This window comes from Odocoileus virginianus, chromosome 17 (assembly GCF_023699985.2).
Source record: "Odocoileus virginianus isolate 20LAN1187 ecotype Illinois chromosome 17, Ovbor_1.2, whole genome shotgun sequence".
In the NCBI taxonomy this organism is placed as follows: Eukaryota; Metazoa; Chordata; class Mammalia; order Artiodactyla; family Cervidae; genus Odocoileus; species Odocoileus virginianus.
Window position 1 is genome coordinate 24,039,341 of NC_069690.1, and position 140,499 is coordinate 24,179,839.

Genomic DNA, 140,499 nt, shown 5'->3' on the forward strand with positions numbered 1-140,499 from the left:
CCTGGAATCTTCCACTTACACACCATTCCTCTGTCTTCCCTTGGGTGTGGGTGAGGTCAGCCCAAGTCCTCCCACTTGCCACGTGCCTGTGCTGAGAAACCCATCCAACACTCCTGCCCCTCACTGGGTGGAGCCCTGAAGACCCGAGTCTGTCTCTGTCCCCCTGGCAGCCCGTTTGGGAGGGAGAGAATTACAGCAGTGCCCTTCTCTAACACACTGTGACCAGATTCTGGACACCCGGGCTCTGCCATCTATCCCGCGGACCCCAGGGTTCCCTGAATTTGGGCTGAGTTCTAGGAGGCCCCCAGCAGACAATTCCTCAAGATGGCAAGGGAAGCTGGGAGTCCAGAGGGCTGGGGAGATGAGGCTGGCCACCGGACCCCGTGCCTTTACAGCCCCTAAAGACCAATCTCCAGGGCCAGGGTCAGGAGGAGACAGTGGTTCTCCTTAACCACGATTGTCCAACACACCCGAGAGGTCAAGTGAATACCTGGGGTTTGACCCCATGCCACATCTCCTCAGCACTTTGCAAGTCACAAAATGCCTTTCAATACATCCCTTCTCTCGGTCACTGCAGCCAGCCTGCTGTGTGTAACGGTGGTAACACAGACTACTTAAGAATGTGAGCCATGAGTTAAAATCTCCCGGGACCTCCATCCCTTAGTTTCCTAATCTGTGAAATGAGGATAACAGTAGCATCCACCCAGGGTTACTATGCAGGTTAAGGGAAGTAATCCATGTAGAATATTGAAAAGAGCACCTGGAAGATAGTAAATGCTCAACAAGTGTTCACTCATAGGTTTATCACAAAGGGGGAACTTTTGGCTGTTCTCTTAGCCTTTTTTCTGAAGTACTTTCTTTGCCTCCTTGCTCCTGTTGTTCTTGCTACTCACAGCCCTGTGTCTCTTCTTGCCCTTGAAGCCGAACACCCAGCAACACTTTGCTATGCCTCTGGCCGCCCTGAGCCACATCTGGTTTCCTCTCCAGCTGGTCCTCTGATCCCCTCGGAGAGTTGTCCCCTTTGGCCATGGGACTAACTGTATTACCGTGGACAGTGATCCTGCACGCTTGCTCTAGGGCTCCCAAAAACTTCTGAAAGGGACCACATCTTTATGGGGCAGGGGGATAAAGTATGAATAGCCTTGTCTTATCCTCTTTTTTCTTTTTTGGCTGCACCAGGCAGCATGCGGGATCTTTATTCCCTGACCAGGGATTGAACTTGTGACCCCCTGCATTGGGAGCGTGGAATCTTAACCACTGGACTGCCAGGGAAGTCTCAATGGCCTTGTTTTACAGATGAAAAAACTGAGATCTACAGAAATGAAGACGTCTTCCAGGTGCACAGTGATGGAGCCAGAACTCAGTCTGCCTCTTTCGACTTCAAATCTAGTAACCTTTCCATCCTGTGACACCATTTGGTCTTTCTCTCCAGCAGATGTTTCTCAGACGGTCTAGAAAATCTTGGTAGATGTAATTGTAAGTGAAATCTCCATTTAAAAATACTTGCTATGGTCCTGCTCTCTGCCAGGCACTGGGTTTGCTCTGGGCGTACAAAGATGATTAAAATGTATTTCCCACCCTCCTGACACAGCCCAGCACAGCAGCACCACTGCCCAGAGTTGAGCTGTTCTTCAGTTTTCATCATCTGTGTCTCTCATCCCCTGCCCTCCTGCTGGGCCCTGAGCCACCGCCCCGCAACCCAGAACCCCATCCACAGAGTCTTGATAATAACCCACGGAGTGCTGACCAGTTACCAGGGGCTTTATTTACATGATTGCATTTGATTCTCATGGCTTCCCTGGTGGCTCAGATTGTCAAGCATCTGCCCACAATGCAAGACACCCTGGTTCGATCTCTGGGTCAGGAAGATCCCCTGGAGAAGGGAATGGCAATCTACTCCATTATTCTTGCCTAGAGAATTCCATGGACAGAGGAGTCAGGTGGGCTATAGCTCATGGGGTCACAAAGAGTAGGACAAAATTCACAAAGAGCGACTGACACTAAACTGAAATAGAGATTATTAATCCATTTTACAGAAGAAACTGAAGCCAAGCGAGATGGAGATATTCCCGACTAGAAAGTGGTTCTGGGTCTGATGACAAATTTGGGCTGTTCCCAGCATACCGCAATGGCTATCCCTGGACCCTGGCATCCACACTCTCACTGCCAAGGACCCTGGTTCAAATGCTGGTTAGGGAACAAAGATCCCACAAGCTAAATGGTGTAGCAAAAAAGAAAAAAAAAATGTAATATGTCTTCTTAAGACTAGATCACAAGATTCATTTTCATTTGCATTAACATTCAAAGTTCACTACATATACAGAAATTCAGATAGTTAAGGCACAGACCCTCATAAGGCAGAATGAAAACCAAGGTGAAACAGAAAAGTAACAGTGTGTGTGCTGAAAGGAGTGGTTCATTTTTACTGATTGACAGTTGCGATCCTGACGGTCTTCTTGGAGGAGGTGATATTTGCATTTGCCCTTGAAAGATAATTGAAACTCTAGTAATTATAGAAGTGGGGGAAGGATCCTCCAGGCAGAGGGAACAGCAGGGCAAGGATTAGGCTCTCAAAAGGGGAGGGCATGGGTGAATATAATGCGATTAGGCTAAGGTGCTAGAGGGGTTTAGCCAGAGCTGAGATGCCTGCATGGGGAGCCTGTGTGACCCAAGACTGAGTGCATCTGAGGCAGTGGGGAGTGACCTCGGCAGCTCATGACTCCTCTCAACAAAGAATTTTTGTCTGGCTTCAAGAAGATGCCTTGAACAGTAACAAGCAGTTTCCCTCACCTTCCCTTCCCTTGAAAGCAGCATTTGCCCCGGATTGCCCCTGCTCAAGCCTCCTAATCTGTATTCTGTTTCTAAATGGGGGAGTCTACTGGGAGCCCCAGGCCCCTGCCAAGTGCTCCATCTGTATTTAATCAATCCCTCCTCTGAAATCCAATCCGTCATAAATTCCAGCCTTGCAATAAATGTGCCGAGAGGTCTGCAGGGACAGGCTTCTATAGTGAATGAGAAACAGAATAGCTGCCCAAACTATTGAAACGAGAACAGTGGGGATCCGACGGACATGCTGCAAGAGGGGCAAATACTGGAGCCTAAGCAGCCACCCGGGGAGCCCCAGGGAGCCCCACCTGCCCAAGGCGCCCGCTGTGCCCTCAGCACGTCCTCCGCCTAGCTTCCTCGCCCTTATTAGCTCCTGGTAATGGATTTTATATCTGCTCAGTGTGACGGAGGCGTCTTGGCAATCCCAAGACCTGCAGAGTCTCCTCTAGGCCCTCCAATGAGAAGCCAGCAGCCTCGACAGGCACGGAGGTGGCTCTCCAGCCAACATTTACTTTTGTGTCGAAAGGAAATCCCAGGCATGTTTGGAACAGATGCGGGGCCCGCTGAGCCGTGGGGGCTTTTCGAGGACAATCGGGGCCGGGCCCTGGGGTGTAGCTTTCCTGTCGGAGCTGATTCTGTGGTCCTTGCCTGGGGCAGGCAGGGAGGCTGGGTGGCCCGGCTCCTCTCTGTGCTGGGCCCTGAGACACGCGCGGTCGGGCACTGCTGCAACCCTGTGACCTGTCTGGGGCGGGCATGGCAGAGGGCCACCTTGCTGCAGGAGGGCACAGGGACGCCGGCTCAGCTCTGCCAAAGCTTTTAATTAACTCACATAATCGTTCACAGCTTTAGACACCAACACTCCCTGGTCTCCCCACACTGACTTGGGGGGCCTCTTTTCTCAGCCGCACAAAGGGCTTGATTGAAATAGGAATTCTGGCTGTTTTGAAGGGTCAGAGTCCATTTAAAAATCTGGAAAAAAGTCACTGACCCTTGCCTCAAAAAACACACATACAAACACAAGTACATACACATACATATATACACATCGTATGTACATGTACACATACATATATATATATATATATATATTGACTATATATGCGCACATACACACACCTGCGGTGTCATGTCAGGGGTCTGACACTCCCCAGATCCAGGCAGGCTTGGATAGGGCCTGAACCCTGACCTGAATGATTGTTGGGTCCAGCCTCTTCCCCTGTCATCCTCCTGAAGCTGTCTGTGTACAAGCAGTGTCCCCGTCACAAAGCTTTTCCTAACCTCTTACTCCGAGGTAGACAGAGGAGGTTTATCACCCATTTTGTGCTTAGTCGCTAAGTCGTGTCCGACTCTTTGAAACCCCATGGGCTGTAGCTCGCCAGGCTCCTCTGTCCATGGGATTCTCCAGGCAAGAATACTGAAGTGGGTTGCCATGCCCTTCTCCATGGGATCTTCCTAACTAAGGAATTGAATCCAGGTCTCCTGCACCGCACGTGGATTCTTTACCATCTGAACCACAGATCTTATAAAAAAATCAGTAGTGGAACTGGGTCTCATCATCTCCACTCCTGTTTTTTAAGACTGTGCTTCCTTTTTTGAAAAGATTTTTTTTAATGTGGACCATTTTTAAAGTCTTTATTGAATATGTTACAATATTGCTTCTGTTTTATGTTTGGTTTTCTTTGTCAGGAGACATGCGGGATCTTAGCTCACCGACCAGGGATCGAACCCACATACCTTGCATAGGAAGGCGAAATCTTAACCATCGGACTGCCGGGGTCGTCCCTGTGTTCCTTGTGATGCATGGGTGGAAAGATCTCATTTCCCCACCCCAGGAATCTCTGATAACTCACGGTAGGGAGGGGAGCAGAAATCTACCTCCCCAAGTCCAGGTTCACCAAATCTCAGGCTAGGTGGCTAAATTTTACTTTCTAGAGCTTGAAATATAACTGGAACTCTGGAAATCATAGTTGTTCTTATTTCCTAAGTATGAAATATCTTAACTTTGGAATATTTGAAATCTTGTTACAGCCTGCGGCAGCCCAGACTGAAAAACACTACGGAAGGACTGAGAACCTGTCCTTGTGTTTGCGAGGTCATCTGGCCCCTTCCCTTAAGTTTCCTGCAGGGGACACACCAGGGCTCTCATGTTCTGAGGATGCCAGTCCCAGCTGGCTCTAGGCAGCAGAAGCAGTGCTCTCCTGAAGGTTCTGGAACCCTTAACTTCGGCAAGTCTTCAGGATTGAGCTTTTGTGGGATGGCAGGGGCTCTGTCCGCCTTCCCTGGTGGCTCAGTGGTGAAGAATCCTCCTGCAATGCAGGAGATGCAGGAGACTCAGGTTCGATTCCTGGGTGGGAAAGATCCCCTGGAGGAGGGCATGGCAACCCACTCCAGTATTCTTACCTGAAGAATCCCCATGGACAGAGGAGCCTGGTGGGCTACAGTCCGTGGGGTCGCAAAGAGTTGGACATGAGTAATGTGACTAAACAGCAGCAGAAGCAAGGTTTATGTCATCCATGAACTGACACAGCCCCCAATTCCTCAGTGATCTGGGGGACTTCTCTGGCGGTCCAGTGTTTAAGGCCTTGTGCTTCCACTGCAGGGGATGCAGGCTTCATCCTTAGTCAGGGAGCTGGGCTCCCACGTGCCCTCACCCGCCTCTCTCTTCCTTACACATTTCATGACTGAAAGTCAAGGCTTCACGCGAATCCTTTCCTTGTCGTCTTTGCCTTCCTGCCTCTAGAAATGGATTTGCATAAAATAACCAGAGGGAATTTCTACAACTGCCTCTTTATTCACCCGAAGTCCTTCTGGGCCTGAATGTTTCCTTGATGGACTGCGATCCTTCAGCCGGTAATTTAATTGGCACCTGCCCTGTGCAATGTCTCTCTCCGTGGTTTACAAGGTCTGGGGGAGCGGTTCGGCTCGGAAAGGGATGTTTCTGTCTTCGAGAAAGGCCTGGAGTCCCCCGAGCATCCTTTCACTCGGGCGAGTAATCTAGTATATCTTTAATAAGTGGAGTCAATTCACTTTTGGAACCCTTGTAAGATTCAGCCTTTGAGTCATTCTGACCAGAAGCGTTCAGATGCCAATAGGAATAGATAACTGCAGCAGTGCCCACCCACGAGTTCTGCCCTGGGATGCGGGGCCAGCAGCTCAGGGGAGGGAGGCACTGATAGCCACAGAAGGCTTCTTCCCTGGCCAAGGCTGCAGCATCAGTGCCCTGGAGAGTCCTGCTGACTCAGCTTCTCCACCTGCCAGAGCATCTCCAGTGTGGGCTTTGGAAAACCACAGAGTCAGAGCTCAGTGGCAAAGACGCTGGGTAAGAATCTAGCATAGACAGAAGGATGGTGCCCGAGGCTGCACCTGGAGTTTGGTGGCAGAATCTCAGCTTCTCAGCTTCCTGTGTCTTGCTTTTGTCTTATTTATTTCTCATCTTCTTCTCTGTAGAGGTTAAGGGGGAGAATTGTGGACATCAGAGGGCTTGATTTGGAATACTGGGCCCACCACCTACTAGCTGGGTGAGCTAAAGAAAGATACCTAGCCTCTCTGAGCCTGTTTCTTATCTGTAAAATGGGAACGGTTATAATAATGGCATCACCGACTTGATGGATATGAGTTTGAGCAAGCTCTGGGAGTTGGTGATGGACAGGGAAGCCTGGCGTGCTGCAGTCCATGGGGTCACAAAGAGTTGGACGTGACTGAGTGACTGAACTGAACTGACAATAATGCCTCCCTCATTACACTGCTGTAAGGATTAAATGAGGCACCACACGAAAAGCACTTAAAATACTTCCAGGCGCACAGTAGTCACTCCGAAGTGTCTCATGCTGTTATTGTTGTTCTGTTGGAGAGAAACAGGGCAGATGTACAGAGCTTCCCAGCTGGCCTGACAGAGAGGTCTGAAGGTTTTAGCAAAGTCCGAAGACGGAAGGATGGACAGGATGACCCCTTCTTAGCGGTTCTCTCTGAGTCTCTGCAATGATTCTGTCTTGGCTTCTATTCAGCAGTTATCTGAGCCCCGGTGGTGTGGGGGCCTCTCTGGGGAGTTAAGACTAATACACTTTGATATCTGTATCAACAAATACCAATGATGCCTCTGCAGAGAGAGAGTGTGGTGGGAGGCGTGGTCTGCAGTGGGAGTTTCAATCACACGCGGGCCACAGGGGCTGCCAGGGTTTATTCCTATTGAACAGGAGGCCTCTCTGTGCTGACTTCAGCTCAGACCACCCACCTCCTTCTCCATCAGCTCCTGGGGAGGTGTGTGGTGGGCACCACCCTGCTTGGATCTGGAGGAGAGAAAACGGTATCACAGGCCGAGCTTCTGGCTCAGCGAGGCTGCGGCCGTTCTGCTGGCTCTGTGGGGTGTTCTGAGAGGATGGAGCCTCTGGTTGTAAAGTAGGGTAAGTCCTTTTCCCTGTTCTGGCCTCCATTTTACTATCATCGGACGGGGCACTGCTCCCTCAGAGGAGCTTGCTGTTGCGGTGATTTGGGGAAATCTACGTATTCCCAGGGGCCCTACGGCTCCTGGGCTGTGCATGTGCCCCAGAGAATCTCCAACACAGAAACCCAGGAAGCGCAAAGGGATGTTTGCTGCAGCAGTATTTGTAGCAGCGAGGAGCTGTGAAAACTAAATGCCCATCAAGAGGGGATGAGGGAATACAAGGTGAGGTCTTATCACACTATGAAACACTATCATCGAAAGGAACTGGCCAGACCTACCAATATCAGTGTGAATAGATCTGAAAACAATATTAAGGGGGGAAGTAAGAAGCAGAACCAGCTGGCCATGGTGCCCTTATGGAAAGTTTTAAATACATCCATGCAGGTATATAGGGCTTCCCAGGTGGCGCTGGTGGTAAAGAGCCCACCTGCCAATGCAGGAGATGCAAGAAATCCGAGGGTTCCATCCCTGGGTCTGGAAGGTCCCCAGGAGGAGGGCATGGAAACCCACTCCAGTATTCTTGTCTGCAGAATCCCATGGACAGAGGACCTGGTGGGCGTCAGACACGGCTGAAGCAACTGAGCATGCACGCATGCAGGTATATAACGCTCAGGTTAAACAGGAGAAAGAGCTGCTAAAGGTAGACTGGAAAAACATAAGCATATGGAGTAGAGGAATGGACTGGGAATGAAGACGAAAAGAGAACAACAACAACAAAAAAAGACTGCCCAGACTGCTGGGAGATGCCATGAGCTCGTAAACACCAATCTTATTATATCCTACTAGGTGCATCTCAGGTGAAAACAAAACGGATAAAGATGGTTCAGGTCAAGATGATTCCCTCAGGACCTTCCAGCACTGCCATCCAGGTGCTCGGTCAGCATGAGCAGAGCAAGGATCTCGTGGAGGTTCAGAGCAAGAACCATGTGGAGTAGTGGAGCCAGAGGAAAGTCGTATCTGGGGTATACAAGAGCCCTAGTAGGTGAATAGGTGTAGGTCAGTAGGTGTAGTTAGTAGGAATAGGTATAGGTGTAGTATTACTAATACTAGGTGCTGATAAAGCCACTGTCTATTACATAATCTATTTACATAATCCGGTTGTGGTTTCCTGTCTTGTCAATACAGTTGCATTAGTAATCAGGACCCACAGGCTGATCTATTGTCTCCTTAGGGCCTTATCATCTATACCGATGTTTGGTTCTCTTCTGGAATCTGTCATATATAAACAGCGTCAAGTGCAGGGCCAGGGCAGGAGAGCAATAGGGCTGAGGTGGGCAGATCAGTAAGAACTTGTTTTGGGTCCCAGGTACTGATGGATATTTGCAGGAGTGCAGATTCCAAGGACCACTCTTGCAGTGTGTTTTCGATTTTCACCCAGTTCTTCATTTGTATTTGGTCTAAATATAACTTGAAGACAACTGAGTTTGCTTGGGGCCAATCTCAACAGTCTTGACATCAAACAAACACAAAACACAGCTCCAACTGCAAGGGAGACTCAGAGATAAATTGCTGCTAACCTATTGGGCAGCCTCTTAAATCAGCTCATTCCTTGCAGCAGCGGCCACCTCTCTCTGCCTCCAAACAGCTTACCTCTTTTCTTAAAACACCTACCCTCAGCCTCTCCAGACCCTCTCTCCAAAATCCCATCTATCAGCATGCCCCACTCAGAAGAAGAGAGGTGCCAGCGAAACAGCAATTGATGAAATAAAATCTAGACTGGAGCCTCAGTTCATCTCAGCACTCAAAAAATCAGGTGAGGTATCAGTTCAATAGGTTCTTCAAGATGTCTCCAAGCATCTCTCAAAACCCTTGAGGACTCAGGAATCTGAATATCATCTAAATTTTGCAGCCTCCCACCCTCTTGTGGGCATGGGGTGGACCATGGTCTATGTAAAGGAGGAGGATTTGGCTTGGTCTACTGGGTGAGGTTCTGTCCTAGCCAGAGGTTCTTATACCTGGGGTCTGGGGCTCAGCCAAAAGGTCATTTGTGTGGATCTTAAGGGAATCTCCCTGCCTCTGTGTCTCTGCAAGGAGAGGCAGATGAGACCCTTGGTGATCCAATGCTTCCTTGATAGCATTTGCTGTGAACATGAGGCTGCAGTTCCTGATGCAGCAGGAAACGGACAGGCAGAGTCCTAACGCTTCTTGAAGTTGAAGGCAGAAGCATGGACTAGATAAGCCGCAGCTCCCAGCAAGGAGAAGGAGAGTTCTGGATGCAAAAGCACATTCTCGCCAGTGTTCCAGATGAATTCGGGGCAAGCAGGTGGGAGAAGGCAATAGTGAGGATGAACCAGCCCCTCCCAGCTGTTCTAGAAGGCTCCACGTAAGAGCATCTGTTCCTAAGGTTGCTTTTGTGATTGGAGGCGATCCTTACGGCAGTGAACAACCACTTAGGTTCTTTAAAGTGTGGGAACCAGGGACTTCCCTAGTGGCCCAGTGGTTAAGATTTTGCCTTCCAAAGCAGGGTCTGCAGCTGCCTGTTCCCCAGGAGAACAAGAACACAGATGTGGACAGGGCAGAGGGGTTCAGGCGGGTGAGGAGTGGGAGTTGGCTGGGGAGACTCCTCTACACCATAGACCCAAGACCTGGGTGTCCATCCTGGGCAGGGGTTGCCAAGGCACTTGGACAGGTAAGTGACCGCCAATAGGAGCCAGTGTGGCCCTATGGCCCAACCATCTCCCACCTGGTTGCCCCCAATTCATCTGCACCTTTCCCCTAGTTCTCTGGGCTGGCGAGCTTGGCTGAGCCTGGGGGCACTTGGCAGTCCAGAGGCACCAGTGACCAGATGGTGGGAAGGGGAAAGGGCCTGGGCAGCAGGTCCCAGGGGAAGGATCCTGTCTGGAACTCTGACACCATCTCTCGGTCGCAGAGCTGGGAGCCCCGACTGACTCGGGCTTCTCTCTTCTGCAGGCAGCCGAGGTCAGCGTCTCTAAATTGCTAGTTACTCCTTTCTTCAATTAAGGACGATTCTTCTGACGCAGGAAGTTAACTCCTACCAGTTAATCTAATGGCCTTGTGTCCTTTGCTGTCTGAAGGCAGGGCCAGCAGGTCACAGCCAGCACAGTCGGGAGCTGCTCTGGGGGGCCAGGGCCCCACATTCCCTGTTGGACTCCAGAGCCACACAGCAACACCGATCTTCACATGGGGGCTGGGACTGCGGTGGAGGGTGGAAGTGGGGAAGCCATGAATGGAGCCTGGAAGTGGGTTGTCATGTGACAAGTCTCCTTCACCTCTGGCCCACTGCCTTCCCATCTGAGAAATGGGGGCATGGAGGAGGGTCTGGCTAGATGATTTCTGGCATTCCCATCAACTCGGGGCATCCCCTTACCTGCCACACTCCCCCACAAGGGTTTGTGGTGACTGCCTGGAGTGGTGGGAGGGGTCTTAGTGCCCACCTCAGGGAGCATGATGTCTTTGCCTATGCATTCACACACACACACACACACACACACACACACACACACACACGTGCGCGCACGCACATGCGAGGTGCTGCCTGGAAGCAGGGCCCCTGCCAGACTGCGGTCACTGCTGCCGCTGTGAGCCAAGGGCCGGGGGAGGTGCTCAGGCCCAGGTGTGTCAGCTCTGAGGCCACTTTATTGTTCCTCTGTGACAACTCACACCCACAGAGCAGGTGGCCAAACCTGGACATGGTCCAAGCAGTCAGGTTTCTGACTGTGCCCCACCTGCAGGGAAGGGTGAAGACAGTCGAGCCCGAGGGACAGAAAAACAGGCTCTAAACCAAGCTCCGCAATTTCTCGGCCTCCCTCTCCTTATGTGTGTTACGTGCTTGGTCCCTAAGTCATGTCCGACTCTTTGAGACATCATAGACTGTAGCCCGTCAAGCTCCTCTGTCCATGGCATTTTCCAAGCAAGAATACTGGAGTGGGTTGCCATTTCCTTCTCCAGGGGATCTTCCCAACCCAGGGATCAAACCCACGTCATCCAGGTGGATGCTTCACCACTGAGCCACCAGGGAAGCCCTTCCTTATGTGTAAACTGGGCATAATACAAGACATCCGAGGATACTATATAGAGAGTGCCTGAGGGTTAAATGACATGATATAGGTAAAACCCTGAGCATACTGCCTGCCCACTCATAGCTAAGTCTACCCCCACCATGCCTGAGTAATGAGGAAAGGCTGCAGGGATTCACTCACATGCTCCCAGCTGCTGATGGATGGCGCATGCTGGCCAAGAGCTCTGGCTACAACCTCAGAGCTGCTGAAATTCTGTCTATTGGTCAGCACTGCTGTCTGGTTCCAAGATCCAGCAGCACTCTGGGGCCTGAGAGACTTCTTGGGATACGTGACTTTCAGTGCTAAAACCAGGGGTCTCTGGCAAATCAGGCTGGTTGGTCCCTCTCGGTGAAGCCACACTAGGGAGTTTGGACAGATTGTCCTTGGTTTGGTTGAGTGAGGTCCCAGAAGGACCCACTGGGGGTGGGGTCATACAACGTGCAGATTTCAGCTAAAATAACGGGAAACATTCCCACGATCAGCAGTGTCCAAAGGTGGAAAAACTTTTGTTTGAGATACTGAGCTCCTGGTCCTTGGATGTAATAAACCAGCGGCTGAAGGGCCACTTGAGGGGGATCCTGTGGATGGAGACAAAGTCCAGGGGTGAGGGGTCAGTGCTGGGCCAAATGCCCACTGAGGACCCTTTTAGCTCCATGTGTGCCCCGTTTCTGTAGACGGGTTAATGGGACCCTGGAGTTGGGACCATGGCTAGCCTGAGCATGGAATTATTCTTCTCCCTGGACAGCAGGAATGGGACAGGGTGGGTGGGGAGCTTGGCTACAGGTTGCAACTGGGTTTTAGCCCTTTCCATTTCCTCGGAAGGAAGCAGACAGCATCTTCTTAAGGGACCTTGGCTTGGGGGGAGGTTGAAAATTCACCTGAGAGCAGATACCCCCTAGCCGTCTCCAGCAGCAGAGAGCCAGGCAGCCGGCTGTGGGGGTGTCGGGAGCTGCCAGAGCCTGGTCAGCCATCTGTTGGGCCCATGGATCTGGCCCAGCCCTGGGCTAGGGATAAGACAGCTCTCTCCCCTGGGCCTCCCATCTGGCTACCCCCTAGGTGCCACCGAAACAACTGGCCTTCTGTCATCCCCTGTTGGGGCTGGACTGTGAATCCCTGGCCACTACCAGGCAGAAGCCATAACACCAACCTCCCCAGCCTCTGCTGGGCCTGTTCACCAGGATGTCTGTCCCCCAGATTTGGGAAACGGGAAAGGGGGCTATTGCTCACCCCTAGGCTCCTGGTCTTCCCAAACTGCTCCAGCCTGGAATCCCAGGGGGGCTCTGCTTCATGTGTTTTTACACCTTCCTTTAGAGCTAAGGGTACAGAAATCTCTCCAGCTCTGAGGCTAGTTCATATCCAGGTTCTGGATCCTAGAAAATGATTCCATGGAGTGGGGGCTGATGGAGGGTCCATCTCGCCTCCCATCCCTGGAGCCACCTCCCTCTTGGCTTCCCGGGAGCCTCCCCAGTTCCCTTCTTCCTTTCTGTCTCTCCTCTCTGCTCTCTGTCACTCTCCAGGTGCCAGGGTCTCGAGTCTGCTCCGAATTTCTCTCCCCTTCTCCCGTCGGTGTTCCGGCCCCAGAGGTGTCTCTAGCTCCCAGTCTCCGTGGCTCTCGCCCCCGACTCCCGGTCCGCGTGCCCATCTCCGCCCGGACCGCAGTGTCTCCGCGTCTCCGCGCCCGTCCGGGGCTCGGAGCGGAGCGTGTTGGAGCGGCGGCCGCGGCCCCGGGCGGGGGTGCGGGCCCGCGGGGGCGGCGTTGGGCGCCTTCCTCCGTCAGTCCCTCCCCGGCAGCGCGGGGGGTGGGGGGTGGGGGCCGGCGCGGCCGCCGCTCGGCGCCTTTAAGGGAGCGGGAGGGAGCGGCGAGGCGGCGGCGGCTGCGGTGGCGGCGGCCGCGGCGAGCGGGGCGGGGGCGCGGGGCGCGGCGCTCGGAGTCCGCTCGCGGCCGGAGGCGGCTGGGCGGCCGGGGCCGGGCTGGGAGCCGCGAGGAGCGCGCGCAGCGCCGCCGGAGCCCGCCGCCCTGGCCATGGCCAAGGCGGGCCGTGCAGGTGAGGGCGGGCGCCGGGAGGGCCGGGCCGCCGGCGGGGGGAGGGACTCACGCGGCTCGAGGTGGGGGGGCCGCCGGTCCAGGTGAGCCCCCGGCACAGGTGGGCGGAGGTTCTGGGCGGGCTAAGCGGGCGGCGGCGCGGCCGGCCCCCTGGGAGCGTGGAGAGGGGGCTCCGCGCGCCCCGCGTCCTTCCTGCGCCCCCGGTCACCTCGTGGGACACCGCGTACCCTCGCCACCGCCCCTCTGGAAAGGGCTAGGTCCGCGGCGCCCCTGCCCGGCCCGGCGGAGGGGAACGATCGCCACCTTCCCGAGACCCTGGGCATACCCGGACGCGGGGACCGAAGGCGAGGTCCCACGGCTGCCGCTCCATCCCGCGCCCCCCCCCCCCACCACCCCCAGCGCCAACCAGGACGCGCCCCCTTGTCCTGCCTCTCTCGCTATCCAGGACGCGACAATCCCCCGCCCCCAGCTCAGGCAGGAGACCCAGATTTCTTCTGGGGAAGGAGGGGTGCTCTGCTCCGCACCGGCTAGTGAGCCGTCCCGCCCCCTCCCCCTCCCGGACCCTGGGAAGCAGAGCCTCAGGGGCCAAGGTCTGAAGTGGGGGGGGGGCGGGGGGGCGGTGCTCTTCTGCGGTCCCCAGGGCTCTGCCCTCCCCCAGACCCAGGCCGTGTAGTCCGGGGTGTGAGGGAGTGGGCGTTAGTCATTTGTTCATTCATTCAGCCAGACGTTCATTCACCAACATCTGCTTTGTGCCAGGCCCAGAGCTGGGCACTGGGATGAGGAGGTGGACCAGACGTTGCTCCTGTTCGCACTCTCTCGCCCGAGGGTGCCTTGGGAGGGCGCTGCAATGAGAGTGGCAGCAAGCCTGGTCGCAGCAGGGCCGCTTTCGAGGCTGGCATGTGTAAATCTCCCATGAACTCACACCCAGCCTGTGACGTTGGCAGGTGCCATCGCACCCCCTCGGACTCAGCAATGGTTTGACATGAACCCCACCCTCTCTCCATCAGTGGTGGCAGTGATGGAATGAGTGTGAGTTCACTTCTGTACACACTTGGAGTGGATTCTGCTGGGCTGTGTGTGTATAAATCCACTGCCACCCCTCGCATGCTGCCCTGATCTTGGGCCGGGTCCCGATGCTCCTATACATATGCTGGGTGTGCGCTTTGGGTGCCTGAGAATATACTCCCGTTCTGTCCCCAGGAGTCCTGTCGGGGTGGGGCTGGTTGTGTGCGACACAGCCAGTGAGGAACACATCTAAACATTCCCTTTCTCACTTCCCTCCCTTTTCCTCTCCAAAGGGAGGCTCCAGGAGATGACACCCATCGGGCTGGAAAAAGCGGTCTCCCTGGGTCCTTGCCCACCCCCATTCCTCCCACGAGAGAACATGGCAGGTGTGTGTCCCACCCACTGTCCTCGCTCCCTGTGTGCACGCGTGTGCAAGTTCATGCGCACCCCTTGCACACATCACCTACCCGAGCATTGTCAACACAACAGCAGTTAACAATTGCTGCTTTTATGAGGCACCAGGCTATGTGCACCACCATCCCGGGAGGCAGGAAGTGTTGCTCTTCCCTTTTGAAAACATCTGCAAACAGAAACTCAAAGAAATAGCTCCCTCCAGGTGGCCCAGGGGGTCTGGGCAGAGCCTGGATGTCGGGCCAGACTGTAAGGACTTCTAATGATGGATTTTCTCCATTGCTACCCTCAGAGGTTCCAGCCCCTCCACCTTGGTCTGTGGGTCGCTTGGTCTCTAGACCGAGAGTCTGTGGGAATTTGTTCCTGTGACAGGTGAAGAACTGCTCTGCCCTGAGCACCAGTGCCTCGTGCTATTCTAACATCTTGTCTTTCCTGCTGCAATTTCATGCTCGGACCTTTCCCTCAGGGCAGCACAGACCTCCTTCTCCTCCGTGGGTCCAATAGCCCAAGTTCATCTCTCCCATGCTCAGCTGCCACCCCAAGGAGCCTTTGGGATCGACCCTAGCAAAATCGGATTACTCCTCTTCTTCTGAGCTCTTTCAGGCTCCTTTGCATTTTGTAAAAGTCCCTTCTCTTCCTAAGCCTTCTAAGCTTGCTGACTTGAAGACAGCAGGCAGCATGGAGACTGAAGTCTGTGAGGATGGACTGGTGAGCTTTATAACAGAGTGAGTCCTCGGAGACAGGAGCCCAGGTCCTTCTCTTTACGGCTAGAGAAACTGAGGTCCAAGGAGGGGATGTAACACAGACAGGGGTGGCTATTCAGGACCATCTACTGTGGATGGACAGACTGATAGTCAGAAATGATCAAGCCTTCACCCTGGGGGTGACATTAGAACTGAGGAAGGGTGAAGGCTGTGAGAATCTGGCCTGTGAATGAAAGAGTCTGCTCTGTGGCCTATGAGGTGTTCTGTCTAAATCTGGCCAAGGGGGCCATTGACTAGAGATAGAGGTTTGGGCCTCAGAGCCACCCTAGTGCCTGACTCCAAGGTCATTGCACTGTAGTCTAGTGAGAGCGGCCTGGACTTGTGCAGTGCACACCCTGAGCAACCAGCCATGGCTGTGTCAACGGAGTCACACAGGAGCTGAAGGGAGGCAGTGAAAGGAGCTTCCATGTTGACAGCAGAACCCAGGTACAAGAGAAAATGTAATCAAGTCTTAGAAAGGATTGGATAAACGGCAGAGGGTAGATCCCAAATGGGAAGATTTCAGTCACACAGACCAGGATGGTTATGGTGCCCTGTGTCCAGTCTGGAGAGAAAAGGCTAGTCAAGGAGAGCCCTTGGTCTTGGCTTGAGGGTGCACTCGATCTGCTGGACAAAGTAGGAGAGATGCTACCTATGGGATGAAAGTCTGTCGTAGGGAGGAGAGTGGGAGAGTGGGGAGGGTCTGGGAAATGACCTCTTACAACACAGAGCTACCTGGGTGGCAGGCCTCAAGTGTGTTGTAGACAGGGAGGAGGCCAATGGGGTCTTGGAACAGTGAGGGCTGAATTCCTCTAGAAGCTGGGCCTTTAAAGGCTGGCAGAATTTGGACAGAAAGGTGGCAAGGTGCAGGTAAGCCTCGTGGTCTTGGGAATGGGAAAAATGTGCCTGTAGAAGGTGTGAAGGGGGTGCGTGGGGAAGAGGTACCCAAGGGTGGAGGAAGCTGGCTGGCTGGGGAGAAGGTTCCTGGAGGGACACAGAGGGCTGCGGGAAACTCTGGAGACTATGGAAGATGGGAGGGATGCGTAAGGTTTGGGTGTTTTGACAGATCCCTCCTGGGAGGGCAGAGAGAGAGGCCAGCCAGGCAGGGCTCAGTAGGGGAGGGTTTGCGCTGGTTCCTGCCAGCCACTGGGCCCCTCCCTTCCTCCCTACGCCCCTCTGGCCTTAGCAGGTTGGCAGGCATGTCAACCCCGGGGGCAGGGCAAGTGGAAGGCCCCCACCGCCGGGCAGGAGCCAGGAAGGTTTTTGTACCTCTCTGGTTGGGCCAGTGCTGCCGTCTGGAGAGGCCGGGTGGGGGCCCTAGGGCTGGGCCTTCTTCCAGGCTGGAGGAACCAGTTTACTTGCTCCCAGGTGTTGGGGAGGAGCCAGCAGGCTGGAGTGTATCAAACCCGTAATTTGAGTCAGTAAAATACTGATCCTTTAGGAGCAGAGCTGGGGGCACGCCTTCAGAAACTCATGTTCAAAACGTTCTCCCAGAGCTGACACTGAGGCCTGGGGAGGAGGGCCCAGTGGAAAAAGGTGGTGGCAGATTCGGGCCCAGAGCCTGTGTCTCCAGAGTTTTGGTTTGAATCCAGTTCTGCTGTGTCGGCTGCCCTCTCACTATCCCAAAGTCAGACCTCCTCCTGGGCCTCTGATTTGTGGTCCCCGGGTGGTGTGTATGGGGGGATGGGGGTGGGGCAGGTGGCCGGATCCCTCAGAGGACAGAATGTTTTGGAACTTGGGAAAGGGACCAGCTCTGGGAGTCTCAGGACTTTGGGGAAGAGCCAGGAGATTTGAGGCACCACTCAGAAACTCCCGAGCCTGGAGTACCAGGATGGCTTTGCTGTGTATCTGCCGAAGGGCCTCATGATTCTACGTGGAGACGGCAAATGCACCTTTGCCGTTCCTAGGGAGCCATGCATGCTTGCTCAGTCACTTCAGTTATGTCTTTCTCTGTGTGACCCCATGGACTGCAGTCTGCCAGGCTCCACGGTCCATGCGATTCTCCAGGCAAGGATACTGGAGTGGGTTGCCATTTTCTACTCCAGGGGATCTTCCGGACCCAGGGATCGATCCCATTTCTCTTACATCTCCTGCTTTGGCAGGTGGGTTCTTTACCACTCCGGCCACCTGGGAAGGCCCTAAGGAGATGGCTAGGGGCAAATCAGACACCAGTGCCCCAACTCACAGCCCCTCTAAAGCTCTGCCTCCAGGAAGCCTCAGCGGCCTCCTGTGCAGCCCGTAGAAGTGCTGGAGCTTGGGCCTGCCTCTGGTTCCTCTGCTGAGTTACCTGTCCTAGCAGTCGACCTGGCAGGTCCCAGCAGGCCCCAGCTTGAGACCCTTTGGTGCCTCTTAGCCCTGCCTGTGGTGAGGTGTGTGGGGTGGTGAGTCAACAGCACAGTTCGTAAAATAGAGTCCCACAACGAGCACGTGATCCTGGGCCCATAAACCCTGGTGGGGGTCTTGGCTAGAGTTTGGGAGTCCAGTGGTAGCACACAGAGTCTGAGGACATGGCTAGACCCCCTTTTCTGGGGCCCTGTCTGTGTCAGACTGGCCAGAATGTGTGATGCTTTCTCATGTATGTCTTAGTGGACAGTGATAGTTCATGGCTAGAAGAGTCTTGGAGATCTTCCTGTCCTGCCTGTTAATTGTGCGGGTGGGAGATCAAGGCCAAAAAGGCAAAAGGTTTTTCTCTGAGCTCTGGTGTCTTTAAGAACAGAGGCTGTGAACTCCCAAGACCAGTGAGGCCTTGAGGACTGGGGGCTTCTTTTCGATCTGGGTGCCTCCTAGAAATTCCCTGGGATTCCAGGCTTGGGAGAGGGTCAGTGATTAGCATTCTAGGAACAATCTGGCTCATTTTGGATAGCAGTCAACATGCTTTCCTATCCAACACATGCCAGCATCTCTTTGAAGTAGGGCTGATGTCATTCCCATTTCATGGATGAGAAAACTGAGGCCCAGAATGGTTAAGTATCTGATTCCAGGGTCACATATGAAGTTAGAGGCAGAGCTGGTATTAGAACTTATGTCTCTTCTCTTGGATTCAGCATTCCTAGGAATTTGACTGTGTAACAAAGAACAGACCTGGCTCTGTCACTGGTTGCCCTTGAACTGCCCCTCTGGCCTCAGTTCTCTCACCTGTAAAAGGGGAATGAGAAGGAAAGAGTTGTGGGGACAGGGCAGCTCTGACTTTGCTCTAGCTCAAACACTACTCTCTTCCTTCTCAGCCTCTCTCCTGTGGCTTTACCGTGCCTTTCGGCCCCTTACCTCCGTCCATCTCCTTCCTCATGGGGACCCTCCCAGAGGCTGGTGGAGATGGGAGGACAGATGGGGAACCAAGGACAGGCATTTGGAGAGTACCTCCTCCTGGGGGTCCCAGGACCCCAGCCTACCACCACATCTGCAACCAGGAGCTTCGTGGAAAGGGGTGGCCAGGGCCCCCAGGGAAAGGGCTGGGGGTGGGAGCTGGGAGGAGAGAATGCATAACAAATGAGTTTGGAAATCAAATGGGATCTGAGCTCCCCACCCACTCCCTCAAACCTCTTTATACTCCCTCTTTTAAAATTCTTGTTTTCTGAAGAGAAGGAAAATGCTACTCGGCACCCCTTTTGCAAACGAATGGGCGCCTTGGTGAGTCACGCAGGAGGTAAATGCCACCTCCAGGGCCCCGCGTCTGCCTGCCTGCGGGGGCCTGCACAGCTGCGTGGCCACCAGCCCTCTGGGGGTACGTGTGTGGGGTGCCCCCTGCCTGTCAGAGGCTTTGGGGTGGGAACCGGCTCCCTGCAGGGGAGCCCCCACCCTACCACCTCCAGGCTCTCTCCAGGGTGGCATTTTATGAGGTTCAGTTGTGGATGGGACCACAGCTCAAGCTGGGGCCAGGCTGAAAGCAGGCATGTCCATATCAGGGCTTGGTTGGAGACCAGGGGAGGGGCTGCAGGGGCTTGGGCTGTGACCTGTCCGTGGGGTGGATTCAGGACCTTCAGGGAAGGTTTTGTGGCTGTGGGGCTGCCAGGGCTGGGAGCTGGTGGTGGGGCGGGTGGGCAGGTGCTAATGAATCTGTCTCTGGAAGCCAGAGTCCAGGGGCATTAAGTTCTTCTCTCCAGGTATCCTGGCAGGGGCATGGTGCGTGTGCCTGTCTGGAGTCTCATCTTCCTTTTGGATGGTCAGCCTGTTAATTTGCAGACCTAGGGCTGGGGAGGCCAGGGAGGAGGTGTTCCCCCTTCCCAGATGACCTGTTATTCCGGAGGGAGGGAAGTGGCCGTCTGTTAGCCGGGGATGCCAAACAAGGGTTGAAAGCAAAAATAGAAACACGTCGGGCTCTGTGTCTGGGAGGGGCACGGAGTTCTGGTGGATCGGAGAGGCCTCTTCCGAGCCGTCTGCCGCTGATGCTGTGTTTGCTTGCGCAGTGTTTGCAGAGCTCCTGACCTCCTCAGGGACGGATCTAGGTGTGCGGGCTCTGGGCTCAGGCTCCAGGGGCTGCAGCTGTTCCGTGAGCCTGTCTTCAGGGGGTTTGGAGTGGCTGCGGCCCCCCACCCATCCCTCAGACACCTCTGACCTTCCCTGGACGGCTCCCGAGTGGTTCAGCTCACTGCTGTCTGGATCAGAGCTCCTTTTGGCCTCCTGTTCCCTTCTCATCCCCCGACTTCCCACCTCCCGTGAAGCTGGTCTCAGCTGACCGACTCTGGAATCATCCCTTGTGGTAAAAAGAGCTATTTTCAGCCTTCCCATTACTGCCCAGTGGGGGGGGGGGGGTGTTTATCCCTTGCTGCCTTTTTGTTTCTTTCTTGTACAGTGTAAACTGCAGCGGTGTGGAGAGCATTCCACAGCCCCACCTGCGGGGTCCCAGCTGGCAACTCCCTGGTGCTGTGATTGGGCACCAAATGCAAAGCCACCTTTGGGGCAGAGGCCCCCTTGGGCCCCCTCCCTGTGCTATAGTCACCCCAGAATAGCAGGGGGCACCAAGGGTCCCGTGGAGTCACCTCAGCCTTGGCTGGTGGGGGCCACTCTCCTGGCTGCTGCCCCATTCAAACTGATGGCAGCCTTTGGTGACCTTACCAACAAGCTGGCCAGCTCACTGAGGTGGCGGGTGGCGGGGGGGGGGGCTTTTAAAGGAGCCCCCAGCATCCTTTGTTGAGTCTATGACAACCTCCACCCCTAATCTGGCCTCCCCACCCCCTGGTTGGATGCCTGGGTCCCTCCTGGTCTCTGTTCCCTGGTCCACACTGCGGGTCCTGGGGTCATCCAAAGGGGCCCCTCTGTCCTGGTTTTTGGGCCTCCCCTCCCCTCTCCTCTGCCCTTCTGAGGAGCCTGCAGGTGGCAGAGGCATCAGTGGTGAATTGGCAGGGGCACTGGGAGCTCCCGATAGAGGCAGGAGAAAGCTTCTCCGGTATGGAGCAAGAGTCTGGTGGGACAGAGCAGGGACATCTGGGGCTGGAGAGAATTGTTCCAAATAACTCAAAACTGTTGGGAGTCGAATTGGCAGAGCAAAATGAAAGTACAATAGATAGCCAAAGCTATTAATCACTAATTATCTCCTAAATAAAGTAATTAATGGGTTTTTAAGTGGCATATTTATGAGACACCAGCAGGTCTTCAAAAACCACATTTCCTCCCCCCCCCTAGAGCAATGAGTTGGGCCAACCGTGTCCTGCTGGGGAGACTGGGGTTGTCATCCCACCCCCAGGCCAGCCAACTGCCCCACAGGCACCCCCGGGCATGGAGTGTGACTTCATCTGAGCTTCTCCCTTTGTCATCACAAACAGGGAGCAGAGTTCCTCTGAACTGACCTTACTGGGCTGTCCTGGGGACCACAGGAAGTGCCTGCAAAGCCCTGGCAGTGGTGGAAAATGCCGCACAGAATTTAGTGTTAGCTGCAAAAATAGCCTTGAAGTTATATGCTACAGCCCCTTGATGGTGCCCAGTGCTGTTTATGGCCAGAGTCAGGCCGCAGTTGGTGGCTAGAGGCATTGCTTTTCTTTTTTTTTTGAGTCGTTGCTGAATGTGCGGTTGGGTCAAGGCTTAGTTTGTGGCGTGGCCTGTGGTCAGCCTCATGGCCTGTTTGGGATTGGGTCCCAGTTATTCTGTGATTGGGATTGTGACTTGATCTGTGGACAGCTCAAGGTTAGGCTGTGGTTGAGGTCAGGGGTGGGCCGTTGCTAGTCTGAGGAAAATTCTGCAGCCTGGAGTCTCAGCCTCAATCCTTGATTTCACCTCTGGACTGATGGAGCCACCTGGGTGCCCTGGAGACTGTATTCCTTCTGGATCCTCTAGGATCTGGGCTTCAGGTGCTGAGTACCCCAGCACGCAGGCATTTCTGGGGTGCCCGACATGTCCCCTGAAACAGTCCAGCACACGAGCTCATCAGTGGTGCATACAACAGTTTGGGAGATAGTTAGGACCTGTTTCTATAGCAACCAACCCCCAACCAGCACTGGTTTCCTTCAATAATGCCTTTTTCTGGAAGCAGCTTCTCCTGGCCTCTTGTTTCTCCCTGGGTGGCCCCATAGCCCCTTGAAGGCTGAGCATGGGCTGGTTGGCCCTGACTGCTCTTGTCAGGCTCATCCTGACCCAGAGAGGGGGCCTGAGGACATTCCCTATGGGATGCTTTCCTGAGAGAGGACCCTCCTGAGATCTACCTGGTGCTGGGCCATGCTGAGCATAACAAGAACTTTCTCTGTGCCCGGTTCTGGGCTAGGAGAAGCTACAGGCCTGGGTAGGATACCTACTGTGTGTCTGCCTGGAGGAACCCACAGCCCAGTGGAGCAGCCTGGCCTGGACCTAGTCTGCAGATAGGTGCCCTGATGGGCGTAGGTAGAGGATGTTATGAAACAAAGAAGAGGCAGGTGCCTGGACCAGCATGGGGGTCAAGGAAGGCTTTCAGTTGGGAGATGGGGGGCTGGGGTTGGAGGGTATTTCAGGTAGCAGGAGCTTCAGGAGCAAAATCTTGGAGGGAAAGAACATGTCATGGTGGAGCCAGGGTGCTTCCCAGTGGTGACATGTTACTGGAACCCAGACTGATGATGGATGGTGGGGCTCAGAGAGATTGCAGGTCCTGGCTTTAGGTAGCTCAAGATCTGGGGAAGGGGGGCAGACAAGACACAGCTGCAGGGAGCTGCGCCGGCAGAGAGGAGAGAGGCCAGCCGTGCACAGAAGCAGCCCTGAGAGTGTCAGAGCTCAGGCTATTCTAGCCCCTGGGAGAGGCGAGCAGTTCCTGCCCTGCCCTCGGGGCTCCCATTCCAGGGGCTGGAGAAGGAGAGGGGCCCACCCTGGGAGCGTCCACTGTGAAAGGATCAAAGAAAGCCCCGTGGATATCATGATTTATTTATTTTATTTAACAAACCCTTTTATAGCACTGTCTGAGTGCCAGGCACTCTGCCAAACCTTTCTCAAATATTCATTCATGTGATCCTTCCAGCAGCTCTAGAAGGGGACTGTTATAATCCCCATTTTACAGAGGAGGAGACTGAGGCACAGCGTGCTGTAGTGACATTTATTAAGATCACTTACAGGGGAAGTGGCAGAGCTGGGATATGAACCAGCCCTTCCCTGGTGGCTCCGATGGTAAAGAATCTGCCTGCAATGCAGGAGACCCAGGATCAGTCCCTGGGTCGGGAAGATCCCCTGGAGAAGGGAATGGCAACCCACTCTAGTATTCTTGCCTGAAAAAATTTCATGGACAGAAGAGCCTGTCTTTTCACTACTGGGAGCAGGGGTGGACATGAGAGGTGAGGAAGGCAGGGCTCCGGGAGGAAGGGCAGAGAGGAGGTGGGTCACATCCCTCCCTCCCACTCCCCAGCCCCTCTAGTCCCCTCTCGCACCCCTGCCTGCCTGTAGGAGCTTTTCCCAGATTCTGTGCATCTCTCACTGCGTCCAGCATGTAGAAGGACCCCTGGGACCTCAGGTCAGAGCTGAGGAGCAGTGAAGTGTGATTCTAGGTGTGTGTGTGTCTGTATGTGTGTGCCTGTGTGGGCCACATTTGGGCTCTGGACTCTACATGTCCTGGCTTCCCAGGTGGCTCAGCGGCAAAGAATCTGCCTGCAATGCAAGACCTGCGGGAGATATAGGTTTGATCCCTGGGCCAGGAAGATCCCCTGGAGGAGGGCATGGCAAATCATTCCAGTATTCTTGCCTGGAGAATCCCACGGACAGAGGAGCCTGGCAGGCTACAGTTCACAGGGTCACAAAGAGTTGGACATGACTGAAGTGACTGAGCATGCATGCATGCTCTCTACATGTCGGTGTCCACGGGGCTCCCGCTGTCCACGGGGCTCCCGCTCTCCTCAGGGCAGCCTGATGATTTAGCAGCATCGATGGTCAGCAGTTAGACCCAGATGCTTGTGCTTGTAGGACCCGCCATTCTCATGCCCGTGTGTGTGTGTGTGTGTGTGTGGACACAGGAGACAGACACCGGAGACAAGGGGCCTGCCTGAATGAGCCCTTTTCTTCCGAGGCACAGATTGCTGGGATCCAGCAGGCTGGCCAGGTCTCAGTTTCAGATGTGTGCTCAGGCGGGACTGGGCACAGAAGCTGTGGCCACGGGCAGCAGGCTCAGTGCCGGGCACCCACTTTGGCCAGCTCAGAGGTGCTGTGACTGCCTGGAGGCCTGAACATCGGCCGGTGTCACTTGAACCCCTGCAGGGCCACGGCGGTCACAGCAGGCGCCCATGTTCCCTCCCTCGCTCTTACACTTGAGGAGAAATTTCTGGGTCCAGCGTCTCTAGGAAATGGCCTAAGAGATTGCTTTGACCCCTGTCTCCCCTCCCTCTCCCACGCCCCCTGGCCAACTCTGCCCCCACTTCCTTTAAGGCTCAGTTCTGCCTCCTCCTCCAGGAAGGCCTCCAGGCTGCCTGCCTCTGGGAGGTGCTGTCTACACCTCTCTGGGCTCAGTTGATGTGGTATTTCACCCAGGGGCCAGGTCACCCACCCCCTCCTTTGTCCCATGCTCTGTGCCAGGCCATGTAGGCTGGGCCCCGAGGCTGGCACTGAGGCCAGGGATTGAACCCATTCAGCTTTGTCAGAGTTCCTACCTCCTGGGCAGCATCTGGTTCAAGGTCTGGCCCAGGAGGAGTTGGCCAATGCCGCCTGCCTCCCTCATTTTACCGGGTCAGGGCTTTCCCCGCTGTGGACTCTCTTTCCCCTCAGACTGGGCTCCTGAGAGCAGGGTGGTGTCTCCCTTCTGGGGTGGGGGGCTCTGACCCTCAGGCTGGGGCTGCCCTGGGGACCTGGTAGAGGGCAGAGCACCCACTGTTGTCTCCTGTCTGTCTGTCCGTCTTCCAATTCCTGTGTCCATGGGAGCCAGGGCTAAGGTGGGGAAGCGGGTGAACACTGGCTGTGCTGATGCTGGGGAGACCCAAGCCTGTGACAAAGTCAGGGAGACTGTACTGGGCCTGATGGTGGTGGGCAGATGGATCAGGAGAGGGGCAGGAATGGCTCCCCGCAGCCCCTCCCCCTGTACCCCGCTCCTCTGAGCTCTGCTGGGGGACCAGTGCATCATGGGGTGTGAAGGATCGGTTGTTTCTTTGGATTGCCAGGCAAGGATTGGGGTATTCCCCTTTTTCTTTTATCCTGATTTAGAGGTTTTTTTTTTTTTTTTTGGTCTGTGCTGGATGGCTTGTGGGATCTTAGTCCCCTGACCAGGGATCAAACCCGGAACCTCCTGGAGTCAGATGGACCTGGGTTCAGATCTTGCCTCCATCCCTTATGAGCTTTATGACTTCAATTGAATGACATCACGCCTCTGAACTTTATTTCCTGAACTGTAAGATGGGAATTCACGACACCTGCTCTATAGGACTGAGTTAGGATGACTTTAGAAAATACCTGTGAAGCTGCCAGCAGATCATTTTTTTTTTTTTTGTTCATTTGCTTGTTTAACAAACACCACTTGGCTGTCTTCTGCCTGGGACCTTGTACTGGACACAGAATGCAGAGAGGTGAAGGACAGGGACCTACCTCTTGGAGGTTGTGCTTCTGGGCCTTTGCTCTCACTGTTCTGGGATCTTGGCACCCACCTTCTCTGACTCTCAAGCCCATATGTGGCCTTTGGTGACCTGACCTGAGACTCCCTACCCCTTGGAAGACTTCCTGAAACTCTTGGGCATCTGGGTCCCCTCTTCTGGAAATAGGCAGGTGATAGACTCTGGATAGAGGTGAGAACCTTAAAACCCAGCTGTCCTGAGCTCCCATCTGTGACAGGCAGGTGAGCCCTCCCTGCCCGGACTCCATTTCCTCTCTCACCTCTTCTTATACCCGACTCCCCCTCTGTCACTGGCTCCAGCCACGTGGGTTTCTTTCTGCCCCTCACAGGTAACTTTGGCCCTGCAGTTCCTTCACCCAGGAAGGCTCTTATTCTCATCCCCTGCCTGTCCATGCCACACATGTGTGCCAGGGACGTGCGTGCACACACACGGATGGATACACCAGCGCTTAGCATGTCTGGCTCTTTCTCACCGTCCAAGTCTCCACTGACCCGCCACATTTTCAGAGAAGTCTCCCCCTCATGCCCTCCCAAGACTCTATATCAGTGTTTTCCTTTTTTGAAATATTACCTTTGCCGTTTGCTAAAAACAAAACAAAACAAAAACAAAAAAAAAAACACCTGCATGCTGGAGGAAGAGATGAAGGGAACATCTTCCTCCAGAAGTCAGGTGACAGCTGCTTTTTAACATGATCTGTCCTTTTTTTTAAAAAATAATTTTATTTATTGGTTTTATATTTGGCTGTGCTGGGTCTTCATTGCTGCTCGAGTTTTTCTCTAGTTGTGGAGATTGGGGGCAACTCTCTGGTTGCGATGCGTGGCCTTCTCATTTCAGTGGCTTCTCTTGTTGTGGAGCGTGGGTTCTAGGGGCCCCGGGGCTTCAGTAGTTGTGGCGTGTGGGCTCAGCAGTTGCAGTTCCTGGGCTCTAGAGCATAGACTCAGTAGTTGTAGCACACGGGCTCAATTGTACCATGGCAATGTGGGATCTTCCCGGACCAGGGACTGAACCTGTGTGTTCTGCGTTGGCAGGCAAGCCGCCAGGGAAGCCCACAGGATCCATTCTTATAAGTTCTTTTTTGCACCAGGGTAGATAACTGAGATCCCCCGACGTATTGAATACCTACCTTTCCAGAGGCTGTTTTGAGCAGCCTATCTGCAAAGAGGGAAGGACTGTAGCAGGTTTAAACAAACAGGGTGTGTATTTAAAAACCAGTGAAGGCCACAAATCAATCAATGTAATACACCACATTAACAAATTGAAAGATAAAAACCATATGATTATCTCAATAGATGCAGAAAAAGCCTTTGACAAAATTCAACATCCATTTATGATTAAAACTCTCCAGAAAGCAGGAATAGAAGGAACATACCTCAACATAATAAAAGCTATATATGACAAACCCACAGCAAGCATCACCCTCAATGGTGAAAAATTGAAAGCATTTCCCCTGAAATCACGAACAAGACAAGGGTGCCCACTCTCACCACTACTATTCAACATAGTTTTGGAAGTTTTGGCCACAGCAATCAGGGCAGAAAAAGAAGTAAAAGGAATCCAGATAGGAAAAGAAGAAGTGAAACTCTCTCTGTTTGCAGATGACATGATCCTCTACATAGAAAACCCTAAAGACTCTACCAGAAAATTACTAGAGCTAATCAACGAATACAGTAAAGTTGCAGGATATAAAATTAACACACAGAAATCTCTTGCATTCCTATACACTAACAATGAGAAAACAGAAAGAGAAATTAAGGAAACGATACCATTCACCATTGCAACAAAAAGGATAAAATACTTAGGAGTATATCTACCTAAAGAAACAAAAGACCTATACATAGAAAACTATAAAACACTGATGAAAGAAATCAAAGAGGACACAAACAGATGGAGAAATATACCGTGTTCAGGGACTGGAAGAATCAATATTGTGAAAATGGCTATACTACCCAAAGCAATCTATAGATTCAACGCAATCCCTATCAAACTACCAACGGTATTTTTCACAGAACAAATAATTTCACAATTTGTATGGAAATACAAAAAACCTCGAATAGCCAAAGTAACCTTGAGAAAGAAGAATGGAACTGGAGGAATCAATCTGCCTGACTTCAGACTCTACTACAAAGCCACAGTCATCAAGACAGTATGGTACTGGCACAAAGACAGAAATATAGACCAATGGAACAGAATAGAAAGCCCAGAGATAAATCCACGAACCTATGGTCACCTTATCTTTGACAAAGGAGGCAAGGATATACAATGGAAAAAAGACAACCTCTTTAACAAGTGGTGCTGGGAAAACTGGTCAACCACCTGTAAAAAAATGAAACTAGAACACTTTCTAACACCATACACAAAAATAAACTCAAAATGGATTAAAGATCTAAACGTAAGACCAGAAACTATAAAACTCCTAGAGGAGAACATAGGCAAAACACTCTCCGACATAAATCACAGCAGGATCCTCTATGACCCACATCCCAGAATTTTAGAAACAAAAGCAAAAATAAACAAATGGGACCTAATGAAACTTAAAAGCTTTTGCACAACAAAGGAAACTATAAGCAAGGTGAAAAGACAGCCCTCAGATTGGGAGAAGATAATAGCAAACGAAGCAACAGACAAAGGATTAATCTCAAAAATATACAAGCAACTCCTCCAGCTCAACTCCAGAAAAATAAATGACCCAATCAAAAAATGGGCCAAAGAACTCAACAGACATTTCTCCAAGGAAGACATACAGATGGCAAAAAAACACATGAAAAGATGCTCAACATCACTCATTATCAGAGAAATGCAAATCAAAACCACAATGAGGTACCATTACACGCCAGTCAGGATGTCTGCTATCCAAAAGTCTACAAGCAATAAATGCTGGAGAGGGTGTGGAGAAAAGGGAACCCTCTTACACTGTTGGTGGGAATGCAAATTAGTACAGCCACTATGGAAAACAGTGTGGAGATTTCTTAAAAAGTTGGAAATAGAACTGCCATATGACCCAGCAATCCCACTTCTGGGCATACACACCAAGGAAACCAGATCTGAAAGAGACATGTGCACCCCAATGTTCATCGCAGCACTGTTTATAATAGCCAGGACATGGAAGCAACCTAGATGCCCATCAGCAGACGAATGGATGAGGAAACTGTGGTACATATATACCATGGAATATTACTCAGCCATTAAAAAGAATTCATTTGAATCAGTTCTAATGAGATGGATGAAACTGGAGCCCATTATACAGAGTAAGCCAGAAAGATAAAGACCACTACAGTATACTAACACATATATATGGAATTTAGAAAGATGGTAACTATAACCCTATATGCAAAACAGAAAAAGAGACCCAGATGTATAGAACAGACTTGTGGACTCTGTGGGAGAAGGCGAGGGTGGGATGTTTCAAGAGAACAGCATCGAAACATGTATATTATCTAGGGTGAAACAGATCACCAGCCCAGGTTGGATGCATGAGACAAGTGCTCGGGCCTGGTGCACTGGGAAGACCCAGAGGGATTGGGTGGAGAGGGAGGTGGGAGGGGAGACCGGGATGGGGAATACATGTAAATCCATGGCTAATTCATGTCAATGTGTGACAAAAACCACTGCAATGTTGTAAAGTAATTAGCCTCCAACTAATAAAAATAAATGGAAAAAAAAAATAAAAACCAGTGAAGGTATGCATTTTGAAAACAAAGAGGATAGCACTAAACCAGATAAAAGATGCTTTTGAAGAGAAAATCACCTGTAGATATTGACCACAGAGGAGACTCACTCAGGTGAAGGGTTCATGTGGAAGAAACAGCACTGGTCCAGTGTTTATAACTCAGTAGGTGACAGAGTTCTTTTGACGGTGGAGCCGAATGCCCTTGTCATCATCCCTCAGTGGATGTACAGATCCACGCGTTCATGCCTGTCTGTTCTCTAGGCTATGATGATACTGTAAGAGACACTTGAGGAAAAAGGGCATGGTGGAGGTGGGAAGGGAGGGTTTTACTTTCTTCCTAGCACTTGCTACTGCTGAAAGGATTATTGCTGCTTCCTTGTTTTAGGTCTGCCTCCTCTGTCCCCTTGTAGAGTGTAAGCTTTGGGAGGGTCCCACTCTGTCCCTCTTATTCACCTCGATATCCCCAGCACCTAATACAGTGCCTTGCAGGATGGAAAGCTCCCTTTGACACCTCCAAAGCCCCACTCCCTTTCTGCCCGTCTCTAGCTGGAAGAACATCTCCTTCAAATGGAGCTGAACCAGGCTCCTTGCAGCCTTCCCGCTGCCAGGTTCTCCCCACTGGGACTCCCACCAAGTCCAGCCCACCACATGGTGTGGGTGTTGCGATGACCTAAGGTGATGGTGGCCTGCAAGGATGGATATGGTGGGGGAGGTGAGGGAGGGACAAATTCCAGAGCTCTCCTCTTTTTCTCAGGCTCTACACCAGCTCTCTATAGGAGGCGAAGGTTGACAGGAATCCCATTGCCCTTCTTTGTTCTTGGGTGAAGTGGATACTGTAAGGGTAGGAGGCCCACCATAGCCAGTCCCTTCTCGCCGAAACTTCACTATTTAAATTCAGGAAACAAATCAATACAGATATATCTTTGGATGAACCCAGCACTAATTAAACTCTTGCTGCTCATCATATAAAACTCAGGGACCAAATAGATGAGGTTAATATGACTGTCCTGACTGTCCAGATTCTTGCTTTCTTAGAAATGGAATAGATTTTGACAGCAAGGAATATTTGCACGTTCATATCATATGTCTGATAGTCTTTATATCCTTAATATCTGTTGATTGAGAAAACATAAAATTAATGTAAAATCAGGAAGGATTTTAAGTGATTGTATTTTTTGAACCACAGAAATCTTTGCATACATTTAATGCACTTCTTTATTTTATTGTATTTTGGTGCTATTGTAAATGGTATTATTTTTCAAATTTCAAATTCCACTTGTTCATTTCTGACATACAGGAGTGCAACTGACTTTTGTATTTTGATTTTCTATCCTGTCATCTTACTATCCTCAATTATTAGTTCCAGTAGGGTTTTTGGTTTCTTTTTTTGGTAGATTTTGTAGAGTTACTGTTTTCTAGATAAACAATCATGCCATCTGAGAATAAAAGCAGTTTTATTTTTCCTTTCTCATATGTATACCTTTTATTTCTTTTTCTTGTCTTATTTCACTAGCCAGAACTTCCCCCATATACATCTGGAAAACGGTCCCATAGCCATGTTAGAAATACTCACCTATGGGGTGTCTGGATTCTTCCAACTCCCTTGCAATAAATCCGGGGTCACAGGAAGAAAATTGCTGATCAGACTGTCATGCCCTCCACACTGTTGGATGAGAATGAAAGCTTAGAGGGTCCCCACTGGGAGTGTGGGGGCAGACCCAGATTTGCACCCAGAAGTGACTCCCAGGCTGGTTTTCCCTATGATCTCTGCCTTTTCTGTGTTTCAGAACATGCTTTTTGCTTGGCTTCAAGCCATGAAGCTCAAGCTGGGTGTGTGTTTGGGAGTTTGTGGTGGGTGGGGCAGGAAGGACAGGCAGGAGGGCTGGGGCCCTGGGCTGACCTGTGCTGGCCTCTCCCTTCAGGAGCAGTTTATGTTCTGGGATCTGGGCTCAGGGCAGGGAATGGTGCCAGCATCCTGCAGGGTAGCTGGGTGTGGTGAGCTGAGGCTGCAGCAGGTTTTCTGGGGAATGCGTCACGAGGTGTGTTCTAGCCAAGGCTGGGGGAATGCCACCTCTCACTGGTTCATTTACATCTACTATGTGCCAGATCAGCTCCTCAAGCATCAGTCGAAGTTGAAAAGTTTCAGGGGAAAGTCTCTGTCAGGTTGCTTATTGCACAGATGAGGGAACCGAAGTAGGGGCATTGCTGATGCAAGAAGCCACATGTACTAGATGGCCAGGGCTGAACAGAGGAAGATAAACCCTGTGTGCAGGGTGATTTTACTGTCTTCCATTGAATTATGATGCAATCAATTGTAAGATGCATCACTATTTTCTATACCCCAAGAAAGAATAAACAATGCCAACAAAATTAAAACATGCCATCACATAAGACGCACCCTAGTTTTAAAGCTGTTGAAGTGTGGAAAAAAATGTACATCTTAGCACTGATAAGATGAATTTATAAAATTAATGGTCATATGAAGTTATATGTGTAGTGTAAACATGGAGTTTTCCCTGCCTCTTCTTATTAAATTTTGCTCTGTAGAGGTAATCCCTATTGATGTTTGGGGCTTGTCCTTCCAGACATGTTAGAGCATTTGTAAGTATAATTATATAATAATTATCGTTGTGAGCACTTGCTATGTGCTAGGCCCTGTGCTAAGTACTTCAGTGTATTTTATTTCATTCTTCCAACAAGCTCGTGGGGGCAGGTATGAACTTTCCTCACTTTATAGCTGGTGACACTGAGGTGCAGGCTCACCTGACATCATATAGCCTCTAAGAGGTGAGGGCCTGAGCTTGAATCTAGGCCTCTTCCATCCTCAGACCCTGAGTTCTTAACTGACATGCTGTACATATCCTCAGTATGCAAGTAGGATATATTTTTCAAAAATGGGATCAAAAAAACATGGTTCCGGGACCCATGTGCATTTTTTTTTCTCTTAACCATACTCTGTGGGTATCTTTCCATGTTAATACATAAGGAGCTACATTATTTTTCTACCAACTGCAAAGAATTCCCTTGTGACTGTATGTGAATATACATCTGGTCCTCTGTGGGTGGACACTGGGATTTCTTCCGGTTGGTGGGTATCACCAGAACACTGAGATGATCAACTGTCTATTGCCATCTTTGTCTACTTCTCTGATTACTTCCTCGGGAAAATTACCAGGTCAATTTTCTCCTAACACTTTTATGGCTTTAGTGTTTACAATTAGACTGGAATTCATCCATAGTCTCCAGTATTTCATGTGTCTTGGGAGCCGTCGGAGGGCTTCCTGAATGTGCCGGGTGCCAGCTGGTTTTCTGAGAGTCCCAAAGTGCCAAGTAAAGAGGCTCTGAGAATGAGGGGCGAGAGAGAGAGGCTCCTGACCCAGCTGTGTCTCTGGCCTTCCTCCCCCTGGTCCCGGGGCAGGAGGTGGGTTGGGGCTGAGTTTGGGGGCACATTCTCTGCATGTGCTTGTTGCTGTCTGCTCTGGAATACCCCCCAGCCTACGTCCTGGCCTCTGCAGGTATTAATAATAATAGCAGGCATCATCACTGAGCCTCCCGAGATACTGGCGCTGAGCATGCGTTATTTCTGATCCTTCCAGTTTGGGATTGATTGTTGTTGATATTTTATAGACCGAGACACTGAGGCTGCAGTATAGAGTGGGAGTGGCCGCTCGGTTGCAAGTAGCAGAGACGGGGCAGAACGCAAGCTCCGGTCCCCCTTCTCTTAGTTCGGGGCTTTTTTCCCCAGGGGAGGCTGCAGTCCCAGCCTGGCTTGCACACGTGTGCAGCAGGCATCACTTCTGCCCATCAGAATGTCAGCTTCTTCTCTCCTCCACCCTCTTGAAGCTGGCCATGGCCACGTGACTTGCTTTGGCCAATGACACCTGTTGCATGTGAGAAGACGTGTTTACGACTGGGCATGACTTTCTGTGCTCTCCTCTCCTCCCCTGCTTCTGAGAGCCTTGAAGTCCGCTTTCGAGATGCTGGCATCATATGGTGGCCGCTATGAGTGACTGCCATGGCCAGAGCCCCCTTCCTACCTGTGTGTGAGTGAGAAATGAACTATTATTATTTTAATATTTAATTATGTATTCATTTACTTTGGGTTATGTCTTTCATTGCAACGCGAGGGCTTCTCTCTAGTTGTGGCATGAGGGTTCCAGAGCACGTGGGCTTAGTAGTTGTAATGTGTGGGCTTAGCTGTCCCACGGCAGGTGGGATCTTAGTTCCCCAATCAAGGATCCAACCTGAGTCTCCTGCCCTGGAAGGTGGATTCTTAACCACTGGACCATCAGGGAAGACCTGTTATTGTCCTAAGATCTTTTATTAACACAGCAAAACTTACTTGATGCTTCTTGATACGTGTGTCACCTTGGCAACGTCTCTTAACTGCCACTGGTCTTGGTTTGGGTGTGTGTAAAAATGGGCATCCTTATTCCTGCCCTGCCGAGCCATCTCAGAGAGGTGTTTGGGGCTTAAATGAAAGCACAGCAGTGGGGTGGCTCTGTGAGGGGCAGTGCTCTTGAAGTCAAGAGGGCAGGGATGTGCAGGATGCTGACTAAACCTTGGTCCAGGGGCAGTCTGCGTCTACCTCCTTCGTGCCAGGACACAGTCACAAGCTTGGCTAACAAGTGTGTTTTCTTTGGCAGGTGGCCCTCCCCCGGGCGGTGGTGCCCCCTGGCACCTTCGAAATGTCCTCAGCGACTCGGTGGAGAGCTCTGATGATGAATTCTTTGATGCTAGAGGTGAGTGAATCCCATCCTCCCACCAATAGCTGGGTGACCTTTTTTTAGAAACTCCAAGAAGGGGCGCTATTGGGAGTTGATCTCTCTCTCCACTCAGACTCTGCAGTTCCTTGCTTCATAATTGCCCAATCTGTACGTTCCCCCAGGGCTGGGGCTCAGCACCCCGTCACGCATTCTTTGAGATATTTACTGAGTTGCTCAAATATTTCAGGTGCTCACGGTACTGCAGTAAACCAACAGACATGGTCACTGCACTGGTCAAGCTTACAGTCTGGTGGGAGAGGCAAACATCAAACAAGGAAAATACAATCACAAATGGAGAATAAGGGACTTCCCTGATGGTGCAGTGGCTCAGACTTGGTGCTCCCAATGCAGGGGTCTCGGGTTCAATTCCTGGTCAGAGAACCTGATTCCACATGCCGCAAGTAAAGATCCTGCATGCTGCAACAAAGATCGAAGATATTGCCTGCTGCAGCTAAGACCCGGCAAAACCAAATAAACATATACATACTAACAAAAACCCCAAATGGGGGAAAATGCCTCTGAATAAGAAGAATCAAATGTTAATAGAGTGATGATGGGGATATCTAATTTAGGCTGGAGTCCTTAACATCTTCTCTGTAGAACTGAGGGTAAGAGTTGGCTAGGTGAAGAGTGAGAGGAAAGAGCCTTAGGCAGAGGACATAGCAGGTATGATGGTGCTGAAGCAGGACGGATGGGGCCTTCCAGGAACTGAAGGAGGCCTCTGTGCTGGGGGAGAGGAGAGATGAGACTACGTGTGACCTGGTAGGTAACATGCAAGGTCAGCCTACAGATGGGAGGGGGAGCTGGAGTGGAGACGGAGACAAGTTAGAAGGATTATCCCAGATGTTCAGGGCAGAGATGGCGGAGGGGAGGATATATCAGCTCTGCATTTCAGTGCCGGCTGCTTGGCCAGCACACCAGATGTAGCGAGGGGCACTATGTAAGTGAGGACGGAAAAACAAGAAGCATCATAAAGGGGACTTCCCTGGTGATCCAGTGGTTAAGACTTCGCCTTCCAATGCAGGGCATGCAGGTTCCATCCCTGGTCAGGAAACTAAGATCCCATGTGCCTTGGCAAAAAATCCAAAACATAAAACAGAAGCAATACTGTAACAAATTCAACTAAGACTTAAAAAAAAAAAAATGGTCTACCTCCAAAAAAACTCTTTGTAAAATCCTGACAAGGATTGGAGAAGAGGGCACTAAATGGGGTGGGCATTTCAGGCTAAGAGATCGACCTGAGCACAGTCTCAGAGATGGAGATGGGCAGGGCAGGTGTGGGGACCAGTGGGAGACACTCTGCCTGGAATTCAGGAGAGAGGACCCTCCCAGCTGTGCTGAACTGTCCAGGGGTGGGTGAGACCCACAAGCCTAGGAGGGTCTCCAGTCTAGCAGGGTCCTCAAGTCTTGCTTGGCCAGTTCAGCTCCCCTCTGGGAAGTCACTGTATTTGGGGGATTGGCTTACTCCTGAGATAGAACCAGTTTTGAAATGCCTGGCTGAATGGGGTCTTGAAAAGAGAAACACAGCATGTGCTGGGAAGACCTCTGTGCTTAGAACAGGACAGTTGGAACATGGTCTCAGACAGTTGGAACTTGGCATCACAGAACATGCCGTAGACTTGTTCTGTGATGTCGGGCAAGTCTGTCACCTGCCCTGGGCCTCAGTTTCCCTATCGGCTCTGTGCCTCCAGAAATGGAGACTATGTTCAGTTCAGGTGATTTGGGGAGGAATCACAGTGGGGTTGGCGGTGGAATGTTGTCCCAGCCTGAAGCTCCCCATTCTTGACTCTGGGTGCCAAGTCCCCTCCCTGATGCCAGCCCCACACCAGCCCATTTGGGGCTTCTTTCCTGTCTCCCATTGGTGTCTGCTTGGAGTGGCAGCCGGGGCTGACTTTCTCCATAGCAACTAACCCACAGTGTGACAACAACGGCTTCAATATTTTGACGCTTAGAACACTTTCATTTAAAATATTTTTGCAGTTCATCAGGGCTCTGCATTCCCAGATGACGAGGATGGCTCACAGCGGGAGGCATCTGCGGGAGGCGCCGGTCAGCTCCACCTCCATCCCTACGGCCGGCACACCTGTCTTCCCTCTGAGAGGCTGTGGCTCCATCCTGCTGCCCTCCCCTGCGGACCCTCAGCACTCTGTCCTCCGCTCCCACTGTCTCGAGCTCTGACTGCAGCTCCCAAGTTGGCCTCATTTCTCATGCCTCTTTTACTAGTGGTCCCGCCTTCTCTTCCTTCATCTCAACTCCTCCCCGCTGTCCCCACCTCCTCCATCTTTCTTTCTTTCCACTATCCCAGGATTGCAGACTCTCCTGCCTCTTTCCCTGACTTCCACTTCTCAGCACTGCCTACCGGACTCTGAACCTCACGTCTCTGCTCTCCCCTTCCTAGGTCACCTCTCCCAGAGCATCCGTAGCTTTCAGTTGCACGGTCCGCCCACAGGCTGCTGGAACCTTCTTCAGTTCTGAGTTGCCAACTCCCCACCTCCTGTCTATTCCCTGAGGTGTCCCCGGGCAAGGCCTCTGCATGTTTCCTTGGCTAGGGGCAGTAAGAGGTGAAGCCAACCTCCTTCTCTGTTCCCAGGAGCTGACTCAGGCCAACCCGGCCAGCTCTGTCAGCATCGAGGGTCCAGCCGTGGGTGTCCGTCCGGCTTTCTGGGCATGCTTTGAAGGGTTGCCTCCCTGCCTCTTTCCTCCAACTCGGGCTGAGACCTGAGCCTGACCTGGTCATGGTCTCGGTCCCCACCTCCATCCTGCTGCCTCTATGGTTCCACCTCCCCTTGCGATGGAGCCACGCTGTCAGGAACAGAGGCCAGATCAGGGAAGGGGCCTGTCCAGATCACACATCAAGGTGGGGACAGAGGGGCTGGAACCAGGAGTTTAGTGTCCAGGCCAGGTCTTTTTCTTTGACTTATTAATGAAGATGGGGCCCTCCTCCCTCCCTTTCTCCCTCAAGCTCCAGCCCATTGGTCCAGCACTAGGGTTTACCAGGGGGGATGGCAGATCCTCATGGATCATGGTCTGGTAGCAGAGAGAGACGCTTAGGCTCTGGGGGGCTCTGGTTGTGTGTGTAAGGAAGGGGAGGGACTAGGTGGGCAGCCACTCAGGACTGTGGAGCTCTCTGGGTCTATAGCAACCCCTGGGCAAGATGCTGACTCCCTCATGGCAGCAGGCGTGGGGCCTCAGGGGTGCTGGTACCTCTCACTGGATGCTGCAGGGTGGGTGATGGGGTCCAGGTGCCCCAACCCAAGAGATTCCATACCCTATCCTGTTGATAGAGCAAGGAGAGCTGGGGAGCCATGGCAAGGTTGGAGTGCAGAGTGAGGGGAAACCCATGGTGGCCAAGAAGTGACATGCCTCAAACCCAGATCATGTCAGGGCTGGGGGTCCTCAAGGTCTTTGAGTTCAACACCCCCACTCTATTTTACAGGCTGGAAATTGGAGGCCAGAGAACTGGGAAACTTGGTCAGGGTCACACAAAGAGTCAGGCAGAGCAGGGGCTAGAATTCAGAGTCACTCATTCCCTCTCTCAAGTAATTATTGAGCATCTGTCCATCAAGTACCAGGCAGCATTCCTTGTAGGAGACACAGGGCAAGTAGACCCCATCTTGGACCCCATGGAACTTATGTTCATTTGTTTATTTATTTCTGTCATGCTGTATGACACACAGGATATAAGTTTCCCAACCGAGGGTCAAACCCATGCCCTCTGCGTAGGGCGCATGGAGTCCATAGGACTCCAGAGAAGTTCCCTGGGCTGTACAGTTTAGTGATGATGGATGGGAATGCAAGTGAGTTCTATGGATAAGTTCCATAAATAAAATAACGCAAAGAGCAGACGTATCAGCAAAGAAGGTAGATGAATGAAAAATGAAAGGTGAAAAAATGAAAATATATTCACTATCATTAGTTATTAGGAAAATGCAAACTAAAGCTACAATAAGATACTGCCTCATACCTGTTAAAATGGCTAATTACGACAACTGACCAGAATGTGGAGAACTGGGACATTCAGACTCTGCTGGGGGAGGATGTACAATGGGAGAGCCATTTCAGAAAACAGATTGCAGCTTCTTAAAAACTTGATCATCATTAAGTACCTTTCCACCCCTAGGTATTTACCCAAAAGGAAAGCAAACATATGCCCACCTAAAGATGTGTCCCTGAATGTTCATAGCAGCTTTATTTATGACGGCCTCAAAGTAAGAACAACCCAAATGTACATCAATGGGTGAACGAATAAACAAATGGCAATACATCCACGTATTCAATATCGGCGATAAGAAAGGAATGAACTGATACACCCAGTGATGTGGATGAATCTCAAAGTAATCATGGGGAGGCAAAAGTGTCAGGCTGAGAAAGAGTGCATACTATGGTTCCATTTAGAGAAAACTCTAGAAAAATGCAAACAAGTCTATAGCAACAGGAGCAGATCTATGGTCACCTGGGGATGGGAAGGAGGGGTCAAAAGGGATAGGAGAAAACTTCTGAGGGTGATGAATATGTGTCCACTATCTTGATTGGGGTGATGGCTTCCTGGGTGTGCACAAATGTCAAAACTTATCAAATTGTACTTTTTTTTTTTTTTTTTTGGTTATCCTGTGCCGCTTATAGGATCTTAGTTCCCTGACCAAGGATTAAACCTGGGCCCTTGGCAGTGAAAGCATCAAGTCCTAATCACTGGAACGCCAGGGAATTCTCAAACTGTATATTTTAAATATGAGTAGTTTATTGAGTGTCAAATGCTGTTAGAAAAATGGAGGCACCCCCGCCCCCCGATATAACATATGGGACTGTGATAGAGTGACTGAGTGAGTGGGAGGTCCCCAGAGGATGTAGCCTTGAGCTGAGAGCTGAATAACAAGAAATGAGCCGTGTGGGGATCTGGGGCAGTGTTCTGGGCAGTGGGAACGGCAGTGCAAGGCTTTTCTCAGAGCGGTGAGTTGGAAGGCCGATGTGGCCAGAGTGAGCAAGGGGGCACCAGCTTAGTGCTCTGTGTGAGGACAGACCAGCCCAGGACCTTCTGGATATGTTTCTGGAGTGGCCTTGGGTTCCCCTGCTCCTCGTCCAGGAGGGAGACTCAGAACTCAGCATCTCTGGGAGCAGAGGAAAGTGGTACAGGTTGTCTGGGTTCAGAGCAGCCAGGGTCTCCTCAGGGTTGGGGCACTGACTGGCCGCTCTCTGACCTCAGGCGTGTCCTGAGTCTTGGGGCTCCAGGTCCCTCCTCTGGAGTGTGGCATGGGAACAGGGTTTGTCCCATGGGTGGAGTGGAGGATTGCTGTCAGAAGCTGGATAAAGGAGCCCCCAGAGATGTAAAGCCCAGGTGTGTTGCTGACCCTGACCCTCTTTCATTGGAGGAGGGGAAGTGGAGAAGCAGATGCCAAGGAGCTGCCCCAAAGGCTTCTGGGAATGGGCTGAGTGGGGACCCCCATGTGATGAAGAGAGGGTGATGGTATGGCTACAGGTGGGGAATTGGAGCAAACATTCAACAGCGGGGGAGGTTAGTGATCATGTGTCCCAGAGGCTTCAGAGCAGCGCATATCTAGGTCCTTGGAAAGACTGGTAGGTCTGTGGCAAGGAGTGGTAGAGGGAACTGGACCAGCCGATGGTGGGAAGTGACCGAGCCCTGGACTCTGTGAGCTGGAGGTGAAGCCTGCCCTGGCACAGGGCAAGGAGATTCCCCGCTCTGAAGTCCTGAGGGTCCAGCAGACACAGAAGCCCCAAGGCGGGAAGAAAGGCCTTGGCTGTATCCAGGCTCTGGCCAGGGGTGGAGTCAGTCTGGGGTCAGGGCCAGGATTGTGGTGCTGGTGGGTGAGGCTGAGCCTGGCACCTAGACGGGGCAGGGACTGGGGTTCACTAGCAGTGAAGTACACACAAAACCCGTGTCCACACCAGAGGTCACCGGGGCTGGGAACTGGCATGCAGGGAGCAGTCATCAGTAGTTGAAAAGCGAAATCAATAACCAGGATTTTGTCTGAACAAGCCCTTTGTGGCCTCATGGCCTCTGTTGGGAGCTTGTACTACAATGAAGGGAAATAGAGCGGAGGCTCAGGGCTGAGGCACATGGCTCCCTGGTTTGTCTAAAGGACTCTAAAAGGAGCTTTCTTGGCTGCTATTTCCGTGTGTGTGTGTGTGTGTGTGTGTGTGTGTGTGTGTGTGTTGGTGTGTGTGTATGCATTTCTTATTCCACTCAGGGGACAAGCCCATTGTTGCCAGACTGAAGATCTAAGGCTGAGTGTTGAGAGCAGGGGCAGAGGACTGGCCTGGAGAGGGAGAGAGCTTGTCTGCAAGCTGGGGGAGCTGCTGGAGAGACAGGGATGGGTTGTGGGGGGCAGCGTGCAGAGAGTGCCAGGGAGCCAGGGAAAATATGAGAAAGCAGCGTGGGAGAGAGGGCAAGACTCAGTCAGGATGGGAGAGAAGGACACAGACACACACACGCACACACACGCACGAACGCAGATACACAAACAGACACACCAAGAGAGCATGGGAGAGAGCTGAAAGAGAGACAGTGACCCGGAAGGAGAGAGTGAGGTCAGAGACCTGCAGAGACAGAGAGATCCTGAGGGGCAGGCACCCAGAGAGAGAAAGAGAAACCCAGAGAGGGAGAGAGGATGAGAAAGAGACACATCCCCCCAGAGAGAGGAGAGAGGTTCTGGGATAAAGACAGATCAAGTGCCAAGAGCCATCATGATGAAGACCTAAGGGAAGGGACACACATGCCAGATAGCCTGAGACAGAGAGACATGAGGACCCAGAGGGACAGAGATCACGGGAAAGGGCCAGACATCAAGCGGAGAGGGCCGTGGGGAGTCTGAGAGGAGATGCGCTTCCTAGAAAGACAGACGGAAGACCATGAGGGAAAGATGGAGGCGGGTCAGGTGGGTAAGTAGGAAGAGGGGGAAAGATGCCAAGGATGGTGCACGCTCAGCCTCAGAAGTTCGGGGTTCTGACAGCATCACAGACAGCCTGAGATAGGGATCATGCATGGCAGAAGAACTGGAAGCTAGGATGTGTGAGCACCTGCTGTATACCCAGCACTAGACCAGGAGCCCCAGCTTGCTCATCTGACTGTGTCAGTTTCCCATGTGGTTTTTTTTTTTCACTAAACTGATTTCCTCCAGGATGGAGGTCACATCTCACATAGCATATAGCACTGCTCAAGAATCCATTCATTATAGGATGAATATGAAATGTACAAGCAGACAGCTGTGTGATTGGGTCACTGAGCCAGGAGACATAGGCACTCAAGGTGGGTTATGGGCTGACCCTGATGCCTCCACTGTGGAACTAGGACAGAAAGACCTAGGGTCAGACAGCAGCAAAACTAAGTGTTAGGGCAGAGCACCTCATGCTCTGATGGTGAGAGGGGTGGTACTTCACCTTCCTGCGCTTTTATCCACATCTGTGTTCCTACTGTGTGCTACTGATGCTTACTGACTCTTTACCTTAATTATCTTATTTAGTCCTCACAACAATCCTATGACATGGGCATTACCATGATACCATTTTATGGATGAGGAAATGGAGGCTCATGAAGCCTAGGTTACTGTCCAGGGTCAGATCACTAGCAGATGGTGCATCCAAGATTGAAAAGAGTCAATCTAACTCCAGAATAGAACTCTTAAACCCCCGGTGTTCCTACTTCCCCAACATTAATGCTACCTGATATTTGTTTACAGCATTTTGACTTGTGTAGACTTTTCAAATTTACTATGTCATTTGTTCTCATGAAAGCTTGCTAGAAAGAGTTGTAGAACCAGAGTGTTATTCCCACTTAAGAGATAAGAAAACAGGAACAGTTGAAGACCATCTGTAAAGGCACAGGTTCACTTGGAGCTACTCAGGACTGAAACTCAGTCAGAGTTCTGCCCAGAACACAATGCAGCCCACAGGTGTAAACCATGCCCAGATGGAACACCCCAGGCTCAGGAAATTGGGTGTGTGTGGCACTTGGGCTGCCAATACAGGATGTCCAGGGCGAGCCATCAGGAAGGCAGGATTTAAGGACTCTTGAAATAGTATATCTGGGTTTAAATCCTGGCTCTAGCCAGTGATCTTCAGCAAGTTACTGAACTATTCCATGCTCCTTGTCTATAAAATGGAGATAATAAGAATTTTATCTTTTTAGCATTGTTATGAGAATGAAATGAATTAATATTTATAAAGCACATGAAAATCTCAAAGCATAGTAAAGATTTGATAAATGTCATTAAATAGATCAAATAAACATGTCAAGTAAGACAGGAAGGGGGAGTGTTCCAGCCTGAAATGGGGTCTAGATTATGGATTCAGAACTCTGGACAGCTCCCCAAGTTTCAGATCTGCCATATTGGTTCCATCTGCTCTGTGAAGTTCTTTGGCAGTGAAATGGGTCAGATTAGACCCATTTTTTCTCGGTTACGATGAGCTTGAGGATTCTTCTCAGTACCCTTTAATGTCTGTTCTATGAGAAAAAGTGCAGAGCTCTTTACCAGGAAGGCTTGACTCTTTAAAGAGAGGGTGGGGTCATTCCTGTGGTTAATTCTTGAGGAAATGTCAGTTTTTGAGAAGAGGGACTGCACTAGATGTGTGTAGTTGATGTGTAGGACCCAGGGGCTGGTGTTCAGTGTGGTTAGGGAATATGACCTCACCAATTCCTCTGATTCACCTCTAATTCACCAATTCCTGTCCTTTCAGACCAGGAAAGGACAAGAGTAGAGACAGGGTTGAGGGAAGGACTAAAGGGAGGATGGAAACATTAAGAGGTTCATAAAGTTGAGATGTGGGTTAAAGTTTCCATATAGCTCAAGGCTTAGAGGCAGAAGTCTGCTGCCTTCTCAGTTATTCCAAAGCTGCTCCGACCCCACCCAAATCTTGGTATGCTCAAGTACTGATGTCAACTCCCGCCTTGTGTGAAGAAATGTCCTTAACATCTCCCATCTATAAACAGCCCCCTATGCACTAAGACCTTTATATTCATTATCTCCTTTAATCCTCACAGCAGCTCTATGATTAGATGTTGCCAGTCCCATTTTACTGATGGGAAAACTGGGGCTCAGAGAAGTCCGGTAACTCACTGAAAGAAAAACTGCTACCCAGTGGCAAGGCTTTGCTTTTTCTTTTCTTTTTAAAAATTAACATGTTTATTTTTGACTGCATTGGGTCTTACCTGCGGCACATGGGATCTTTCATTCCACAGTGTGGGGTCTTCATTGTGAGACAAGGTCTTCTCTCCAGCTGTGGCATACGGGCTCCAGAGCATGGGGGTGCCATAGTTTTGGTGCGTGGGTTTAGTTGCTCCTCAGCATGAGGGATCTTGGTTCCCTGACCAGGGATCAAACCTGAGTCCCCTGCATGGAAAGGCAGATTCTTAACCCCTGGACCACCAGGGAAATTCCAGGGCTTTGCTTTTTCTTCCCAAACACACTATTTTTCAAGAAATACCACTCTTAGTGCTAGGAATGCAGCCTTCTATGAATTTTCAGTCTCTCTCATAACTGTTTCTTTGTTACTTTCTTTTACTGTAACGTGGAGGTCCTCTAGGGTACACAATGCATTCTTGCAATGAAAAATTTCTGCATGTCTTATACCTGTCTGTAACTACAGACACCTTCAATAGTTGAAATCTACTTCCACTCATAGGAAGAAATAAACACTCCTTTGAGATATAAGCTCCTGTTAGGGCTACCTCTACACAGCCTTGCCTGTTCACGCCCCTCTCTGCTTCTTTCCACAGAGGAGGTGGCTGAAGGGAAGAATGCCATCCTTATCGGGATGAGCCAGTGGAATTCAAATGACCTGGTGGAGCAGATGGAGACCATGGGGAAACTGGAGGAGCATCAAGGTGAGATTCTGCTCCTCTGAGGTCTGGGTGTATACCTATGTGTGTTTTGAAGAGTGGTGGTGGGGGGTCGAAGTGATGGCAATTTGGGGCTAGAACCTGGGTTTTCTGTTAAGAGTCATCTGTCTCTCTTGGGACTTCGCCTAAAACCCCTGGAATCTGTGACCTGCAGGAATGCTCATGGGGACTTCTGCAGGATTTTCTGTGGCAGAAAACCTCTAGGATACTTCAACAGAGCTTCCTTTGTCCATTGAATGATCATTCAGGAGGATGGGTAGTTAAGGGCAGGTGGTGGGGTCCCGGCTCCTAGGACTGCCAGGCCTATGTTGTTGGAATCTTCCGGTAAGGAAGGGTAACCGCTGGAGGAGCCTTTGAGAATGGGCAGGGGAGAAGAGCAGCAGTCAGTTGTTGCTTCCTTTGGTTGAATTGTTGAAGAAGGATGGGGCTGAGGACAAATCCAGAGCCTTTTTATGGTGGGGGGTTTTGACCAGGAGCTTAATCAGCAGGCAAAGCAGGCATATCTTTTCAGGCATCCACCCCTCCTGTCCATTTGACCATTTAGCACCATGACCAGAATATTTGTTGAGCAACTACTATGTATATGTGCTTGGTAGAAAGGACCATGGGCTTCCCAGGTGGCACTAGTGGTAAAGAACCTGCCTGCCAATGAAGGAGACATAAAAGACATGGGTTTGATCCCGGGGTTGGGAAGATCTCCTGGGCATGGCAACCCACTCCAGTATTCTTGCCTGGAGAATCCCATGGACGGAGGAGCCTGGCGGGCTGTAGTCTATAGGGTCTCACAGAGTCAGCCATGACTGAAGCGACTTAGCACACATGCATGCAGGAGGTACCAAAGGTGACTTAACTGAGGCTTCTGTGTTGTGATATGTGATGCAGTGTAAGTCAAAACATAGAGGGTGGAGGTCAACCCTTAATCTGAGGGTTATTGGGTCAGAGGAGAGAGGTGGAATTTTAGAAGAAGGCAGGAGAGGAAGCTCAAGAAAGTGTTCTTGACACTGAACCTATAGAGCCAGGGTTTGAAAGGCAAGTGAAGGATGGAACCAAGGAGTTCATAAAATATTGTTTGACTTGTGGGGAACCTGAGGCTCAGAGGGGTGCTGTGGTTCATTATGGTCACAGAGGAGTGAAGAGCAGAGCTGGGGCTAGAACCCTATCTGGGATCCAGGCTGCCTCTGCTTCTGTTAGCTTTTCCTGTCCCTCCAGGCCCCAGTATATCACTCCTCCCAGTCCTCTCGTCCCCATCTCCTCTTTTCCTTTCTCTCTCGACCCCATAATTTCTCAGTCATGGTCTGGGCTGGGCTACCAATCAGGAGGCATTCAGTGAAATGGTCCTGCTTCAGCCCAGGAGAATGACCATCTTGGTGCGGGCCATCTCGCCCCAGCATCTGTTCATTTTCTTACCCCCCTATCCCTCCTTCCCCCGTTCAGAGCCCTCCCCAAAGCAGGTGGCCCATCCTGAGAAGTGCACAGGCCTGGGATGACTGTTCCATTTTACAAATGAAGCACCCAAGGCTCAGAGAAGCTGAATATTTCCCAAGGTCCTTCAAAGCTAGTAGCAGTATCACCCTCAGATTGCTAGACTCCTGATTCTGAGACCAGGGCTTCACCTCCAAAACTGGACCAAGCTGGGCAATTCTTAGACAGCAAGAAGATCGAACCAGTCAATCCTAAAGGAGATCAACCCTGATTATTCATTGGAAGGGCTGGAGCTGAAGCTGAAGCTCCAATACTTTGGTTACCTGGTGCCAAGAATGGACTCATTGGAAAAGACCTTGATGCTGGGAAAGATTGAAGGCAGGAGAAGGGGACTACAGAGGATGAGATGGTTGGATGGCATCATCGACTCAATGGGCATGAGTTTGAGCAAACTCCAGGAAATAGTGAAGGATAGGGAAGCCTGGCATGCTGCAGCTCGTGGGACCGCAAAGAGCAGGACATGACTTACTGACTGAACGACAGCAGCAAGGCAGCTCTGAGTCCCTGCAAAGTCAGGTCCAAGCAACCCAGAGTCTTAAAGGCAGGGCCCTCCTGGACAACTGTAACATTTACAGAAAGGATGGGCTCTGAGTCTGGTCCCTAAGATCAAACCAGAGACGATTTCCCTGTCTCTCCAGCCACACATGTGCAGACAGAACCCTGGGTCTGCTCTTTCCTCCATCCTCACAACCTGGCAGGGGCCCAGAAGGGGTCATGGCCTCCAAGTGCTTCCCCAGGATGGTGTTTGGGAGCAATGAAAAGACAAACCCAGACTTGTACTCACCACCCATCTGGCCATCCCCTCCCATCCCAGCCTGTACTTGTCTGCCAAAGAATGTGTGACTCAGACGCAGTGTGAGCTAAGGAGGTGGTGAGTGAGAAGCAGTGTGAGCTGGGAGGGCAGGGGAGGAGGAAGCTGAGGGAGGTCGATGGGAGGGGCTGAAACCAAAGCTCTGGAAACTAAGAGGTCTGGGTTTGAACCTTGGCCCTGCCTGCCACTCCATGACTTTGTGGCCGGGAAAGTCACATCGCCTCTAGGAGCCTCGGTTTCTCCATCTGCAGAATGGGGCTGGCACACAAATTGTACGCCTGAAATAAGCTGATACTTGCAAAGTGCATTCAGTGACAGGTCATTGTAATGTGGGATGGGGAAGAAGAGTAAAAGGTCTTGCACAAATATAGTTCTAGCAAATGCTTTGTGGAGCTCATGAGAGGTTGGATTCGAGGCAGTTGCTTGCCTGAGTCTGAGAACTGATGCTGTTTCCTCTCAGTATGAAACGGGGAACAAGAAGGAGAGAGGGAGAAGGAGGGGATGAGGAAGGGGAAACCCGTTTCATTCCTTCTGAATCCCATCCCTCTGAGGACTCACAGTGTGAATTCCCACAACACGGCAGAGCACACGAGCCAATTTCATTCATTCTAACAGTCACTTTTGGAGCCCAGACATGGGCTCAACATAGAATGATGGGGAAATAAAGACAAGCAGACTGGCCTTGTGGTCCTTGTAGGAGCTCACAGCAGGGGAAGAGGGTCATGGTCAAGGCGACAGTGTAGTAAGACAGGCTGAGTCCGGGGCCTGATGAGAGAGCCTCAGGGGACTCTTTTGGGGAGAGGAAGTCTCTGGAAAAGGCTACAGTCAAAATTGGTGGTACACCTGAGATAACCAGAATTGAAAAAGACACATGCACCCCTGTGTTCATTGCAGAGCTATTTACAATAGCTAGGATATGGAAGCAACTTAGACGTCCATCGACAGATGAATGGATAAGGAAGTTGTGGTACGTATACACAATTAAATATTACTCAGCTATAAAAAGGAACCAATTTGAGTCAGTTCTAATGAGATGGATGAAGCTAGAGCCTGTTATACAGAAAGAAGTAAGGTGGAAAGAGAAAGACAAATACTGTATATTAATGCATACATACGGAGTCAAGAAAGAGCACTGACGGTCCTTATTTGCAGGGCCGCAAAGGAGACACAGACATTTTGGACACAGTGGGGGAAGGAGAGGGTGGGATGATGTGAGAGAATAGCATTGAAACATATCCGTTGCCATATGCAAAATAGATAGCCAGTGGGAGTTCGATATATGACGCAGCGGTCTGTGACAACCTGGAGGGGTGGGATGGTGAGGGAGGTGGGAGGGAGGTTCAAGAGGGAGGGAACATATGTATACCTAATGCCAATTCATGTTGATGTATGGCCATCACAATATTGTAATGATCCTCTGATTAAAAAAAATGTGGTGGTATAGATCAAGCTCTCACCCTGCCTCTTTCAATGTTGCTGCCCTGAAATGCAGGACTTACTCCAGAGACACCCCCTGCTCATGGTTCATGTCCTGGCCATCACAGCTACCCTTGGTGATGACCCCCAAATCCATCTCCAGCCAAGAGCTCCCCCTTGGGCTCCAGACTCATACTTTCAAGAGTCCCCTACTTGCTCCACCTGGATGTCCCGAAACCACTTCACACTCTACAGATTCCAAATGGAGCTGACCTTCTTCCTTCTGAACCTTAATTATGTTCGATAGCCCATCTTTGATCTTCTCAGTCATTTAGAGCCCGTGTTGCATAGACATGTTCAGATTGCTCTGCTATCTCCAATTCTTGAGGGTGCCATTTCTGGTGCATGCATGTACATGTGTAGGTGCGTTGTGTGTGTGTGTATCTGCACACATGCTATCTGTCCCCCATGAGGTTTGTTTCTTCATTTTTTTACTGTGAACTCATCCTGGTCAGCACCCCACCCTTTTCTTTTCTATGGAACTCTTGTGTCCCCCAGCTTTTGAAAATGTCCTTCTAGAGACTGATCTTGTGTTTCTGCTGCACCTGAGTGTCTCACGGATCTTGGACATTTTATATGCTGAATTTACAGGTTTGTTTCCATTCTACATGAGTGGTGTAAATTTAGACCCTAAACCCATAGGTGGCAAGGGCTTAGAGTTTTAATTACTCATGTGTGAGTGTTTTCTCCCACTGTCTGTGGATGGCTTTTTTTTTTTTTTGCTGCTTCCCCAAAGGAATTTTCCTTTTTTTTTAAAAAAAATTTTATTGAAGTATAGTTGGTTTAAAATGTGTTAATTTCCTCTGTACAGAAAGGTGACTCAGTTGTATGTTCTTTCCCATTATGGCTTGTCACAGGATACTGAATATAGTTTCCTGTGCTATAAAGTAGGACCTTGTTCTTTCTGTCTTTGAGACTGACTTTGGGGGACTTGTTATTTTTACCCGTATTATAGTATTCTCTACAGTAGATGTACCATAATTTATTTAACCACTGTGCAGTGACAGACATTGGGATTTTCCAGCATTAAAACAATGATCCACGCATGAAGAGTATAAGCAGTTGAAACTTGTGATAGATACTGCTAAACAGTTTTCTAAAATAGCCATGTGAATGCACATCCAGCTGTGGATCAGGCAAACCATTTCTCCCACAATCTCACCAGACTTAATCTTATCAAACATTAAAATGGTACCTGATTGACAGGTGAAGACATTTCCTTGTTTTGTTTTGTACTTACTTGATGGCTAGTGAGGTGATCATCTTTTCATAAGTGTGTTGACTATTTTCTTTTTTCTGTTTCTTAATTATGCCTTTTGTTCATCTCCTATTGAATTGTCTTTTTATTATTTAAAGTGAAAGTGAAAGTCGCTAAGTGATGTCCAACTCTTTGTGACCCTATGGACTGTACGGTCCATAGAATTCTCCAGTCCAGAATACTAGAGTGGGTAGCTGTTCCCTTCTCCAGGGGATCTTCCCAACCCAGGGACTGAACCCAGGTTATTGGTTTCTAGGAATGCTTTACCTATAATATGGATATAAATGATGTGTCTGCTATAGATTTGAAATATTTGTCTCTTAAATTCCTGCCACTTGGCTGAATTTTCTTATTAGCTCTAATAGTTCGTCAGTTGACTCTCTTGGGTTTTTTTCTTTTTAGGGAGAGTGTCAGATTATTTACAAATCTCAACAGTTATATCCTTGCCAATATTTAGCCAGCTTACTTATTTTTCTTATTCATTGCATTGCACCAGATCTTCAGATAGATAGATGCTGAGTGGCAAGAGTGATCCAGGCTTGTTTGATCTCAACTGTGATGCTGTAATCCACTCCCCCATTCTCCTCTCATCCTTCTTCCTCCCCCTTCCTCCTCATTCTTCTCAGTTAAGTGTACTGAGGGGTGATTTACCTTAGGTAAATTCATCCTTTTTAGTGTATAGTTTTTACTGCTGCTTCTTAAATTCCATGACTTCCTCTTGGATTTACTTCATCTGTTGACTGGAACAACTCCTCAAGTCATTCTTTCAAGTAGGAACTGCTGATAATCATTTTCTGTCTTTGCATTTCTCAGTATGTGTTCATTTGGCCTTCTCACTTGAATGCAAGTTTGCCTGCATCCATAATCATATTCCCAGCTATCTTTGAAGACATTCCTCATGGCCTTCTTGCATTTAGTGTTGTTGGTCAGATGTCTGAGGCAAATTTGTGAGTATTCTGTTTTTCCTTCTTGTTGAAACTCAGTTTTTAAAAGCTTTATTCTTTGTATTCTGAAGTCACAACCAAGTTTGCAGATGAGGTTTTGTTGTTTGCTGTGTCTGAACTTGGTGTTCTCTTTTGTCATTACTGTGACATTTTCTTTCGATTGTCTCTTCAAGTATTTCTTTCTCTGTATTTTTGCCTTCCAAAACTTCTATTAGGTAGATGCTGGAACCATGTCTCAACTTTCCCTGTCTATTCATGTTTTCTGGTTTTTGCTGGGTTCTGGAGTAGTCTGGTTCCAGCTAACCAACAGTGCACCAATTTTTCTCTTCTTTGGCTATTTCCTTTCTTCTGATCAACTCTTCCATATAGTGTTTTTGTTTTTAAGCAATCATCTTTTCATTTCCATGCACTCTGGTTGATTCTTTTTCATAATAACTTGATGTGGATGCCTTGGACTCATTCTATGCTTTTTAGAGCATCTATCTCCTTGTTCTTTTCAATTTCAGAGTTTTCTGGTAGGTTAGAGGAGGATAGAAATAAACCACTCACATGTCAGACTGGATTAATTAGCCAAAGATCCATAAGTGAGATTATAACACAGAGCAGGAGCGAGTTTGGTTCTAATTGTCTAAGGAAGCACGCAGCTGTCGTTAACATTGTCCAAGTAAAGCAGTCTTGCCAAGTTCTTTTTTTAACTGAGACACAATTCGCATATCATAAAATTCATCCTTTTAAAGTGTGCAATTATATGGTTTTTAATATAGTATTGAAGGTGTGCAATTATCACTATTATCTAGTTCCACAATATTTTTGTCACCCCCCCTTCCCTCCCCGACAAAGAAACCCCATACCCATGAGCAGTCACTCCCCACTTTTCTACCCCCAGGCCCCTGGAATTTCGTATACATGGAGGCAAACAGTGTGTTTTTTTGTGAGATCCATCCATGTTGTACATTGAATCAGTACTTCATTCCACTTTGTGGGTGAATAATATTCTATAGTATGGGTTTATCAGGTGGCTTCCCTGGTGGCTCAGAGAGTAAACAATCTGCCTGCAATGCAGGAGACCTCAGTTTGATTCCTTGGTTGGGAAGATCCCCTGGAGAAGGAAATGGCTACCCACTCCAGTATTCTTGCCTGGAAAATCCCATGGACAGAGGAGCCTGGTGGGCTATAGTCCATGGGGTTGCAAAGAGTCGGACATAACTAAGCAGCTAACACACACATGGGTATATCACAGATTGGTTATCCATTCATCAGTCAATGGACATTTGGGTTGTGTCCACTTCTTGGCTATTATAAATAATGCTGTCAAAAATATTTGTGTACAAGTTTTTGTGCGAACAAATTTTCTTTCACATTCCTACTAAGAGTTCAAATTTCTCTACATTCTTGCCAACATTCGTTATTTTCTGTCTTTTGGGTTACCGCCATTCTCGTGGGGGTGAAGTGGTACATACTTGTGGTTTTGATTTGCATCTCCCTAACAACTAATGATGTGGAGCTTCTTTTCATGTGCTTATTGGTCATTATTCATCTTCTTTAAAGAAATATATATCCAAATCTTTTGCCCATTTAAAAATTGGATTGTCTTGAGAAATCCCTGGCAGTTGAGTGGTTAGGGCATCATCCTTCCATTGCAGAGGACACCAGCTTGATCCCTGGTTGAGGAAATAAGATCTCACATGGGTGCTATACCCTTATGAGTTATACAATTTACATATATTTCTCATTCTGTGGATTGTTTTTTCACTTTCTTATTAATGTCCTTTGGAGCACAAATTTTAAAATTTTTATGAAGTCCAATTTATTTATTTTTTATTTTATTGTTTGTGCTTTTGGTGCCATATTTAAAAAGCCATTGGCTAATGCAAGATCATGAAAAAATTTCCCCTGTGTTTTCTCTTAAGAGTTTTATAGTTTCAACTTTTATATTTAGGTTTTTGATCCACTTTGAGTTAATTTTTGTATATGGTGTGAGGTAGGGATTCAACTTCATTCTTTTGCATGTGGGTAACCAATGGTACTAGCAACATTTATTGAAAAAAATTATTCTTTTCTCCATTTAACTCTCCTGGTACACTTGTCAAAAATCAATTTATCATAAACATAAGGGTTTATTTTTTGACTTTCACTTCTATTCCACTGATATATACGTCTATCTTTATACCAGTATCACAGTCTTGATTACTGTACAGTTATAGTAAGTTTGAAATCAGATAGTGGGAGTCCACCAACTTTTTTTATTTTGCAAGTTCTTTTCTTGAAAGTTTGTTTGGTTCTTCTGTGTTCCTCGCATTTCCATATGAATTTTAGAGCCAATTTCTGCAAAAAATATACCTGCAATTTTGATAGGGATTGTTGTTGAATCTTGTAGATCAATTTTGGAAGTATTGCGAGATTAACAATATTAGTCTTCTAATGCATGAACATGGAAAGTCTTTCCATTTATTTAGGTCTTCTTTAATTTCTTTTAATTATGTTTATATATAGTTTTCAATGTACATGTCTTATACTTATTAAATTCATTCCTAAATGTTTTATTATTTTTGATGCTATTACAACCAAAATAGATTGTTTGTTGCAAGTGTATAGACATACAATTTATTTTTGTAAATTGGTAGTGTATCCTTCCACTTTGCTGAACTCATTTATTGGTTTTATTTTGGAGGGATTCCTTAGGATTTTCTATATATACTGCCTCCAAATAGAGGTAGTCTCACTTCTTGTCCAATCTGGATGCCTTTTATTTCCTTTCCTTGTCTCATTTTCCTGACTAGATTCTCCAGTAAAATACTGAATAGAAATGATAAGAACCAGGCTTCTCTGGTGGCTCAGTGGTAAAGAAGCTGCCTGCCAATGCAGGAGACGCAGGTTCTAGCCCCGATCTTGGAAGATTCTACATACCAAGGAGCAACAAAGCCCATGTGCCACATCTACTGGCCCCAATCCGTATAGCCTGGGAGCCACAACTACTGAGCCCACCAGCTTCAGTTGCTGAAGCCTGAGCGACCTAGAGCCCACGCTGAGCAACAACAGAAGACACTGCAGTAAGAAGCTTGTGCACCGCAGCTAGAGAGTAGCCCCAGCTTGCAGCAACTAGAGGAAAGCTCATGCAGCAGCGAAGACCCAGCAACAATCAAATACAAAAATAAAGAAAGAAGGGATGAGGGCCAGCATCTTACCTTGTTCCTGATCATAGGGGAAAACTTTTCATCCTTTCATCATTAAATATGATGTTAGCTATGGGTTTCTTTTTTTTTTTTTTGTAGTAGTAGTCTTTTATGCTGTTGAAGAAATTCCCTCCAATTGCTAGTTTCTTGAGTGGTTTTGTAAAGGATGTTAGATTTTGCCAAATGCTTTTTCTGCATCTATTGAGATGATCGTGTGGTTTTTGTCCTTTATTATAACAATTGTTATACAATGTTTTGTCCTTCAGTGTATTACATTGATTGATTTTCATATATTGAACAATCTTTCATTCCTGGGATAAATTCCACTTGGATCTTGCCATGTCACTAATCTTTTATGCTCAGGGTTTACATATCTCTTCCAGATTAATTTATACTAATAGTCTATGAACTGTCACTTAAGAGACTCTTCACAATCAGGGCCCTTCTTGTTTTGAAACAAACTTAGTGTCATCAAGGCCACATTCTCATTGAGACAAAGGGAGCAGTCGCTATCTAGGTGTCCTTGATCAATTTCTCTGCCTCCAGCTTTCCAGAGAGCTCTTGTTTCCCTACCACTTACCTTCTGACTCTAGTTTATAACCTTATTTCTAGATATGTAGTTCTTAAAAAGTGGTCCCTGGACCCACAAAATTAGCATCACTTGGAAGCTGTCAGAAATGTGAACTTTGGACTTATTGAATCAGAAATCAGTAGGGCTCAGAATCTGTGTTTTAACTAGCCCCTTGGGAGATTCTGGTGCTTGCTATATTTGAGAGCCATTTATGATTATGATATTAAGTTGATTGAAGGAACCCACAGATCCATTTTCCTGCACTCTCCTTCCTTCAGTCATTGACTTTCCTATCTTTCTTCTACACTATTGGTTTTCCTCTAATATTTAGTCATATTTGGATACATACTCTGCTTTCTGTTTGCAGTTCCCCCTTAGCCTCTCTCTGAGTGGTGTGATATGTCTGTTTACTGCAAGTTTCCACCATCTTATTTTTGGGGAGGGTAGAAGCTGCTGCTGGGTGAGTTGAACCATTAGCTTCTGGGTATTTTGCTCCTCTTGGGTATTTTCAGCCTCCCAAGCTGTCATGTCCCTCGAACTCAGTCCTTCTCACACCTGTGCATGGATGCCTCTGCATGGTGAAAGCAGGGACTGGTGAGTGGGGTGAGGAGGGGAGTCCAGTCACCTGGCTTCTCTCTCGTGGAAGTCCAGACAGTGGCAAAACATTTTGCTTCTGCATTTTCCATCTGTGACCCTGCCCGCCTCTGAGCTGCCTCCACCTTTGGCTCCAGACCTTCCTTTGTGGGACTGAGATTATGGTTTCCTGTCTCATGGCCTGGTTTTATGGGCATTCGACCTTCGCAGTCACACAAAGCCTCCACGCAGAAAAGGATCTCACACTAGAGTTTATGCTCTGCTGTTGCCATCTTGAAATTATTAATCATTTTAAACAAAAACCCCATATGTTCATTTGGCCTGGGTCTTGCAAACTCTGTAGCTAGCCCTGCTGCCCTCCATCTGATCCCTCTGCATTCTGCCTTTTAGGGGTGCCTCACAGTCTCTAATGTGCCACGACATCCTTTCCTACTTTACAACACTGTGAAAAATGAAAAAGTCAAAGTGTTACTCGCTCTTGGGGGTCCAACTCTTTGTGACCCCCATAGACTGTAGCCTGCCAAGCTCCTCTGTCCATGGAATTCTCCAGGCAAGAATACTGGAGTGGGTATCTGTTCCCTTATCCAGGGGATCTTCCCAACACAGGGATTGAGCCTGGGTCTCCTTCATTGCAGTCAGATTCTCTACCATCTGAGCCAAAAAGGATGCTACTAAAGATTCACTCACATAAAATGGTTAAAGTCATTTTCTGGGGATTTGGGCCAGGAGAAAAAGGCTGAGTCAGTTTGCCAGTTGGCCAACTTTAGCCAGTCCTTCTGTGATGCTTCTAAAATATAAATCCAGTAGTATCATTCTGCTATGGAGTTGACAACTAAGTTTTTGTTTCCTGCAGAAGGAAGTATAAATCCTCCCAGCCTGGCATGTAAGCCCATCCTGATTCTATCCTTTCTTCTAACAATTGTCATTGTCTATTGTCTTTATCCCTGCAGGAGTCAGACAGCCCTGCAGTGGCTATCATGAAGGATATTATGAATACGTTGGGATTGTCAGGTCAAGGCTAGATCTAGCAATCTCAAGGTTATCTCTGCTTTGGTGTTCTTGACTTCCAGGGCATACCTCCCTCTGCCGTTCACACTGAGTTCCAGCCAAATGCCCAGGGGCTGCTTGCTGACTCTCAAGCCCACTTGAGCTTGCCTGTTTCTCCCCCAGTTTCCTCTCCAGCTCTTGTAATTCTTTGCCCTTCCCCAGGGAGCCGCCCTGATGCCTCAGTCTCTCCCGGACCACCTCCCAATTGCCCAGCATAGCTTGCTTGGGCCGCCGTGTAGTACTGACCTGTCTGCTTACAGCTGTGCCTTTCTGGGGGGTGGGGAGAGGTACTCTGCCTCCCTTTCTGAACCTGAAGCAGTGAGGGGCTCATCACGCATTCATGCCCTCTCTCCATCACTTATGCATTCAGAACACATGTACTGCGACTTACTCTGTGCCGGACCCTATGCCGGTCAATGCTGGGGACACAGTGATGACTCAGAAATGGACTCAGAATTGACTGGCTCCCAGACTTGGGGGTGGGGCAGTTACAGGCCAGTGAGCTAATTACCCTAACAAGAGTGAGAATAAGGTCCAGAGGGATCAGAGAAGGACATGGAGCCAGAGCTGAGACGTGAGGCGTGAAGGAGGCCTCTTGAGACTCTGGATAGACCCATCAGGGTGCAGCAGGAGGAGGGGACGGCAGGTGTGAAGATGCAGCGGGAGGCACGAGAAGGCAGGAAGTTCAGGGAGTTGCACACAGTTCGCCTTGATGAAAGCTGGGATGCTAGATATTGGGCTGCTGCTGCTGCTGCTGCTAAGTCGCTTCAGTCATGTCCAACTCTGTGCGACCCCATAGACAGCAGCCCACCAGGCTCCCCCGTCCTTGGGATTCTCCAGGCAAGAACAGTGGAGTGGGTTGTCATTTCCTTCTCCAATGCATGAAAGTGAAAAGTGAAAGTGAAGTTGATTAGTTGTCTCCGACTGTTAGCGGCCCCATGAACCGCAGCCTACCAGGCTCCTCCGTCCATGGGATTTTCCAGGCAAGAGTGCTGGAGTGGGGTGCCATTGCCTTCTCCGGATATTGGGCTGAGTGGTGGCCAAAGGGGTCAAGAGGTCTGGGAGAAGAGGTAGGGGTGGGGATGTTGAAGATGAAACCCTGAACAGCAGGGTGAGGAGTTGAAGCCCTCTCAAGAGTATCCCTGGGGACCCATGGCGTAGTTTAAGTGGGAGTGATAAGCCACATTTTAGAAAGATCGTTCTAGAAGGTAGTGTAGAAGGTAACAGGAGGGACCATGAATGAGTGTAGGGGGCATTGTGATGAGAGTGAATCTTTTCTCTAAAAGTGTATTTCTTTCTTTCTGGCTGCGCTGGGTCTCCACTGCTGCAGGTGGGCTTTCTCTAGCTGCGGGAGTAGGGCCTACTCTCCGGCTGCGGTGTGTAGGCCCCTCACTGGGTGTCTTCTCTGCTGCGGAGCGCAGTTCAGGGCTCTCGGGCTTCGGTAGTGGCTGCACGTGGGCTCAGCAGTTGTGGTACGTGGGCTTACTTGCTCCCGGATCTTCCTGGAACCGGGATCGAACCTGTGTCCCCTGAATTGGCAGGTGGATTCTTAGCCACTGGCCCACCAGGGAAGTCCGGAGGGTGAATCTTGACCCTGCAGCTCAGCAGAGGCTCAGCATCTGGGGAGCACCCTGAGCAAGGAGGGTGGTTTGTGATTTTTTTCCTTCTCAGCCCTATTTCGTGAGTTGAGTTACCAGGCTGGCCAGAACCTGGTTCAGACCCCCAAATCTTGGCAGATCACGGGTCTTCAGCTGCTCATATTCCTGCTCCATGGGGTCTTCCCAGATACTTTTTTGACATGTCAAAAGCTGAATTCCTGATTCCTTCTTTCCCAAGGCCCATCTGCCTGAATGTCTTCCCCAGTGGCCACTCCATCCTCCCAACTCAGGTGTTTGGTGATTGCGTGTCTGTTCTTGCCCACACACTTTGCTCCTCTTGCTCTTGGGGAGCTCACAGTTTGATGGAGGAGGATTGGAAAGAGGAAGTATAAAATCACTCAGGAACCATGAGCAGAATACACTGTAGCAGCATCTTCTTGGAGGAGATGACAGAGCTGAGATGCGTGTGTGAGGTTGGGACAGGCAGGACTCGTGGGTGACAGAGGACCAGGCCTCCCAGCACCCAGCCCTCTCTGTGTAGCCCGTCGTGTTTGAAGGGGTTACTGGCAGCTTCTGCATTTGAAGAAAACTCTAGCCAAGGCGAGGCTGTTGGGCCCAGGGGCCCTGGAAAGCTTAGGCCAAGTGGGGTCTCATTTAGACAGTGGCAGAGACAGCTGCACATCTGGTTAATCGCCCTCGTCCTGGGAGCCCACTAATCAGGAAGCCGGCTTCACCGCCTCCGACTCCTCTGCACGGCTGCTGGCGGCTGCAAGGGAAGACAGAGCCGAGCCAAGAGTCAGCGGCTGGGCAGGGAAGGCCAGCTTCCCGCTGCTCGGGCTCCACGCCTTCCTTGTCACACAGCAAGCTCCTTCTTGTCCGGGTCAGTGGCCTTACTAGGCCCCTCGGACTCAGGCATTCAAGCTTCAGTAACCCTGAAGGTCGGCTCCAGCCTCTGGGTGCTTCTCCCCAGTGCTACTTATAGACAGCCCCTTCTCCATGCCCCCCCTGCTCCCCCCTCTTCAGCCCCTGACACCCCACTTCAGGAAGCACTGTTCACACGGCCTGAGCCATCCCCGAAAGCCTCTGCTCTAGAAAGCCCCTTTTTGGGACTTCCCCGGTGGTCCAGTAGCTAAGATTTCATGCTCCCAGTGCAGGGGGCCTGAGTTCCATCCCTGGCTGGGGAGCTAGATCTCACCTGCTGCAACTAAAGATCCTGCATTTGTTGTTGTTCAGTCACTCAGTTGTGTCTGACTTTTTGCTACCCCATGGACTGCAGCATGCCAGGCTTCCCTGTCCACCACCATCTCCCAGACCTTGCTCAAACTCACGTCCATTGAGTCAGTGATGCCATCCAACCATCTCATCCTCCATCGTCCCCTTCACCTCCTGCCTTCAATAATTCCCAGCATCAGGATCTTTTCCAATGCAGGCCACAACTAAAAGAGAGAGGAAAAAAAAAAGATCCTGCCTGCTGCAACAAAGACCTGGTGCAGCCAAATAAATAAGTAAATTTTAAAAAGAAAAATAGAAAGCCCCCCCCCCCCCCCCCCCCCCCCCGCCCAATAGGAGGCAGAGGTCATGGGAGAGCCTCCGTCAGGTATGAGGCATTGGAAGGGACCAGAGCTGAAATCGAGTTAGTGATTTTCTCCTTCTGAGCCTGTCTCCTTATCTGTGAAGGTGGCCTTTTCTGCACAGGTGTGAGATCTCAGTGACCTAGCAGGTGGGTCAGTGATGGGCAGATCACAAAATCCCTGCAGCCCAGAGGCAGCTTTTCTGGTTTCCACCACTGAGCCCATGTGGTGGGTGGAGCTCTGACCTCCCTTTCTAATAGTCTTCCTTCTACTCAGGTGACACCAGTGTGAATCAGTACCAGCATCTCAGTGACACTCCCTCCTGGCTTCTTTCCACTTCTGAACCCCTGCTCCACCACCCCTGCCCCCAGTCTTAATGCCCCAGCTTCACTCCCCCACCAGGCATTATGCCCACTGAAATCCTGCCTGGGCTACAAATCCTATTTCCTTTCTGGTAATGAAATATTGCTTGATATCAGCATCTCTTAAACCATCCAGGTAAGTCGCTCCCAGGGCCTGGCATGAGAATAGGGAGGTGATGGACCAGACCTAGCTCATCCCTTGGCTGGATGCCTCCCCATTCCCCAGGGTCTGGCAGAGTAGGTCCTGGAGAAACACCGGATGTATGTACTGTGGTCAGGGCTGCAACCTGTGCTCTGAAAAGCCCTGGGTTTGGGGTGTTGTTGTTGTTCAGTTGCTAAGTTGTGTCTGACTCTTTGTGACCCCATGGACTGCAGCACACCAGGCCTCCCTGTCCCTCACTACCTCCCGGAGTCTGCCCAAGTTCATGTCCATTGAAAGAGTGATGCTATCCAACCATCTCATTCACCTTCAATCTTTCCCAGCCTCAGGGTCTTTTCTAATGATTCGGCTGTTTACATCAGGTGGCCAAAGTATTGGAGCTTCATCTTCAGCACCAGTCCCTGGATTTGGGATGAATGATCTCAATTCTGAATGATTTTATCTTCATATCTGTGTTTTGAAAGTGCCGCCTGATGTACAGTGGAGCACGTGCCGGGGGCTCGGATCTTGGTTCACACGTGGTGCTGTCTACACGGCCTGAGCCATTGCCGGCAGCCTCTGCTCTAGAAAGCCCCCTTTCCCTCCCTGCCAGGATGAGCTCTTGGCCTCCCGCTCTCCTGCCCTCTGGCTCCCTGGCCCCACCCAGCCTCCTCCTCCCTGTGTGCTGGGAGGGTTGGGGTCAGAGGCATAGATCCCAGTGTCTCAGGGCAGAGCAGGTGCAGTGCATTGGGTGGGTGACTCAGACTCTCACCCACCCACCCAGGGACCTAAGGCATTTTGAGGCAGAGGCTGCAGTACTCTTGGGAGTCGCCTGCCTGCCCAGGGGGGTGGGACAGCAGGCAGTGGGAAGGGTGGACGCGTGGCGCCCAGCTTTCTTGCTCTCAGTCATGGCACAGTGCCCAGGTCTGGCAGCTGGTGGGAGGGGGAAGTCAGCAGCTGGTGGCCGCTGGGCTTGGGGCCCAAGTTGAGGAGCGGGGCCCGCAGGCACCTGTGAGTGTCTACACTCACTTCTTGAGTATCCCTGTGCATGAGAGAGCATAACATTAAATAGCAAATAAAAGCCGCCCAGACAGGTCAAGAGAGGACAAAGGGGAAAACTCTATGTTTTAGTGCCTCTAATAGTCTTTTTTCTTTTTCCTTTTTTTTCGCCACATCACAGGGCTTGTGGGATCTTAGTTCTCTAACCAGGGATTGAACCGGTGCCCTTGGCAGTGAAATCATGGAATTCTAACCACTGGACAACCAGGAAATTCCCAGTTTTTCTTTCTTTCTGAATGAGGGCCCCTGCATTTCCATTTTGCACTGGGCCCTGCTAATAATGTAGCTAGTTTGGAGTGCAGTAGAAACAGCAGGAGACTTGGGTTTGGAGGAGTTAGCGACTCCCTCTGCCTCTCCAGGCACAGTTTTCTTCTCTGCTGCAGTGCCTGCTCCCCGACACCTGCCTTTTCTTGGGCTCAGTGTACAGCAGACCGTCCTATTCTCTCTCCCTGTCAAAGCTCTCTTTGCCCCGAGGCTCTCAAGTTGTGACTCTGGCACACCCTCCTTGGGGGTCCCTGGGTCAGAGTGAGTCTCTGCCTCCTTCTTGGTCATCTCACCTTGACTTTCTCATCTCCGCATCCCCCACGGCCCCTGACACAGTGCTCGGCAGAGAGATGCATAGAAGGGGTTTTGTAAGTAAGTGTCTTCATCTCCATGTGAGGCTTCTGTCCTGCTGGGTGGAGGGAGCCGACTTGCCCTCTGGACTCAGCTTGTTCTCAGACCACATGCGCGTGTTCAGCTCTGACCCATACATCTGACATCAGATGCGGGGTCTGCAGTCACCTCGTCATGCCGCCGGTGGGGGCTGCTCTGAGAGGGTGCCCAGGCCTCTTTTCCACCTGGGTCTCCTCTCTAGAGCACATGACCCCTGGCCTGGGGAACACTGTGAGCTGACATCCCGCACTAACCATTGAGTCTCTCCACCCCACTCCATCTGGAGTCATGCTGGTGACAGAAGAGACACAGCCTTGAACCAGTTGTTAAAAGTATTGATAATGAACCAACAATAAGTCCAATCCTGGTGGCTCAGATGGTAAAGAATCTGCCTGAGATGCAGGAGACCTTGGTTCAATCCCTGGGTTGGGAGGATCCCCTGGAGAAGGGAATGGGAACCCACTCCAGTATTCTTGCCTGGAGAATCCCATGGACAGAGGAGCCTGGTGGGCTACAATCCATGGCAGGCTACAGACCAAAGTGTCAGACAGGACTGATGTGATTAACACTTTTACTTTCACTTCTTGAATGGCTGCTGTGTGCCAGGCTGTGTGCTAAAGACTTTACACTCGTTGATCATTTGATCTTCACAATAACTCTCTAGGTAGGAGCACCACCATCTCCATTTCATAGATTAGAAGACTGAGGCTTGCAGAGGTTAACTTGTCCAAGGGTACTTGTCCAAGATTTAAATCCAGGTGTTTAACCATAATGCAGTACAACCCAAGGGCTTTCAGTACTTATAGGGTCCTCAGAGAACACTGGACCCACACTCAGCCAGCCAGTCAGTTCAGTTGCTCAGTCGTGTCCGACTCTTTGTGACCCATGGACTGTAGCACGCCAGGCTTCACTGTCTGTCACCAACTCCCGGAACTTGCTCAAACCCACGTCTGTCGAGTTGGTGATGCCATCCAACCATCTCATCCTCTGCCATCCCCTTCTCCTCCTGCCTTCAAATCTTTGCCAGCATCAGGGTCTTTTCCAATGAGTCACTTCTCATCAGGTGGCCGAAGTATTGGAGCTTCAGCTTCAACATCAGTCCTTCCAAAAAATGTTCAGGACTGATTTCCTTTAGGATTGACTGGTTTGATTTCCTTGCAGTCCAAGAGACTCTGAAGAGTCTTCTCCAAGACCACAGTTCAAAAGCATCAATTCTTTGTCAGTCAAAACGTGGTCCACTGGAGAAGGGAATGGCAAACCACTTCAGTATTCTTGCCTTGAGAACCGCATTAACCGTATGGAAAGGACCCTCACTAGATTGTGGGAATGAGGCTCAGTGAAGGAGAGGGACTTCCCTCAGTTCACACAATGAGTCCATGGGAGCCTGAAAGGGAATCTCAACCTCCCGACTCCACCTCTATGCTCTTTCCACTCTCCACTCCTGCCTTTGAGAGCACCCAGGGGCTCTGATCCCGTGGAGGAGGGAGACAGATTGGGATTCAGGTGATGTGAGCTGAGAAGGCAGCCCTGGCAGACAGAAGGCTGCAGAAACAGGGTGATGGATTCTGGTGCATGGCAGCTGGGATGCTTCATTCACTTGGAAGGGAGTCGCCCATCAGCTCCTGGATTGTTGGTGGGGAGGTGGCGGAGGTTCCTATACGGGAGATACCTTTGAGTCTGCAGGGAGGGGACCCACAACTTTGCCTGGGGAAGGGCTTGAGGTGTCCCCAGGAGAGGCCTGGAGGTGGCTTCTCTCTGTGTCCCAGAATCTTCCTTGGATAATTGGAGTCTTTGGGAGAAGCTGTGGACACATTTTTTTTCAGGGAACTAACTCAGACTTTCTCAGGAAGCTGGGGATACCAGGCCTGGTGTCTGTAGGTTCTGCCATCAAGGTCGGAAGAGAGGGTCCTACCTGGACAGCAGGATTCTGCTTCTAGCTAGAGATTTCAAGCTGGAGGTGTGACCTCTGTGTTGCCTACACTGCACCCTACACACCAATCTGACCACTTCTGTGCTGTCCCCCAGGTCACAGACCTTTGTCCTGGCAGAGCAGGGGGACCCTTCAGCAGGGCAGAGTGAGACCTTCCATTGGACAGATGTGTATAATTGAACCCCAAAACATGGAGCCAGAGAACCAGGGCTAGGACTCCTGATGCCAAGGGGCTCCTCCTGGCTGAAGATCCTTGGGGGTGGGGGTGGCTCAGATGGAACTACTGATTGACAGGGCTCCCTGTGGGCTGAGGCTGAGGACCTGGGACTCCAGTCCTCAGAGTCCAGCCTCTCTCTGGCTACAGGGAGTTTTCTAGCTCCTGGAGGTTCAGCTCAGGTCCCTTTCTGAGCCCTCCAGTCAGGTAGGGTGGGCTCCAAGTGGACATTTCAGACAGAAGGGATTTGACCATTGCTGAACCTGACCCTGTGAGGCCCTTGGGATGCAGAGATGACCTTTGAGGACAGAGGACCTGAGAATTCAGGCCTTTGAGGGGCAGGCAATGTAGATCAAAGCCTTCATGGAAGAGGTGGCCCCGGGATTGATTTTCAACCTAGTTGGTAAGATACAGAGCCTTTGAAAGAGAAAGATGGAAGAATTGTAATGCTGTATCAGTGATCTGACTGGTGGAGGTGAAGCAGGAAGGGGTGGGCAAAGGTTGGTGACGTAGGCAGGGGCCACTTTAAGGAGAGGCTTTCTTGCCAGGCTCAGAGTTCGATGATGGGAGGGCTTGAAGCAAGAGAGTGGCTTGGGAAGGCCAGCTTTCAAAAGATTAATCTGGTGAAGTCAGAGGCAGAGAAATCCAACAGACCAATATAAATGCCAGGGAGGTGAGTGTCTGTTAAGAGTTGCCCTTACTTCCGCTGCACCTGGGTGTGTGAATCAGTACATACACCTCTCTGGAGAGAAGTCAGGCAATAAACATCAGGAGTCTTGTCCTCCTTTGACTGTATTTTGAGGAAATCATAAAACATGCAGAAAGAGTTTCAATCACAAAGGTGTCCCTGCAGCAGTAATTATAATGGTGAGATTTTGAAACTTTCTGCCAATAGGATAATTTTATTTTTATTTTTAATTAAAATGTTTATTGGGGTATAGTTGCTTTACAATGTTGTTTTATTTTCTGCAAGGTGGATCAGCCATAGGTATACCTATATCTCCTCATTTTTTGGATTTCTTTCCCATTTAGGTCACCACAAATCACTGAGGAGAGTTCCCTGAGCTATTGAGTAGGTCCTCATTAGTTATCTGTTTTATACATTTCCAACAGGGATTCCCTGGTAGCTCAGCTTGTAAAGAATCTGCCTGCAATGCAGGAGACCCTGGGTCAGGAAGATCTGCTGGAGAAGGGACAGGTTACCCACTCCAGTATCCTGGCCTGGAGAATTCCGTGAACTGTATAGGGGTCACAAAGAATCAGAAATGACTGAGTGACTTTCACACACATGTGCATTGTAGTGTATACATGTCAATCCCAATCTCCCAATTCACCTGGAGAAAACCGTAATTCCAAAAGATCCATGCAGCCCAATATTTATTGTAGCACTATTTACAATAGCCAGGACATGGAAGCATCAACAGAAGAATGGATAAAGGAGATATGGCACATTTATACAATGGAATATTACCCAGACTTAAAAAAAGGAATGATATTGTGCCATTTGCATAGGAGGGGTATGATGAATTGCTAATAGGATAATTTTAAAGCCAACCATGATGTAGTTTGGGCTTCCCAAGTGTCTCAGTGGTAAAGAATCTGCCTGGCAACGCTGAGGATGGTCGCAAAAGAGTCGGACACAACTGAGCAACTTAACAGCAACAACAATGAGGCAGGCTCTCCATAGGAGATTCCAAAGCCATTGGAGTGATATTTACAGAGGTTTCATAGCTTTATGTATTTATTCATGCTTCCACTTGAAGTACACAAAGTGTGATTTGTGCTTCTTTTTTATCTATGATACCTTTCAGAGCCAACCACCATTCATCTATCTGTTGGGAATACAGAGATAAATGACATAATCCCTGCCCACAGAGGGCTGATTTGATCTCAGTTGGCCCCAAGAAAATGTGTATGGAAAAAAGCCTGGAAAGAATGACAAAGAATGGAACCAGCTTTCCCTCAGTTGTGGGATTATAAGGAATCTTTTCCCTTTTCTATGTTGGTTGGAGTTTTCCAAATGTTCCATAAGGAGCTTGTATTACTTTCATAATTATAGAAAAAAGCTTCTCATCAAAAGGCAGGAGACATTGCAATAGCTTAAGGAGACAGGATGGATTTCTATATTTAGGGAGTATGTGTGTGTGTGTGCGCGCGTGCGTGCTTCATTCATTTATTCATTCAATGAATATTGACTGAGACACACAGTTCTAGGCCTAGGGACACTCCAGTGCACAATACAGAAGCACCTTCCACTGGAGAGTGCCAGTCTGGTGAAATAGGAGAGGGTAAGGAGGAGAGAAGGAGCCAGACCCCCCGCGTTCTGTGACTGATTGAATGTGGGGATGAGACAGGGAGGGGGTCACGGGTGGTTCCCAGGCTTGGTGAGAAGGTGGTGCCTTTGTTGAGGTGGAGACTTGGGCAGAGGGGCAGTCCCAGGACCCACTCTGTGGTTGTGGTGCCGGTGGGCAATCTGATGAACAGATGTCCAGAAGGTGATGTGGATCAAGGACTTAGGAGAGAGGCTGGACTAGAGGCAGAGCTTTCTGGTTGTCTGCAGGGCCATGGGTGACCCTCATGGGTGAGAGTAAGAGCACAGGGCAACCCACGTAAGCATCTGCTCTATGAAGGTGAGCAGGCAAAGGTTAAAAGTTGTCCAGGACCCGCCTTCCCAGGCAGTGGCATCAGGGCTCCTGCTTTGTCATGTATGAAGGTATAAAGAGTCCAGATCTGGGGGTGGCAGGGGTGGGGCAGGGCATGAGGGGCTGGGGGAATCCCTCTGCCCACCCCCTGCTCAGGGAGGGAGCAGCCAGACAGGAGGGGCTGAGGCGGCCACCGTGGCCTCCCCGTATCTGGCCAACAGTGATGGGGTGTCCACTCACCTCTCTCTTTTTCTTCTGCAGGAGAAGGGAGCACGCCATGCACTTCCAGCCTCCTCCAGGAGAAGCAGCGTGAGTGCCCCCCGACTACTCCCCAGGAGTCTCTTCTTCTTGGAAGGGTCCAAGCTCCCTCACCCATTTGGGTGGTAGGGTTTTCACTACTGTGCGGGACCAGAGGGCTGGGGTCACTGTCTGCCCCCGGAGCCTGAGGCTGGAGGGGGCCAGGAGGCGGAGACCAGCAGAGCAGGTGGAACCATGGGAAGCCTCGTGTGGGCTCTGCTTGTGGGCAGAGAGGGTGGGGGGAACGGGAAAGGGGAGCAAACCCTCTGAACCTTTGAAATCGGCTCTTTCGGGTGACTCGACTTCCAGGAACCACAGTGGGTGACACAGTAACCAAGGCGGTGCCTGGACTCAGGACCCTTAGGTCCCATCACTCGGAGGCCGTATCTGCAGAGTGGGGCTGCCCAGGTGCTTGTGGCCCTTCCAATAATGCAGGCTCCTCCAAGTTTCCTTATGCCGGTGTTTTCTCAAGAGGCCAAGCACAAGGTTAGACCCAGGAGGGACTTGGTAAAGATGTCCATTTCTGACGCAGCAACCTCAGGGCATCTTTCTTGGAGGTTTGGAATGGACTGGCAGATGTCTTTCCTGTTGACAGTATTGAGTTTTACATGAAGCGGGGATATGTGTGTGTCTGGGGGAGTCTGGGCTCAGAACTTTCCTTCCTTCTCTCTCCTGCTCTCTTTTGATCTGCGGTTGCAGCTTTATGGGGTTCAGCCCATTCTGCCTACCCTGTCCCCAAGGCCGAAGTCTTTCTTCCTCCAGGTTCTCCCATCCATCAGTCACAGGAGGGGTACCTACAGCACTAGTTTCCCACGGCCTGTCCCGAGTAGGTGCATCGGTCTCCGAGAAGGTTTCTGTGCACCTAACATCCAGTGGCAGCTCATAGATGAAGCCGCTCGGGCGTTGGGAGGCTTGGGTGTCTCTGAGAGGGGCGCTCCCTCCCCACCCCATCAGGGCTCAGGCCAAAAATTCACGGGGCAAGGGGAGGGGCAGTGCAGAGAGTGGGCAGTTCTCTCTCTCTCTCATGTCCTTACAGGATGTGAGGAACCAAGCCCTGTATGAGGGAGTCTCTGTGTTAAAATGTACCCACAGGATTTTTTTTTTAAACAGCTTCCTTTATTTATTTACTTGTGGCTGCACTGGATCTTCATTGCTGCACAGGCTTTTCTCTGGTTGCGGCGAGTGGGGGCTACTCTTCATTGCAGTACATTGGATTCTCATTACAGTGGCTTCTTTTGATTTTTGCGAGCATGGGCTGTAGAGAGCAGGCTCAGTGGTTGTGGCATGTGGTATGTGGGATCTTCCTGGACCAGGGATCGAACCTGTGTCCCCTGAATTGGCAGGTGGATTTTTTATCCACTGTACCACCAGGGAAGTCCCCCCAAGGTTGTTTTTTTAAGATATGTACGCTTCCATGGCTGATTCATGTCAATGTATGGCAAAAAACCACTACAATATTGTAAAATAATTAGCCTCCAACTAATAAAAATAAATGAAAAAAAAAAGGAAGCAAAAAAAAAAAGATATGTATGCTTATTATTTTATTGACCACACCATATGGCATATGGGATGCTGTTCCCTGGGATTAGTTCCCTGATCAGGGATCAAACTTGTGCCTCCTGCAGTGGAAACATGGGGTTTTTAAGCACTGGACTGCCAGGGAAGTCCTTACCCATGGAAATTTGATTTATAGAGGTGACTGAGTGAAGACTAGAGAGATCAGTGCTTTTGACAGAAGGATTTGTTATTTACACTTCTTCAGGGGAGGGACCATGGGGAAGTACCAGGTTGGTCAGGAGGCAGAAGGAGCGTGGGGAGTGCATGGCCCAGAGCCCTGGTTGTGTTTTCCATAGGAAAGGCACGGCAGGGCAGAGGAAACAGATGACTGGCTGGTCTGAATACTGTCGCAGGCTCTGGGCTACAGCATGGTCTCTAGTTCTAGGGTTCCTGGGCAGGGGGGTGGGTACTGGCTTGGTGGGTGACAGTTAGATAAAGGAGGTGATTGGCAGTAAGGACCCACGATTGGTTGATTTGAATATGAAAGACATATTCTAGGGTGAGCTGTTTATTATCTCTAGAAATTAGCATGGCCCAGGAGGGGCGGTCTCTCCTTGGCCAGCTAGACTCCCCTGGAGATGTCAAAATATCGTAAAATAAAAGCAAAGGATTAATCACATTCATCGGGAATGTGAGAGAGAAACCAAGCCCAGATCGCTCCTGGGCCTCTGGGAGGAAGAAACCACAGCATCCTCAAAGCGAAAAAACACGGCCACCTGCCGTGGGGCTGTCTCCACAACGCCAACCACAGCTCTGTTCTGCACTGACACAAATACACTGATCAGACGTTTGGTGTCTTCTGGACTTGGTTGGAAAAATGCGTGTTTAAGGAGAGGCAAAGCCTTTTTTTTTAATACCATGGTTATAGATTTTAGTCAGAATGATATTGCTGAAGGTTGTCATCCACGTCTGCTCCTGAAGCATATTTTTGTTTAGTAAAAAATAACTATAGATGCGTGGAAGAATTTCGGAGCTGAAATGGTCATTGAGGGCGGTAATTCCCAAGCACAAACCCAACATTTTTGACAATGAGACAAAATGATGGTTCTGTAATGTGTTTTATTGTGATGTTGAACCCATTCAGTTGCGAGAACGGGATTTTATTCCATAATTTTGTCCTGTCTACACATTATGACATTCAAATACCTTTTCTTTTATGACATGATGGTGGTAGTTGATGGTGATTTGCGGCAAAATAAATGTCTGTGACCCTGAATAAAAACAGAATAATGGCAATGCCTGACATTTATAACATGCTCTATCATTTGTGTTCTACTTCTGTGTATATTATCTTATTTAATTTTTCCATTTGGTTTTTCAAAACCTCACTAAAAACAAGGTGGGGGGTGGTGCAAATTGCCCTGCATGAGGAGTCAGAAAACCCTGGGACTCGTGCGTCTGAGCTTTAAAGGTACAGACCTGAGTTTGAAGCCCAGCTGCTTCATTTGCTCTCTGTGCTGCTTTGGACAAGTTACCTGACATTTCTGGGCCTCGGTTTGCTCAGTTGTGGAAAGGTGATCACAATGTCTACTTTACTTCTAGAGTCACCGCGGGCATAGAGGTAATATACGTGGGTGTCAGGGTCTGCACCCCGCACATAGGAAGCGTTTCCTGGTTCTCGCTCATTATTGGCTTTTGGACGAGGTTAGAACTGCAGATGTAGGAGCTGAATCTTAGCTGGTCTCGTGGCGGGCTCTTGCTGTCACTTTCACAGTCTGAGTCCCCAGGGAGCCCTCCTGAGCTGGCCACAGAGACGGAGGAGTTTGGGAAACGGGCCTGCGTGGGCCCCAGTTCCCGTGCAGGTACGGGAGTTAAGGCCCTGTCTTCAGTGATGCTGGGGGGAGTCTTGAGGGGGTGTTCTGGAATCCTGCCCCCTCTGCCAGGCAGCCCAGCCTTCCTCCTGCAGCTGCACTGATGCGCTGGCAACTACTGGCTGCCTCTGGCTTGTGCTTGCCATTTGGAACGAGGCGTGAGGAAGCCTAGGGGGCCAGTGCATGGGGGGCCAGGGAGGGGGAGAGGAGAGACAGGTGCTCAGGTCGGGGTGCAGGAGATCTGGCCCCCCCCCCCCCCCACCGACTTGCTGCACAGCCCCAGCCTCTGCCTATGGCTGGCCTCCAGCCTGTCTGTACGTGGAGCCCCTTCCCACTCTGATGTTCCAGCTCTCTCTGATTTTCTGCGGCTGCCTCTGTCTCCGGGTCTCCTTTGCTGGCCGTCTTGCCGTCCTGCAGCGTTCACACTGCCCCACAGCGCAGCCACATTTGTAGAGCGCTTCCGGCACCCGAGGGCTTCCCTGGTGGCTCAGCTGGCAAAGAATCTGCCTGCAATGCAGGAGACCAGGGTTCGATCCCTGGGTCGGGAAGATCCCCTGTAGGAGGGAATGGCAACCCATTCCAGTATCCTTGCCAGGAAAATCCCATGGACAGAGGTGCCTGGTGGGCTACAGTCCATCAGGCCACAAAAATTCAGACATGACTAAGTGACTAAAACTTTCTGGCACTGATGTGGTGCTGGGTTCAAGGACTTGGCGAGCTTATTACCTGTTCATTGAACCTCACTCTTCTGTACAAAGTGAATGGCACCATTTTCTGCAAGCTCAAGCCAGACACCTGGGGGTCCTAGACTTCTCCTTCTCTGCCACCTTCCAAAGCCAGATTGTACCCCCAAGAGCACCCGTTCTGACCCCAGGAGAGTTAATGCCTCCACCTGCTCTATTCCCCATCCCTTCTCCAGTTGAAGCCACCATCGTCTCTCTCCTGGACAAATCCAGCCCCCCATGCTGGCCTCCCTTCCTCTTGTATTTCCCACTTTGCTTCTTCCTCCAGAGTGTCAGAGAGACCTTCAGAGTTGGCAGACTTGTCCTCACACCCCCCGATGCCCTTTCGTGATTCCTCTCCAGTAAGGGATGAGACTTTCCTCGGCATGACCTAGCTGCCCACCTTTTCCACATTGCTTTCCCCTTCCTTTCCACACTGACTTCTAAAAGGAGCTCCAAGCACAGTTTTCTCTTAAGCTAGATGGGAAGCTGGAGCAGTGCATCCAGCCCCCTGGAGGGGATGCTCGCAGATGCTAGCAAGAGATGCTAGGAAGGACTTAGGCTTCCAGAGTGATTCACTTGGGACCCAGCCCTCTTGGCCTCTGCCCTCTAGTCCATTCAAAGCTGTTTGGATCAGGGAGCCGGTCTACCCACTTTCTGCTGGGACCTACCGTCATCACAGAGGAGCCTGGGGGCACAGCCATTGGTTTGGTGGGTGTAGTAACTCTCCTTCCCCTGCCCATCAGGTCCCACTCCAGGGAGGAGCGTGACTCTTCCAGGAGACCCATGGTTGCATCACTCTCTCCATCCCTCTTCCCTTGCCGTCTCACCAGCTTCACAAGGCACCAGGCACTCTACATGGATCTTCATGAACACCTGGATGCTGGGAAGGGCTGCAGTCTTCACGACTGTGTCACACTGAGAAGATGAATGCATCTATGCTAAGTCCCTTCAGCCGTGTCCAACTCTTTGTGACCCTATGAACTGTAGCCCGCCAGGCTCAGGGGTAGACAACCTTCCACCAAAGGTTCTCAAACCCAGGTCTCTTCACTCCTCTGTCTCCAGAGCTTAGTCTCATGTCTGGTCTGAGCTCCCATTTTCCTATTTTTCCCCTTTCTGGTCACCCCAGGTACTGGGAGAAGTGCGCCGCTACTATACACGTACCCTCTCCAAGAGCCAGCTCCACAAACACCCCCCAAAAACCGTGCAGTCCAGGATGTGCATAGAAAAGTGCAAGCTGGAGGGACTTCCTCTCTCTCATCTGCACCTGTGGGGGTGGGAGGAGGGGGCAGGCAGACAGGGGGACTTCCTACTGTGCCCTTGGAGTTGGACCCAGTCTGTGTGGAGTACAGTGTGACCTGCTCATGTGCCCTGCACTTGTGGTCATCAAATGGCTTTCCTGGGGCCAGTGCAGGGCAGCAGGCAGTGCCCGGGGCATGGGGTGGGTCTGCCCATGTCCATGCCTGCTCGTTAGAGCTAGGTGAGCCATGGATCTCTGAACTCAGTGGACCCCAACAGTGGTCCGGACTGAGTGCCAGTCCTGGTCCCAGACCATCCCTTGATCTTCATCCTGACCAAGCCTCTACCCAAGGCACTGACAAAGTCCCAGTGTGTCCCAGGCTGTGTCCTGGCTCCAGTCCCAGATCTGGGGCTGACCTTGGTTCCTTGACCCCGATAACTATCAGAAGAGCCCATAGGTTATCCCGGAAAGGGAGATGGGATGATGACCATGCTGTCATGGGGACATGGCTTGACTTTACCTCCCACTGCCTGCGATCAGGGACTAAAGGAACAGCTCTGAACGTCCAGGCCAGCCACCAAAGGGCTATCCATCCTGTGTACCCTCATCCCCTTGGCACCCCCAGGAGCCCCACATAGGTGTGGTGCATGAAGCCCCCAGCCCATGGCTGGCCACCCCACTCTCTGCCTGGTAACTGGTATCTTTTCCTGGCCTGTGTGGGCAGCTTGCTGAGCACAGCTGCAGACGGGCTATATTTAGCCAGCTTTAATGAGCTCAGGGTGGCAGACGTCCGCCTTGGGAGCACTTTTCTTGCGTGCGTGTGCGTAAGCCGATGCTTGGCATGGTCCATTTGTGTGTGTGTGTGTGCATGCAGGGAAACGTGTGCCCATGCATTTGTGAGTGTGCAACCCTGTGTGTGTCAAAGCACTGATGCAGTCATTTACGCGAGGCTCCGTGTGCTGTGCGTGCTCTGCCTGGGACGTGTGCAGCTTCTGACACACAGAGGGGCACAAAACGGGAACAAATGATTAGTTCATTCATCTGCTTGTTTGAAAAATATTTAATGAGCCTCTTTTATATGCCAGGACCTTAATAGTCTCTGGGGATAAAATGGCACAAAAACAAACCCAGTTCCAGCCTTGAAGGACCTTACAGTCTGCTGGGTGTTGGAGGAGGGAAAGACAAGTGAAATAACCACAAAACTGAAAGTATAAGGATTAGTCCCAAAAGACAGAAAGCCATGGTGCTTTTGGGGGGAAGAGAGTGAGAAGGGAAGACCCCCTGGAGGAGGGAACACTGAGGTTTCTGTAGGGGCTATCTGGGCCCACAGGGTGAGAGGTTGAGTTCAGACACAGAGAACAGGATGTGCAAAGGCCCTGTGGCAAGAGGGGCAGGAGATGCTTGAAAATGGTCCAAAGGCTGCGGTGGTTGAGCTCAGAGAGGGTGAGATGAGTGGTGGAGAGGTAGGTGGAGATGGGGCCTGCAGGAGGACCACACAGGCTGTGGTCAGGATGGGGGAAGCTGCAGAAAAGGACAGTGGGGGCTGATGTGACAAGATTTCTGTAGGGCAGTTAGAGTCTAGTCATGATTCTGTCGGGGGTTTCCAGCAGGAAAAGGAAGGCTCTCAAGCAGCGTGACTGGAGGAGAGTCTAGTAGGCGGGACTTCATTCTATGGTTGAAGAAACCCACGGGGCAGAGGATGATGCCCTGGGCCTCTCCCAGCCCTGAAGGTCACTGTGTGGAGAGTCCTCACCCCCAGCCCTGCAGAGCCTGGCCTTGAGGAGAGGGGCCGTGGAGGGATGGCCTGTGGTGATCTGGCGGGAGAGAGCCTCACTGGCGAGTGGGGAGGGGGAAGCTGAAGGGGCACTTGGAGCCTGTACTGCACCGTCCACTGACTTACTTGTGAAAGAACCACCCCTTCCTTTATTTTTTTTAAAGCTGTTTGAGTATCGAGACAGGGATGGTTATTTGTTTTTCTAGAAGCCACTTTGTAATTTTGACTCTGCAGACCCACCGAGCTGGACTGGTGAGACAGCCCCACTCTGTGATTCCAGGGGTTTCCCTTTTCCTATTCCTCCTGCCCTGGTTCCAAGGCCCCCAGAGCTCTTCCCCACCGCCCTGGTGGGGGAACAGTGTGTGGGTACATGTGTGTGTGCCGGGAGCCCTCTGTCCACACTCACGGCCTCTCTGGGGCTCCAAGCTCCAGCCCCTGCTGTCCTGATCTGTGGCTCCTGGCTTAGGGGCCAGGCTCCCTGTGGCACAGGGTGGTCAGACCCCCCTCAGATCATTCTCTATCTTCCTGGACTTGCAACAGCCCCCCAAGTTGGGCGGGCACCCCTGCTAGGTCTGCCTTCTTCTCTCAACCTGGGGCAGGGGGTGGTGATCTCTTTTTAGTCTCCAGGAACCTCTGTCTTCTCAAATCCCTTTCTCCTGAGAACAAAAGGGCTTTTGGAAACAAGAGCTGGGAAACTCTGCCACAAAGCTCCCCAGAGGCAAAGAAGCTGGAGTGGGGAGAGCATACAAATTGGTATCTCAGAAAAAAGCAAAAAAAAAAAAAAAAAACCCACAAAAAACCCCCAAACACCCTGCTCTGTGCCCTTTGAAAAGAATTCTTATTTTTAATCTGTCTCTAGAGTAGATAGCACACAGACATGGTATAAAATATAAAATTCTAAAGGAACAAAGGTAATGAGTGTCTCCCTCTTTCCAGAAGCCACGATTGTGACTAGGTTCTTCTAGAACATTCCAGAGATATTCTCTGCATACACGAGCATCTCCATGAATATTCATTTACATACAGCTTTATATATACCCCACACAGATGGTAGCATCCGGTGCCTTCCACTCTGCACCTTACTTTTCTCAGACGATAACGTATCGGGAGTATTTGACTATTGAATACATCGAGGGAGCGTCCTTCTTTGCAAAGGGTGTGTCATATTTCACTGTGGCCTACTTTATTGAACCGGGACCCTGTTGGTGGGCACATAGGTTGCTTTCCTTTTTTTCTTTTTTCTTCTTTTTTTTTGACTGAGCTACGTGGCTTCTGTGATCTTAGTTTCCCGATCAGGGATCGAACTCATGCCCCCTGCTATGGAAGTGTGGAGCCCTAACCTAGTGGACCATCAGGGAATTCCCACAGAGGTTGCTTTCTGTCTCCTGTCCATACCATAAAGACTGTGATGATGGTTAGTGTTGTACCCACCTCATCTTGCACATGGACTTGGAATTGCTGGGTCAAGGGCATTCTGTGTCTGGAATGATGACCTTGCCGCACTGACCTCCACAGAGGTTGAACTGGTTTTCGATTTCACCAGCAATGAGTTGTTAGTTTCTGTTGCACAACCAAGTGAATTAGCTACACGTGTACATATATCCCTTGTCTTTTGGATTTCCTTCCCATGTAGATCACGGCAGAGAACTGAGTAGAGAGGTCCCTGAGCTATGCAGTTGGCTCTCATTAGTTATCTATTTTATACATAGACCAGCAGTGTGTGGGGCTTCCCCCGTGGTTCAGTGGTAAAGAATCTGCCTGCAATGCGGGAGTCACAAGGGATGTGGTTTCGATCGCTGGGTCAGGAAGATGATCCTTTGGAGGAGCGCATGGCTACCCACTCCAGTGTTTTTGCACGGAGAATCCCATGGACAAGGAGCCTGGTGGGCTATATAGTCCATAGCATCGCAGAGAGTCAGACACGACGGAAGCGACTGAACACGCATGCGTGCACCAATAGTGTGTATATGTCAATCCCAACCTCACAATTCATCCCGCCCCTTTCTTTCCCTCCTTCATGTCCATACATTTGCTCTCTACTTCTGTGTCTCTATTTCTGTTTTGTAAATAATCTCATCTGCACCATTTTTCTAGACTCCACATATAGGCATTAATGAATGATATTTTTCTGACTTCACTCTTTATGAAGGGATTACCGTGGGGGAGTGTGCTGTTGGGTTCCTTTGCTGGCTTGACGGGGGTCCGCTAGAGAGTAGGACCCAAAAGTTCAGGCAGGATTCTGCTCCTGATCACAGCCTCGCTCCTCTTTTCCTCCCTGCCAGGGGTTACTCTGCAGGCATGCTGTGGTGTGTAGGCATTCTAGCATTTTATTTATTTATTTTATTTTTGATTGTGCTGGGTCTTTGTTGCTGCATGTGAGCTTTCTCTAGTGGCGAGCAAGGGCTCTTCTTTTATTTATTTATTTGGCTGTTCCAGTTTTAGTCGTGGCATGTGGGATCTAGTCCCCTGACCAGGGATCAAACTCGGGCTCCCTGCATTGGGAGCATGGAGTCTTAGCTGCTGGGCCAGCAGGGAAGTCCCGGGGCTATTCTTCATCGCGATGCACAGGCGTCTCATTATGGCGGCTTCTCTTGTCGTGCAGCTTGGGCTCTAGAGCACTGGCTCAGTAATTGTGGCTTTCAGGCTTAATTGCTCAGCAGCATACGGAATCTTCCTGGATCAGGGATCGTACCTGTGTCCGCCTCATTGGCAGGCGAATTCCTATCCATTGCACCAAGCAGGGAAGTCCATGTGGAGGCATTTAAAAGACTGACAAGAACACCCCTTTCTTACCCCCTCCTATGGGGGTGATGCTTCAGGAGGATGAGAGAGCCTTTGCTGGGTGACCTGAGTTCATATCCGCACCCTTTCACTTAACCTCTCCAAACCTCAGTTTTCTCATCTGTAAAATGGGCAGAACAGCTCAGGACGAATGTGACGTTCGCCTGAATGAGGACTAGAAACTTAAGACACATTTGAGGAAGACTGTGTTTATTATAGGAGAGTCCCCAGGAGAGAAGATGCCAAGCCCTTCTAGCATTGCTGTGCAGTGGCAGGAAGAGTTCTTAGGTTGTATGTCTGCAAACTTCCCTGGGCCCGGTTCAAGATGGCCACACTGGTTTCTCCCAGGGGAGTGGCTCCTCAGAGCTATCCCCAAGCTCCCTTGCGGTGGCCAAAAGTGTGTTTTCAAGAGTGAGGATCTGAGACCCAGACCCTAGCGAGGGTCAGGCCTTAGTGGAGACCAGTATCCCTGGAGGTTTGGCCTCATTCTCCAGATGAATCCAGGCTGACTTGATGGGGCTTCTGACCCTGAAAGGGTTGAGGAGTCACAGGAGGGGCCCTGGCCTCCAGACCCCCCACTCCTGGATGAACAGTCCTTGTCAGCACCCGTGCTGAGTGACCACTTACACTCTCACTTGTACAACCTCCTGAAGGGCAGACAGCGTCCTGCCCTTGGGTCACTCTTGAACTGTTAAACATGTCCTTAGTTGTGCTGAGTTGGAACTTTCCAGAAACTATCCCCACCTCCATTCATCCCACACCTTTGCTTCCATGACCCAAACACAGCTCAGCTGGGATTTGCAGGCAGCCACTGTGTCCTCTGAAGCCTGTTCTTCCCCAGGCTGGGCTTCATTCCTTAACTTTCCTTCCCAGTTATTGGGCTCCAAACATGTCCTCAAAGTGGCCTGAGCTGCAGAGACAAAACAGGGATGACCCCTCCTCATTCTAAAGTCTCTAGTGCGTGCAGCCTCAGAGGCTGACTACCTTTAGGGGGTCTCATTACCCTCGCTCAAGCTGTTTGCAGCCTTTGGTCACGAGACTGGGCTTGGTCAAATGACATAGATCTTTGTTGTGTGACCTGGCCTTGATCATGTGACCCTCAAGTACTAAAAGATCCTCGAAGTCACCTGCTGTATATCTGATTCATCTTGGTACTTTCAGCCCTGACACAGGTTTGGGCAATAACCAGTGGAAGAGGAATTGGCAAGTGATATCAAGTTGAATTTTTAACTCAATTGCAGGATGGTGACTCACTCATCGGCTTTCCCATTTGTTCCTTCCTTCCATAACATTTCTTTTCCTTTTTGCATTCCCTCATCTGCTCTTGGCTCCCAGAGGGCAGAGCACTTCATTTTGTTTTGTCTGTAGTATTTGCATTTAGTAGAATCAGGAGTTGTATGATAGCGTGCTGAAAATGTCCTTATTGTAAATATGACACATACTTGTACTGCATTCATTTGATGTATTCATAAATAGTTTTAAACTAAAAGAAATGAGTTTGCTAGAGGAAAATTGGAAAACAGAGAAAAGTATAAAGTTAAAAAAAATCACACATTGTCCCACCATCCAGAGAAAACCACTTATAAACATTCTGTGTTTTCTTCCACTATCAGGCCTCTAACCCTTCATCCCACCCCTCCACCTAGATTGCTATTTTGTTTAAAGCCCAAGACTGGGGCACCAGGGAGGAGGGTGGCCTGAAGTCTGTCTGGTGAACAAGGTCGGTGGCTTTTTAATTGTTCTCTGGAGCCCTCAGTGGTTGCCTAAGGCAAGGGTGAGAGGACTAAGGAAGTGGGGCTCTGGGCCCCCTTAACCTGCTTCAGCCAGAGCTGCCCACTTTTCACATGTTCTACAAATTGGCCTCCTAAGGAAAATTGCACTGGACAAAAGATTTCACTGTTTCAAAAAAGTTTTAAAACTATCCAACAAAGGCTCATTCTTCTCCCTGCTTCACACTGTCCCATCTGTGCCCTAGCCCCGTTCACAAACCCACACTCCTTGAGCTGCTTTGAGAGCTGAAGGTTCCAACCTGGTTTGTCAGCTGCCAGAGTCCCTCCTCCCCAAATGCCCTAAGCTCCTGGTGATTTCTCCGGTTACCCACCCAGTGACCCCACCCAACAAGCAATGAGATGGTGTTGGCCAGAGAGGTCCAGGTGAGCCTATCAGAGCTCTGGGGACCATTGCTTCCTTTTCTAGTGGCCCCCCCCAAACACTTGTTTTTTTAATTTGCAATAGATCTTGCATTTGGAATTTGACATGACACTTCCTAGGTGCCATGAACCACTTTGAAAATCCAGGTGACATCTGCCACCTGCCATGTTCTGGATCCTCCTCCTTCCTCTGAGGTCCCTCGAAGCAACTCACCCATCCTGCCTGCAGGTCCCATTAGGGTCCAAGGATATAATTCTGCTGAGCATGGATGCTTGAGCTCACACAACATGCTTGGACTCATGGACTCTCCGACTGCCTGACTCTTAAGAGGGAATGCAGGGGACTTCCCTGGTGGTCCAGTGGTTAAGACATCACCTTCCAATGCAGGTGGTGTGGGTTTGATCCTTGCTCCGGAAGCTAAGATTCCACATGCCTCATACCCCCAAAACCAAAACAAAACAGAAGCAATATTGTAACAAATTCAATAAAGACTTTTAAAATGGTCCACATGAAAAAAAAAAAAAAGCTTTTAAAAAGAGAGGGAATGTAGTCCTACCCTCTCATTTTGCAATGGTGGGGAGAGTGCTCAAGATCACCCTCTGAATAGGGCCTATATTTCCCATCCTAGAATTCTGTCTATGCCAGTATCCTGTGTGTGCCCTTCTCCATGTGGGTCTCCCTGGGGGTGGGGGTTGGGGCCGTGGTCTGAACCCCCTGCTTGCTGCTAAATGAAGCTCTAGATATTCCCAGACATTTCTAGACCTAGCTCCTGTTTCCCACATCAGAGTGGGACAGCCAAGCCACTGGGCTCACCCAGAAAAATGTGTGTGTGTGTGTGTTTGCTCATGCGTGTGCTTCAACGTGCTCTGAAGGATTAGATATTTTTGCAGGCATGTCTCAAAACTTGCCATGTGCTCTCAAGCTGGGCCTAGTTCTGTTCAGTTGACCCTGGGGGGTGACTTAAGAGAGAGACAGGGCAACTGTCAGCGCTGGTAGAAGGAGGGTAAAATTCAGTGGTCAGGTTTATCCTGAGGGCACTGCCAGCATCTACTCCTTGTGGGTCCCCAGTGGCGGGTGGCAAGAGAGATGGAGACGGAGTCTTCGGCCAACCCGGGTGATGCTCTGCTTAGGGTGCCGAGCGCGTGGGTGATGACCTTGGCTTTTGTCTCGAGAGCAGTGCGGCACATTGGTAATTAGAAGGGAGGATCACGATTTGTGCCTTTCCAAGGTTGTGATTAAGCAAAAATAGCCTCTATTCTTCAACCGGCAGGAGGAGCCATGGTGAGCTGGGTGGGCCACCAGTCCGGGTGCCAGCGCTGGCAAGGGCGCCGAGCATAGGCTTAGCAGTAGCTGGCTTGCCTCAGAGCTCATCACAAAACATCGTCACAAAAACAGCTGTGGGCTCACCCCGCCCCAAATCTGGGCACGGCAGGGACCCAGCCTGAGTAAGGCCTTGCAAACAGAAATGAACAGGAAATGGGAAGAAACAGGCAGCCTGACGATGAGGTCCTGGGGCCCCTGGCATGTGGCTTCCCACCACCCAGGAACCCCTGCCGCCAGCTCTTGTCACCAGTGGCTCTGGGGCAGCCTCTAGGGGCAGATTGATGAGGCCCAGGCCAGACTGCTCTAGAATTCCCAGAGGTTCCCTGATAGCACTCCTCTGGGGACTTCCACGGATCGTACCTCCCAGTGGATGATGCTCCCTTGATCCTGATTTCTCCTAGGGGGCTGATGGCACAGAGATGTCTCCTAGGTCATGTGCACCCTGGGCTCTTCACTTGCAATAAGTTTTCACAAAAATGCCATGCTAGGTCCTGACCACTGATAAGCCGTGCTCTCCAGTGGTCCATAGTCTGATGAGGAAATAGACAAGTAATCTCACAGCAACAAGCCAGGCCCCACCAGGCACACTGTGAGATAACCATCTCTGAGTAGATCTCAGAAAGCTTTCTGGAGGTGGTGACAATTGAGTGGGGTCTTGAAAGTTAGGTGGGAGTTTGCTGGTCTGCAGAGGAGGAAGGCCTTACCAGACAGAGGGTTTAGGATGAGCAAAGGCGTGAAAGAGTGAGAGCTGTGTCTTTGGGTGATTCAGAGCCAGTGGCCTCAATTATTGTGGTAGGAATGTCTGGTTCTTAGAGGAGCAGAACCCTTGTGGGCAAGATACCAGCAGACGGGTACTAGACTGCCTTTCAGCTTGTCTACAGAGGCCTCTTCGAAGACTAGAGATGGGGAAACCCTGCTCCTGTTAGTCAGCTCTCACGGGGCCAGAATCCCAATCTGGCAGGTGAAGTTTCCCCTCCTCCCCTCTCCTAGAGCAAAGCACCTCTGACTTTTGTGCATTAAAAGGAAGCAAGTCTCCATCTTCAAACAGCTTGGGGGGTCAGATTCTTCCCCTCAGCTAGAGAAGGGGTGAGGGATGGTGAGGGCAACCTGCTGGTCTCTTGTCTCCTCTGAGTCAGGAACTGCCTCAGCATTGTTTGTGTCCAGGGCTCAGCATAGATTTGATGCCCAGAGCATCATGTGGGCCCCAAGGGAGCTGACCACAGGAAGATCAAGGATGCAGGTGCTCTGAGTCTGTGTAATCAGCGAGGGTACAGGATGCGGTCCCCACCTAACAGAGGGCATGGTGCCCAGGAGATGGCAGGACCCTCATGTCTTCCCTGCAACTTATTTATAGCCTCTCTATGATAATTTGTGGCAATCACAGTATTTAATTCTGTAATCACACTGCAAGCAGGCATCCAGCCCAGTGAGGCTGGGGAGCCTGCCAGGTCTCAGGGAGGGACTTGGGGGCAGGGCAGGAGTGTGGAGGCGGTGACGTCCCCATCAGCTTCTGGCCCCATTGTGTCAGCTGTGGCTCTGGCTCTATGCCCCACCCTCCACCCACCCTGATGCACTCTGGATCACAGTAATAATAATAAACAACTACTAACACTTATATAGCACTTACCATGTTCCAGGCCCTGTCCTAAGCACTTTGTATATATGGGTTCCTTTATCCTCATCATCCACTCTATAAGGTAGCTTCTATTATTATGCCCATATTTCAGATGAGGAAACTGAGGCACAGAACTCACAGATGGTAAGAGCCTACCAGCTTTTACCAGAGCTGGGGACTTCCCTTGTGGTCCAGTGGTTAAGAATCCACCTTCCAATGAAGGGCACATGGGTTCAATCGCTGGTCAGAGAACCCAGATCCCATGTGCTGTGGGGCAACTTAGCCCTAGTGCCACAACTATTGAACCTGTGAGCTCTAGAGCCCACATTTCATAAGAGAAGCCTGCGTGCTGCATCACAGATCTGGTGCAGGCAAGCAAATAAATAAATTGGGGGGGGGAGGGGAAGAGCCTATATTTGTATTCAGGCATTCTGGCTCCAAAGTCCATGGTCCCAACTAGGTCTCTCCCAGCCCCAGAAGTGAGGGGTTTTCCAGGCTTCCTGCCCATGACCTCAGCTCTGCCCAGCTCCCAGTTCCTCCTGGTCCACCTGCCCCAGAACTGCATGCATGAGGATGCATGCACTATGAAACATGGTCCCTTCATTCTGGGGAAGTGACAGCCCGTGTCCTTTCTTGGGGTTTCCCACAAGCAGACTGTTTTTTTTTTTCCATTTATTTTTATTAGTTGGAGGCTAATTACTTTACAATAATGCAGACTGTTTCAAGTGCAGTGGGAAGAGGTCTTGGGGACTTTGGTCTTCCAGGTGTCACTTAACATTTTGTGCTCCTGCTTTTTCTCCTGCAGAAAGGAGATTGTCATAACTGCCTCATTGGGAAGCTGTGGAGGTCAGGGGGATGGGAGAGGAACTGCTTTGTCAAGCATTGTCTTCCATTAAGTGTGGGGCAGCTTGCTCAGTCTTAATTAGTGTGTGGTTTGGGGCAAGTGACCTTGGTTGTTAGAGCCTCAGTCTTCTCATCTGTAAAATGGAGCTAATAAGAAGTGGACCACAGCTCAGAGGCTAACTGTGGGGGCTATATGAGATGGTACCTGTAAAGCTCATAATGCCTGGGACATAATATGTGCTCAATAAAAATGTGTCCTTTACTGATGTCTTTTATTATGATCCTATCCTAAAGACGGGGTGCAGGCCTCTTCTAGCCAAGCCCAGGGCAAGGTCTACAGGATGTTAGAAATAAGGCAGAAGAGCCTGAGCCACTGAAGGAGCCTGAGTAAGTGCCGGGCAGAGTCCAGCCTCAAAACAAGTTTTTCTTCTTCCTCCTTCAAGGCAACCCCCTCCATCATCGGGGAAACGATTTCCTGTCTGTGTGGGCAGCAGCTCCAAGCTCATAAAGCAGTTACCCTTAGACCAGAGTTGTGTCCGAGAGGACACAATATTTCAGAAATGCACTTCCCGGCTGAGCAAAGCTTCTCACTTGGAATTCTTTGCAGACGCACCCTCCCCTGGGGCCAGAGCAGCTGAGATATTGTTGACTCAGAAACATGTTGGCCAGGGCTCTCACCCCCACTCACCACAGGGTTGCCCGCAAAGCCCCTGGGAAGGCTGCTCCCCAGACGTGACTCCTAACGGGTGCTGCAGGCTGGCGATAGGGAGTAGGGGTGGAGTGGTAAGGAGAGAGGGCCATCCTGTCTAGAACCTGCTGCTTTAGTGGTGAGTGAGTTCCCAGTCATTGGAGGCAAACAAGTGGCTCACAGTCCAACCGTGTGGTTCAGCCACACAGAGGAAACAGTACCCTTCTCATGGGGAGAAAGGAGAGGTGGTGAGGATTTTTCCGTGGCTGGCATCACTGGATGGGCCGTGAGGGAGCCATTGGATGTATTAAAGGCCTCTCGCCACCTGAGAGTCCAGTGCAGTGGCTTTCAGAAATGTGGGTGTTATAGTTGGCCATGATGAAAAAGAAACCTCCCCTGGAAAAGAGCCGGCCCGACAGTGCCATTTCTGCTAAGATGTATTTATCTGTACACCGCCTCACCCTACAAAAACCAGCATTGAGATATCCTGAACATTTGAAGAAACGCTATTCTAACCTGAAAATAGATGGAGGCTAGAAAGAGATGCAGGAATGAACCAGGGAGACACAACAGCTCACACAGATGTTCAGGTGCCGTGGTTGGTGCCCCACGCCGTGGTCGCAAAACTCTACGAGGTCAGGAAAGTGACAGAAAGCAGCAGCCGATGAAGACAGAAGGCCCCACACTGAAACAGGATTCCACAGAGAGATCACAGACAAACGTCGCTAAGGAATCGCTGGACTCCTCCCGCAGTCCCGAATTACCCCAAATAGAATACAATAAGAAGGACATCAGGACTCAGATGGAGATTTTGCTGGAAGACCAAGTGAAGACCCCAGAGAGCGCTTCTGGCATCAGCTGGAATCCTGAGCTCAAACTGCTGAGGATTCTTCAGGCCACAGATGAAGAGGACGAGGAGATCCATCCCTCCAGGGCGCAGAGTGAAGTGTCCGAGGTGTAGGTGGAAGGATGCTTGGGCTCCCAGGCACAGCGACCTTGGACGTGAGGGCAGGAAGGAGAGGGGACTTGGACTCCCTGGAGCCTTTACCAGGGTCTGACCTTAGGGATTCTGTTTTCTTCATTCGCTTCTACTTGCTTCTGAAATAAGTGAGAGAGAGAAAAAGCCCTTTCTAGCTTGGATTGTTTCTCTCCCTTTAGGGCCCAGGGTAATTTTAGTGATTAAAAACACAGTCACTGCTTATCAATAAAAAAAAAAAAAAAAGAAATGTGGGTGTTAGATCAGACAAACTGTTCTGTAAGGGGTCAGATAGTCCTTTGCTGGCTGTACGGACTCTGTGATGACCAGTTAACTCTGTCACTGTGGCACAGGCAGCCACAGACAACATGTAAATGAAAGAGCCGGCTGTGTCCCAATAAAACTTTATTTACAAAAACAGACGGCGGGCCAGATTTGGTCTGCAGCTGTCGTGTCCAGAATCCTGCACGTATGTAGAACAGGAGCTCAGGCAGGGCGGGATGCTCAGAAGTGCTTCCTGGAGGAGGAGGTGGCGGCTGAGAGAAGCAAGGAAAATTCCCGGCAGTGGTTGGCCCCGAAGCTCGTGAGTGACAGCATGCATGGTTCCAGATGCTGGCTTTGCCTCTTGGAGGCTCCACCTCCCCAGCACCGGGGTCCCATCATTTAAGGCTTTGCAGTCACTTTGAAGGCTTCAAGCAGATCTTTAAAAAAATATTTTATCCAGCTCCTCTAGTTATTTTTCAGAGAATGCTTGGCTCAAGTTTCCATCCATACTGGGAATCATGAGATGACACTTATCCTGCTGCTGAAGTTACTGGGGAGGAAGAAAGAGCAGGAGAGTTCCCTTCTGGGACACCCCTCCTGGCCTCAGGGACCTCATGTCCGGCCTCACTGCCCGCCTCCCTTTCCCGAGGAGGAGAAAGGTTTTAGGTTGTGTTGATGTAGGAGGTGGGGGCTCGGCGGCGTGGTTCTTCTAAGCTCCAGATGCTATTGTTCCAGTTCTCCTGGGAGCCCAGGCCATGGGCCAGCCAGGGCCCAGGAAGTGTCCAGTCTCTGTGAGGGAGGCCTGGAGATGCTGAGTTCTCCATTCCCCGCCCTACAGGAGAATTGTACCGGGTTTCCTTGAGAAGACAGAGGTTCCCAGCCCAAGGAAGCATCGAGATCCACGAAGACAATGAGGTGGGTTTCTGGGGGTGTCTGGGCCGCCTCTGGGGTCAGAAAGTTGGGAAGAGTCCCTAGCCGGTAGACAGGCCACCCCAGCTCCTCACTGGACTTTCTGTGTGACCTGGTGCTGGTCTCTGTCCCTCTCTGGGCTTCCCTGGTAAAGAAGCCATCTGCCAATGCAGGAGACAGGGTTTTGATCTCTGGGTCGGGAAGATCCCCTGGAGAAGGAAATGGCAATCCATGCCAGTACTCTTGCCTAGAGAATCCCATGGACAGAGGAGTCTGGTGGGCTACAGTCCATGGGGTCACAGAAGAGTCAGATAGGCTTGAGCGACCAAACACACACTGTCCTTTGGGCTTCCAGCCCCCGTACAAATAGGAAGAGTCTTTTGGGGCTTGCACTCTGAATGCACAGGAGGTGCCATCAGACTCCCCTGTGTGTGTGTGATTCTCCGTGTGCCCCCTGCCTCCCCTCCCCACCCCACCCCACTGCCTGTCTCTCTCTATCCTGACTGATGTCCCCCTCAGGAAGGCTGCCCGCAGCGCTCCTGCAAGACGCACGTCCTCCTGCTGGTGCTGCACGGGGGGAATGTCCTGGACACGGGCTCGGGGGACCCATCCTGCAAGGTGGCCGACATCCACACCTTCAGCTCCGTGCTGGAGAAGGTCACGCGTGCCCACTTCCCCGCGGCCCTGGGCCACATTCTCGTCAAATTCGTCCCCTGTCCTGCCATCTGCTCAGAGGCTTTCTCGCTTGTCTCCAAGTGAGTTCCTTTCTGCTTCTTTTGGCTGGCTGAATTGGTTGGGGTTGCCTAGGCAGAGGGGCTGCCTCTGCCACATGGGCAGGTGGGCGCCTGCCAAGGCCTCCCTGGGGTGTCAGATCCTGACTGACCATGAGCATCGCCGGAGGGAAGTGGTCAGCAGGAGTCTAAAGGGATTAACACGCACTGAATCCTCCTCCGCCCAGGGCTGGGTGGTGCTGGTGCCCTGTGATAGATAGCTCAGACTCCCTTGCTGTGCTCAGCAGGCCCTGGTCTTGGCCCGGATAATGAAGCTGAGGCATTGAGAGGTTAAGCAGTTTCCTCCAGGGTTATGCAGCCCAGGGACCCAGGAGTCAAAGCCAGGCAGCCCCACTCTTGAGCCACACAGTCAGAGCCAGTAGAGATGTGTGCCCTGATGGAGATGGCACATGGCATTGTGGACACTCAGAGAGAAGGCCAGGGAGGCTTCCTGGAGGAGGTGATTTTGGGGTGTGCTTTGAGAGTAGTGTAACCTGGTGAGGGGCGTGGGCTCTTCAGTCATCCTGAGTTTGAGTTCCAGCTGTGTGACCGGGGCTGGGGGTGGGGTGGAAAGCACAGGAAGTTGTTTAACATCTCCCTGTCTGTTTCCTCATCTGTAAAGTGGGGATGATCATGGTATATCCACCATGTCTTAGAGTTTTTGTGAGGATTCTGTGCAAGTATGTGTGAAGCGCACGGTAGGCCTCAGGGATTGGCTGTGACTCGCGTCACCATCCTCGTTGGAGCACTGTCCCTTGGTGGGCAGTGGGCCGGGGCGGGAGAAGGGAACCCCACTGGCTGGGAGTGAGGCAGTGTGCTCTCATTGGCTCCTCATCCAAACCTGCCCTGGAACCTCTGCAGGACAGACGGAGAAACCAGGGGCCCTCAGGACCTGAGGCCCTGTGGGAGATCCTGTCCATTGATCCGGGAGCCCAGTGCTCCCCAGATGCCCTCCCTGTTGGAGGGGGTGCCTGGAGCCAGTCGGGAGCCCTGGATGCACCTACAGAGCAGTGTCTAATGTGTCCCCGATGCCCCTGGGGACAGAGGTAGGACGGGTGGTAGATAGCTGGGACTGGAGCCGGGAACTTTCTGTAGTGTGGTGAGAGGGAGGCCAGTGGTGCCGCTTTCCTGGGCTTTACCCCCTTTCACAGCCTCTGCAAAGAGGAGCCCTCTTGGGAAGGGTAGAAAGGGACCCCCAGCCTGGTGCCAACTCCCTGGGGGGTGGAGCAGGGGCTCAGCTCCGCTGGTTGGGGTGGGGGCACGGGGAGGATGTGCAGGGGTCTCACACGTCCCCTCTGAGGGAGAAAGGAAAGTCTCCTCTGCTTCTAGAGTCATCTGTGTTCCCAGAGCACGGGCTGGGCAGATCTCTATCAGAGTTGCAAGGAAGGAGATTAGCTCAGGAAGGAAACAGTATTTCCGCAACGTGGTTAATGGCCCAGATCCCGGGTGTGATTTTTGTTAAACTGCTAGGCGGTAGGCCTCCCCCTGGGGCGTCTGAATCCGGAGGGGAGGAGCCCTGGAATCCTATCCTGATTTCCTCCGGGCTTTGACTCTGTTGCGAGTTTGGGAAGCTGGGCTGAATGAAGGCTCTGTCTGTCACACTCCAACAGTTGGAGTTAATTGTGTTCCTTCACAATCAATCTCAGTCCCCCAGCAACCCCCTCGCCCCCAGGACATCTGACCTCCAGAGCTGGGTCACCCAGCCCAGGCCTGATCTTCAGGAAGACAAATGGCCTGTGGACACTGGAGGGGCCAGCAAGTGGGAGCCCAGAGCTCCCCCAGGCAGCATCTTGCCTGGGCCATCAATCAGCCCTAATCACTGCTGGGAGGGAGCTCTTTCTCAGATAATTAAAATCTCTCCGGCTGCAATTGAGGGCTGTTTCCTCTAATTTGTGTTTTTTTGGAGATGAGGAATGGCTGTTAGTCTGGACTTGTGCAGCAGGAGATCTTTGTCACCTGCCCAGGGTACCCTGCACCCTGTCACCTTCCTCAATTTCTATCAGATTCCTGTTGGGTTCAGTGTTGGGTCCTGGGTCAGCCTGAGCTTGGACTCTGGGGGAAGGGCAGGCTCTGGGGAGGGGGTGTACAGTTCCCCCCTCTGCTGAACCTCACAGCCAACTGGGCTCAATGCCCCTGGGGTCAGAGGTAGGATGGGTGAGGGTGCAGGCAGGCACGGGCCACTGGGAGCTGGTCCCAGATGAAGCTGAGCTACCCAGAGAGAGGGAGGCAGAGAAGTGGGGGAGCCCATGGAGGGGCCGACAGTCAGTCAACTTGGAGGATGCTGCACAACAGGCTCTCTCAGTCCTTTCTGGGGTCACAGACTTTTCTGCAAAGCCCATGAAGGCTCTGGATCCCCTCCCCAGAAAGACAGATGTGATACCATACACGCAGCCGCATGGCTGGTGTGTGAGCCCTAAGCCTGGCACACCCTCTCTCCTCTTTCTAGCTTCCCTAAAGACTTCCTTGAGTCATGGATCAAACCCCACCTCTTCCAGGAAGTCTGCCATGATGACATATTCCCACCCCCTTTTGGCCGCCAGGTGGCGCTAGTGGTAAAGAACCCATCTGCCAATGTAGGAGACACAAGAGATGTGGGTTCGTTCGATTCCTGGTTGGGGAAGATTCCCTGGAGGAGGGCGTGGCAACCCACTCCAGTATTCTTGCCCGGAGAATCCCATGGGCAGAGGAGCCTGGCAGGCAACAGTCCATAGGGTCGCAAAGAGTCGGACACGACTGAACCAACTTAGCATGCATGGATGTGGGATCTTAGTTCCCCACCAGGGATTGAACTCTGCAGTGGAAGCATGAAGTCTTAACCACTGGACCACTGGGGAAGTCCTGACATACCCCCATTCTGACCCACACCAGTGGCCTCCTCATAACTGGTGTGTCCTTTGAGGCTGCAAAGAAAAGGGCAGAGAGCACTGCTGTCGAGGGAGACTCCAGGGGCCACATCATGGCTGGCACAGGATGGACACACAGGGGGTCATCACAGGCTAGCCACGCCCCCCACCCTAGGACACATTGCTGGTGCTCTGTCTCCTGCCTGGGTCCTCCCAAAGAGCCCCCGACCCCAGGGCCCGGTTTCTGGTCATTGCGTGTTCTCTTTCGCCCCGTCCACAACTCCAAGGCCACCCTCCTGCCTGGTCCCAGGTGGACTTACCTTGGCCTCCTGTCTGCAGCCTGAACCCCTTCAGCCACGACGCGGGCTGTCTCAGCAACAGCCAGGACCACGTCCCTCTGGCCGCCCTGCCCTTGTTGGCCATCTCCTCCCCACAGTACCAGGATGCGGTCGCCACTGTCATCGAGAGAGCCAACCAGGTGTACGCGGAGTTCCTCAAGTCCCCCGATGGGATTGGCTTCAGTGGGCAGGTAGGACAGCCTGCCCTCACCTCCCTGACCTGGCCCCTGCCGGAGAGAGGCTGGGGCCTGCCGGGGAGAGCTAGGTCAGGCTGCTCCGCAGCCCTGGCTTCTGACGTCCTGAGTGCTTTTGAGATCTTTGGGTCTGTCCTCATTTTACAGATAGGAAAACTGAGGTCAGCCCCTGCGTTCTGATTTTCAGCTCACGCTGATCCATGGCCCAAGTCCGACCCTGACTGTAGCCTGGTTCCCATCCTCAAGCTGACCCTCCCATCCCCCTGTTGGGATGCTCAGTGCCTCCCTGGGACAGGCTCCTGTTCCCCTGGGGACCGGCTGCCTGCACTCTGGCTGGGTGTGGGGCGAGGGGGTGGCGATGGGCAGGCCCGCAGTCCCAGCTCTGCCTTCTGCAGGTGTGCCTCATCGGGGACTGTGTGGGGGGCCTCCTGGCCTTCGATGCCATCTGCTACAGCGCGGGGCCCACGGGTGACAGCCCTGGCAGCAGCAGCCGGAAGGGGAGCTTCAGCAGCACCCAGGTGTGGGCCCAATGGTGGGGTGGGGGAGGGGATGTCCTCGGGAGCCCGCCGGGGAGCAGGGCCTCTCGTGGGGGAGCAGTGTTAGTCCTGTTTGGTGCTGTGACATCCAGGTTACCAAGTGTTCACAATCCTGCAAGAGTGGTGGGAGATTACTATCACAGGTGAGGAAACTGAAGCCCGGAGAAGGCTCTTTTAGCATCAGGTCCCCAGAGAGCTCTCCAGAGTCCCACTGGATTGCTGAGACCTTTGCTTTTTTTTTATTTTATAATTTTAAAAAGTTGATATTTTGTATTTTCATTTTTTAAATTCAGTTCAAGAAATTTTCTGGGTTTTTTTTGGCCGTGTGGAAGTAGGATCTTAGTTCCCCAACCAGGGATTGAACCGGCGCTCCCTGCAGTGGAAGCACAGAGTCTTAACCACTGGAAGGTCAGGAAAGTTCCTCCAGTGAGCCCTTTGGACTTAGGGGACAGCCCTGTGCCTAAAATCCCACCATTTTTTTGTGTTGTGGCTCCCACGCTCCTTTTGGAAGAAGTACTGCCTCTCGCATCCTAGGAGAAGGGGGTTCATTTGTCCTGGGTCCCCAGAGTGACCGCAGCGCCCTCCTGTCCTCTGCTCGGCCCTCAAGGACGCCCCGGTGGTGGCGGAGGAGGAGTGCAGCCTGGCCGGCAGCAAGCGGCTCAGCAAGAGCAGCATCGACGTCTCCAGCGCCTTGGAGGATGCAGAGCCCAAGCGGCCACTGCCACGGAAGCAGAGCGACTCCTCCACCTACGACTGCGAGGCCATCACCCAGCATCACGCCTTCCTATCAAGGTAGCCGCTCCCTGTGCCTGCCCCGCTGCCTTCCAGCACCGCGTCCTCAGCCCAGAGTCATCTGGAGGCCTGTGACCAGCCATATGCCCCAGGCTCTTCTATGGGGGGCCCAGGGACCAGCACTGAAGTGCTGGAACTGAGGCCACTCCCCACGGACCCTGCACACAGACCTGGGACTCTGCACGCTGTGCCTGCCAACCCCACCCACTCAGCTTGCAGAGAGATGGGACAGGTGGTCTCACCAAGAGGGTAGATGCTGCCCAGCCTACTTCACTGATAGTTTTAAGAATCTGGTGAAAGAACAGAAGTAGGTGGGTTTTGTATTTCTTAGAATTGTGTTCTTGGTATTTCTCAGATGGGCCAGCAAAGGCCAGGCAGGTCAGGATCTTTCCGTGGATCACACAACCAGTAACTGGAGAGCCGGGGTCTCCCAGTGCCCGGCATCCAGTAAATTGGGGTATAGTTGCTTTACAACGTTGTGTTAGATTCTGCCGTAAGCAATGCACTTTTATTCAAAGACCAGTCAGGTCCCTCCATGAACTGCCCACCGCTTAACTTTCTAGAAGGAGTATGTTAACGGACACTGGTTAAATGAATTGTTGTTGTTCAGTCTTTCCGACTCTTTCTGACCCCAAGGACTGTGTAGCACGCCAAGCTTTCCTGTCCTTCACCATCTCCCGGAGTTTGCCCAAACTCACATCCATTGAGTGATGCCATCCAACCATTTATTCAGGATTCATACGAGTATTTCTTCAGGATTCATATGAGTATTGAACATAAGTCCAAGTGAGAAGGAATGCCTCTTTTCTTCCCCTTCTCTCAGTTCTCTCCTCCCATCCTCCTTCCTGCCTTTCTACCCAAATGATAAGTAGGACCAGGTCATCACAACATTTGGAAAATGTATCCTCTCATCACTGCTAACACTTTGGAGTATTAATTCCTTTCAGTATGTTTTTTACATGCTTTGCTCGTGAAAGTGAAAGTGTTAGTTGCTCAGTCACGTCTGAGAGCTCAGTCATGTCTTTGTGATCCCATGGACTGTAGCCTGCCAGGCTTCTCTGTCCATGGGATTCTCCAGGCAAGAATACTAGAGTGGGTTGCCATTTCCTTCTGCAGGGGATTTTCCCGACCCAGGGATTGAACCCAGGTCTCCTGCGTTGCCGGCAGATTCTTTACTGTCTGAGCCAGCAAGGAAGATTTGCCTGTAGGTTTACTTAGAGAAAAAAGAAACAAAACTCTTACATTATGGTCTTTCAGCATATAATGAAAAATGCTGATAAATATTCTTAATAATGTTTTATTAAGTGAATGGATGATATCTGGCACAGTCCCAGTAACTGGACACTTTGGCTTTTTTCCAATTCTTTACGATTATAAACAGCAGTCTGGAAACATCTTTGTGCATAAATGTTTAGGTATGTATTAGGGCTGTTTTATTCAGATGGGTTCCTGGAGGAGGAATTATTAGGTCAAAGGCTCTGCATATTTAAATCTCTGACTATTCAAAGGCCCTCTGAAAGATTATTCTTGAGAGAAGTAGCTACATTTCAAGTCAGGTTGCAGGGTAAAATCATAACATTTCTGGTTCATCCTTGAAAAATCCTTTAAGAAAGCCCCACATTTGGAGAATGACGTGAAGTTGGAGGCTCTCAGTGGCTGGTCCAGTGCAGCTAGCTCTTCCCTCTGGTGTAGGGACAGATGGCTGTTTCTCTGGCAATTAAGTAGTTGGTATGTGTTTAGGGACCACGCTGTACATGGAATATGAATTGTTAAACAGCAGGGTCGTCATCCTCACTGCAAGATGCTCACATTGCAAGAGGCAGAGGGTGTGTGGGGATTCAGATTCAACTGCCCAGACCCTCGCCCACAGGCGATGGGGACTGGCACACATTACTAAGGTTATTTCTAAAATCCCCTTTTTCCTCCAACTTGCATATTTTGGTGGAATTTGCATTCCATTAATGGATTCATGGGGCTTCCCAGGTGGCTCAGTGGTAAAGGATCCGCCTGCAATGCAGGAGACGCAGGTTCAGTCTCTGGCTTGGGAAGATCCCCTGGAGAAGGAAATGGCAACTCACTCCAGTATTCTTGCCTGGGAAATCCCATGGACAGAGGATCATGGTGGGCTACAGTCCATGGGGTTGCAAAAGAGTCGGCTGGGACTTAGCAACTACAACAATAACAAAAATGTATTCATAGATCTTATGCCACTGGATTTTCTGAAACCCTGAGTGGTACCTAAATAAATGCAGCTGAAAGTTTCGGGAGGTCCCCAGTTTTCCTGCCTATTTTTGGCAGCCTGCTCTGGGTCTGCACATCAACTTGAGCTCTTTGAGGCAACGGGTGCCTGGGGTGGGAACTATTGGAATTCTGTGTGGCTCGTGTGTTTCTCTTTAAGTTCGGTTTCCTCTGAGCTGGAGGGGAGGAAAGACCAAGCTGTTTGCATCTGTGTCTGCGGGTTGCCTAGAACATGAGTTACCATGAAAGCCCTCATCCTGGCAGGACCGATATCACCCAGCTGTCTGGCCAGGCTGGGCTTCTCTGCTGGACAGGGCAGGAATTCAGTGTGGCCATCACAAGACTAGCACGATGGGGCAGGAGGCTTAGGTTTTCAGGTGCTCAGTCCATTTTAAGGAAGACAGTTTTATTGGATCACAGTCACATGGGTTTATTCACGTATCACCCAAATGCCATGCAGCAGTGTGAAGTAGATGTGATGGAGGCAATATGGACCCCAAAGTCTGAAATATTTACCATCTGGCCCTTTACAGGAAAAGTTGGCTGACTCCTGCCTTAGCCAAATGTTGGCCAGGCCTTGGTAGCAGATGCTGAGATGGTCACCAGTTTGTGTTGGTGATCAGGCAAGTGGGTCACGGGTTGAGCCCTGCCGCAGAGATAGAGGGCTGGGTGCTGCAACTCAGATGTTAGGCTGCCCTGCTAGGTGCTCACTCCCTCAGGCTTGTTGTTGTTCAGTCGTTAAGTCATGTCCAACTCTTTGTGACCCCATGGACTGCAGCACACCAGGCTTCCCTGTCCTTCACCTTCATCTCCCAGAGTTTGTTCAAACCCATGTCCACTGAGTCGGTGATGCCATCCAACCATCTCATCTTCTGTTGCCCCCTTCTCCTCCTGCCCTCAGTCTTGCCCAGAATCAGGGTCTTTTCCAATGAGCTGGCTCTTTGCATCAGGTATCCAAAGTATTGGAGCTTCAGCATCAGTCCTTCCAATGAATATTCAGGGTTGACTTCCTTTGGGATTGACTGGTTTGATCTCTTTGTTGTCTGAAGAACTCTCAAGAGTCTTCTCCAGCACCACAGTTCGAAAGCATCGATTCTTCGGTGCTCAGCCTTCTGTAAGCTCAGTCCTCCCCTAACCTGCACTCCCCTATCTTCCTCCCTGGGCCAGCATCCACTCCAATGTGCTGAAGGATGAAGCCGAGTCCCCAGCGGCCGGGGGTCCCCAGGCCCCCGAGGTCAGCCTGGGCCGCTTGGATTTTGAGGTGTCCGACTTCTTCCTCTTTGGCTCGCCCCTGGGCCTGGTCCTGGCCATGCGGAGGACGGTGCTGCCCGGACTGGATGGTGGGTGTGATGCTCGCTGGGGCCTGAGATGCCTTTGGGTCACTAGGCCATTGTGTCAGGGCCTGGAACTGGGGAGAGTGGGGGTGGGGAGGACCAGAGAATTGGGGGTAGATGGAAAGAGAGGTGAGGAAGAAGAAGAAAGGGGTGGGGGCAGGAGGGAGAGTGAGGCAACTTCCCCGATGGATTTCACTCCCCATCACAGGCCCCATTGCCTGGCTGTCATGCTCTCTGGGAAGAGAAACCCTACTGTACCCTCCCGCTCCTTCCCCAATGCCCAGGTAGGCCCCCTGCAGCCAGGTCAGTCTTACTGCCACCTGCAGATCTGCCCCCCTCCACCTCAGCACCTTGTGCTCTCAAGGTCCCCACAGCCTTGAATGTCCCTCCCCCATTCCTCTGAAATACTCCCAGAGGTGATTTGCCCCAGAAGATGGTTAGCAATGACTCTGAGGCTATAGGAGGCTGGAGGCCCCTCAGAGCAAAGCTTACCAACAACCTGCACTACGGCTATTGATCGCTGATACAAAGTCGGGGGTGGAGGGGCTCTGATAGAAGTAGGGGAAACAAGGCAGAATCCCACAGCCGCTGTTAACGTTGCTAAGGAAACCTAGGGCTCCCGGGATGCTGGACGGTCCAGCGCCTTGACTGAGACGGACAGGGCGGCGAACTGATGCGATGAGGCCTCAGTGGAGACACCTGCTGGTCAATGGGAGAAGTGTTCTGCCGGCTCTGACAGACTAAGTTTACTTACTACCCCGGGTCTGGGAGTTGAGCTGGGCAGAAGGAAGAGGTAGCTGATCCTGAATGAAGGACCCGAGGTCTGCTTCATAGATCAGGTAGCAACTAGGAGACAGCCAGAATTGAAAGGAGTTTGATCAATGGAAATAGTGGAGGACATCTTGCTAAGAGCAGGGGGAGCTTGAGCAAAGGCATAGAGAATGGAAAGCAGCTGTCCATCACGGCCCCAGTGCTGGGTGCCTACAGTCGTGCTTCCAAGTGGGGCAGGCTGGCAAGGCCTTGAGGGTCAAGCTGAACCAAGTGGCTCTGATCCTGTTGGTAGCAGGGAGCCATGGCAGGTTCTTGAGCAGAGGAGGAGCCTCCTAGGACCGAGGCAGCAGGTGTTCAAAGGGCTTCCTGTGTGTCCTCCCCCAACCTTCCAAGGTTTCCAGGTGCGTCCTGCCTGCAGTCAGATCTACAGCTTCTTCCACTGCGCAGACCCCTCTGCCTCCAGGCTTGAACCTCTGCTGGAGCCCAAGTTCCATCTGGTGCCACCCGTCAGCGTGCCCCGCTACCAGAGGTTCCCGCTGGGCGACGGACAGCCCCTCCTCCTCGGTAGGCGCTCAGGGAGTCAGAGTGTGCTGGGCTGGAGGCTGGGCTCCATGCAGGTGGGGCCTGGTCCAGCCCCTCCAAGCTGTCAGGTGTCAGGGTGGCTAGACTCACCTGAGCAAAGTCTGTGTACTCTTGAGGGGGGGGCGGTGGACAGGAAGACTGCTGACTCATCTGCCTTTGGAGCAGCCCATCTGTGCGAGCTCCTGCTCTGCAGGGGGCATCTTTGGGCTCTGCCCCCTGATTAGCTCCTGTGTCTGGGGCCAGCGTAACACTGGCTGCGTAATACTGAGATGTCAACCTGATTGCAAGTCTGGGGTCCACGCTGAGTGTTATTCCCAGTGCCTGGACTCTAGAGGTGCAGGTCAGGGAGTGGGTCACTCTGGTGGGCATCTTGGAAGAGGGAGTCTTCAAAGCATTTGTACATGTGGAAAAGAGCTAGAGCGTGAGGCTTGAGGGGTCTTCTGGTGGAGGAACAGCAGGAGCAAGGGAGGTGGATTGGGGGAGGGCCAGTGGCCTGTGGGGCTCACATGGGGTGAGCTGGACATGGACTGGGGTAAGGCCAAGGGGAGGCCTGGGATGGACAGTCAGGTCTTGGAGATCAGAGCCTTGAAAGTTTAGCCAGACCCCGTTCAGAGATTTGGGCCAGACTGGAGTGGTGGTGGTGGTGGTGGGGGGTGCTGCCATGCATGTATCTCATTCAGGACTTAAACCCAGCTTACCCCTTCCTGCCTCATCTAAAGGAAACTTAATTTCCAAAGTGCTGTTTTGTCAGGAGTTTTTATTGATAGAGGGGTTCTGTAGATAGAAAAATGAAAGTCACTCAGTCGTGTCCAACTTTGCAACCCCATGGACTATAGCCTGCCAGGCTCCTCTGTCCATAGAATTCTCCAGACAAGATTACTGGAGTGGGTAGTCATTCCCTTCTCCAGGGGATCTTCCCAATCCAGGGGTCAAACCCAGATCTCCCGCATTACAGGCAGATTCTTTACCTTCTGAGTCACCAGGGAGAAGGGCATCCTAAAGTGTGACCATCTATGGCCAGGGCATCCTCCTGCCCCCGAAGGGCACCCTTGCCCCCAGGCTTGTTTATGTCCAGGCTCAGCCGCAATCCTCCGAGGCTCCCAGAGGAGTATGCTACAAAGCATGTGGTTGTCACCTGCGACTTCAGCTGTGGCTTTGGGTGCAGTGTCCCAGAGGCGCCCTTGGCAGCTCTGCTGGGGTTGGACGTGATGGTTGGGACCCTGACTTGTGCCTGTATAACTCATGGCTTGGAGGATGTGAAACCAACGGGTACCTGGTGAAGGGGTCTCAGTCAGGGGTGCGGGCTCCTCCCCAGGTGCCCAGACTCTCAGCCAGCATGGGGCTGGCACAGCCCGGGCAGCTCCATTTGAGATCCACCACTTGGCCTTGAGGCGGGGCTAAATAGCTCAGTTGGTAGAGCATCAGAATTTTAATCTGAGGGTCCAGGTTTCAAGTCCTTGTTCAGGCGTGCTATCCTCTATTTTGGGCTTCCCTCATAGCTCAGTTGGTAAAGAATCTGTTTGCAATGCAGGAGACCAGGGTTCGATCCCTGGGCCGGGAAGATCCCCTGGAGAAGGAAATGGCAACCCACTCCAGGATTCGTGCCTAGAGAATCCCATGGATAGAGGAGCCTGGCGGGCTACAGTTCATGGAGTTGCAAGAGTTGGACCCGACTTAGCGACTAAACCCACCACCATGAGGACTTGACTGTGAAATTCCCCCTCCAGCTGATGCCCTGCACACCCACAGTGCCCTCTTCCTGGAGGGTAGTTCCCGGGGCAGCCCGCCGCTGCTGGACGCCCCCGCCTCACCCCCTGAGGCCCTGAGATCCCAGCGCCGGGCACGAAGGATCAGCCAGGGCAGCTCCAGCGAAAGCTCGGAGTCCTCGGACAGCCTGGCCCCCGTGGGTGCCTCCCGCAGTGAGTGAGGGTCTCCTGGGCCGCGCCTGGACTCACGGGAGAGGGGCTTCCTCCGGGTGGGCACTGGTTCCCTGCCAGGGCTGTTGAGGACCGGGGAGGAGAGGAACAGGACATCTAGACTGAGCTCTGACCTCAGAGAGAACTGTGACCTCTGACCTGGACAGGGGTCCTGACCTCTGACAGTGGTCTGAGCTCTGACCTCAGCCAGAGCCCTAATCCCAACGTTCAGTCTCCCCCATGGAGTCCCTCTGACCAGCAGCCCTGGGGTGAGACTCTATATGTCCGTGGGTCCGGCCCCCATTCTGGGGACCAGTTTGCAGCATGCGACCTGGAGGCCAGTTGGCTGGGCAAGGGGGCTGGAGGGTTGTCGAAGCTGGAGGAAGAGTTTTCTAGAGCTCATTTTCTAGAGCTCATTTCCTAGAGCTCATTTTGAGCTTAGTGCTCTGGCTCCAAATTCGTGTCCCTAGTGGCGTGTCCACCACTGGATCTGCACCCTAGGGGTCCCACACGCACTGCCCCTTGGGTCAAGGCCCTGGGGCAGGCTGCTCAGTCCTGCTCAGATCCCTCTCGGATCCACAGTCACAGCCAAGTGGTGGGGCTCCAAGCGCATCGACTACGCCCTGTACTGCCCTGACGTCCTCACGGCCTTCCCCACCGTGGCCCTGCCCCACCTCTTCCACGCCAGCTACTGGGAGTCCACGGACGTGGTGGCCTTCATCCTGAGACAGGTACGCCGCCCCTGCCTGGGAAGCCTCGGGGGAGAAGACGCTTGCCTTGCCGGTCACATTAGACACTGGAGCATGGCAAGTGGAGGGGGGAGTGACCTGGACAGACAACCATTTTCGTAAGGAATATGGCTTCTGGTCAATGTCATGGCACTTTCTAGAAAATTAAATAGATGCCATGTAGGAGAATGTGCCCATGTTTCAACTTGGAGATTGCAGTCATCACGCTGGTTCTCCTGTGGGTCTCAGTGTCCTCATCTGTCAAATAGGTGGAGCAGAGAGGCCAGTGACTGAGAGAGAGCCTGGGAGGTGGGGGCTGGACTGCATGCACCCTCCATGGCCAAGGAGGTGGAGACACAAGAGATGCTGGTTCGATCCCTGGGCTGGGAAGGTCCCTTGGAGGAGGGCATGGCAATCCACTTTACTGTTCCCATGGACAGAGGAGTCTGGCAGGCTACAGCCTACGGGGTTGCAGAGAGTCAGACATGACTGAAGTGACTGAGCACATAAAAGATTTAACTCAGGAACAGCTAGATGGAAGAGATGCAAAGGACAGGGTGTGGGGAAAGGAGGTGGGTTTTCTATGCCCTCTCAGAGGGCACCACTGTCCCCCAGCTCCACAGCTTACCAACCTGGAAGCTCTCTGAACCCCATCCTTTTGGGTTTTTATGGAGCCTTCAGTACATAGATTCGATTGATTAAATTATGGCCATGGGTCATTGAACTCCAACCTCCAGCCCTTCGCAGGAGGTGGTGGTGATGGTGGGGGTGGGACTGAAAATCGCTGTAATTACAAGATTGGTTCTCCTGGCAACCAGCCCCTTGAGACGTGGTGCAACTCATCTCATTAACATAACAAAAGACACCTTTGTACCTCTCGATTAGGAAATTCCAAGGATTTTAGGAGCTTTGTGCCTGAAGCTGGACAAGACATTTACCTCTTACTATAAATCACAGTATCACAGATTGAGGGAGTGAGTCTCTGTGGATAGAGAAGTTCAGGGAGGAGTCCCAAACCCCTCTGGGGAGAGAGGAGGGGCCACTGAAAGAGAAGGAGGAGGACACCCCTTGAGGTCAGAGGTGGATCAGAGTGGATAGACCAGAGGGGCCTCTGAGTTGGGCAGGATGGAGGTCACGGTCACCGGGCCTTGGCAGGAGTGGCTTCCACGGAGCCACTGGGTCAGAAGCCTGCCTGGAGCTGGGGGAGGGGAGGTGGCAGTGAGGAAGGGGAGATAGTGTAGGCCAAGTCTTTTGTAGTCTGTTGCTGTCAAGGAGAACAGGGACAGGTGATGGTTGTTGAAGATGGAGCCTAGAAAGAGGCACTAGAACATATGTTTACTATTTATTTATTTGTTAGATTTTTGGAAAAAAAACAACACTATTTGGTTTCTTTCTTTTTTTTTTTTTTTTGATCAGGCCGTGTGGCATGAGGGATGTTAGTTCTCTGACTAGGGATCAAACTCACAGCCCTACATTGGAAGTGCAGAGCCTTAACCACTGTACCGCCAGCAAAATCTCTATGGGATGCTAAGGAGACGGGATGCTAATTTAGATGCTAAGGAGAGTGAGCCAGTAGTGAGGGGCTAACCAGTGATGCAGGGTTGAGAGGGAAACTTGCTCCATCATGTTCTTGAGCAGGTGGGTGGAGCTGGGACCAGGGCTCCAGCTGGCCTTTGATAACAGTCACCCACCATGATGGGGGCAGGGGGAAGGCAGTGAATGCGTACAGACCCAGGTGGTTCCTGGGTTGGGGCGTCAAGAGCAGGGGCTGCTCCCGGGCCAGAGCATTTGAGAGACAGTGGTCTGGCCCCAGCTGTCAGGACAGCTGGGCAGTAAGGCTGCCCTGAGGGTCCCAGGCTGGGAGGTGGGGAGGCCTGGAGAAGGGCCTGGCCGTAAGTGGGAGGACCTTGACACCAGGGGGAGGAGGGGGAGGGGTTCAGACGGCCTGACCGGCAGTCCTGCTGGGCTGTTGATCAGGTGATGCGCTATGAGAGCGTGAATGTCAAGGAGAGCGCTGGCCTGGACCCTGCGGCACTGAGCCCTGCCAACCCCCGCGAGAAGTGGCTTCGTAAGAGGACCCAGGTCAAGCTGCGGGTATGTGCTTTGTTGGAGGCACCTACGGGTTGGGGCTGTGGTGTCAGGGAGGTGGGGCTGTCCCCAGGGGATGGGGCATCCACATGGCCGAGAAGGGCTTGGGTTATAGAGCTCCATGCTGATACATGCTGGGATTCATGCTTAGACAAGGCCCCCAGGGTTGCTGTAGAGGTGGGGGTGGAGGTGCGGAGCAGATGAGATGGGTGAGCTGGTTCCCCATGGCCTGCCTCCACAGGAGCACCGTGGGTGCAGGTCCAGGGCACTGAGGATAGAGATGAGATGCCAAATATGGACCTGTATGCCAGGCCTCTGTAGGTGTGCACATGAGTCAGAAAGAGTTCTCCCTACAACCATGGGGCTCACCGCCTGGGGTGGCATTTGCCAGGATGTAGAGGGAGGCCCAGATTAGGAAGAAGATGGAGAGAAGGATTGTCAGGGTAAGCTGTGCAGGGTGTCCCTGAAGAAGTGTCACCTCTGCAAGGTATTGGAGTATGAGTAGGAGTTGGGTCCACATACATTCATTTACTCAGCAAACAATCATCCATACCCACTTTGTCCCTGGCCTTCTGCCAGGCGGTGGGCACAGGAATATACAGACAGCCACTGCTATGGTGGACACTTCTAGTCTTGTGGGAACCTCAGACATGAACCCCAAGAATAGTCTTAAGTGGTAGAGGGTGATCCATGAATCAACTCTTTTTTGTAAACATTTTTATTGAGCTTTAGCCACACTTCACACAATTCACCCACTTAAAGTATGCAATTCAGTGTCTTAGTATATTCACAACTATGTGCAGCTATCATTGCAGTTAATTTTAGAACCGCTCATCACCTCCAAAAGAAACCCCTTACGCTTTAGCCACTATCCCCCTCCGCAGCCCGTTACTCCCACCCCTAACCCTGAGCAACCAGTAATCTTTCTGTGTCTATAGATTTACTTATTCTGGACATTTCATGTAATGCAATCATACAACATGTGGTCCTTTATGTTTGGCTACTTTCACTGAGCATGCTTTCAAGGTTCGTTCACGTTGTGACTTGTGTCAGTACTTAATTTCATTTTATGACATCTTTCCTTGTGTTTATTTCCGTGAATGGAATCTTCTGTCATCAGAATTCTTGTTAGGGGGCCTGCATTCCTCACTTGACTAAGTGTCTCCAGGTCAGGGTCCATGACTGGTCCCTCTCTGCATACCCAGAGCCCAGCCCAGGGACCTGCGGGGATGAGGTGCCTGCAGATATTTGTTGAACTATTGAATTAAAATTCCGTGGGAATTGAGAGGAGGTAGAGACTGTGTCTAGGGAGTCCCCGGGTGCTTCTTGGAGAGGACGAAATTGAGTCAGGTCATAGTGGATGGGCTGGAATGTGGAGACAGAGGACCAGGGATGCTGTGGAGAGTCAGGGGGCTGGGGGTTTGGGTAATCAATGTGAGCAAAGGCCCTGAGGCCTCTCTGCAGAGCCTGACCTGAAAGAACCAGCTGGGCTTCAAAGGGCAGCAGCATGAGGGGGGACTGAAAAGGTTTCCCAGCAAAGTTTTGATGTCAGGCTCAGGATTTGGAGCCAGGAGCTTAAAAGTTCTGTGCTTTGTAAAGACAATGAATCTGCGTGGGGGCTGTGTTTTGAATAAGGGGCTCCTTTAAGATGCTACTAGCAGAGTCCACGTGAGAGGTACCTGGGGTGTGGGCAGAGACACTGATGTAGGCAGTTTTGTAAAAATTCAGTGGTCTGGGGTCTTGGAGCCAGCCTGGGAGTGGTAGGTGGTCCAGGCTGGGAGCTACGAAATGAATTGAAACCAGACATGAAGAAGGAGGGGGGTGCTGGGATATAGTTACAAACAAATGATGCAATGTCCAGAATTGCTCCAGAATAATCTGGAGTGTGGCAGGGGTGTGGTGGGGGATCCTGCAAAGGAAGAAGGGAGCCAGAAGGGCTGTGACTGGTTTCCAGCCACACAAGGCTTCCTACACTGTTCTCCCTACTCTTGACATTTAAATCGCCCACTAAGCGAAGATGGATGGTAAATGGCTACTGGATATGAGCCGTGATGTGGAAGCAAGAAGCGACGGTGACTCGTAGTTTCCAGTCTGGCCTTCTAGAAGGATGCCAGGCTCTGAGGACTGACTGTTAGTTCCAGGCCATGGGGAGCATTAAGAGCAGAGGATGCTCATTTGTGGGAGCCTAGCACTCCTTGGAGATGATGTGAAGTTTTAAGGGTTTGTTTTCTTCAGGGGTTCTGTGGGGACACGTCTTGGAAACTTTAATGGGGTTAACAAGGAAGGAAGGCAAGATTTCACAGGGGACCATCCCTCCAACCCATCCTGAGGACGATGTAAAGAAAAACCAAGGTCAAGTCCCCTTGCAGAGGTGGAGCTGGTTTCTGTCCTTCCAGAATGTCACTGCCAACCACCGGGCCAACGACGTGATTGCTGCCGAAGATGGCCCCCAGGTCCTGGTGGGGAGGTTCATGTACGGGCCCCTCGACATGGTGGCCCTGACCGGCGAGAAGGTACAGAAGCTGGGCCCTCCTTTCTTGGGTACCAGACGGCACCTGGGCCAAGGGCTGCGGGGAGGGGCTGGCTGCACGAGGTGGGAGATGTTCACCCGAGTCAGGGAGGGTGAGTGGGAGTGAGGGATGGACTGGGTGCTTCGGAGAAGCTGGTGTGGCTGCAGTGGAGAGAGAAGGGATGGTGGGAGCCAGGAACTAGCATCAAGCAGGGACTCCAAGCCCTGCGGTCTTGGTAGAAAGCTCCCAAGTCCAGCCCCCTCCCCGGCTTTCAGCGAGTCCCCTGGCCCCCTCGCCACCTGCAGGTGGACATCCTGGTGATGGCAGAGCCGTCCTCCGGCCGCTGGGTGCACCTGGACACAGAGATCACCAACAGCAGTGGGCGCATCACATATAGTGTGCCACGGCCCCGGCGCCTGGGGGTCGGCGTCTACCCCGTCAAGATGGTCGTCAGGTCAGATCCAGGGGACATTCTCACAGTGGTTTCACCCAATTCCATGGCCCTTCTAGGTCTGTCCAGAAGATGGGGTCCTGGGGATGCTGTCTTGGGCCCCATCCCTGTCTGCTGGGAGAGAGGAAAATGGATGTAGTCACTGCTTTAGCATCAGGAGGTGCCACCCAGTTTCTCTCTCATCCTGGCCCCAATTGAGCTGTGACCCTGGCCAAGGGCTGATGTTGGCTTCAGGCTGACACCTGACCCTGAGTACACAGCTAACCCCCAGGTGGGCACCTTTCAGGGGCGACCAGACCTGCGCGATGAGCTACCTCACAGTGCTGCCCCGGGGCATGGAGTGCGTGGTCTTCAGCATCGACGGCTCCTTTGCGGCCAGCGTGTCCATCATGGGAAGTGACCCCAAGGTCCGGCCGGGGGCAGTGGACGTTGTCCGGTGAGCGCTTCCTTCCTGAAGAGGACACATCCTCTGGGGAAGGCACCAGTGGCTGTGCGGGAGGTGGGCTGTGTTTTTCTAGTTTCCTCTAGGAATTCCACTAGTCTCTGGGCTGGGAGCCAGGAGTCCTAACTTCACCTGCAGGAGTAATTTACTGAGGGTTCTTGAGAAACTCCACCACCTTCCAGCCTTCTGTTCCTCCCTGCCTCCCTCTCTCCATTTATCCTAACACTGTCAGAGCATTCTGTGCAGTGAATCAGGACGGGTCTCTTGCATTCAGATACCAATCAGGATAAAATTATTATGTTCTGATTACAATCGCCATGGAGCAAATGGCTCCATTTTTAGTGAGTTATGATAGTAGTTTATTATTCTGTGACATCGTTCCATGGATTGATTAGGTTCTGCTGGGAGGTTCTCAGAGGGGGCCTCTCCAGAAATGGCAGTCAGCTTGTGGTCTAGGCTGGGGGTCATCTAAGGGCTGGATGTTCAAGATGTTCAAGATGGGTGATGAACTCATGTATCTTGTGCCTTGGCTGGGGTCTGTCTTTTTCTCTCTCCACTTGGCTGCTCCAGGTGGCCAGCCTGGGTGGTCTCAGACTAGCCAGACTTGGTACCTGGTGATGGGCTTCCTTGCTGGTAACTGGCCTACTATGGTTCCCAGATACCCAGCTGGAAGCTACAAGCCTTCTTAGTACCCAGCCTTGGGATTCAGTGTCTTTTCTACTACACTTGTTCTATTAGTTCTAAGCTAATCCCAGGATCAGCCCAGTTTCAAAGAGGAAGGGAACACATAAAGGTGTGACTACTGGGACACATGGCTCACTGGGGGGCCCATCTTTCGAGACTAGCTAACACACAGTGCCAATCAAGAGACTGGACTTTTTATAGCTGACTGGAGAAAGCAGAGCAGGGTTCCTGGGAGAGGTGGCATTTGAGTCAGCCCTTGAAGGACAGGTGCATATATATTTCAATCCATGCCACTGTACAAAGATGAGCACAAATAGAAAGGCGAAAGGAAGAAAATACAGGACTGAGTTTGATAGGCCAGGGAAGTGAGAAGGACAGGGAAGAACAGACAGTGTGTAGGAATAAAGTCCAGGGCCATTGGGTGTTGTAAGCCAGGTTAGGACAGGGTGGGAAGTGTGGCTGGAAACAATCTCCCATGGCTGTTGTACTGCAGAAAGACGTGTGAAAGGATTTTGCCACGAGAAAAACAGAAGGGGTACCACTTGAGTTCCTCCCTCCCTATCTGCCTCCCTCTGATCTTCCGAGGCCAGTTCTGGGCCAGGCTCTGGCACTGATGCAGAAAGAGCTCCTAGTTGGAGGAAACTCACAGTCCCGTGGAAGAAAATAAGTCATGGGCACAAGAAACTGTCCTCCAGGACTCTGGGTCATCCGCGTGCCAGAAGTGGACTGATCCCAGTCCTGGGAGTTCTTGGGGACCAGTTCAATAGTCCTGAGCTGAGGCTCAGAAGTGGAGTTAAAGTGAGAGGGTGGAGTGAAGATGCTGCTTGGTAGAATCAAAGGCTCGCTGATTGGCAAGGAGACTGAGGGAAAGGGAGAAACCCAAGTGGCTTGGCTTCTGGCTCCAGAAACTTGAGTGATGACAGTGGCATCAGGGAGAAGGGGACCCAAGTAGAGAAGGCAGGGGTGGGGGGACCAGCTGGGCTGTGGGCATGTGGTTGGCGCCTGGGGCCATCTGGGGGAGATGGTTAGGACTCACGGGGCTCAACTCAGGGTGTGGATTTCGGGGTCCCCCTTGTTTTCCCCTACCATGCCCTGGAACAGCGCCTCCAGCTTTTTGGGAGTATGGGGGAAGCAGGGGGTGTGGGCTGCTGGGCAGTGGGTGGCTTGCATGGGGCGGGGGCTGGAACCTGCAATATCCTCTCACCAGGCACTGGCAGGACCTGGGCTACATGATCCTCTACATCACGGGGCGGCCGGACATGCAGAAGCAGCGGGTGGTGTCGTGGCTGTCCCAGCACAACTTCCCACAGGGCATGATCTTCTTCTCCGACGGGCTGGTGCACGACCCGCTGCGGCAGAAGGCCATCTTCTTGCGCAACCTGATGCAGGAGGTGAGTGTCCAGCGAGGGAGGGGCTTCGGCCGGGGAGGGGTGAGTCCTCGGCCACCCTCCTCTTCACCCCCTCCTCCTCCCTCAACCTGGGGGGAGCCCCTCCTTTACCCCACATCCTCTGATTGTCCAAGCGGATGCCCAGTTGGCAAAGCACATTCACGTGCATCTCATCAGTCCTTTTACTGCCCAGCGAGGTGTGTATCTCCTCCATCTCCACTGATGGATGAGAACGGTGGGGTTTAGGAAGGGGAGGCCACTGCAGGGAGTGGCCCCTGATGCAAGGTGGACCCATGACCTGGAGTCTGACTGTGTGCAGAGAAAGGGTTCCCCCACCAGTGCTCCCTGGGGGGACATCTAGGAATCCTTTGTGGCAGATGCACTGCCCCAACCCGCATCAGCTACCCTGTGTTTCAGTGCTTCATCAAAATCAGTGCAGCCTACGGCTCCACGAAGGACATCTCTGTCTACAGTGTGCTGGGCCTGCCACCCTCCCAGATCTTCATCGTGGGCCGGCCTACCAAGAAGTACCAAACCCAGTGCCAGGTGGGTGGAAGTGGGGGTGTGAGGCCAGTAAAAGCAGAGAGGGGGAGAAGGTGGTTTATTCCATTGTTTGTTCATTCAATCACCTGTTCGTTCTTTCATTTGCTCATTCATTCATTCAACAAACACAGCTGGGTACCTGTGTGGGGTGTAAGTGGACTCGGATGTCACGTCACCCAGTTTAGATGGGGAGATGGAAAAACTAGCCAATAATGATAGTGCAGTGTGTCAGTAGCCATAATGAATGACAGGGGGGCACAGAGAATTGTGGGCCCTAAAGAGGAGCAGCTAAACCCGACTCAAGGACAAGGTTGATTTTTGAAAGTTGGAAGGAGTTGTCCGTGAAGGGCCTGAGGTTGAAGGAGCCTTTATGACAGAGGCAGCAGCAAAATGAAGGGTCAGGAGGTGGCAGAACAAGTGTATATTCTGGGAACTAACTGCAAGTGACTCAGCTTGGCTAAGGGCGATACGGGAGGGAGCAGGGCTTGGAGCGGTGCATCGCGGAGGGCCTGTGTGTCTGGCTCCTGATTTAGAGAGATCCCTCAGGCTGGGGTTGGAGGGGGCATCAGAGGAAGGGGAGGGGGAGGCAAGCAGCGGTAGGGTGGCGGCAGGGCAGAGAAGGACAAGGGTTTGAGAGGCACTCCTAAAGCAGGATGGATTGGATTTGGTAACGAAGGGATCAGATTCTCAGGATGGGAGAAACGGAACGTCAAGGATGGCGCTTGGTTCTGACCTGGGAGACTAGGTGCATGTGCGCTAAGTTGATTCAGTTGTGTCCAGCTCTTTGTGACCCCAGGGACTGTAGCCCGCCAGGCTCCTCTGTCCATGGGATTCTCCAGGCAAGAATACTGGAGTGGGTTGCCATGCCCTCCTCCAGAGGATCTTCCCAACCCAGGGATCAAACCCACGTCTCTTACATATCCTGCACTGGCAGGCAGGTTCTTTACCACGGGCGGCACCTGGGAAGCCCTGGGCAACCAGGCAGGTAGTACCATTACTGGGATTGAGAAGCAGGCGATTGATGGGAAGGTGATAATGATCTCTTTGCACCATGTTGAGTGGAGGTGCTTGAGAGTGAGCATCAGGTACAAGGGCAGAGACGGTGGGAACTCCGAGTGGGGACCGTCAGAGCAGGGCTTCTCAACTCTAACCTACGTGCGGATGACCGGGGGAGCTTGTTAAAATGCACATTCAGATTCCCATGCCTAGGGTGGGGCCTGACTGCCTGTCAAGGGTCCAGGTCCTGCAGATGCTGCTGGTCCACGGCCCAAACTTTGAGTAGCAAGGTTCTGCAGGCCCAGCAGAAGGAACTGGACAGGAGGGCCACTGTGGGGGCCAGGAAAACATCGATGAAGTTTCCTGGGGTAGAAGCTGGAGGAGGAGAGAGACTTACCTTTGGGGGACCTTAGTGAAAGTGACAAGGATGACAGAGCTTCAGGAATCCAGGGGATCCCAGGTGTGACCCATGGGTCAGACCGAAGCACTCAGTTGTGCCAAGCCAGGCAGGGAGCCTCGAAGAGTAATGAGCAACCTGGGTCCGGTAGAAGCTGGGTGCTCCAGGGAAGGGGCGTTGTTGGGGCTGGTGGGGGCGGGGGCAGGAGACAGGACCAGGGCCCCCCCGCCCCCGCTGACCTGACCCCTGTCCCCTCCGCAGTTCCTGAGCGAGGGCTACGCGGCACACTTGGCGGCGCTGGAGTCCGGCCACCGCTCGCGCCCCAAAAAGAACAGCTCGCGCATGATCCTACGCAAGGGCAGCTTCGGCCTCCACGCGCAGCCCGAGTTCCTGCGGAAGCGCAACCACCTGCGCCGGACCATGTCGGTGCAGCAGCCCGACCCGCCCGCCAACCCCAAGCCCGAGCGGGCCCAGAGCCAGCCCGAGTCCGACAAGGACCACGAGCGGCCCCTGCCCGCGCTCAGCTGGGCGCGCGGGCCCCCCAAGTTCGAGTCGGTGCCCTGAGGGCGGGGCGGTGCAGCAGAGCAGGGGGTGGGGGGCCCACCAGGGCTGCCTGCGGGGACGGGAGGGGCTGCCTTGTCCCCGGCAGACACAGGCTGTTTCCTGCTTTTTCCCTCCCGTGTCTGTCCAGCAAAGTGTCCAACCAGCGAGGCGGGAGGGACCCTGCCCGGCCTTGGCGGGGAGGCTCCCTGGGCGGCAAAGGGGTGAGATCCAGGGGTCTCAATGCAGTCGCTGCTGCTCCCTTAGGCCTGCAACGCAAGCCCCAGTCCGGGTGGATGTCTGTGTAACCCCCCGGGGGCAGGCTTGCCCGGAGCCCGAGTGTTTGACAAAGTCGACCATCTCTCTGAGTTCCGGAGGCTTCGGCAGTGATGGTTGGCAGGCCCTCAAGGGAGGCGCCCCCAAATCAGGGACCAAAAGCCACTAGCAAGTGCAGCTTCTTGGTTGCCTGCTGGGGTGAGGGGAGGGGGGGGCAAGTGGCATTTGTGCCTGCCCCCTGGCGACATCCCAGGTCACCATCCTGGGCCTGGCTCCCTGTGGCCAAGTGGCCACTTTCTGGGAGTGCGAGGATGTGGGGTAGGTTCATCCTGTGTTTGAGTTGTCTGTCCGCAGACGGTTGGGGGTGGGGTCTGGTGCTGACGCTCTGTCCTCCTGCAGCTGTCTATTGTGCCCCTTTTCTTGTCCTCCGTATCCTCGCCTTTCTCCCGGAGCCCTGGAGGACACTCCTGCCTCTTCCCGGAGTCCTGCCTGGTGCCGTCCGCCGTGAGGCTGCGGCCCTGGGCTCTGGCCTAGCTCGGCTGGCCGGGAACCTTTGAGCCTGTTGCTTGCCCTCGCTGGGCCCTGCCTTCCTTCTGTAATTGGAGGGGTCTCCCCAGCTGAGATTGTGGGGTGTTTTTGACTCCTAGGCTGCCCTGCACTTCTGCCCTCTGCGGCATTTCAGGCCTAAGAGCCCTTCAGAATGCCTAGTGATCTATACCCTCCCTGCAAACTGAGAGAGGGGCTCTGGGGGCCCATTGCCCCCCCACTTCCAAGGAAGCCTCTCTGCGGGGGTTGCTGGGAAGGGGAGTCCCTGCTCCGTGGAGAGGTTTGCTTTGCACTGATACCCAAACCTGGTGTCCCAGGAACAGAGACATCTCCCAGCAGGTCCTGGCCTGGCTCCTCCTCCCCAGCTCGGCTCAGAGTGATTTCTCCCTTTGGCTCCTGGAAGGTAGACAGCTGAGGTCCCAGAGCTCCGGGGTTTCATGTAATTTTGGCTCAAACTGTTGTGTTCTCTGCCCTTCCCCCAGCCACTCAGCTTGGTTTAATGCCCATAACCTCCTCTTGGGTTGTCCCTTGAGGTTGGCAGGGCTTGGCTCTCCTGGGGTTCCCTCAAATTCTGCCCAGGCCTTCCTGCTGCTGAGCCCCTGGCCAGGGCATTGGTCTCCTGCACTTCTCCTGCTCCCTGGCCCAGACCCACGCCTGCCCGTGTGGGGTGCTTCCCGGGCCGCCTCTGAGTCCCTCCGGGCTGTTGCTGAGGCTGGTCCAGCTCTTTCGGCCGGGCTCTGTGTCAGGGGCTGGGCTGCCCCAGGGCCCAGACGTCTGTATGCCCAGCAGGCACCTGTGTCGCTCACTGTTGCTTCTGCTGTCTACCTCTCGCAGCTCTCATGTGGCCAGGGTCCTCCCCGGTGGCGGCTGCTGGCGGGGGCAACTGGCCCTGCTGTTGTGAATCACCTGGCACACTCGACGCCCCTCTGGGGCTGGAGGGGTCCGGGCTCCCAGCCCTCACTCCTGCCCTACGAGAACTGTCTTCTCCAGCTCCACTTCCAGCGCTGCATCTGCACCCAAACCCAGAGCTGCTGGCAAGTCTGTTGGGGAAGGGTGATCACCCCCAGCTTCTTCTCTGGTTCTGCCTTCTGGTGGCTCACGACGGGCCCACCCCTCCTTTAACATTTCATCCTTCTTGGCTCTCCATTGGGCACCAGCTCCTATGGCATAGTCACCCCAAAGCCAATCTCTCCCCTCCTTTCCAAAATAGACCCCGAATTAAACTTGGGCAGACATAGTCTGCTTCTCTGAAATCCATCTCCTTTTTGCAGAAGCCACTGATGTATTACTCTCAAGTGATGAAATAATTAGCGTGAGATACTTCTTCTCCAGTAAGAGTACCTCTACCCCTTTTTTTCCTGAGAACCCCAGCCTGGGAGCAAGAGAGGCTGGGACCCTGAAGAATTTGGAGTCTGGGGGAGCAGGGTTCTGTGGTTGTGGGGGTCAGAGCTGGGACGTGAGCCCCAGCAGGAAGGCCCACACCCCTTCCCTCCCAGAGCTCCAGTTTGGGGCTCTGGCGACTTGCACCTTGATGTGGAAGGTGTACAATGAGGTATTCTGAACACAGTGCTTTGGGAGCTGCAGTTGGTGTGTGTGAGTGTATGTACGTGGGGTTCTGTACAGTGATCAGATTTGTTTCAGTACTGCTTTCATGGCAACTCTGTAACCAATATGCACTTTCTCTGCTAGTGGTTTGTTTGATTTTTGTCCATCCAGTTGCGTTGGAGAAAAACAAAGAACCAACTTGTGTTCTCTGGAGGGGTTGCCGCTGCCTCTCCCTGAGTAGTTCTGTGACCCCCAATCTGGCTGTTTTCTAGAGAATCCTTCCAGCTCCTGGTATGCCTGCTCCCAGGGGCTGGAAAACAGATCTTCCCGCCTGACCAAAGCTCCTTGTTTCTTGTGTGGCATGTTTGTTCTTCCTAGTCCTGGGGGGCTATCCCGATAGATGGCCTGCCTGCTGCCTTTCCCTACCTTCGCCCTGTTGGGGGTTCAGGGTGCATCTGTAGCTAGGGCCTGCTCTTCCAGCCTCATGGCATTTTTCTAAAGATCTCAACTCCTCTCTTAGGCTCCACAACAGATACATTGAAAAAAAAAAAGTTGGACTCTTTCATGCATTTGGATAAATGGCCCTCCAGTCTGGATGCTGGGCCACAGAAAATAAAGTTTTGAACCCCATTATTCCAGACATTACTGGGGGTGGGCTCTAGGAAAGAGGGGAGGCTGGATCTCATGGTTTTTAAACTGTACTTTTACCACTCTGGAGCCCAGACCCACGCCCTGGAAGTACCCTGCAGACAAAACATGGCACCAATGTTTCAATGGAATCCGGACCCCGAGGCATGTGGAAATGGGTCCCGAGGTGGTGCCGGTCTTGCGGGGACACTCACCCACCCAGCCCAGGTGCAGCTCCGCCCGGGAGGGGTGCCTTGCCTGCGGAGCCTCAACTTGACCCCGCCTTAAATGACCAACCTTCCTGCAGAATCCCCGGGGGGTTGGGGTGCCAAGTGCTCTGGAAACCTATTCTCTTTTGGCTCAACCAAAAGAAACGTCCCCTGTCCTTCCTCTGACCCCGGGCATGGGGCAACTTTCTTAAAAATCCTAAGTAGGGTTCAGTCCAAGCAGCAAGGCATGGCCTGGGTCCTTGACTCCTGGCTGAGAAACCAACAGGGTGATTGGAAAAAAAAAAAAAAAATCAAGAGTTTGTCCCCCACCCTCATCACACAAGGAGAGGCAGGTGACATCAAGGAGGGGTGGGACAATAGGGCGGCGGGCTGGTGGGGACTCCTACCCTTGGACCCCGCTGTCCTTAGGTGTGTTTACTCGGCGTTGGCAGCCCGTCTGATCTTGTCTGTCTGACTGTTCCTAAGTGTGTAACTCGCAGTATTATTTGTGGTGGATGGTTCTGTGGTGAAAAAGGTTTATTCTATTTCTCATGGCTGCCTTGTACAAAAATCCGTTAGAAAAGAAAATGTAAAATACGAGATTTCTAACAAGACAAAAACAGCACTATGAAGTTAAAAAGATTTTTACAACTGGTCTTGATTTTGATGTGAGCTGGTTTTTAACTCTCAAATGTTGTCACTTAAATAAAAACCTTATTTGCCTTTAAAACATACTTTGCTCTGAACCAAGCTGAGAGACCGTTCCCATTGCTTGTGTTCCCCCTGATCTGGGGGCAGGCTGGCTCAGAGTCGGGGTGGGTGATAACAAACAGATGCCAACTACAGAAAGAGTCTTTATTATGAAAAAGCAGTGTTATCCAGGAAAGTCATGCACTGGTTTCTTTCTAATAAAATGACAGATTTCTTAAATAATTTACAAAGGGCAGAAATCACTATTGAATAGTGTGTGCCCTCTATGCTCACAGTGCCCTGTGCTGAGAATGAGAATAGGTCCCTGTGGACCCAGGATCTTGGGGCCTGGAAACCTCTCCCATCCCTCCTCCTGGGATTCTTGCGTGGGAAGGAGGGCTACATCTGGGTTCTCAAGAGCCCCTACACTGGTGATAATATGGTCTGACTCTTTGTAGACCCCACTCCTGGATATATAGCTCAAGCTCTCAAATATTACCTGCCATCTGCACTTCATGTTACAAATGAAGCAACTGTAAAGCTCATATGTGGGTTGAGTTCCTAAGCCCCAAAGGGAAGTAGAATGAATGGTTCCCCCCACCCCTCCGAGATCTTCCTGAGTTGCTTGCAGGCTGTGACCGGTGGTCCCTGGCGGGCCGGGAGGTGGCTGAAGCAGGAGAGCAGAGGCCCCCAAGCAGCCCCCACCTGGGGCCTTGTGAGTCACGTCCTTGCTTGCGGCAGCTCAGGGGCACCCCCAGCTCCTGGGTCCTCCAGGAACTCCTGGGAGGCGTGGATCCTGGGTGTGAGGGCGTGGTGGTCAGCTATGGCTTGCTTCCTGCAAGACAGCGCTCCTTCACACCCCAGGGGAAGTGGGAACACCAGAGACTGCCCCCCCCCCCCAAATGAGGTTCTGGAAGGTGGTTGTGGCTGTTGGGGGTGCCCCCCATGTGTGCTCCATCAGTGATGGGCTCAGCCACAGCCCTGGCTCCCAGCAGATCAGAGGATTTGCATGCTTTCGGCTCTGCAGGGCCCATCAACTCTGCATCTTTTTCCAGCAAAGACTCAGCTCCTTAACATGCCTCCAGATATGCCTATGAGCTCATGGAGGAAGAGAAGAAGGAGGAGGAGGGGGAAGGAGAAGAAAGACACTGAGAAAGAGGTTTGGAAGGAGGGCATTACCTGAAGGGCGCTGTCCTCAGTCTCGGATGAGAGAAACAGTCATGTCGCCACTAGAGATGGGAAAGCAGTGGGGACAGGTGCTGCTGTCTGTCCTGGGTGCTGCAGGCTCTGAGGGACCCTCCCCACCCAGGCTAGACAAGACCAGACCTGGCAGTGTGGCAGGTACATGGCCCACTTGGCATGTAGTCAGCGCCAGCGGGGACCCGCCTCAGAGCCTATCATAGCCATGTATGTATGACCCCAGTTAGGGCAGCTCCAGGCCCAAGTGCTGCCCCAGGACAGGGTCTTAAGCAGACAGACCAGGCATTTCACAGCAGCTGCATTGCTTTCCCCAGATCCAGGGTGGGCATGGTGGAGAGGAAACATGGAGAGTGAGTGGTGGAAGGGTGGATCTTTCAGGAACCAGGTACCTGGTCACATGTGATGGACACATGTTGGGGCCGAAGGCCCAGGGGGCCACATCCATCCAGGTGTGTCCTTAACTACCACCACAACCTAAGTATTTGATCAAGGAGGAGACCAAGGCATGTGGCAGAGGTTCAGAGAGGGAGAGAGATGGTTAGACTCACACATCAGGGCAGAGTCTGAGCACGAGACCTGCCTGAAAGAGTGGCCTGGCTTGCAGGGGACCTTCCTGGCCATGTCCTTTGAAGCATGGTAAGCTGGCTCACCTGTCCTCTGCTACGATGGCCTCATCTAGCTCTTGGGACACCTTCTGGAGATGCCGGATTCCTGCCCCCACGGGCTCCAGGTCACTGTCAGACTCGCTGGACAGAAGGAAAAGCCACGCATATCAGTCACTGGCCGCAAACCTGTGGCAGGAACCTATTCTAACCCAGGACTGGGACCTGGTGTACAGGCCCCAGAGATGACCAGTGTGGACTGGGAACTGATCACCCCAGGCCCCCATTCCAGGAAGTGTCATCAGAGAGGCTTGGAGCAGATGGCAGAGAACAGCTGGAGGCTATTGTCAAGGGTAGATGATCCTGCAGATAGGTGAGCTTCCACCCCCTGCCCCCGCCAGGTGGCTTCAAAAACTTTTGGTGGAGCTTGGGTGACTTGATACTTTCAGAGTTAAGCTCACTTGTTCCTTTGGCAGGTGGGGAAACTCAGGCCCAGAAGGACCTCCCCAGGTCCCCCACAGTGGGCCACAGAGATGAGCCAGAGCATGGATGTGGCTCAGCTCAGGGTGTCCTGGAGGGGCTCAGCAGCCCCCAGGGACCAGTTAGTATTTGAGGGGCAGGCACTACCCCACTTACCTAGGGGAGCAGAGGTGCTCTGCCGAGGAGTAGGGGCTCCGGAAGGCAGCCTCCCTCCTGGACCGTCGCCAAGGGTGGGCATGGGGACCCATTTGGGCAGAGAGGAGGTGGTACTCTTTCTCCCAGTGATCCAGGGTTGAGAGGGCAGGGGTGGCCACAGACAACCGGGTGCTCCTCTGGCTCAGGCTGCGAGCTGGGGGGCTACTGCCCTTCTGGGCCCCTCTCTTCCTCCTCCTGGCTTTCACCTGGGTTTCCACCAGCCACTTGGTGCCACTTTGGCAGGACTCCTGGATCTTCTGTGACCGGTACATGGAAAAGTCAGTGTGGACAAGCCAGGAATGAGCTACCCGGTTCCTCAGGGCATCCCTCAACCCCTCGGCCCACCAGCTGGTCCTACAGATCCAGGCAGCCTTTAGGCTCAGGGTGAGGGATGCGAATGAATCCATGAGGCCACAGGTCCATGGCAGGGACCCAGCTCAAGCCCCCAGGGATAAGTGCATGGGCAGCAGCAGAACCACGCTGGCTCATGGAGCCTGCGTTGGTCTAAATCCAAACCCTCTTTCTGGACAGATTGACCCAGACTCAAAAGGGAGGCCTGGGGAAGACCAGACCTACCCCCAGGAGACAGTGAAATAATTCTAAACATGTTTGGCACACGCCCTACCTTCTCACGCCCTGCCTTGCTCTCTGTCCTCCAGCCATACCCAGACTAAGTTCCTGCCAGTTCTCTTCAGCATTTTGCTCTCCTTCAACCCTGGGTCTGGACTATTTCACCTGTCTTGTACACTCCTCATACCTCCCTTTTCTTGGGCAAATTCCATGGAGTCACCTCCTCCGGAAAGCCTTCACTGATTAAGCTTGTTTTTGGTGTTCCCCTGCAATTAGCCCTTTGCATGCAATTTCCTATCACAGTATAGTGCTATCATCTTGTCTTGTGATGTTCTGTTTCCTCCACAACACTATTTTCATTCACTCATTCAGCTATTTGTTGAGCACCTACTGTGTCCCATGGGCTTCCCAGATGGCGCTAGTGGTAAAGAAACCACCTGCCAATGCAGAAGAGATAAGAGACATGGGCTCGATCCCTGGACTGGGAAGGTCCCCTGGAGGAGGGCATGGCAACCCACTCCGGTATTCTTGCCTAGAGAATCCCATGGACAGAGGAGTCTGGCGGGCTACAGTCCATAGTGTAACAAAGAGTCAGACACGACTGAAGCGACTTAGCACGCACGCACTAGTGTGTACCAGGAATTGTTTGGAGAGCTGGGGACACAGTAATAAATCAAGGACCCTGTCTTCACAGAGTCTATATTCTTGGGGGTTTTTTGGGGGCAGTCATTATTCAGCGTCAAGGAAGCCTTCCATCCATACCTGGACATGGTCAGCATTACCTGGGACATGGCACCCAAGGTGCTCTTAGCTGAGCGAGCTGCAGCCTGGAGGCCCTGCTGCCCTGGCTCTGGGGTTTCCAGGCGTTTCCAGGAGGGGCCCACCCCGAGGTTGAGGCTGACTGCTCTCAGGGGCAGCCGCCTCTGGAACTGTCTGCACAGGGAGCCCAGGGCCCCACTGGAGGTGTCCGGGTGGCCGGCTACAGGCTGCAGGGCCTCACTCTCCTCCAACCGCTCCTGGTTCTGGAGAGACCTCCGACGCAGGGAAGCCCCCACGGCTGGCCACCGAGAAGCCATCTGACTGGCCAAGAGTCTGTTCTGTTCCCACAGACCCTGGGGAGGAGATCAATGGGAGTTCAGCAGGGATTTCCCCCATCCCACTCCCAGGATCCAGTGAGACACTGGGTACCAGGGAAGAGATTCCCGTCCTGGGGCCCATGGGGTGGGGCGCTTGTCAACTGTGGGTGCAGGAAGGAGGAATTCTTCCTAGAAGTGAGGTCAGTGAGGCCTGGGAGAGGGCAGAGTCTGGACAAGGCCGGCCAGCAAGTCCCTAGCTGTAAGTGTCTGAATCAACTGTCTTTTCATCCCAGCCTACTTTCCGTTATCTGCCTCAGGCTGGGAGGGAGGCAGTCAGGACCCGCCGGCCGTCGCTGAGCCTCAGCACTTGGCCCAAGACTGGACTAGGGACTCTTTCACGAGCTCGCCCTGACCCAGTGCGCGGCGGTGGGCTGACCAGACATCCCGATGTCCACCCGGCTAAACCCAGAAGCCCCACATGCCGTGCCCGTCCTAACTAGAGGTCCCCCATCCCACCTGCTCCCGTCCCTTCTGAACAGAACCCTACCACGCCTCGGCTTGCACTCACCCAACAGCTCCCAAGGCTGACCAGACGACGAGCACAGCCGCTTCTCGCCCATCCAGTCGATTTGAAACACCGCGCGGATCCGCCCCCCTGGTCCTGTCCTCACAACTGATTGGCTCTGTCCCCGCCTCGCGGCCACGCCAGGGATCCGATTGGCCCCTGCGCCAGCGGCTGTGAATCCTGCTCTCGGATTGGCCCAGCCATCCCCATTCATTCTCTGGAGGCCAGCTGGGCAGGGAGCAGCGCGTAGAGGACCCTTTGTATCTGCGGGTCCCGGCCGAGTTTCCTGCAGAATCCATAGCCCGCGCCGGCTCAGCCCCGGCGCCACCTACTGACGGTCGGTCTCGGGCCACTGGACCCCATCCTTAACTTATAAAGTGTTCTGGCTGGCCTGACTGGGCGGGGCGAGGCGGGGTCCCCGGCTCCTAAGGGTCCCTCCCATCCTGCCTGAAGGTCTCAGTGGTTTTGTCAGAAAGAGCCTGGGCTGGGAACTCGGAGCCTTGGGTTGCTGTGGAAATTTTGTTTCAAACTTTCCTTGTGACCCTCTGCCTTCCTGAGACTGCCCTTCAGTTCCCCAAACTTGCCACCCGCATGGATTCCCCAGGAAAACCCATCCTGGAAGAGGGGACAGACTGCGTGCACCCCCAGCCCCTACCCCCATTCCAAGTACGCCCCCCAATCCTGTTCCACTGACCATCCCCTTTATCCAGCTGAGTGCCTCCCTCCTTCCCTTTAGCATCCAAGCTAAAAAATTCACCTTTAGAAAGTCCCCTCTCCCTCAAAGTAGTCCCTACTCCGTTTCCCCACTGCCTTCCTCACTGCCCTGCTCACCTGGAACCTAGCTCCCGCCCCATACACACACCACCCCCCATTCCCGAGTTTCAACTTATGGGTCCCTTGAAGGTCAGTCCTTAACCCTGTTCTTCACCTCTGGGTCATCTCCCCCACACCCTGGTAAAGGGACTCTCCCCATGGGAGGAGACCTATCCAAACGACTCACTTACTATGCACCTGGCCATAGAATCTGCCTGTCAGTGCAGGAGAGGAGGGAGACATGGGTTCTATCCCTGGGTCGGGAAGATCCCCTGGAGAAGGGAATGGCAACCCACTACAGTATTCTTGCCTAGAAAATTCCATGGACAGAGCAGCCTGGAGGGCTACAGTCTATGGGGTCCCAAAGGGTTGGACTGGAGAAGGAAATGGCAACCCACTCCAGTGTTCTTGCCTGGAGAATCCCATGGACAGAAGAGCCTGGCGGGCTATAGTTTATGGGGTCGCAAGAGTGGGACACGACTGAGCAGCTAATCACAGCACAGAGTTGGACACGGCTGGGCACACGCATGCAGGCAGTGTGCACCAGGCACTAACGTCCCCAGCACTTTACAAGAGGGACTCCAGAGCCCCTCGCTGCAGCCTAGGACTAGATGAGGAAGTGGAGGTGTGGGGAGGTCAGGAGGGACCTCAATTTTCCCATTTATATGCAGCAAGGATTCACTCTGTTACCCTGGGGCCAGGGTCCATGAGCCTCTCCAGCATAGCACACGGCCTGTCCTCAGCCTGCACCTCTCCCCACAGTTGTATCCAACCAGCACCTGGCTCCCCTTCTCCTCCTCCTGGGTGCTGTGGGCACCTTAGACCAACATGCTCCAACAAGGTCACGCTGGTGTCTCTCAACCCCCCTTTTCTCCTTCCTCATTCCCCTCACCTGTCCTTCCAATTATTTACTTGTGTCTGATAGATTAAGCTCTGTGCTGACAATGATCCACAAAGGTGAATGAAACAGGTAAACTAACTTGGTGAACTAGCTCAAACCTAGTGTGTGCAGGAGAGATGGACATGGATGAGTCAAATAACCAATCTTTAATTCATCAAAGAGAATTATGACACAAATACTATGTCACTTAAAGCTGAGACCTACAGAATGAGTTCACCAAGCAAAGAATACATGTGTGTGTGTGTGTGTGTATGTGTGTATTTGGGGGCAGGGATCTTCTTGCACAAACAACATCATGTTTGGGGGGCCCAGGACCCAGGTGAGACCCCCCAGTACACACACCTATGTGTAACTGAAACAAAAGCTTCCTGAAACAATATTTGACAATGTGTGAGGTGCTTTGACATAACTTCTATTCAGTATTTCATTTTTTGAAAATGCTGGTGACAACTTGCTGTGTTCATTTTTCAGAGGCTCACTAAGAGTTCTGAGCTGTGGTTTGAAAAACCCTGATCTATTTTGCATGTTCAACTTCTTCCCCAGTTGAGTTGTTTCCTAAGCATCTGAAGTGTTTGTTCCCACATTTCTGGTATGCTTGTTGAATTTGTTATTGTAATTTGCAACTTTCATTCATGTCCTCTTCCAGTAAGAGATGAAAGGGAAAAGAAAGAGTTATTATTTTTCTGGAAACTAAGTTGAATGTGTGGGAAAGACTCAGGGAAGATGACGCACTTGGAAACAAAACCTCTCAAATTGGATTTCTTTCACCATTGTCCATCCACACCTGTCTGCCTGTCCCAGTGCCTGGCACGTACATCACGGGCATTGATACAATAGCTTATATATGTCGAGTCCTTACATGTGTGTGCTAAGTGCATTTCCTTTTCTTATTCTTCCTTAATCCTCACAGCAACACTATGAAGTAGGAGCTATTTTTATTCCCATTATACATGACAAAACTGAGATTCTGACAGGTGAGGTGTCTTGCCCAAGATGGAACAGAGAGTGTGGCTGCAGCTTAAATCCTGGAGATCTGACTCTGAAACCTGAATTCCTAACCTTGGATTCCATGGCCTCATCAGGTGTCAGGATGGAGGCAATGATGCCCCAGAGGCCCTTCCTGCTTGGAATTTTTGGTCCCCCTCCCTCAGCTCCGTGACTGACAGGGCAGGTGAAGGAGAGCAGTCTCCATGGCAACGAGAGAAGGAAGAAACACTTTCTTCTGAATGAGGAGCCTCTCTCATTGCCTTTCGAGGAGGGTGGAGCGTAGGAGTGGGAAGGAAGATGTACGGAGAGGAGCAGGCTCCCAGGAAAGGAGTGGTGGGTACAGGGGCTCTTGGTTCTTCCTGCAAGAAGTAAAAGCCAGTCCGTGGTCCCAGGCTGAGGTTTTCTAGGTCCAGCTCCATGCATGACCCTTGGGGAGAAGGTTGGAGGAAGAGAAGGAGCTCCAGCCTTGCCTTGCCCTGAGGGCTCCCTGTCCAACAGAAAGCTTTCTCCAGTAAACTTGACCTCCTGCAACTGCCAGTGTGTTGGAAGAAGCAGATGTTAAACTGCTAAATGTCATGAATGTGAGATGCTAGGGGATGATGAGAAGCTATAAAAGGAATTGGGGGTAGGGGCAGGTTTCCCTTAGCATATGATGTTTTAGCTGAGGAGTTAGGGGGGCAAAACGGAAGAGGTTTTCCAACAGAGGGGTCTATTTCAGGAGGCCAGAGTACCACCAAGTTCCAGGAGCAGAGGAAGGTCAAGCAAGATGGAGAGGCTAGAGGCTGGGTGGCAAGCAGCAGGGCTGGCAGGATCCCATTGGCTGGGGAAGGAGCTTAGAATTTATCCTGATGGCAGTAGGAAGCTGTTGCTGAATTTTCAGAGGGAACTGGGATTGTTAGAGTTCTGTTTTCATGAAGCCCATTTGGAAGTTAGTTTGGGGGCCAAGCAGTGACTAAGGTCCATCTAGAGGCTGTGGCCTGAGCATCTCTTCCTTTTCAGCAGTGAAACGAAAACCTCTGGCATCAGCTTCAAGAACCCCTTCCCCTTACATCCCCCAGTCTGACCAACCATGGGCCAAATCTGTGAGTTGGACCCCTAGGTCTTGTAGCCAACAGTGTGTGCCTTTTTTTTCGACTGTGTTGCTTGGCATGCATGCTCTTAGTTTCTCAAGGGATCAAACTTGCGCCCCCTGAAGTGGAAGTGTGGAGTCCCCGCCACTGCGATCCTCATGTGTGCCTTTTGACTCTCTGCGAAACAGTTGAAACAGAGGGAGAGAGTGAGCAGTGTGAGACCCAGTTAGAACTTTTTCTCCTGTTGTGAATGATATCAGGGACAGAAAATGCCTAAAATGTAAAGCCCAGTAGCACGAATACTTCTAAACCCCACCCCCATGTAACCATCAGCTGGGTGAAGATACAACGCTGCTGAGGCCCCAGAAGCAACGCCCTGCCCTGGCTCTCTGTCCTCCCTCCCTTGACTTTTACAGTAATCTCTTTGATTTTCCTTTGTAGTTTTACCATCTAAATACCCATCTTACCTCCTTTGCAGGTGGACTGCTTTAGGTTGCTGTGTAGCTGCAGAAAGAATGGAACTAAAAGAAGGGCCACTGCCTTGCCCCCACCCCACCTTAACTGCTGCCCCTAGAGAAGGATGGAGCTGGACCCACGGGAGGAGGGGGAGGTTCTGAGCACTCAGGGACGGGTCCTTCATGGGGGACCGGGCTGTCCCAGGCTGGGTTCATGGCCCAGACCTGTTGGCCCAGGTTTGGCCAGTGGTTTCTCATGGCAGTCAAAACTTTTAGGGGTGCTGGTTTTTTTGGGTCCCACTCATTCTCTAGAGGGAGGCTTCTTAATTTCATAGAGGGGGAGGTGGGAGAGGTTGATTTTCCCATTTGGGAAAAAAGGAGACAGGAAGGGCGATACCCGAGGCCACATGGTCAGAGAATAAGAGAATCAACCCTCTGAACGCGGCTCTTGGGCTCCTAGTGCCATGTTCTCATCTCTCCCTGTGGCAGGACCCCATGTCCCTTCTTCCTGTAACCTGTCAGCCTCTGGTCAAGAAGAGAAAGCTTTTCGCTGCTCTGGGGTCCTCTCACCCTCACTCAAGGCCTCAGGGAGCCAGAGCATGAGAACTTAAGTTGACCACAAGGTGGCGCCAAACACCATGTCTTCACATCATTTCTCATTTTTAAACCCTAAATGCTGGGAATAAGCTCTGTCTGGGTTCCAGGGCTCGGGGCTAAGAACTTCCCAACGGGACGAGAGTGCCCACTGCCCCCAGCCAGACCTTGTAGAGGAGACAGGAGTGGGGCTGGTGGGGTGCCTCAGCTTCCTCCAATCCTGGCCCCCTTCCCTTTTAGGGTTCTCCCAAGCCTGGTGGCTCAGTAGGTAAAGAACCCGCCTGCCATGCGGGACATCTGGGTTCGATTCCTGGGTTGGGAAGATCCCCTGGAGGAGGAAATGGCAGTCCACATCAGTATTCTTGCCTGGAGAATCCCCTTGGACAGAGGAGCCTGGTGGGCTACAGCCCATGGGGTTGCAAAGAGTCAGACAGGACTGAGCGACTGAGAACAGCACACCAGCCAGGAACCTGCCTGCGCTCCCCTCTGGCCACTATGTTACACCCTCTGGTGGGCAGATCTCGGGGAGGAGAGGGTGACAGGGAAGGGGGAAGTAGGACTGCAAAGGCTGCAAGGCCCCGGCCTGGGCTCCAGAGACCAAGAGTCTGAGACAGGGTCCCAGGTTCAGACAGGGCAAAGGGGGTTTCTGGCCCGCTGTCCTTTCCTCCTGGCCTGCGGCCTCTCTCCTGCTCACTCTTGAGCCCCTGTTTTCTTTAAGAAGGCTCCAGCTGTCTTCCCTCCTTCTTGGGATGGGGGGACAGAACGGAAGCTGAGGCGGTACTGGTGGATGTCAGGCAGGATCCCTGCCTCACTGCTAGAAGCAGAGGCTGGGGCAGAACCCAGGCTACCAGGAGTGGCCCCACCTTATTCCTCTTGTTCACACCCCACCCAGCAGGGCAAATCCCTACCTCTCAGTCCTAAATACCTTCCGCTAGCTGATTATCTCAGCCCGGCTGGACATCTCCCTGCACCTGGAGCCATGGACGCCACTCTGCTCCTGAACGTGGAAGGGATCAAGAAAACCATTCTGCATGGGGGCACAGGGGATCTCCCCAACTTCATCACTGGAGCCCGAGTGAGTGGGACCCACCCCCCAGGCCAGAGAAAAAGCCTTCTGCATTCTAGCAGCCTTCTGCATTCTAGCAGCCTTCTGCATTCTAGCTGGGTCACAGGGCACTGCAAACACCCTTCTTCTGCTTTGCCAACAAATGGCCAGGAGGTCCTTCCTGGAATTATCATCCCCCATCCCCACCCTGGGCATCTGCGTAGCTCTGGATTGATGCCCATTCCCCGTTTTTTTTTTTTTTTTCCCTTAATACTTATCTATTTGGCAGCACTGGGTCTTAGTTGCAGCATGCAAACTCTTAGTTTTTGCATGTGGGATCTAGTTCCCTGACCAGGGATTGAACCCAGACCCCTTGCACTGGGAGGGTGGAGTCTTAGCCACTGGACCACTAGAGAAGTCCCCCAGGTGTTTTTGACATTTTTCAAATTAAACTTCAGTGTGGAGTGAGGGTGGGGCTTTGGGAATTTTCTGAAGTCCGAATGTTGAGTGAGAAGGAAGGGGCATTCAGGGTCAGGGGGTTTGTCCGGGAGTCTCTGGTGGGCTTCCTGGATGACGGAATGCCTGGGTCAGTGGCCTCAGATCTGGGGTGTTTTGAAGGAAGGACCTCCTGGCCTGCAGAGCTATCTAGAGTGGGATGGGGTCCTTTAGGAGGCAGAGTACTGGCTGGGTGGGGGTGCTGGTGGGAGTTGAGCGAGGATGACCCAGGGAATCGGAGACATGGGCGGCTGCTGGGGGCCCTTGGGAGGTGGGTCTTGGTCAGGGTCCGCTCTCTTGGTGACCAGGTGACCTTTCATTTCCGAACCATGAAATGTGACGAGGAGCGGACAGTGATAGATGACAGCAAGCAGGTGGGCCACCCCATGCACATCATCATCGGGAACATGTTCAAGCTGGAGGTCTGGGAGATCTTGCTGACGTCCATGCGGGTCAGCGAGGTGGCCGAGTTCTGGTGCGACACCATCGTAAGTAGGCCCCACCCATCTACCTGCACTGTGCACGCTGACTGTGTCTCAGGAAAGTGAGGGTGAAATGACACTCTTCCGGGAGAACTCTGCCTCCTCCTTCGCAGCCACCCTAAACATGAAGGTGGTTGTTGTTTAGTTGCTCAGTTGTGTCCGACTCTTTTGCAACCCCATGAACGCCATGAGCCCGCCAGCCTCCTCTGTCCATGGAATTCCCAGGCAAGAATACTGGAGTGGGTTGCCATTTCCTTCTCCAGGGGATCTTCTTGACCCAGGGATCAAACCCGTGTCTCCCGCATTGGCAGGTGGGTTCTGTACCACTGAGCTACGTGAGAAGTCCAAAGGTGGGGATGGATTCCCCCATGAGAACAGGTGCTGCTAAAGTGACAGTCGGTGTCAAGGCTGGCTGGTAGGACACGGGAGCAGGGCCCACCTCACAGCCCTCACCTGTGTGCAGGATCATTGGATACTGGAGACTTTTGGCCATGTCACTTTTCTGCCCTCCTCTCCATTCCTACTGACATCACAAACTTGTTTTCTCATGTAGGCACTCTTAACAATCACCCGGAGAAGGCAGTCTTCTTGACCTGTGACCTAAATAAGAAATGGCAAAGCTGACTTACCTTTAAACAAACATTTCTTGTAGAAACTTTCAAACTTATACAAAAGTCATCAAAAAGTATAATCAAATTCCATATATGCATCATCCTATGCCGGGCACCATCAATCCATGGCCAGTCTTATTTCATCTAAGCCCATCCACTTTCCTTCCTTATCCCACGTGGTTAGAGCACATTTCAGACACCATATCGTTTCATCTGTAAATACTATAATTTGTATCTTTCTCTAAAAAGAAAAGTATTAAAAATATAACCTCAATATCCTTATCATATTTTTTTTAAATTCAACAATTTCTTAATGATATCTAATATCCAGTAACTGTTCACAGTTTGGGCTTCCCTGGTGGCTTAGAGGGTAAAGAATTTGCCTGCAAAGCGAGAGACACTGTGTGACCCTGGGGAAGCCCCTTTCCCCTGCTAGCACTCTATTTCCTCATTTAGAAATGAACAAATCCTCATTTTAGGGGGTGGTTGAAAGGATTACATGGTATTACATATACTAGGGCAAACCATGGTATGGGGCAATTGAGAAGTGGGAGCTGTTATTTTGACTAAGAAGAATTTTAGAGACTAACTCCCTTGTTTCACTGATGAGGAGGTATAAGACTCAGAGAAGGAAAGTAGCTTGCTCTGGGTCAAACCATCTCGGAAACAGGATCAGGGGTGGATCCCTGGTTCCCACTTTGTACAGTATCCTCTTTTGTCTACTATGGTTATTAGACAGGCTGCAATGCCGTTCTCTACCACTAGAGGTCCCAACCAAGGAATTATTCATTTCTTCATCACAGCAAATATTCCAGGTGGCTCAGATGGTAAAGAAACCATCTGCCAATGCAGGAGATAGAGGAGACTCAGATTTGATCCCTGGGTTGGGAGGATCCCCTGGAGGAGGAAATGGCAACCCATTCCAGTATTCTTGCCTGGAGAATCCCATGGACAGAGGAGCCTGGAGGGCTACAGTCCATGGGGTCACCAAGAGTCAGACAGGACTGAGCAACTAACACTTTCACTTTCACACTAGCAAATATTAGTTGAGCATCTTTATCCTGATGTTTTAATTTTTAAAAGATGGCTTATTTTTAACAAGTCTTCAGAAAATCGGCTTTTTTTAGTGGTTTCAGTTAGTTTAAAAATGGTATTTATTGACTTTGCTTACAAAGCTCCTATACTTTTTTTAGACCCATATGTGCTTGTCATTTAGGCCATATGTTAGACAAGCTTGGTCACCAACAAGGGCTCCTTCTCCATAGAATGCATGTTTGCTAATGTAGGAGTGTAGAGTGCAGAGAGCTGTCAATAAATTCTTGATTGGTTGATTGAGCTGTTGTTCGCAGAACCACAAACTGCTGTTATTCCTGTAATGTGGGCATGGTTCTTGGTTCCCTGTGGGGCCTGTGTTCTTTTGGCTACATCATGCACATGAGTGCCCATCTCACAGGCTGGTCATTTTTACGCCACAAAGATTATTGGTTTTTCCAATAGCCCCACCCCCCATCTCTTCCCAGTTCACAGCCACTATGATTTCTCACGTCCACATGCATGTGTATACACACAGACACACACACACAGACACACACACACACTTACCAGAGTTATTTTGTTGTAACTGCTATTTATTCACTACGAAGTGTCTGACTCTTGTGACCCCATGGACTGTAATCCTCCAGGCTCCTCTGTTCATGGGATTTCCCAGGCAAGAACACTGGAGTGGGTTGCCATTTCCTCCTCTAGGAGATCTTCCCAACCCGGGGATTGAACCTGCATCTCCTGCATGGGCAGGTGGCTTCTCTATACCACAGAGCCACTGGGGCAGCCTAGAGTTATGTACTCACCTACGTGTTCATCTTTTATCCACTTTTCTATCCATTCACTTAGGCATCAATTCATCCATCCTCCCCTTCAACCAGTTATTCATAATTCATTCTTTCATCACTAAGCATCCAGCCATCATCTATCTGTATGCCTGTCTATCTGAAAACATTCAGTGGGCACCAGGTTTGGCCTGTGCTAGGTGTTAGGAATGAAACAGGCAAAGTCCCCATCTCTCAAGGAACTTGAATTCTGGACAAGGAGCAGACACCTAGGCAATTACAATGCAGGGCAGGTGGCACCACAATATAAATAAGTGAGGACAGAGGGATTTAGAGCCACAGGAAGGGGGTGACTAACTGCTTGAGGATCATAGCAGGAACTTCTTGAAGAAAATGACATTGATCTGGGTGTTGAAGGATGAATAGGAGTTCACCAGGCTTAGAAGTAGGGAGTGAGGTAGCATCCAGGCCAGGAAGTGTGAAGAGGCAGGGGTGGTCAGGGGCTCTGGGAGCTTCTGCCCTGAAATGCGGTGCCTCTCCGCCAGGAAGCACACTGGTCTCTATGCTGAATTTGCTGCTGGTGCCCTGTTCAGTGAGGCCAGAGTTGTGAGTGTGAGTGTGTGTGTGTGTGTGTGTGTGTGTGTGTGTGTGTGTGTGTGTGTGTGCTCAGTTGCTCAGTTGCGTCCAACTCTTTGCAACCCTATGGACTGTAACCCACCAGGCTCCTCTGTCCATGGAATTTTCCAGGCAAGAATAATGGAGCATTGCCATTCCCTACTCCAGGAGATCTTTCTGACCCAGGGAGTCTCCTGCATTGGCAGGCGCATTTTTTACCACTGAGCTTCCTGGGAAACCCGAGGCCAGGGGTTACAAATGCAAATTCCACAGGGGCCAGGGACCCTGGGTGACTGAAGGTTATTTGCTCCATTCACATGGGCAGATTCTCCTTATCTCCGACTGGATGGCTGCTGTGTGAAGGGGCAGGTCTGGTGTGGCCGGATAGTCTGAGTTCTGGACACAAACCAGAAATTTTCATTAGTCTGTGAACTCTCTCAATGCTTAAGTGTTGGCGACTCATTAACACAAAAACCCCACCATGTGAAGGATGAAACGAAATCAACCTGGGAGTTGAATGTGGCCTCCCGAGTGCCAGCTTGTAATCTCCAGATAGTAATAGACAGAGCCCCTCAGACAGAACCAGGCTCTGGCCTTGAAGTCCCAGAGAGGGGCATGGTCCTGGGGTCCCCCGGGCCAATCTCAGTGGAGGTGCTGCGGAGAAGGGTGTGGAGCCACGGAGTTCTGGCCTCTATATTTTTCCTGGGATTTCTGCCCACTCCTGGTGGCATCCCACAGCCCAGCGTGCTGACTAGCATCCTGGTGGCACTAGAGTGGTACTGGTCTGAGGTCCCGGCCTTGGTCTGCGGTCATGTCCAAGCAGCCGCATGGTTGCAGGGTTGGCACTAACCACTGACTTTCTAGGGAGCTGGTGGCTGCTGTGCGTGGGCCGGGAGTGAGCCTTCCCTGCAGCAAGCTGTTCCTCGGGGGCCCCTCCCTCCCTTCATCCAGGCTTAATCTCAACAGGCTTAACTGCCATCTGGTCATCTTGCTCATGAGGATGCCGAAGCCACTCTGGGCTAATCCTGGCTGATGGGGACGGGGCGGGGTGACCTTCATCCTGTTACTGGTGGCTTGGAGACCAAGCTGAACCGTTCCTGCCCCTTCACTTTCCTGGGGTGTCTTTACTGGAGTTGCCAGGCAGGAGGCTGAGATGGGCCATCCGAGGACCCGGCCCCAGGAGAGCAGTCCTTGGAGCTCTGTGGGGCATCCTAGCTCTGTCCTCACTGAGGACAAGCAGCTGATTTTCCTAGCCCATCTCCACCCCCCCGAGGGTGGCCACCCCAGTTCCTGTGCTGGGTGAGGTTGTGATGAGCTGGCCTTACCTCAGCACCATCTCACTTAACCCCTGCAACAGCCCCAGTACCAGACTGGTGCAACCCAGGGGGCAGAACTCGGGGCTGCAGTGATCCAGGATCGCTGCCAATCAGCAGTGCCATCAGGACACCAACTTGGCCTTCAAGGACTTGGAACCTTGGTCCTTCCACTACTTTCCATGCTCCCCTCCCTGTGAGTCACAGGTTCCATGGACTCAGGGTTTCCTTGGGAGAGAAACCTGTTAGAATCAACCACAAGGGCTGGCAAGAGGCAGCCTAGCATTGTGGCTACAGCATGAACCCCGGAGCTGGGTTTGAATCCTGACTTTATCATTTGCTAGCTGTGTGACCTTAAACAAATCACCTACCCTCTCTGGGCTCTAGTTCACAAATCTATAAAATAGGGAGAATAATAGTGCCCCTCTCATTGGGTCATCGTCAGGATTAAAAGTACTAACAGGTGTAGAGCATTCTGCATACAGGTAGGTGCAGTGATCAGATGAGTAGTAACAGCCATGGGACAAGTGTGTGTGTGTGGGGGGGGGGGGTAGGGGTTCTGCTCTGGGGGATGCCCAGAATGGGCTCTTTGTGGCCCAGCTGGCTCTGAGCAGACAGCCTGATACCATCTGCCCACCTTTCCCCACAGCACACAGGGGTTTACCCCATCCTGTCCCGGAGCCTGCGGCAGATGGCAGAGGGTAAGGACCCCACGGAGTGGCACGTGCACACGTGTGGCTTGGCCAACATGTTTGCTTACCACACACTGGGCTACGAGGATCTGGATGAGCTACAGAAGGAGCCTCAGCCACTGATCTTCATAATCGAGTTGCTGCAGGTGTGACCCTGGGGTGTGGGAGGTGGGGTAGGGACAGTCCCCGCATCAGAGAACAACTGGGGCCAGTGGGCATCAAGGGAGCCCAGTCCCACGGGTTACTGGACATCACCCAGATCCTCTTTAGAAAACCAGAAAGGGTTCCTAAACCACCGGAGAACTGGAATTGGATCCTCCCACTCCACCAAAAAAAAAAACATCCTTTGCCTTTTCCAAAGGAAAAGCCCCTTTGAGACCCATTTAAAAAATGTTATTCTTTTTTATTTTTGGAGGCATTTTATTTCTATTGGTTATCTACTTCCTTTTCCCCTCAAAAGCTTAAAATTACATCCTCAGGCCCCAGACCCTGTGGTTTGTGGGTTCCGATCTGGTTCTCCAATAGCGGGAGAACTGCATGGAACCATCCATACCGTCTCCCTTGGCCCTCAATGTGACTGATGACCCCTGTCTCTGGGGTGGTGGGAGAGCATCGAACCAGAGCAGGACTCAGCTAATGGCCAAGGCTGAGGTTCAGCCTGAGGGTTGCACGGGTGAGTAAAAATAAATAAGAGAATTGCATTAACAAGGGGCCTTTTCAGGGTCTGCTTGAACAGTTGCACAGCTTGTGCACTGCACAAAGGCATCGCCTCTAAGGTTCTCGTTAGAGACAATATATATTTGTGATTTTATAATGATAATTTTCCAGTAGATGGCAATAAAGTGTCTTGTTCTAACAAAATGAGTGTCATGGCAATTTTCTGAATATTATCAGTAAAGTGTGTTGACAAATTACCTTTTCTTACTTTGCACAAAGGCTCTAATTTAGGGTAAAGCCATGGTGGTCGGGAGGCGGCACTTACTTCCTTTCCCTGTTTGCCTGTGCTTGGCCAGCAAGCATGGTTCTGCCCACCAATCCTCACTGTGGAAAATGCAGAGCTGACTTTAGTGAGATGTTCTGGGTCAAACTGTCTCCAGTCCCCTGCAGGGGAAAGGGCCTGCCCTACTAGGCTACGGGCACCCGGGGTCCCTGCGTCACTGACCTGCAGCTCTTGGAGCAGGTCGAGTCCCCGAGCCAGTACCAGAGGGAGACCTGGAACCTGAATAACCATGAGAAGATGCAGGCGGTGCCCATCCTCCATGGAGAAGGAAACCGGCTTTTCAAGCTGGGCCGCTACGAGGAGGCCTCCAGCAAGTACCAGGAAGCCATCGTCTGCCTGAGGAACCTGCAGACCAAGGTGGGAGGCTGCCTGCCAGTGGGGATGGGAAGTGGGGTGCGCCGGCCATGGCCGCGGTGGGGAAGGGTGGGGGCGTGGCGGAAGCAGAGCTTTCTCCACCCGACAGGAGAAACCCTGGGAGGTGCAGTGGCTGAAGCTGGAGAAGATGATCAACACCCTGATCCTGAACTACTGCCAGTGTCTGCTGAAGAAGGAGGAGTACTACGAGGTGCTGGAACACACGAGTGACATCCTCCGGCACCACCCAGGTGGGCGGGGCGGGGCGAGATGGGCGGGGCGGTGTGGGCGGGGCGGTGTGGGCGGGGCAGGGGTCCCATCCCGCCCACGGGTCCAAAGTCACATGCACAAACCTTCGAAACTCTCTCTCCTGACCTGGTCAAGACTTCAAATCTTCCACCCAGCAGGGTTTCCCCAAGCCTGTAACGGTGTTACAGGTGATGGATGAATGGTGCTTTGTGGTGTTGTGGGAGGTTATTTTATTTTACGGTGAATTAGGACAAATAAAAGTCACCAAACCTGTGTGGAGCAGTCAATGGGTTTTAAAAGGAGGTGGGGGGCGGGGGGCAGTCAGTATAGAGAACAATATTAAGTATATCCTAGGAAACTCCAGGAGTTGGTGATAGACAGGGAGGCCTGGTGTGCTGCGGACACGACTGAGCGACTGAACTGAACTGAGTGAGCGCCGAAGAATTGATGCTTTTGAACTGTGGTGTTGGAGAAGACTCTTGAGAGTCCCTTGGACTGCAAGGAGATCCAACCAGTCCATCCTAAAGGAGATCAGTCCTGAATGTTTATTGGAAGGACTGATGTCGAAGCTGAAACTCCAATACTTTGGCCACCTGATGCGAAGAGCTGACTCATTTGAAAAGACCCTGATGCTGGGAAAGGTTTAAGGCAGGAGGAGAAGGGGACGACAGAGGATGAGATGGTTGGATGACATCACCGACTCAATGGATATGAGTTTGAGTAAACTCCGGCAGTTGGTGATGGACAGGGAAGCCTGGGTGCTGCAGTCCATGGGGTCGCAAAGAGTCGGACACAACTGAGCGGTTGAACTGAACTGAACTGAGTATCTGTGATGGGGGATATGGCGATATTTGTGAAGATGACGTTTGAAGAATGTTACAGGATCACTTACCTTGCGCCACACACTTCTCTGCATTTCTTTCATTTAATTCTCATAACGACCGTAAGAGTCAGGTTTAGGGATAGGACCTGGAGCTGTATCATTTGGGGAGCCTCTATAAGAAAAGACTTTAAAAGTTGTGAATATAAAATTAGTTACCGGGTCTTGGAAGGGTCCGTGGAAGGGGAGTGGGTACTGCGATTATTATAGTCGTCCGTATTTTATAGTGGAGGGGCCGGGCTCCGGAGGTACAGAGAGGTTAAGGGTCATCACGGCCAAGGTTAAATGTTGCGCTAGCTGGTGAAGCCCAGCCGCGTGTCGCGTGTCGGGTGAGGGCTGCCTCCCGGGCCAGGCGGCGGATACAGCAGGATCTTCCCCACAGGCATCGTGAAGGCCTACTACGTGCGGGCCCGGGCTCACGCCGAGGTGTGGAATGAGGCGGAGGCCAAGGCGGACCTGGAGAAAGTGCTGGAGCTGGAGCCGTCCATGAAGAAGGCGGTGCAGAGGGAGCTGAGGCTGCTAGAGAACCGCCTGGAGGAGAAACGCGAGGAGGAGCGACTGCGCTGCCGGAACATGCTGGGCTAGTGCGCAGGCGCCAAGCCTCGTGCCTCCGCCCCCCACCTCCACCCGCTCCCCCCACCTCCACCTTCCCCATCCCGCCGTCTCACTGTCGCCCCTGCACACCCAGTCCGACAGCAGGGTACTGGACATTTCTGGTGCAGTTGGTCAGGATTTCGGTGTCAGTTTTTCAAAGTTTAAATTAATTTTAAAAATCAAAATAATGCGTCAACTGACAAAAAATGCACAACCTAGAAGTTGAGAATTGTGTTATATTCAGCGGACTTTCTAAGGACTCACGCGCCAGAAGACAGCCTCTCAGCTCGAGGGACTGCTCCTAAGAGGTAAGGGAGGAGCTAAGATACATGAGCGTCTGCAACAAAGACCAGGTACTGGGAACTTCAAAAGACTGATGTTAACTAAAGAAAGTCAGACATTCCAAGTTAACAAGTTTAGCACTTTTCTATGTATAGGAGAGTATACATATGTATATGCAAGAGTCTGGACTTAGTAAAATCATTCCTTTGAGATGCACCTTAATTACATAGGCGCAGTATCCTGCTTTTCTCCACCCTGAATCCCCTGTGGGTGCCTACTGGGGTCGGCTGCACTGCTGAGGGCTCGGCAGTCAGCAGTCCGTTTGCCTCCATCTTCAGTTCCTTCAGGGCTAACTGTTCAGGCGGTTGTAGTGTCTGCTGGTTGCACCAACCTATGTTGACTGATATGGGAAACAACATTTTTTACTGACACATGACCAGGGTTAAAAAAAAACAAAAACAAAAAACCCCAAGGGCACAGAAGAGCTTATGAATAAAAGTGAAATTTCCTGCCCAAACTCCCCCATCTTTTAGAGCCAGCAATTTTAATGGACCCCGTTTTTTGTTTTTGTTTTTGTTTTTACTATTTTGGTAGTTTTCTCTGGCTCCGAATAATATGTATAAATCAGTTTTCCCACATGTCCTTTTTACCCCATGTTAGTGCAAAGTGAGAATTGAATGCTTTGATGCTCTTGGATCAAGAGCATCACCTTCTTTCCTTCTCCTTCTAATTTTGGGGAGTCACATTGCTAGTTCTTTGGTTGCTTTTGTAACTTGGTACACTTCATCTAGAGCTCCCTACTGGGCTGCAGGAACTCTCCTGTGTGTAGGATGAGGGTGGCAGCGCTACAATCTCCCCTCCTATCTCCCACTCTTCCCTCACCGATCCGATGTACCTTTACTCTCCCATCATTTTGGCTGTTAACATCTCCATGTTGTCACCAGATTAAGTCTTCCGTGCTTTGTCCACTGGTTGACTCTCAACTTTGCAAATCAGTAGACATCAATTACATGAAGATGGCTGTGCAATGTGATTGCATTTTTCTGTGGTTCTGAATTCAGGACCCCTGGACCACCAGAGGGCTTCCTAGGTGGCTCAGACAATAAAATGAGGATATTCTTGGCTTCAGGAGTGGCAGTGTCTATTTTAACGTGGGAAAATTTTTTCCTTTTCTTCCCATTTGTGGCACTGGGAAGATTTGAGGTTTAAGTCCTCCCACTGTGGAGGAAAAAGGTCGACCGATTTTTGGTTGATTCAGGCTCAGTGTCTGATGAGCTGCCGGGTGTACTGTCTGAAAACCAGGTGGAGATGTTAGCGGCGGTCAGAGGAAGGGGACATCATGACCTGCAGAAGATGGGAGGAAGGAACGTCCTAGGCTGGAAAGAAGGCTCTGAGCTAGAGAAGGAGGAGGAGGAGGGCGGGGGCTGGGAGATGGGAGCAGAAGGGACCTTCACCAGCTCCTGACTGTGCTGGAAGAAAGGCCTGGGTGGGATCTGGATCTCAGAGGCGGCTCAGAACAGATGAAGAGCCTGGCAGAGGCATTATTTGAGGACACACACTGTGGCCTACAGGCTTCCTAGCCTCCTGTATTGTCTATCTTCTGTATGCAGTGTCTCTATCGCTGCCTCTTTTCCTGGGGACAGTGAGGGTCTCAATTCATCTATGGTCCTCCCAGCTGGACTGATGCCTGGATGTGTCGCAGGACCTTGTGTGGTCTAGTCCAAAGCATCCTGCGTGGAAGTCTTCCCTCCTGATGCCCCAGGACATTTGCGAGTCCAAGAAAAATGAATAGGCATAGGACCCCCAAGAAGTGTGGTAGGAGACACCTTGGCATTAGTATTTGAGGGGGTGTTGAACTCAAACAACCAGGACCCCAGTCCCTCCCTGAAAAACTGGAGCAGCTGTTAGGGACGTTTCTGTTACAAAAGCCCAGGTAACTCCTTCTCACACACCATCCAATGGATTAAAATGAAGCCACACTTTGGTTTATGACTTTCAAAGCCAGCTTTTGTCCAGTCTCATCTGCACTCAGCTTCTTTTTAAACAGGGGGCATGAATCATAATTGGCCTTTGACATAACTTCGGGTTTACATCGCCTCTTAATTGTGGTTTTTGCACGGTCTCTCTCTTCTTTCCTGGTCCAGTCCTCTTGGTGCCTTCTCAGTAGACTTCCCCCTGCTAATTTCTGCCTTGTAAAGCACATTTATTTGAGTGCTTCTTTTGGGTGAATACGTGTGTGTGGGGTGGGGGTGGGGAGGGAACAGAGACACATTATCCTCTTGTTACTATCACCCAAAGGCAGCACATGGGAAAACACTGCCACTTTTCAGAATCCACAGCATCTCATACTTTAGCTCACTAGTGCTGGAGAGGTGGAATGCAGAAATGGGGAGAGCTGACTCTGTGCCCCACAGCAGGCAGCCTCCCCATCCGGACCTTTGGTCCTTGTGCTGGCTTCCTTGTTCCTCCAAGGAGGTCTTGGCTGGCCAGGTCTAGGTGGATGGATGCAGGACTGGATGCAGGAGGCTGCAGGGGCATCTCCTGAGGGTCCCTTTCGACAGTTTCCGAGGGATCTCACTGGAAAGCTTTGTTCTTGAGAAGCCAGCAGGGGGCAGCAGAGAAAAGATTGTAGTTCCTGGTCCAGCAAGTAGACTTTCCAGAGAAAGTTTAGAGCTCAGGAGGTGTCAGCTCTCCACGGGCCCTGACCACCCCCACTCCTACAGGGTCAGGCTGGCTGGCGACAGGGAATAAGTGTTTAGAACCAGTAGACTCGGGCCTCAGTCTCACTCCCTTGTACTGATGGGGAAACTGAAGCTCAGGGAAGCCCAGAAACTTTGTAGATTCAACTTCAAAGCTGGGGAAGACCTGGGGTTAGCATCCAACTTTCCCGGCCTCTGGGCTGGGCCTTTTTGTTCTACATCATGTTGCTTTTCTCACCAGACAGTCCATATGAGGGTTTGATGTATTTTTTTTTTAATGAAAGGAGAAAAATATGACACTTCTATTAGAGAGTAACCCAGAGCATGTCTTCAGGCTTAGTTTGGGAGCAGTTGTGGAGTCAGATTTGTTCTCTATTACATCTGCTCTGAGCTGCTCCCTCCCTCTGAGAATCATTACTGCTTAACCAAGGCATTCTTTCCCAGGCATGCACCACCCTCCTGACCTCTGTCTACCTGGGGTTGACATGGATCCAAGACCAGAGAGTGATCCGAGAGGGTGGCAGAGGGCTGCGGGCTGGGCAGAGGGACCCCTGGGTATTGTGCAGGTGTATTAGGTTTCTATTGCTGCTGTAGCTAATTGCCTCAAACAATGACCTAAAACAGCACAGATTTATTCCATTACAGTTCTGGAGGTCACAAGTCCTAAAATGGGTCAGAATGGCTGTTTTCTTTCTGGAGGCTCCAGGGGAGAATCCATTTCCTTATCTTTTCTAGCTTCTCGAGCCCTGTGTGCCTTAGCTTGTGGCCCCATCCTCCGTCTCCAAAGCTAGCAGTGAGCATCTTTTACTTTCTCTCTCTCGATGTCCCTCTACTTCCATTATCACATACCCTCTGTTTGTGGACCTTCTGCCTCCCTCTTACAAGCACCCTTGTGAATGCATTGGGCTCAGTTGGAGCAAGTTCCGGGAGATGGTAAAGGACAGGAAGCCTGGCGTGCTGCAGTCCATGGGGCCTCAAAGAGTCGGACACAACTGAGTGAGTGAACAATGACGACGGATAATCCAAGATAATTTCCTCATCTTCAGATGCTTAACTTAATCACGTGTTAAGGTAACGTGTCTTTTTTCAATGAAGATAACCTATTCACTGGTTCTGGAGATGAGGATGTGGACATCTTTGGGGGTCATTATAGAGCCTTCGACAGTCAGCCAGCCTCTTTTTGTCCCCAGATCTGTTCTCTGGTCTGCTCTGTCCCTTGAGAAGCTCACCATGCTGGTGTGGCCCAGCTCCCTGGCCTTCCAGCCTCTGGTAGGATTTGGCCAACAGGAGGCACCAGCAGGAGATCTGGTGGGAGGAGAGTCAGGCTGGGTCTTGGTTTCCCCCACCCCTCCTTGCTTGACTGCGATTTAGCAGCATCTGTGCCTTTTACCCTATGGTCACAATGGGGGTCAGGAGCCCTTCTGGGCCACAGCTCCCACCACTTCCCAGAGCAGCGGCGCCTCCCCTGGTCCTTCCCCTGCTGTTCCTCGGGTGTCCCTCATTCTTTGCTGGTTTCGTTATCCCACCTGCCCCTTTATTCAACTCTCTATGCCTGTACCTTCAGCTGGGCCCCCTGTTTTCTGCCAAGATGCTGCTGATGAGGTATCAAGTCTCCTCTATACTGGAGGGAGGGAAGGAAAGCTGAGAGGTAGGGAAACACGTGCTACACCATCCAGTTAGTCAAGGGTGGAATTTGAATTCAAGCTCAGATGAATGGGGACTAGGGTCAGCATTTTCCTGCCCCACTGGGCATGGCCCCCTTGTAGGAGTGAAGACCCCTCTAGTGGCAGAACCCCTGCCATGAGATGGGCTCAGCTAAAAGGGGCATCTGAGAGCCCATTATACAGAGCGAAGTAAGCCAGAAAGATAAAGACCATTACAGTATACTAACACATATATATGGACTTTAGAAAGATGGTAACGATAACCCTATATGCAAAACAGAAAAAGAGACTCAGATGTATGGAACAGACTTGTGGACTCTGGGAGAAGGAGAGGGTGGGATGTTTCAGGAGAACAGCATTGAAACATGTATATCTAGGGTGAAACGGATAACCAGCTCAGGTTGGGTACATGAGACAAGTGCTCGGGCCTGGTGCACTGGGAAGACCCAGAGGGATCGGGTGGAGAGGGAGGTGGGAGGGGGGACTGGGATGGGGAATACATGTAAATCCATGGCTAATTCATATCAATGTATAACAAAAACTACTGTAATGATGTAAAGTAATTAGCCTCCAACTAATAAAAATTAAAAAAAAAAATAAAATAAAATAAAAAAAAATAAAAAAAAATAAAAAAAAAAATAAAAGGGGCATCTGAGGGTTTGCTGTGTGTCCTGAAATTGATGGCCTGGCAAAGGGCTATAACACATGCCCAGTTACTGCTTGTCACAGGCCAAGCCACTTCCTTGTCTAGGCAACCTGAGTCAGATGCATTTAGCCAAGAGATCAGGTTTCAACAGCGCGGGCTCTCCTGGAGGCTTGGCATGAACCCTGGAGATGAGTCAGCGCCCCTGTTTGAGTGCTTCTCCCCTGCTTCTTGGTGGACAGTGTTGGTGCCCCTTGGCAGCGGAACCTCAGCTCTGGTTGCAGGGGAGTGCTGAGGATGGGGCATTTTGACTGGTCTGGCCTCACATCTGGACTCAGTAAGTGGCATTGGTGAGGATGAGCCAAACTCAATAGTGGAGCTGACATTTCATTTCCTGCAAGGATTGCTCCTATGGGGTCCAGGAGCAGGTGAGGGTGGAGAGAGCTGGGAAGTGAGAGGTCATTTGGGTCTCCCCCAACTCCTGATTCCCCCCAAATAATAGACCCTTCATAGAAAGTGCCAGAGCCCTGGCTTCACCCATGTCCACTGTCCATGTGATGACAGCCTGGCAGCCCGGGTCTGAGTCCTCTGACAACCGCCGTCTGGATGCCTCACTTTCCCTCTTCCTCCCTGGGCTCCCCACATCTCCTACTGGAGACTCAGTCTTGAATTTCATGTTGGTCAATCAGCCTGTGAATGAGGGATCACCTTGACTGCTTCCAAGTACCTGTTGTTTTGGGGGAGGCTGCCCCCTGCTCAGCCTCTCCCCCCACATCCCTCCATTTCCCAGGACTTTCAAGGAAAGGTTAGGCACAGCCCCGCTCTTATTTATGGCCGTTGTGCGTGTGCAGAGTTCCTGGCCTAATTACAATTGCTCCATTACTCCAGGTATTCTCATTAGTGCGAGAATCTGATGAACAAAGAATCTCGCCTTTCCTCCTGCCACCAATAAAAATATCATCTGAAGATGTAGTGGAGCATTTGTCTCTCCTCAGCAGTCTTGAGGCTGGCAGTTTTTACCGAGTGTGACAATTTCTGGAGGGCAGCAGATTTCGTCTGCTTTGTTCTATGCTGCATCCCCAGTAGCTAGAATAACGCCTGCCCTGTACCACTGGCTCAGATATACCATTTCCTTATGAAAAACACAACTCCATTCTTGCATGTGGAGGGACCCTCAGAAATCATTGAACAGCTTATTTGGCAGATGGAGAAACTGAGGGCCAGAGACAAGAAGGGGCACATCCAAGGTCACGACAGTGAGTCTGTGATGGATCCAGGGCTGGAAGGAAGTGTGTCGACTTGCAAGCAGCCTCTTCTCCACCAGCCCACTTACAATTTGCAACTTTATTTGCATCCCAACATTTTTCTTTCTGCCTCACTAATTTTTTTCCTCTACTCTTGGGTGGCATGTTAGGATTCCCCTCTCTTTTTAAATCTCCACCCACACTCTGTTGTTCTCCCAAATTTCTTACGAGGCCCCTGGTTTGCCTGCTTCCTCGCTGATGGGCTCAGCTTCCCTGGCCCCTAGTTGGGGCTGAGAGTGGGTCTCACCTTCCCAGCCTGTGTTAGAAAGGAAGGAAGGAGTCCTACGCTCTGCAGAGCTGGATGACCAGGGCAGGACATGACCACAGCCAGGCTGCCAGCTCCTTGATGAGTTGGGAGAGAGACCCCCAGAGACGGAGGCAGAGGAATCGCTCTCTCGGTGGTGACAGGTGAGCAGCATCACTGGGTAGAGTTGGCAGCTTGTCTGCACTTCGTGGCCTGAGAAATAAGCAACAAAGTTGGTAGGCAGAGAGGAATGAGAAAGATGTGTAGAGAAGCGAGAGAGGGAGCAAGGAAGAGTAGGAAGATAACAGGGAGAGGATGAGAGAGGAGGAGGAGAAAGAAGAGAGAATTGTTAAGATCTGATTCCCCTTGTGTGACACCCATGTGTCCTAATAATATCAGACCTTCTGCAGATGCTTCACAAGCTTCACTAGACCCTCCTGAAGGAAGGGTGGGGTGGGATCAGCCAGCAGGCAGATGCCCAGTTCATAAAGATCTGCTGCGGAGTGACTTTCAGCCCAGGTCTGAGGCACAGGCATGAAGGGCTGAGAGGGGCTTGGTCCAACAAAAGATAGTACAGGTCACCAGGTAGTTTATGTAAAGGTAGTTTACGGCTTTCTAGTAGCCACCTTAAAAATATAAAAGAGGAAATTGCAGTCCATGGGGTTGCAAAGAGTCGGACATAACTGAGCAACAACGTCTTAACCCAATCTGTCAAGAATGTTATCGGATTATCATTCATGAGATGCTTTGCGCCCTGGTTCTCACTAAGTCTTTGAAGCATATTTTTGATGCTTCCAGCACATCCCAGTTAAGATCAGCTGAGCTCCAGGTGCTCAGTCATCACGTGGATAAGGGCTACTGGTTTTTAAGATTTTTTTTTTTTTTTGATGTGGGCCATTTATAAAGTCTCAGTTGAATTTGCTACAGTATTGCTTCTGTTTTGTGTTTTGGTTCTTTGACCATGAGACCTGTTAGATATGAGCTCTCTAACCAGGGGCCAAACCTGCAGCCCTGCATTGGAAGGGGAAGTCTTAACCACTGAAGAGCCAGGGAAGTCCCTAGTGGCTACTGTATTGACAGTGAGTATATCCACCTTCCTGTCCAGACCCTGGACCCTGTAAATTAATTTTATTCATTCTTGAGCTTGGTATAATCATACGTGTGTGCATGCATGCATAGTCACTCAGTCATGTCTGACTCTTTGCAATTCCTTGATCTGTAGCCCACGGGGCTCCTCTGTCCATGGGATTTCCAGGCAAGAATACTGGAGTGGGTTGCCATTTCCAGGGGATCTTCCTGACCCAGGGATAGAACCTGCATTTTCTGTGTCTCCTGCATTGGCAGGCAGATATTTTGCCATTGATCCACCTGAGAAGCCTTGTAGAAATATGACCCAACAGTGCATAGACCAGTGCATAGACCAGTGTATTCATCAAGAGGGATGTTCTAAGAGGTTTTGCCTGGAGGGCACCGATGATGATTTTGGTGGGGGTTGGGGGGACAGACAACAAATTTAAAAAAAGGCCACAGTCACTATCATCCAGTTGTGTTGAGAGCTCTATCAAAATCTACAGGGCCAGCACTTACCATTGTGTGTGCTGTACACTGCACAATTTGGAGGTTGAGGGAGTGGGATGGCTATTTACTTCATTGCTCTCTTGGATATGTGCAGTTATTACAGATCCCAGTAGATGGCAGTAAAGTGTCTTAATCTGCACAGTTGCCTTATTGGCTAGTGCCAGGCTGCATATTTCAGCTAAGCTGGCCTGTGAATGTTAGTTTCACAGGGTAGGGCCTGACGATGTCCCCAGCTGATGTCCCCAGCTGGTACCGTGGGCAATAGCAGCTGACCAGAGCCAGGCTAGGAGGGACCGCCGGTGCCTGGGACCCTGGGCTTTCCTCTCCATCCTGCAGAATCTCACCCTTGAAGGGTGTAGCATGAGGGAGGGGTAGCCAGGGCTGGGTGGTTAAGGCAGGAGGAGGGGTGGTGGGCTCTGAATTGACCACCCCTGCAGACTGCCTCCTATTAGATCATAGACGGCATCCCCCACTCCCTACTGCCCCCGGGGAAGCTCTGGAAGGAGTTCCACCCTCCACACCTCAGATCTGAGTCTGTGTTGCTGCAGTTCTGTTCTGGGTGGGCCTATTTCCCAGCTGGAGTGCAGGCATCTGCTCTTTTTCAGGACTCACAGGTGGCCCCTGCCTCTTGTACAGTATGTGAGCCCGTGTGGAGTTTCTCCATGTCTCCATGGTGCTGGAGAACCTCTTCATCTCGTCAGATGGGTCCCCACCTCCATTTTCTGTGCTCAACCGCAGAGGCTGATCTGTTTGGACATAGCCCCCTCTGGCTTCAGTTGACTTCTTCCCAGCTTCTTCTTCAGAGGAGAGAGATCAGAGTTTTATTTCCTCTGCTTTGTTTCTTGGGGGGATTTCTTGACCTGACTGATTGAAGGCCACACCTTCTTCAGGGCAGCCCTCTTGCATCCAACCCCAATTGGATCAGTTGCCCATGACTGCTTTAAGAAATTGCTGTACAGTTGGTGGCTTAAAACTACACAAATGTACCATCTTACAGTTCTGGAAGTCAGAAGCCTAAACGGAGTCTCAGGGAACTAAAGACAAAGGGTTGACAGGGTTGTGTTCCTTCCAGAAGGTCTGGGGCAGAATTCCATCCTTCCCTGTTCCAGCTTCAGAGGCTGCCTGCATTCCTTGGCTTGTGGCTCTACATCACTCCACCCCAGCTTGTGTCATCATGTCTTCTTCAATTCTCTGTCTCCATCTTATAAGGACCTTTTTACAAAAA

The 140,499-nt window shown here is 51.6% G+C and overlaps 3 protein-coding genes and 1 pseudogene across 6 annotated transcripts; 3 read left to right on the forward strand and 1 right to left on the reverse strand.

Moving 5' to 3' along the window:
* Positions 1–13,162: 13,162 nt before the first annotated feature.
* Positions 13,163–111,236, forward strand: PITPNM3 (PITPNM family member 3). 4 transcript variants are annotated; one of them, XM_070478918.1, is made up of 20 exons: positions 13,163–13,331; positions 33,777–33,872; positions 43,624–43,731; positions 65,533–65,580; positions 84,152–84,228; positions 84,742–84,977; positions 88,175–88,364; positions 88,763–88,885; positions 89,511–89,695; positions 93,101–93,273; positions 94,432–94,602; positions 96,348–96,539; positions 97,119–97,267; positions 99,242–99,358; positions 101,749–101,865; positions 102,168–102,316; positions 102,600–102,749; positions 104,647–104,830; positions 105,245–105,373; positions 107,025–111,236. In XM_070478918.1, the coding sequence occupies exons 1-20, from the start codon at positions 13,310–13,312 to the stop codon at positions 107,325–107,327; spliced, it is 2,919 nt and encodes a 972-aa protein (XP_070335019.1). In that variant the 5' UTR covers positions 13,163–13,309; the 3' UTR covers positions 107,328–111,236. The 4 variants fall into 4 exon arrangements, with proteins under 4 accessions (XP_070335019.1, XP_070335018.1, XP_020738517.2 ...); XM_070478917.1 differs by lacking the exon at positions 13,163–13,331 and adding an exon at positions 14,700–14,721; XM_020882858.2 differs by lacking the exon at positions 13,163–13,331 and adding an exon at positions 19,047–19,116.
* Positions 67,341–83,196, forward strand: LOC139038947 (uncharacterized protein C9orf43 homolog; annotated as a pseudogene).
* A 111-nt stretch (positions 111,237–111,347) lies between the features above and the next one.
* PIMREG (PICALM interacting mitotic regulator) lies at positions 111,348–116,000 on the reverse strand. The gene is made up of 6 exons (XM_020882846.2): positions 115,888–116,000; positions 115,026–115,355; positions 113,635–113,930; positions 113,047–113,142; positions 112,376–112,425; positions 111,348–111,992 (listed from the first exon to the last, which is right to left on the reverse strand). The coding sequence occupies exons 2-5, from the start codon at positions 115,317–115,319 to the stop codon at positions 112,392–112,394; spliced, it is 720 nt and encodes a 239-aa protein (XP_020738505.2). The 5' UTR covers positions 115,320–115,355; positions 115,888–116,000; the 3' UTR covers positions 111,348–111,992; positions 112,376–112,391.
* A 5,683-nt stretch (positions 116,001–121,683) lies between these two features.
* AIPL1 (aryl hydrocarbon receptor interacting protein like 1) lies at positions 121,684–130,936 on the forward strand. Its single transcript, XM_020882848.2, has 6 exons — positions 121,684–121,779; positions 122,553–122,732; positions 127,741–127,929; positions 128,964–129,140; positions 129,247–129,388; positions 130,649–130,936. Exons 1-6 carry the CDS (start codon positions 121,684–121,686, stop codon positions 130,849–130,851), a joined length of 987 nt encoding a protein of 328 aa, XP_020738507.1. The 3' UTR covers positions 130,852–130,936.
* Positions 130,937–140,499: the final 9,563 nt, after the last annotated feature.

Bases quoted from the DNA above. Each gene is read 5' to 3' on its own strand.
- AIPL1 (XM_020882848.2), top strand. From the start codon at position 121,684: ATGGACGCCACTCTGCTCCTGAACGTGGAAGGGATCAAGAAAACCATT. The intron at 122,733-127,740 runs GTAAGTAGGCCC...CTTTCCCCACAG, and splicing joins AGTTCTGGTGCGACACCATC to CACACAGGGGTTTACCCCAT. The intron at 127,930-128,963 runs GTGTGACCCTGG...CTCTTGGAGCAG, and splicing joins TCATAATCGAGTTGCTGCAG to GTCGAGTCCCCGAGCCAGTA.
- PIMREG (XM_020882846.2), bottom strand. From the start codon at position 115,319: ATGGCTTCTCGGTGGCCAGCCGTGGGGGCTTCCCTGCGTCGGAGGTCT. The intron at 113,931-115,025 runs GTAATGCTGACC...TACCGGTCACAG, and splicing joins CCTTGGGTGCCATGTCCCAG to AAGATCCAGGAGTCCTGCCA. The intron at 113,143-113,634 runs GTAAGTGGGGTA...CCTTCTGTCCAG, and splicing joins GAGCACCTCTGCTCCCCTAG to CGAGTCTGACAGTGACCTGG.
- PITPNM3 (XM_070478918.1), top strand. From the start codon at position 13,310: ATGGCCAAGGCGGGCCGTGCAG. The intron at 102,750-104,646 runs GTGAGCGCTTCC...TCCTCTCACCAG, and splicing joins GGGGCAGTGGACGTTGTCCG to GCACTGGCAGGACCTGGGCT. The intron at 104,831-105,244 runs GTGAGTGTCCAG...CCTGTGTTTCAG, and splicing joins TGCGCAACCTGATGCAGGAG to TGCTTCATCAAAATCAGTGC.